This window comes from Pipistrellus kuhlii, unplaced genomic scaffold (genome assembly GCF_014108245.1).
Source record: "Pipistrellus kuhlii isolate mPipKuh1 unplaced genomic scaffold, mPipKuh1.p scaffold_m20_p_15, whole genome shotgun sequence".
Lineage (NCBI taxonomy): Eukaryota > Metazoa > Chordata > Mammalia > Chiroptera > Vespertilionidae > Pipistrellus > Pipistrellus kuhlii.
Window position 1 is genome coordinate 11,612,126 of NW_023425460.1, and position 110,786 is coordinate 11,722,911.

General features: G+C 45.0%; 3 protein-coding genes and 1 non-coding gene across 11 annotated transcripts; 1 reads left to right on the plus strand and 3 right to left on the minus strand.

Moving 5' to 3' along the window:
- Window positions 1-16,429: 16,429 nt before the first annotated feature.
- Window positions 16,430-54,766, minus strand: HKDC1 (hexokinase domain containing 1). 2 transcript variants are annotated; one of them, XM_036438271.2, is made up of 19 exons: window positions 54,538-54,766; window positions 53,682-53,845; window positions 48,588-48,750; window positions 44,740-44,888; window positions 44,536-44,655; window positions 41,482-41,577; window positions 40,342-40,441; window positions 37,973-38,156; window positions 36,039-36,194; window positions 34,277-34,510; window positions 32,463-32,767; window positions 29,958-30,103; window positions 29,750-29,869; window positions 28,474-28,569; window positions 28,184-28,283; window positions 26,072-26,255; window positions 24,091-24,246; window positions 20,778-21,011; window positions 16,430-17,295 (listed from the first exon to the last, which is right to left on the minus strand). In XM_036438271.2, the coding sequence occupies exons 2-19, from the start codon at window positions 53,766-53,768 to the stop codon at window positions 17,148-17,150; spliced, it is 2,778 nt and encodes a 925-aa protein (XP_036294164.1). In that variant the 5' UTR covers window positions 53,769-53,845; window positions 54,538-54,766; the 3' UTR covers window positions 16,430-17,147. The 2 variants fall into 2 exon arrangements, with proteins under 2 accessions (XP_036294164.1, XP_036294165.1); XM_036438272.2 differs by lacking the exon at window positions 53,682-53,845 and having other exon boundaries at window positions 54,538-54,765.
- Window positions 54,767-57,906: 3,140 nt separating this feature from the next.
- Window positions 57,907-81,365, minus strand: SUPV3L1 (Suv3 like RNA helicase). Of its 4 annotated transcripts, XM_045581797.1 has the most exons (15): window positions 81,029-81,365; window positions 79,229-79,306; window positions 78,381-78,488; window positions 77,176-77,290; window positions 75,644-75,812; window positions 73,908-74,019; window positions 71,361-71,438; window positions 69,724-69,815; window positions 68,188-68,368; window positions 67,566-67,659; window positions 66,440-66,659; window positions 64,925-65,005; window positions 62,974-63,150; window positions 61,340-61,488; window positions 57,907-60,554 (listed from the first exon to the last, which is right to left on the minus strand). In XM_045581797.1, the coding sequence occupies exons 1-15, from the start codon at window positions 81,300-81,302 to the stop codon at window positions 60,122-60,124; spliced, it is 2,361 nt and encodes a 786-aa protein (XP_045437753.1). In that variant the 5' UTR covers window positions 81,303-81,365; the 3' UTR covers window positions 57,907-60,121. The 4 variants fall into 4 exon arrangements, with proteins under 4 accessions (XP_045437753.1, XP_045437754.1, XP_045437755.1 ...); XM_045581798.1 differs by lacking the exon at window positions 79,229-79,306 and having other exon boundaries at window positions 81,029-81,363; XM_045581799.1 differs by lacking the exons at window positions 73,908-74,019; window positions 77,176-77,290; window positions 78,381-78,488; window positions 79,229-79,306; window positions 81,029-81,365 and having other exon boundaries at window positions 75,644-75,783.
- Window positions 81,366-86,227: 4,862 nt separating this feature from the next.
- VPS26A (VPS26, retromer complex component A) lies at window positions 86,228-110,076 on the minus strand. Of its 4 annotated transcripts, XM_045581801.1 has the most exons (10): window positions 110,064-110,070; window positions 109,939-109,991; window positions 103,900-104,049; window positions 99,654-99,729; window positions 98,557-98,713; window positions 97,794-97,958; window positions 94,354-94,460; window positions 90,614-90,682; window positions 88,156-88,298; window positions 86,228-86,655 (listed from the first exon to the last, which is right to left on the minus strand). In XM_045581801.1, the coding sequence occupies exons 2-10, from the start codon at window positions 109,939-109,941 to the stop codon at window positions 86,542-86,544; spliced, it is 984 nt and encodes a 327-aa protein (XP_045437757.1). In that variant the 5' UTR covers window positions 109,942-109,991; window positions 110,064-110,070; the 3' UTR covers window positions 86,228-86,541. The 4 variants fall into 4 exon arrangements, with proteins under 4 accessions (XP_045437757.1, XP_036294174.1, XP_036294175.1 ...); XM_036438281.2 differs by having other exon boundaries at window positions 109,939-110,076; XM_036438282.2 differs by lacking the exons at window positions 88,156-88,298; window positions 110,064-110,070 and having other exon boundaries at window positions 109,939-110,053.
- On the plus strand, window positions 107,494-107,600 carry LOC118719638. The gene has a single exon (XR_004988203.1). It is a non-coding gene; the product is annotated as a U6 spliceosomal RNA (small nuclear RNA).
- Window positions 110,077-110,786: the final 710 nt, after the last annotated feature.

Consider the following 110,786-nt stretch of genomic DNA (forward strand, 5'->3'; position numbering starts at 1 on the left):
CCTCGGGGAGCCAGAAGCGGCATCCCGGACAGCCCGAGCAGCCAGGACCGGCCAGGCAGGTTTCCCTCGTGCCCCAGACTCACACAGTCCCGGCCGTGCACGGCGGTCCCCGTGAGAGCAGACTTCCTGCCTCAGAGGCTCTCATGAAGCTTTGCAGACACTCACAGGCCTGCATGAGAGACGGGAGCCGGGCAGCGGTGAAAAACACTGTCTGCAGCTAGGACAGCCAGGGAGCTAAGGGGAAAGAAGCTAAACGGACCATACAATGTGGGGCCCTTCCTGAGATGAAGAGGAAGGACTCACTATCCAGAGCACATTTCTAAGCTTGGAACAAGTCCAAAGAAAGCCATTCTTAGAAAGTTAAAACCGGAGCAGCACCCCTCACCTTGGGTGTAGCCTTGGGTTTGCTGTGGGAGTAAAAAGAGCTCAGGTCCAGAGTCAAAGAGACCTGAGTTTATGCCCTGATCAGCTGTGCAACCCGGGACAAGTAATTAACTTCCCTAAGCCTCAGCTTTGCCATCGATGAAATGGGGATGGCGTTGGGCCTTTGTGACGATTAAAGGAGAGTGTGTAAAGGGGAGGGGCAGGCACGGAGTACTGGCTCATCTCATGGCAGTAGCTGCAGTAAAGACGGTGAATTTATAGAGGCACAAGGCAATACCTGCAGCTTCCCAGGGCCACGTAAAGGGCCAAGCCAATTTCTACCCGCTGGGTTTCCTCTTGTGTCTGAGACCCGGGCCCCCGCGTACCAGCTCTAGACCCACAGGTTGACACTCGGCTCCGGGTGCCAGAGTCCAAGCCTGTTGACTGCCTCGTGGCGCCTGTGACACTGGCCGCTTTGTGCCACCTCTCCAAGGCCGGCCTGGCCTGCTTGAAACGCTCGGTGGCGTTGTGCCCGGGGCTGGCAAAGCTCGGCAAGGGCAGCCAGGAGCAGAAGAACGGGCACTGGGAGCCCAGAGGCGGCAATGACATCTCAAACAGACCTCCTGCTGGGGAGGTGCTTTTCTTTTCTTTTCTTTTTAATATATTTTATTGATTTTATACAGAGAGGAAGGGAGAGAGATAGAGAGTTAGAAACATCGATGAGAGAGTCATCGATCAGCTGCCTCTTGCACACCCCCTATGGGGATGTGCCCGCAACCAAGGTACATGCCCTTGACCGGAATCGAACCCGGGACCCTTCAGTCCCCAAGCCGATGCTCTATCCACTGAGCCAAACCGGTTTCGGTGGGGAGGCACTTTTCATTTCCCAGCGTGGGCAGAGCCTTCCCCCCGGGGAGAAAGGAGAAGACAAGAAAGAGGCCCAGGAGGTCCTGGGGCCAAGCAGAGCCTTCAGGGCTATGCCTCTCCCGGCCTCCGCTGTAACCAAACAGCAGCCTCGGGTTCTGCGGAGGAGACTGGGATGGGGCTCCCGTTAGAAATGGGATGGAATGCGGTTCTGTCAGAGCTCTGTGCACTGGGAAGGATGCTGCTGGATTTGCAAAGCCTTTGTGAGCTTTTAATCCACCCAGGAGGACGGAGGGAAAGCTGCCTCCTGCTTTGAGCTTGGCCAGGCTCCTCACAGGGACACAGCAGCTCCTTGAGCTCGCACCCGCTCCCCACTTTCAGATGCTAATTGGGAACGAAGAGTCACCCCGAGGCTGGCCAGGAGGACGTGTTCACCAGGCTCACAGGCCAGGCCACAGCAGGGATGGAGATGTTGCTCTGGGTTCAGTCCGTGGAGCACTCTGTAAAACCCAGCCCTGTGTTTGGCACGGGGCTTAAACCACACAGTGCCTCAGTTTCCCAAGCGGTAACACGGGAGCAGCTGTAGTCCTTGCTCCGGATGGGCCCTCTGCAGCACAGGTCCCTTTAAAGGGAGCCAGCTGCTCAGGAGAACGTAGCGTGTCTTATAAACACCCTCCAGAGCAGGTGTCTTCAAACTACGGCCCGCGGGCCACATGCGGCCCACAGAGGAGTCTGATCCGGCCCGCCAGGTTTTTTGGGCAGTGAGCGCAGCCGAGGTGTTACAGTAGGAATTAGTAGTTCATATAGTCTGGCCCTCCAGCTCTCTGAGGGACCGTGATCTGGCCCCCACTTTAAAAAGTTTGAGGACCCCTGCTCCAGAGCATGTTCACCGTCCAGGGAGAAGCAGAGCTCGCGCTAAAGGCAAGAACGAGCTCTGCTTTTACATGCAGCACAAAACCCGGCCAAACTCGCTCAGAGAAAGCCACTCTCCTGGGCCCAGCACACGTTCGTGACTTCATAGCATAACGGCTAGGAAGCAAGTGCGCAAAGGGGTAACGCCAGTGGTCCCTTGGCCAGGACCTGCCTGGCCCAGGTGAGAGTTAACCTGTGCAGAGAGTTAGACGCCTGACCGGAGGGGTTCCTGCCTCGTCTCATCACATGACCCTGCTGTGCTCCTGGTCCAGGGTTTCCCTCCTATAAAACAGACACCTTGCGGGGAGGTGGGCTGAGGGGGCCATGGTGCCTGTGACCCTATGAAGTCGGAGGAGAGCTAGGGGAGATCTTACCCAGATCCGCTGGCAGGTCTGCCCCATGGTGGGAGGACACCTGCGGTGCCCGGGGCCCTTCTTCTCTTCGCCCTCAGCAGCAGGGGCTGGGACACCTGGACGAAAGCAAAGCCCAGAGGAGGCGGTCAGGGTTCATCCGGCTCGTTCGTATCCTCGCCTCTGAGTGTGTGAGGCTGTAACTGGAGAGTGGACGGAAAGGGGGCCGCATCCTAACCCTGACACGCCCAGAGGAGGCCTCATGGTGGCCTCACAACTCAGAGACCAACAGTAACCACGTAGGATGGTCTGAGATTAAAACTTCTAACTAGAAGCAGGTCACGGCAGGTCGTCAGGTCCTAGGCCAGCATCTTCCCCACCAAAGGCCAATCTTGACCTTGACTGAGCCTGTCTGTTGTCTTTTTGCATCTAGAATGACAGACATTCCTTTGGAATGTCAGGGAAATTTCCTTTTTGCCCCAGACCTGTCAGGGCACAACCTCAGTAGAGACCACAAACCCCCTTATTGTTATTGTTATTGTTATTGTTATCGTTATTGTTATTGTTGTCATGTTCATTGTTGACTATTAACAATCCTGTACCGCCAGTCTAAAAGAAGTATGTGTCTATTCCTTTTACTTTTTATCCAATCCCAGAGATCCCCTGTTTTAGTTTCTCCCGCCTCCCTAAAGTATCACCAATGAACTTTATGTAACTCCCTTCCACCTTCCCAGTTGATTCTGATGTATAAAATAAGTGATAATACTGCCATTTTCTCAATCTGTTGAGATTTTGCTTCCTGGCAGTTATCATCAGATTGGCTCAAATAAACTCATAATAAGTCTTACAGGTTTGGATGTTTCTTGCGTTGACAGGAGATACAGCCTATTCAGAGGTGTTTTAAAACAGTGGGTTCACGGGAGAGTTCCAGTCAAGATGGCCGGGTAGGTAACCATGGGACTGGCCGCCTCCCACAACCACATCAAAATGACAACTAAACAAACGATAGAACCACCATCATTCACAAACACCTGAAATCTAGCTGAACAGAAGTCCTGTGACTAAGGATATATTGAAGAACCCACAGTGAGAAAGGTAGGAGGGACGGAGAGCAGAGCAGGCTGGTCCCGCACCATGTGGGGTGGATAACAATTGGGAGGGCTATCTCGGCTGCAGAGGTTCCCCTGAGGAGTCAGGGGTCCCAGCTCCCACCAGGCTTCCCAGTCCAGGGTTCCAGTGCCAGCAGGAGAAGTCCCCATACCTCTGGCTGTAAAAACCAGCAGGGATTGTGGTTGAGCGAGGTGGGAGCTGCTGGAGTCCCAGGAAGTGTCTCTTAAAGGGCCCACACATGAACGTACTAGGACTCTGAGCTCTAGAGATGGGGCCACAGCTCTAAAAGCACCAGGGACATTTGGGGAGTAAAAGAATTGTCTGGCATCAGGGTGAAGGCTGGAGAGGCAGCCTTCTTCCAAACAGAAGTGCTAAGGGAGGCCATTGTTCATTTTCAGCCTCTAACACACACACACACACACACACACACACACACACACACACACACGTGCCTGAACTGGCAGGTAGGCACCATATCCGAATCTCCATCAACCTGACTCACCTCACACTGTGCACACTGCCCTTGTGATTCCCTGAGAACTGGCCCCGTGCAACTTGTGGGTCCACTCAAGCTATTTCCAGTGGCTTATCCATAAAAATGGACTGTCTTGTCTCATGTGGCAGATTTCCCTAAAATCTCTCAAACAAGCAACATCTGGCCCCAGTGTGCCCTGTACCTCTTGCTAAGTGGCTAGCCCCAGTGCTAGTGGTAGCCAGCTTTGGTGCACAGCTTGGCCTCTCCTGGACCAAGTACAAGTACAAACAGCCACCATCTGCAGATTGCTTGGTAGCTCATGCTGGATGGCCCCAGGTATGGCAGATGACTTTGGCCTGCTCCACTCAGGCCACCCCACAGCACCCCCCAACCACCTCCATGAGTGACATACTCAAAGGGTGAACTCAGCAGGCGCCAGAGCCTCACGAAAGTGAGTCCTGCTCCGTGGGGTCAGCCCTGCACAGTAGATCCTCCATGGTGGTCAGGGCCAGTCCTCACTGATTGGCCTGGGGGTAAATTCCTCCTATTGAAGCGCCAACAGCAATCCAGGCTCAACTGCCAGGTGAGGGTGCACACAGCCCATACTATCAGGTGCACCAGGAGTGCCCCGATCAGGTGACAGGGAGGCTGAACTGCTGGACTTACAGGACACCCACTACTACATAAGGCCACTCTACCAAGCCCAGGAGACGTAGCGGCTCTATCTAGTGCATAGAAACAAACACAGGGAGGCCATAGCTCTAGGTTTCCCTGAGTGAGGGGGCTCTCCTCTTATCTCCTGCAGAGACCCTTAAAGATGTCCCTAAGGAATTGTTACAAGAGCATTTGGCTCTCGAGGGGCAGGAGGCTTTTCAGCCAAGAGGAATCCTGCACCTGCCCAGTGAGATCTTGTCTCCTGCCATCTGAGCTGCTCCGTGTGTGGACTGCTGCGCAGATAAGGAGCTCTGGACATGGCCCAGTGCCAAACTGTAGCTCCTGCCTTAGAGCCTGCAGACTGGGGCCAAGCGTGTCCCGTGGCCGTCTTTGAACCTGAAGGTTTGGTAGCGTCTGTGAACACTTCTGATTAGGGGCCTGGCATACAGTAAATTCTTAAAAGGTGACAACTGTGAATAAATCAATGGCTACCACAATGATTATTAAGACAGCTGCTTGGTTTTCTTTCATCTATACTTACCAATTGATTGGGCAAGAAATGATTTTAACCCTGAGAAGCTCAAGTGAGATGATATCAGGCCCCTTTAAAAAACATGAAAAAAACACCTCTGTAATTCTCAAAGGAGAAATTATGTAAACGTCCATTCAACAAGTATTTATTTGCCACCAACCACATGCCAATCTCAGTACTGGATGTTGAGACCACCAGGGTGGAGAAGATAGGCATGATGTCTGCCCTTGCAGAGCGTGTAATAATTAAAAAGCAAGCATAGTGCATTGTGGATGGAGACGAGTGAAGAACTATATATTTTGAACTGTATCTCCTGGACCACAGCTCCTCAGATCCTTGTGATTTCCTAAGTGATCAGAGCAATGGGAGAATCTTTTGTTATAATAAATATTATTATATCACATTATATATTTATATGCTTATTATATTATTGTTGTTGTTGTTGTTGTTGTTGTTGTTATTATTATTTGGTCTTCAAATAGCTCCAGTTCCTAAAATAGCTCCGGAGTGATAAAGGTGAAAGGAGTGTCTTGCTATTCTTCCTTTCTTCCTTTTCGGTAAGTTTGATAGAAAACATTATGTCAGTTTTAGGTGTACAACATTATAGGTCAACATTGTATACACTACAAAGTGATAACCACCGAAAGTCTAGTTACTATCCATTACCATCCCCTTCACCCATTTGGTCCCCCATCCCCCTCTCCCTCTGGTACCCTCTGATATGTGCTCTGTATCTATGAGTTTGTCTCTGTTTTATTTGCCTTTTCTTTTAGATTCCATATGTGAGTGAAATCATATGGCATTTGTCTTTCCCTGTCTGACTTACTGCACTTAGCATAATACACTCAAGGTTCACCCATGTTGTCACAAATGGCAAGATTTCCTTCTTTTTTAAGGCTGAGTAGTACTTATGGCTAAATATATGGTTGAATTAATCGCCTATGGCAAATGATTTAATGCGCCGTGCCTATGGAATGTAGCCTTCACAAAAACTCAAAAGGATGAGGTTCAGACAGACTCCGTGAAGGTGGTGGTGGGGGCACCCGGCTAGGGCATGGGAGGGCCACACCCTTTCTTCGAGGCCTTGCCCTACATGTCTCTTCCATAGGCCTGTCCTGAGTTATATGTTTTTATAATTAACTGGTAATTCATTAAGTAAACTATTTTCCTGAGTTCTGTGAACCACGCTAGCAAATTAATCAAGTGGAAGGAGGCAGTTGTAGGAACCTCCAGTCTATAGCTAGGTGGCCAACCTGAACTTGTGATTGGCACCTGAGGCGGGAGGGGCGCAGCCTTTGCCAGTCTGAGCCCTTCACCTGTGGGGTCAGATGTTATCTCCAGGGAGACAGTGTCCAAAGTGACTTAAGTTATAGGACACCCAGAACCGCTTGGTGTGGAAGAGAAACCCCACACGCTTGGTGAGCAGAAGGGTTCAGAGTCATGAGAAGGAGACACCTGGTGGAGTATTTCTTGTTTACAATCACCTGGCTGAGCCCAATATAGTACGTACTTGGAATATGTAACTGGGCCCCAGGGGGCGGTGCCCGCTCTCCAGGAGCAGCTATAGGGAAAAAGAGAGCCGGAAATAGGGGTCAGAGAGCCGGCTCTAGTTCCTGGGTCCACCACCTGTTACCGACTCGGCCGTGGGGAAGATGCCAACCCCTCCACGCCTCAGTGTCACCTGATAGCAATCGCTTCCCTGTCTTCCTCACAGGGTCATTTGAAGGTCACACGCGCCGTTAAAGGAAGGGAGCTGTTAGCCTGGTCCGAATGGAAGGAGCAGTAAAGACACCTTGCTGCCCAATAATCATTAATTGATTATTAGGCGAGAGAGTTCGTTCCCAGAGCACTAACTGTGTATCACACTTCTTACACATTTTCTCAGTTGATCCTGGCCAACCATTCCAAAGGGAGTAATATCCTAGTTTATAGACGGTGCTGCTGACGTGCAGAGAGAGGGGCACCAGGGGGCCACGCAGCAGGACAGGGGAGCCAGCCTGGGCTCAGACGTATGGACTCCTGGGTCCGCTCTCTCTACTGCACAGGCTGCCTCTCCTCCAGTCCATGTCATGTCGTGCACTCCTCCAGCCTCAGCGGGGGTGCTGGGGTGGGGTGAACCGTGTGCCCCCCAGCTCTAGGCCCCCTGCAAGGAGAGCCCGCAGAAGCCCAGCTGCCATAGCATGGCCACGGCTCATCAGCGAAGTCCACGTGCATTCCTGCCTTCCCTCCCCATACCCGAGCAGCTTCTCACGTCTACTTCAAACCGCTCTGGGTCACCACAGCCACCGTACGGAGAGAAAGTGTTACATCTCTCCCGCTGGCATTTATTCCTTTAAGTACCGAGGACCTTAAGTGTGTGACAGAGAAGGTTACGCTGTCATCCTCTTCTTCCCTGACTATCTACTGTTTCCCAAGATACAGCAGTAAAGGGGATAGGAGCCCTTGGGTCTGACCCAGAGCACTGTTTGAAGGTCACTAGAAGCAACTTTGCTTTCTGTCAAAAAACTGCTTAGTTGCCCTGGCCAGTGTGGCTCAGTTGGTTGGGCATTGTCCCGTGCACCGAAAGGTTGCCAGTTGGTCAGGGGACATGCCTGGGTTGTAGGCGTGATCTCCAATAGGGACATGCATGAGGCAGCCGATCGATGTTTTTCTCTCTCTCCTTCTCCCTTCCCCTCTCTCTAAAAATCAATTTTTAAAAATTTTTTAAAAGACTGTTTGGTCTAGAGTTCATATAGGAATTGGTGGCTGCCAAAATCGGTTTGGCTCAGTGGATAGAGTGTCGGTCTGTGGATTGAAAGGTCCCAGGTTTGATTCCGGTCAGGGGCATGTACCTTGGTTGCGGGCACATCCCCAGTGGTGGGGGGAGGTATGCAGGAGGCAGCTGGTCAATGTTTCTCTCTCATCGATGTTTCTAGCTCTCTATCCTTCTCTCCCTTCCTCTCTGTAAAAAAAACAATAAAATATAAAAAGAAGAAAAATTGGTGGCATTTCCATCGGTTCCCCTCTGCATGCACACCAGCCGGCAGCCCCCCACCGCTCTGTTACCCCAGGTCCTCTCTCTGGGACTCACACAGATCTCTCGAGAGCTCCCTCCTCAGACTCTAAAGCACCTACATAACCCAAGAGTTCTCCTTCCCACAGAAGCTGGTGCAGGCACGGCCATACACAATTTCAAAACAGGTGCTTCATTTCCTGTGTAATTTACCTACATTTAAGGATCCTGCTATCCCAACATTTCAATAGAAATGCCCACGACTCATTTGCATCTCTGCTGCAAATGTGACTGGACTCCTTGTTCATTTCCAGCTCTGCTTTCTTTGTATCAGTTCAGCATCATTTTTCAGAGAGCATGCGCTCCCTAATCAATCGACTTCCCATCTTTCTCTTAAGCAACTCGCCCGGAGGTCATTATAACTAGCCTTTATTGAGTGCTTATTATTTGTCAGGCACTGCTACAGATAACTCAGGGCATCAATTCACAAGAACCCCTCCTAAGTAATGCATCCCATTGTACAGATCAGAAAACTGATGCTCAAAGAGGGTAAGTAACTTTCCCAGGTCATAGCCACAGAGCCGGCCCGGAGCAGCGCTGAAATGGGAAATTTCAGCTCCAGCTCCTGCACTCTCAACCAGGGTACTACTCTCTCCCTCACAGCACAGCATCGATGCAGACACCCAGGTTAATAGAGATGGCAACTGAGTTCTCCAGGGAAAGAGCCTTTTACCACTTACCTGGCTGTGATAGATACCAACACAGCATTTGCCTTAAAAAACAATCAAACAACAAGCCACTATACATTACCCCAGTTCCTTCAAACAAAGAACCGAACCGGAGTGCGTTTGGGACCAGTTACAAGTCACTGTGTAACCCTGAGGAAGTGTCTGTTCCTCTCTGGGCCGCATCAGTGAAGTCCGTGCGTTTGAACTCCAGGGTCTACCCTTGAGATCATGAGACGTGGGTATGCCTTCATTCACCCGGCTGTACAGGGAGGGACAAGACGCTGCCGATGCCGAAGGCCAGGAGGGCCCGGCCCGGGGAGGAGCGAGGCCCCAGGGTTCGCCACCTGCTCACTTGCCTTGGGATGGCTGGGGACACTGCTGCTGTCTCTTCACTCGTTCTCAGTCTCATGTTTCCAAACGGCCAACATACGTTGTCCTCACAGCCCGACTGCAGATTCTTGGCACAAAGCAGGTGTGGGTGGGCGTGCCGGGTCTTTTCGTCCCTGGGAACAATGCTCTTCGTAATGGTTCTTGATTATTGGTTGGTTAGTTGGAGCCCTGAGTGAGGGGAAAGAAAGATGCATTTGTCGTAACCTCCAGAGCCACCAAAGGACTGGAGCGGGGAACACCGGCACCGGCATCCTGTAAAAGGGGGAGGGGTGCACAGGCCTCAGGTTTCCAGGGAAGAGTATTTACACAGCCTTGTTGGCGGCGGTGGAGCCCTTGGATGCCCTTGACATTCAGATGCTGCTTTATGGCTATGAAGTTCTGTGTCCACTGGACCTCACAGAAACCCTGAGTGGGAGGGTGCCCAGGACGGACGACCACGGTGAAGAGTACAATAAAGGGGATGGTGACAATGGTCGCCCAGGTTCCCTGAGCCCTCATGTCTGCAGTCACCCAGCTAGAGGCCTTCCGGAATGGACTCCAGAGCTCCCCAACTTCAGGAAGTGGAACCCACTCCCTTACGCCCAGGGGCTGACGCTGAGAGAGGCTGAGCCATGTGCGCACAGAAATGCAGCAGGAACAGAGCTGGGTTTTGAATTCAGTTCTGCCCCATCGTGTGGCTTTAGCTCTTTATTTTATGGATGTGGTAGCTAAGGCTTAGAGTTAGCAAGTAGCTCAGACATAGTAATACCAACTCGGGTTTTTAAATCTGTGGAGGAATGAAATGCCCAAGTTGGTAAAGAAAAATCCTATATAATAAAAGGCTAATATGCAAATCAGCCGAACAGCAGAACGGCCGGTGTCTATGATGCACACTGACCACCAGGGGGCAGATGCTCAATGAAGAAGCTGCCCCCAGCCTGCAGGCCCCAATTGCCTGGTGGGAAAAGGGGAACTGGGGGTGGGTGATGGCAGACATGGGCAGTGCCAGGCCAAGGCCCCTACCCCACCGGTCACCCTACACATAGGTGACAGGTGGCAGGGGGTGGAGCCAGCAAGCAGGCGAGAATGGCCAACTTCTGGATCCCTCCCCCCAGCCAGCAGGCTCCGATCACCTGATGTTAAATGGGGAACCAGAGGGTGGGAGGTGGTGGGGGGTGGAACCAGCGGCTGTCAACCGGGGAAGATGGCCCTGATCACAGGCCAGGTCTAGGGAGCATACCTGTGCACTGATTTTGTGCACCAGGCCTCTAGTAGTAGTAGTAGTAATAATAATAATAATAATAATAATAATAATAAATAAATAAATAAAAAAAGAGGAGGCACACTTCTGATTGGCATTATAAAGAGCTGGGGTAGACCTGAACCAAAAGTCTGGTGAACATCCCAGGCCACCTCCTTCCTTCCTTCTTTCCTTCCTTCCTTCCTTCCTTCCTTCCCTCCCCTGCATGAGGTGCTTCTCTTTGGCAGAAACCCTGGTTCTCCCACCATCCTAGGGGTGACCCAACACTGTTCCCCACCCAACCTCCTCACCTCTTTCCTACTTTTCTTAAATCCTGCCCTTGGGGAGTTTACCATCTCTGGGAGAGAAAAACGTGAATTAAGAAATCATATGAATTAATGATTAACTGAACTGTGCGTGGTAACAATTGTGAATGACATCTAATCCTGGGGGTTCCCGGAGGCTTCCTGGAGGAAGTGACTTGGATCTGAGACACAGTGGTCTGGGTCAGAGTTTTCTTTGCAGGCCCCTCAGTAGGGACAATGAACCTTCGTTAAAGAGAAAGAGAAAGGAGTGGAGAAGGAGGACGATGTACCTAATGCTTATTAATCTGCCCCTTGCAGATCTGGGCCTTACTGAGTGGGCTGGCTGGGGCAGTGGTTCTCCAAGTGTGGCCCCTGGACCAGTGGCAGCAGCATTCCTTGGAAATTTGTTATAAATGCTCATCCTCAGGCCCCACCTCAGACCTACCAACCTGAAAATTTGAGGACAGAACCAACAATTTGTGTTTAACCAGCCCTTCTGGCATGCTGCGACCTGCTAAATGTTCTAGATGCCTACAGTCTGTAGATTCACTCACTGAAAGTATAATAGTCCTGCCCTAGCTGGTTTGGCTCAGTAGATAGAGCATCAGCCTGTGGACTGAAGGGTCCCAGGTTTGATTCCGGTCAAGGGCATGTACATTGGTAGCGGACACAACCCCAGTAGGGGGTGTGCAGGAGGCAGCTGGTCGATGTTTCTCTCTCAATGATGTTTCTAGCTCTCTCTCTCTCTCTCTCTCCCTTTCTCTCTGTAAAAAATCAATAAAATATATTTTAAAAATAATAATAAAATAAAGCAAGGTGAGCATGAGAGAAACCTCAAGTACGGGTGTCCTTCGCTGGGCCGGCTGACATGAGGCTGGCTTTGCAGATTGGTCCATGTTCTGGAGAAAGTTGAATCAAGGTCACAAGGAGCTGAGCCAAACTCTGGCCCAGGCCTCCCTAGCTCACTGGCACCTCTCCCCTGAGGTGGGTATTAAATCCTGCCTTCAGGACTTGGCCGAGGAGGAAGGAAATGGTTTGGGTTGTATATTTAAACTGTCAATGCTGTTCATGGACCTCAACCCCTTCACAGCCCAGGATCTACTTAGTTTCGGAAGAAACAGTCCCCAGAACACACCTGTGCCATTCTGAGTTTCTCGTCACGTCCAACCGACTGTATGGCTGTGCACACATTCATTTCGCCGCTCTGCATAGCTAATCCCAGCCCACCTGCATGTGGACACTACCCAGTTTCTTCTTCAACCGAGAAACCAAGGTCAGCCCTAAATAAGTTCTATTCCAAAGAGCATGCTAACAAAAGACCCAACTCAGAGGAAACAAAATGTGGCGGAGTATGAAAGAGCAGTGTAAATTCCCAGCATCCTTTGCACAGGAGGATGAGGGCAGGGGGACGATTAGCCCATTTCGGAGACAGCCAGACTAAAGCCCAGGAAGAAATACAACACAGGCACCTGCCTTTGAATAAGGAAGGGGATTACCAACCACAACACAAGTCAAAGGAAACTTACTATGAAATGGGGCTGTGACACTTCTTGCCATAAGGATGGTCTTTGGAGCGTCATTTCGAGAGGAAAGCTCCCTCCTCTGAGGATGGTAACGCAGCTTTTCTGTGCTCTTGGTGATGTCGGACAAAAATGGGACCACAGGCTCTTAAACAGGCTTTCCTCCAACAGAGAACGAACTCAGCTGCCCACCACCTTGTAGCACTGGAGCCAAATGTCTGTTTCACTTTTACCAAAAAAGAGGGAGAGAGGCTGATTCCCTCTGACCCCAACCGTCCATTGAATTCAAGCCTTTTCACAGAGGAAGCAAAAGACTTCCTCATCTCAAGCCAAAAATGCCAGCTATGTACTCCCACGGGGCTCCGGGCCCTGGAGGCGCAGGGCACCAGGCCTATCACAATAACCTCCCAGCTGATCTGCAAGTCAATGCCCTTCTGTGCAGCACCCCAGACACCGTCCCTCCATTCAGACCCAAGCTGCAGTCCCTGTTTCTGCCCCAGAAGCATCCTGTGACCTCACAGGCAGACTCGGAAATCTAGACCCATGAGACCTGCGCCCAGAGACCAGCTGCATCCACTCCGGTTCTGTTTGAGAGGAGAGAACGGTTTCCCATGTACTCCAGCGAGTGCCGCCTTTTGTGTTCCAGGCCCAGGAGGGAAAGGCTGTGGGTGAGTGGTAGGAGGAGGGAGGGGGGCAGAGATGATGGACAGAAACACTGATTAGACACAAGCACCCAAGATAAGAGAGCCAGGCAGCCAGAGGGAGGGCAATAGGTGCTTTGTGTCAGGTGCCGTAGGCGTCAGAGCAAATGTGGAGACATTCTAAGATGATGGTTGTGGCCCGGGACACTGGCTAACCTGTCCGTTTTCCTGGGGAATGTCAATCTCCCTTTCCTCCGTCCCCTCAGCCCCCATCCCACCGTCGTGTTTATTTTTGTGCCCAGTCCTGTCCCTTGTCCCTCACAATTCACTACAAAACAAACCTTTTATCAGCAGTGGGATACCTTGTGAGTAGTATTTTATTTAGTTTATAAGGAGCTACACAAAAAGAAACAAAAGATGACATGAATCATAATGTTAATCCACGATGTCCTGTTAAGCTAAAAAAGCTAGACACGAAGAAATGTGTAGAGGATGCCATTTTTATTACCAATCCCACAAATAAAAACAACTCAATCCGTGTGTGTCAGTTGTAACTTGTGAGAGGACTGTTTTTGTCGGTGAAGAGGGGTGCTGCTTAGGGAAGAGCGATTGAAAACCTGCTCCTGCCTCTCCCTGCACACAACCGGAGACGATCCTTCCTGAAGCTCCTTCACTGGGGGCAGGAATGTCTCAGGCCCCGGTGCCAGGGCCATGGACTAGCATCAGGGCAGAAGCCCTGCTTGGGTCAAGAGCTGGGAAAGCAGGTAAGGTCCGACTCACCCAGCCCTAGGGCTGGGAGAGACCAAAGTACAGGGAAGAGTGCTACCTTTGTTGGACTATTAGGCCTTTCTGCAGAAGGTGGGATTGAGAAATGAGCCATTTTATTTGAGAATTAAAGGGGAGGGTTACTCCAGAGACCAGCCGACTTGGGAACATCCAGTTAATCCTAGAGCACACTTTGGGAAGGGCTGCCCTAGACCATGCCAGCTACCAACTGACTCCCTGGGGCCACACAGAGACTATGATGGGAATGACACCCCCTGGGAGTGTCCCTTGTAGTGTTAGTGCATCCCTGCTCCTTAGGCCAATCCCCCAGCCATTGCCAATGACTTTCCTTTCTCATCTCTCTTTCCTCTCATATTAAATAAATAAAAATTGCCCTGGCTAGTGTGGCTCGGTTGGTTGAAAATAGTCCCATGCACCAAAAGGTCACCTCTTCGATTCCCAGTCAGGGCACATGCCTGGGTTGTGGGCACATGCCCCAATAGAGGGCACGCAGGAGGCAGCCAATTGATGTTTCCCATATCAATGTTTCTCTGTCCCTCTCTTTCCCTTCCTCTCTCTCTCTCAAAGCAAGAAAAACGTGTGTGTTTTTTTAAATTAAGATTTTATAAGTATCTTCGCTTTCTCCCAAGCTTCATTCTTTCCATGGCTGGACGAGAAATGAATTCATCTCTTCTCCCTGATTGCCCTTCCTAGTTCACCTCTAATATGAGCTTCCAGATTCCTCTATTATTATCCAACTTCTTCCAAGGCCCCTCCTGCCTCTAATAAAGTATGGTTTACCAGAAGTTTCAACTGTGAAATGGCAAGAGAGGAATTATCAAGACGGTGGGGTGGAGGGAAGTGGGTGTGAGAAATTCATTTCTCCTCAATTGCCATTATTAGCCATCCACATGCTGACGTCCAAGTGGCTCACACCAGTGATAAGATGGGCTCCCTGAGACAGCAGCCTTACACATGTACAAGTGGCTTATAGCTCATCCCCATGTACAGATATGCAGATTATGTCGTGCACAGGAAGCATGCTCAGTTCTTCTGAGTACAAACCGAAGATGCTATCCCTGAATAAATGCAGGCTACTGGGACATGTCCATCAGGGATCATTCGCCTGGGCCCCAAGTGTGTATGTGAGGGGAGAAATCTCCCCAAAGGGGTGTCTTTAAACTCTTTTTGGGGGGCAAGTTACTTTATTTTCAATCCTCTAATTAAAATTTAGCATTTCCTTTTATTATCAATGTGGTCAACAATCGTGTCAGCAGCCGCTCTGACTTTGCTCCAGAAGAAATCACAGACATGGCATCTCTGTGAGAATGTCTCCAGAAATGGTTTGATCTCATCAGGACTTCAAACTTATTACAGAATGCATTGATAAACCAGCACATATACATCTATATCACTACTTTAATATCCTAATGGCTGTCATGCCTGACCATCGGCTTCCTTGGGAATCCCATGAAGGTCATTTACCTCGTGTGGTGGTGGTCTTGCCTAGTAAACTTGGAGAAGTTAGTCCTTCATCGCCGCACGTGGTTCAGGGCTGCCTGTCCCCAGACAGCAAGCCGATGTCTGCTCTCGCTGCAATTCCGTTACAGTCCAAGGATTCTGTGATGCCATCAATCAGTTGGAATGTGCAAGGTTGCCTGGATACCTTGGGCTTCTTTTTCTTTAATGAGACCAAGGCTGGGTGACCCTCATTTTGCCAAACATGTGCTGAGAGACCAGGCTGGGAGAGTCGTGGTGGTGCAGCTACCTGAGTCTGGGCCAGCTCATCTGTCTAACCGGATGGCCAAGGAGGGGCCCCCGGCAGAACCAGGGGAAGGAAGGACGGGGGGCTGGACATGTCTTACCAAGGAATGGGAGAGCTGAAGGAAGATAACAAAAACAAGGACAATAGGGCATGGGGTTCACTGAGACAAAATCTGATCAGGTAAAACATTTCCTCAAAGAGATCTAACCTTAAAATTCAGAAAGATGCTGAAACCGGTTTGGCTCAGTGGTAGAGTGTCGGTCTGCGGACTGAAAGGTCCCAGGTTCGATTCCGGTCAAGGACATGTACATTGGTTGCGGGCACATCGCGGTGAGGGGTGTGCAGGAGGCAGCTGGTTGATGTTTCTCTCTCATTGACATTTCTAGCTCTCTATCCCTCTCTCCTCCTCTCTGTAAAAAATCAATAAAATATATTTTAAAAAATACAGAAAGATAAATTTAATAAATTCATACAGCATCTCTCCAGAGAGATATAATCTTAAAATACAACGAAGTTCATTTTGATTGTGGGTACCCACAGCAGTATCTCCATAAATGTTGACTGAATGTATGAAAAAATTTTCCCAGAGAACCTCATCTCCCTCATCTGTCCCAGCCCCAGCGGGCCTCTCTCTCATTCTAGACTGTGGGATCCTATGATATAGTTGCTGGAAGTATCCCTTCAAATGAAACTCGGATCATCTGTTAGAGATATTGCAGCTGATCTTCTTTAAGACTCAAGAGATGCTTTCAGCAACTTGTGACTCTGTGCCTCTTTTTCACCAGCAGAGCAGGAAGTTACCAAGTAAGCCTCCCAGATAAAATATTAACACCGCGTGCAAAGATTCTTGGGAAATAAAATAGTTTTTATTAATTTACTGGACATACCCAATATTTCCTAAAACAAGTAGTAACAATAGCAACACAAACCACGTGTAAAATGAAAAACAGGTATCACAAATGACACCCTTCCCAATGACACATGGGTAATGAGAAAAACCCTACAAGGTGCTGACATTACTCCCAGTGAGCATAAACAAGCTTCCTGCAGGCTCCCTGGCAACCAACCCTTCTTTATCCTGGGCCTGAACCCCAATGTCTTTGGAGTCAACATGACAAATTAAAGACACATTATATGAGGTCAGGAAGAGGGTTCAGTCTACTAACAGCGATGGCCGAAGCATGCCAACGGGAGCTCAGCGAGGCCACATGGCAGATCTTGCATATGTTGCCACATGCAGCAGCCACAAGACCCAGAGCCACAGAGAACTGACAGGTCAGGCCTCAACGGAAATGTTGCTAAAAGGGGATCTGTCCAGCCACATGCTTTGATTTTACAAGTTGGCCCATCTTGGACCCAAATATGCCAAATAGAGCTATCATGCACTGCCCTTGAAAACCAGGAACAAAATGCTAAGAATGCCGGAGAACCTGGGGGTCTCGTTCAGCCACCCCGAAGACGAAGACAGCCAAAGTCTTGCCTGTCGGTCCCTGATCCACTCCTCTGCCAGAGGGAAGGCCTGTCAGTATCCAAGGCGCATGAGGCCCGACCACGAGGGCTTCCTAGTTCTCCTTCTGCGCCTGCTGCAACCGCTTGGCCACAGCAGTGATCAGAGCGGCTCCCTTTCCACTCCCATCTTCCGACAGCATGAACGTCACGTCACATTTAGGGGCTAGTTCTTTCACAGTTTCCTGCAATATCCAAGAAAAGCTATGAAAAAGAGAAGAAGAAAAAACACATCATCAGCACTTACATATGGAATCGTCATGCTTATAAATTATTTCGATCTGGTTGGTAGCTTCCAGCTTGCTTCTCAAGGATCCAGACAGCTTACACAGTTTTTTAGATAGCTGTTTTAACTTTACCTTTTACTGAACAACTGCTAATGCCAGAGAATAGTTTGTTTCACACAAGGAACATCAAAGTGTAACAAATAGTAGTTTGAAAATAATTATTACTATCTTCACTGCATAAACGATCAAATTTGTACAAACTATTCCATTTATTAGGACAGTGGTCGGCAAACTGCGGCTCTCGAGCCACATGTGGCTCTTTGGCCCCTTGAGTGTGGCTCTTCCACAAAATACCGCGGCCTGGGTGAGTCTATTTTGAGGAAGTGGCGTTAGAAGAAGTTGTTTTAAAAATTTGGCTCTCAAAAGAAATGCCAATTGTTGTACTATTGATATTTGGCTCTGTTGACTAATGAGTTTGCCGACCACTGTATTAGGATTTGGACCAGGCCAGTCTTTTTACAAACCACACCTTTTTTGTTCAAAATTTCCCCCCAATTTTTATTTTCAAAATTTTCAAATGTAGAAAGAATAGCTCAGTGAGTACCTCTATACCTTCTGTCTAGTCTCAAAGTTAAAATCTTGCCCTGTGTGATCCATCCATTCACCCATCTCTCCCTCCACTAATTTTCCCCTAAAGCACACAGTCTTAATCACAACACTTGGCCTCTCTGTCATTTGAGATATTAAGTCCATTTGAATTTACATCCTGGGAGTCAGTTACCAGGCCAGTCTGTGGGAGCAAAGTGTGTCTACCAAAGGCCTGGGATGGTCCAGTGGCAGTCACCTCTGAGGGCCAGCATGCCAGAGGAGGATCTGAGCCCGACTCTACCACACAGCCAGTGGAGGACTGGCCAACCACTGACACTCCTTGGGGCTCTGCTGGTTCAGTGGGAGGAGAAGGGAGTATTATCAGAGGCATAGTCAGGGTAATCAGTCACAAACTTCCCATGGAGACAGGAGAAAATGGCTTGGCAATCACTGCTCAATCAAGTCTGTCTTTTTTAAAAATATATACAATTATTCAGTGGTTTTTAGTGTATTCACAAAATTGTGCAACTATCACCACTGTCTAATCCCAGAACATTTCTGTCATCCTAAAAAGGAAACCCATACCCAATAATAATTGCTTTCAATTCACACTAAACCCAGCAGTCACTAATCTCTCTCTATCTTTATATATTTGCCTATTCTGAACATTTATACAATGAAATCCTGTTATATGTGGTCTTTTGTGTCTGGCTTCTTTCATTTAACACGGTATTTTTCAAGTTGTAACATGTTTCAGTACTTCATCCCTTTTTATAAGAATATTTCATTGTATGGCTATCCTATATCTTGTTTACCCGCCAACGTTGATGGACATTAAGGTTATTTCCCCTTTTGGCTAGTGTGAATAATGCTGCTATGAACATCACTAACAAGTTTGTGTGTGAACATGTTTTCAATTCTCTGGAGTACACCTCGGAATGAAATTGCTGGGTCACGTGATAACTCCATGTTTATCTTTTTTAAGAATTGCCAAAGTGTTTCCCACCAGCCAGGCGTTAGGGCTCCAATTTTGTTACATCCTGATCAGCACTTGTTACTGTCACTCTTCTTTATTATGGCCATCCTAATGGTATTTCATGGTTTTGACTTGCATTTTCCTAGTGACTAATGATATTTGGCATCTTTCTGAGTGCTCATTGGCCATTGTAGATCTTCTTGGAGAAAGTCTATTTAAATCCTTTGTTCATTTGTTATTTGTCTTTATGGTTGAGTTGTATTAAGTGTCCTTTATATATCCCAGAGATGAGTCCCTCATCAGGTACATGATTTGCAAATATTTTCTTCCATTCTTTGTTTTCACTTCCTATGGCATATAAAATATTTTAATTTCATGGAGTCCAATTTACCTACATTTTCTTTTGTTGCTTATTCTTCTGATGTTATATTTTAAAACATTGCCTAATCTGAGGTTACAAAGATTTACACCAATGTTTTCTTTTAGGAGTTTTATAGCTTTAGATCTTAAGTCAGGTCTTGGATCCATTTTGAGTTATATTTTGTACATGGTGTGAGGTCGGATGCCTTTTACTGCTTTTTCTTGCCTCACTGCCCTGGCTAGACTTACCCTGATTTTCCCCTTGAGATCACATGTTTTGGAACTGATTCTCCCAAACCTCTCCTTGAATCAAGATTTGACTGAGAGACAAAAGTCAGGCAACCACCTGAAGGCAGCGTTAGAGGCAGCACAATGTTGAAGAGCAGTGGCAAGAGAGCATCCTGATCTTTAGGGAAAAGCATCCAGTCTCTCTCACCAGTAAATACGAAGCCAGCTGTGGGCTTTTCCCAGATGCTTCTATATCAGGTTGAGGAAGCTCCCTTACTCCTAGTTTATTGAGTAATTTCATCTTGAAAAGTGTTAAATTTTACCAAATGCTTTGTCTGTAGCTACTGATTGTTTGTTTGTTTGTTTGTTTGTTTGTTTTTACAGAGAGGAAGGGAGAGAGATAGAGAGCTAGAAACGTCGATGAGAGAGAAACATCGACCAGCTGCCTCTTGCACACCCCCTACCGGGGATATGCCCACAACCAATGTACATGCCCTTGACCGTAATCGAACCCGGGACCTTTCAGTCCGCAGACCGACGCTCTACCACTGAGCCAAACCGGTTTCGGCTGTCTGTAGCTACTGAAATGTTCATGTGGTTTTGTTCCCTGGTGACCCAAAGGGAAAACCAAGAGACGATACCTGTCAGTCATTTTGAACAGTTAGCATCATAGGAAGGACTAATGGTCAAGGATTACAATAAAAGTTCATGTAAGTATTTCAGCATGATTGAAAATCTGTGTGAGCTTGTTAATACCTTTTCTCTTCACCAGAACAAAATGTAAAACACTTACATGAAAATGGAAATCATAGCTTTCATCCCTGGAAACTTTGTGATGAGCCATTCCTGCTACAGCCGCTGCTTAACTTGATCCTCACAGCAATCCACGAGGCAAGTGTGGTTTGTGTCCTCATTTTACAGAGAATAAGAAACTGGATTCAAACTCACACTGCCTGACAGGGCTCTTAAGCCTTCTGTCCACTTATTCTGAGCTAAGAAACTTATAGCCAGCTCATATTCAACACTGCTCTATGCTATATAAATGCTCAGTTCCATGAGTCCCCTGTGAGGCCAGCATTCCTGAGCACTGAGTGGAGCCCTTTACCTGTATTAACCCATGTCATCCTCATGTAGCTCCAGGAGGTAGAGATCGTTACGGCCCGCCTTTTACAGATGAGGAAGCCAGGGTTCAGAGGGGATGGCAAATCCCCCCACCCCGTACCTCAGGGTTCACCCTTGCCTGTCAGATTCAACCGGGTCCACTCTTGACCTCAGCGTCCTCCCACCCCGTCCTCTCAGGCACTCACTGAGGGTGCAGCTTGTACAGGGTGCCATCCACGCCCACCGTGATCTTCAGGTGCTCAAGCCCTTGGTCTTGCCTCCTTTTCTCCACGATGGCAGCCATGCCGGCGCCACAGAGCTGGGCGGCCCGGCGGGACACAGCTCCACACACCTCCTTCACCACAATGCTGTCCTCACACGTGCTGTCCAAGCCGAGCTGCTGCAGGATCCGCCTCACCTGGAGGAGGGCCAGCCGGTCGCTGGAGGGAAGAGGAGTGTTATCAAGAGGGAACAACTGAGAACCAACCTCTGACCATATAGCAGGTTAAGTGACGGGGCGGGTAGCCAGACAGTAGAATCCTTTGCAGACCTTAAAATTGAGTTTGCATGAGAATATCTAATGCTATGAAAAATGTGTATGATGTAATAAGTGAGAAATATAAATTATAAAATACTACCTGCCATATGATCTTGGTTTGTTTTTGTATGATGTTTTTCCTTACACACACACACACACAACACACAGACACGTGCGTGCGTGCGCATGCACACACAGAGCAGAAGGAAATCTATTCAGATGCTGGTAGGATTGCCAGTCATTTTTATTTTCTTCTTTTTGCTTATGAATAAGCAATATTTATATAGGAAGGAAAAAAAGTGAGGTTTTATTAGTAGTATTTTCCGGCGTATAAGACGACTTTTGAAACGAAAAAAAGTCAACCGAAAATCGGGGGCAAAAGACCAAAATTGCACAAAAATTACCTGCAGATCTTGACGGCAAAGTAAGTCTTTTCTTTGAAGTGGGGGGTAGTCTTATACAGCGAATATAGGCCTAAATCTATGTTTTAACTGTAAAATTAAGGGGTCGTAAATCTATGTTTTAACTGTAAAATTAAGGGGTCGTCTTATACGCCTGAAAATACAGTATGTATAAAATTCCTTCCATGTTCTAGCCCTTCACAGTTTACATAGTTCTTTCATGTACGTTCCCATACTCTACCCTCAGAGCCATCCTTGGGGCTAAGCAGCAGAGCAATTATCTTACCTAATAAAAGAGAAACATGTAAATTAACCATCACGCTGCTACGCCCACAGCCAATCAGAGTGGGTATGCAAATTAACCCAATAAAGATGGTGGTTAATTTGTATATGCAGGCTTGCAGAGCCGTGGGGAAGGGATGATGTCTGTTATAAGGGGAAGGTGGGCCGGGACCGGTTTGGCTCAATGGATAGAGCGTCGGCTTGGGGACTGAAGGGTCCCGGGTTCGATTCCGGTCAAGGGCATGTACCTTGGTTGCGGGCATATCCCCAGTAGGGGGTGTACAAGAGGCAGCTGATCGATGACTCTCTCTCATCGATGTTTCTGGCTCTCTATTTCTCTCCCTTCCTCTCTGTACAAAAGCAATAAAATATATTTTTAAAAAAATAAGGGGAAGGTGGGCAGTGGAGCGAGCTACTGGAGCAGTGCTCTGGACAGAAGCGAGGACTTGCGGGCTCCCAGAGAGCTGGGGAGCGAGGACATGCTGGCTCCTGGGCAGCTGGGAATGAAGCCAGGGGAAGAAAGGCCTATTCTTGCATGAATATCATGCAACGAGCCTCTGGTTTCTTTTATAAAGAAGGAAATCGGTCCAGGGAGGAGCTACCTGCCTCAGGCCACACAGCTCAAAGGGGTTAAGTGGTAGAGATGAAGCACAAGCTCAGGCTCTGAGACTGTAAATCCAGGATTCTTCCCCTGAGATCACTGCCCCACCCATTCAGCTGTGTTGGACTGGTCCACAGTCAGCACAGCATCCACTGTCTCCCCATTGGCACTTGATGGCATGATTCTATTTTATTCCATAAAGGTGCTTTTTAAAAAATGCCTGTAGAAGTCAAAGCATCCAAAGCAGACACCTTTTGTGTGGCAGAAGCAAATGTTTCTGGAGGCATATAGGCCCTGACAACTTGCTTTGTCCAGGAACAACTTTCCTTGTATTCAAAAAAGCAAGGCAAAGATACACCCATCTGTTTATCTCTTGCACACAAGGGAGCAACCATTTCCCCCACACAAAGGAGAACCCCTCTGGTGGTGGCTCCTAACTTGCACTCTCGGATAGGATGAGTTGAAGACCAGACCCCTCCTCCCCCCAAACAAAGAGAATGCGGAATGTTTGCTAACCATCACTTCAAAAGCACAAAGTGGCTGCTGGTGCTGCGGACCCACCACTCCCTCCTGAACGGACCTCCTCCACACCAGCCCATCGCATTTCCCTCGTTAGATGCACTGCTTTCATTCATAAAGAGTTTTTCTTTTCCCGCAGAATGATTTCTGGCCTGCTGGCAGCTGGCCACGAAGACCAGGAGAATTAAAATGAAGGAAGTCAACTTGAGAGAAATTCCAAACACAAAGCCTCTGATCACATTCAGGGCTGGTAGGAAAAGCAGGGAAACCGAGATGTGTGCAAAGCTGGAGGCAGTGGGAACTGGAACTACCTTTTTAAAAGTGTGTCCTGCCGAAACTGGTTTGGCTATAGGTGGATAGAGCGTTGGCCTGTGGACTAAAAGGTCCCAGGTTCGATTCCGGTCAAGGGCATGTACCTTGGTTGTAGGTACATCCCCAGTGGGGAACGTGCAGGAGGCAGCTGATCGATGTTTCTAGCTCTCTATCCCTCTCCCTTCTTCTCTGTAAAAAAATCGATAAAATATATTTTAAAAAATAATAAATAAATAAAAGTGTATCCTTCCCAGCTGGCATGGCTCAGAGGTTGCCCGTTGACCCAAGAACCAAGAGGTCACTGGTTCGATTCTTGGTCAGGCATATGCCTGGGTTGTGGGCTCGATCCCCAGTGGGGGTTGGGGAGTAATCAGGAGGCAACGGACTGATGATGTTTCTCATTGATGTTTCTATCTCTCTATCATCCTCCCTCTCTCTCTAAAAATCCATTAAAAAAGAAAATATGCTTGCAAACATTCAAGAACTTGAAAGGGAATATATTGGTTAATATGCAAAAATAAAACCCGCTGTATTTAGTGGTGAGCATGTGGGTGATTTTTTAAAACAACTTTGCTTTCATATTATGGGTATATTTCCTTCTTAGGAACAAAAGAGGATCGTTTTCCAGCCCAAGCTAACTCCTATGTAGCAGTTTAGGGACCTAGAGCCCAGGCAGGCCGCTGGCCCCTCACTGTGAGCACGCCCTCGGGCTGTGGTCCCGAGGCAGCTGGAGAGGGGGCTGTGGCGCTCCTCATCCGGCCTTGCTGTTTCTATTGTTAAGTCTCAAACCCGCCTCCCCCCAGCAGGACGGCAGCATGTCCAGGATAGGGCTCTGACACGGAGCCAGGAACTTGACCACACGTCACCTTTCGATCTGGGACAGGAACTTGGTCTCAAAGATGCCCCTGGTGCGGAGACGCTCTGAAATCTGGCCCCGGAAGAGGAGGCCCTGCCTGGTCAGGTCGATCAGGATCTGCCGCACAATCTCGCCCAGGTACATCCCGCTGGTCATCTTCTCGTATCTGTTCGGGGACGAGGGATAGGTTGGTGAGAGCAGGAGAATCCGCGCAGATGGACGGTTCCCAAAAGGACATGGGTCAGGCGTGGAAGGCAGACATCGGCCTCCGCCAGCTGCCTGGCTTGGCGGGTTTCAGAGGCAGCAGTGGCCAAGGGAAATGCAATGATGGGCAAGCCAGGTTTGGAGCCACAGGGAGCAGGAGCCAGGTCCCAGCTCTGCCACACACGAGGGGCACCTGAGAAAGCACTAAGCCATCGTCCATAAAACAGGGACCAAAACACTGACCGCATAAGGCCGTGGGGAAGGCCAGCCTCGGGTGTACACACAGCAGGTGCCGAGCCAGAGCTAGTCCCGCTCCTGCTCCCAAAGCCAGTGCCCACGTCTGTCCTACCGGAGATTCTCGAGGCTTTATATCTGAAGAAATCTGTCCCACTAGAGATTCTGTCCCACCAGATAATACATTTACCCTGTCTGCACACACCAGGGGTCTTCAAAATATGGGACCACCCTGTCCCCTTTGTGCCAGGCTGTGAGCAGCGCGAGGGAAGGAGCAAGAGGGACGTGCCTTGTGACCAGCAGCAATGGCCAGGCAGTCGGCACAGGTGTGTGGCCGGCACTGACCACAGGGACGCAGGCTGGGGCTGCCCCTCCGCAGGGAATCAGAGAGTGGCCCAGACTTGTGTGTTCTCCTCACTGATCGGCCCTAACATGAACCCAAGGAGCCAAGATGAAACTGACAAATTACGGCAGCAAATTCCAAAGTGCTGCCCCCTGAAGTCCTCACCCCAAACATGTAGGCCTCCGGTGGATTCGGACACAGAACTAAGTCAGAAGGACCTCACCCCTAAGAAGAGCCATGATATCTGGATGCCCCAATGTGGGGTCCAGAGATAAATACATTGATCAGATTTTTTTTCTTTTTTGGAGCAAGGGCCAAGGAAGATGAGGAACCATGGGGCCTCTGCTGTGCGGTGCTCTCAGTTTGACAGTTACTAAGGCATGTGTGGCCCAGTCATCCCATTACATGTCCTGTCTACTCAGCTTCCTCACATGGCTGTCACCCATCACAACAAACCTGCATTTCCATCTTATTTCATATGCTAAGACACTGGGTTGAGTTGTGACCTGATAGTAAAACATTTACTCTCTGGTAGATTATAGAGAAAGTTTGTCAGCTCCTGTTCTAATGGACAAGCCCAGGTTAATGACCAATTCCTAGCATGAAAGCTCCATCCCTAGCTACCCCTTTCTCTCCTTCTCAAGAAGGTATATGAGGATGCAAGTGAAAAATGGGCTCTCCTTTTTTAAAGAACAATCCCTTGTTTTTCAGTGTTTTCAGTAGGGTAAGTAGTTGGAATGCACATCACAGGTATCTGTGACCCATGCTGGGACATGACATCATGTTGACAAGGATGGAAGGATCTCATCCTTCACCTGTAGCCACTTCCTCGCCCAGAGCAATGAGGTCAGCAACCCGGCAGCCAGCTCTTAAAATGTTGAGGATGCATTGGACCTCCCGGAAGCCCATCCTGAGAGGACCTGCTGAGTCCCAGGCCCTGCTCCGTGACACCTCACCCACAGACAGCTCTGCCTTCACTAGCCACAGCCTTTATGAGGTCCCGTGATAGCTAGAAAAAGGCCACCCTTTGTTCTACTTATTGGACATTTGTCATAATATTTTGCTTCTGTTCAAATAAGACAGCACACTGACCTCCATAGCAGTCGTAATATAATAAGAAAATGACACACACGCCCTCCTCCCCCGCCCCCCGGATCTCGTGAAGTTGTATCTGCACAACCCGCACACACGTCCACATCTGCCTTCTCACCTTTGTTTGCTGGGATTCAAGGACCCCTCGTCCACCTCCTTGTCATACTGGGTCCGGATGGCATCTATGCAGCCGTTGTCTCCAAACCCTCCCCATTCCGTGTTAATGCACATCTTCCCCTCGTCCCCTTCCACCACCTCTATGTTCCTCATCTCCTCCATGTAGCACATATTGCTGCCCGTTCCTACAAGGAATCACAAAGAGACTTAGTCTTCAGAAGACACCACCAGATCGTAAAGAGGCAGAGGAGCGCAGTGGACAGGACTTGAGGCTTGGTGTCAGACAACTGGATTAGAGTCAGAAGCTGAATGGCAGCTTTATACCATTGCTGAGTGACCTTAGACAAGCATCTCATCTTTCAGAGACCCAATTCCTTCGTCTGTGAAAAGAAAACAATGCCTGTTTCATAGATTTGTTTTTTTGGTTTTTTTTAATGAGATGAGCCAGAACCAGTTTGGCTCAGTGGATAAGAGGCTGCAGACTGAAAGGTCCCAGGTTCGATTCCGGTCAAGGGCATGTACCTTGGTTGTGGGCACATCCCCAGTAGGGGTTGTGCATGAGGCATCTGATCGATGATTCCCTCTCATCGATGTTTCTAACTCTCTATCCCTCTCTCTTCCTCTCTGTAAAAAAATCAATTAAATATATTTATAAATAAATAAATAAATAAATAAATAAATAATGAGATGAGCTCTGGCTGGTGTGGGTCAATGGTTGAGCATCTACTTATGAGATAGGAGGTCACAGTTTGATTCCTGGTCAGGGCACATGTGGGTGTAATCCCCAGTAGGGGGTATTCAGGAGGCAGCCAATCAATGATTCTCTCTTATTATTGATGTTTCTCTCTCTCTCTCCTCCCTTCCTCTCTGAAATCAATGAAAAATATATTTGAAAAAATGACACGATGTTTATAAGTTTCCTCCACATAGTAAGTATTCAATAAATGGTGACAGCAGCAGCATCACCTCCATCATCATCCTTGTTAATCTATAGGCACACAAAGTGAGCCTCCAAGTAGTCACAGAGTTAGTCAGAGCTAGAAGGGACCATGAGGAATCATCTAGTCTTGGACAAGCAGATGTTTAGCATCTATAAGCCACCCTCTTCTACTTGTCCCATGACCCGGTCTATGAACTATTCTTAACACAACAGTCCAGGCAATTATTACATGTAATTAAGAAAGTCTCATCTCTTTGCTCACCTAGATATAGCTCAGCCCCTCCCATAGATGAGGAAATTAAAGTCAAGAAGAACAGAAACCTGCCCAACGTCACAAAGTGGGTAAGAGTTGGAGTGAGATGAAGCCCCTTACCTGGCATTGAAGACATCTCAATCTATCCCCATCTGCTTGTTCCACCTACTCCTCGCCTCCAGGAACCCCAGACAACCAACTGGAACAACGTTCTCAGATTGTCATCACTTCACCGGTGCCTCTCAGTTGGAATGCCCTTCATCCCCATCTCCCCCTGTTCAACTCCCAACCTTTCCCCCAGCTCTTAATGAGAGCCATCCCGCTGGAATCCACCCTAGTCCTTCATCGCTATCAGACTTCTCCTCCCCAAGTTTCCTTCCAAATCTTCCCATCCTGTGAACCCAGACAGCCAGAAAAGGTCAGAGAGCACTGAAGCCAGCCTTGGACCAACAAGATTCAACTGAGGTCTCCTTCCTCCCAGGATAATCTGCTCCAAGGCCCTAATCTGAAAGTCCCATTTTTATATCATTCTTCTTCAACAGAAAGGACAACCTTGACTAACTACCCTTAATGAAGAGAGATATTAAGACTTAGGAATTAGGCCCTAATTGGTTTGGCTCAGTGGATAGAGCAGTCAAGGGCATGTACCTTGGTTGTGGGCACATCCCAGTAGGGGTTGTGTAGGAAGCAGCTAACTCTCTATCCCTCTCCCTTCCTTTCTGTAAAAAAATCTATAAAATATAATTTTTTAAAAAAAGACTTAGAAATTAGGAAACCTAGAATCCCTAATTAACTTCATCTCTGCCTTGGACAAAACCAGCTCTAGAGCCTCTGAACAATCTCCCCGCTTCACTATGTTAAAAAGGATCCTCCAAAGAATCAGATGGGAGTCGGCCAATGGGACATGCCTGACCACTTACCTGCAATCAGGCCAATCTCACAATTAGGGTCTTCATAGGCACAGGTCATCATGGTCCCCACTGTGTCATTCACAACTGAAACTATGTCCAGGTCAAACTCCTGCAAAGAAAGCAACTCTACTGTAGGTAGAATGTGCAAGCCAAATGGACTTAGGAGGGGCATATTGACCCAGAGTAGGGGTGTGTGTCTATGAGAGAGATCAGAGTCACAGGGCTGGACTAGGACAGTAGACCAAAGGGGTTTTGGGGGAGGGGCTAGGTCAGGCGTGAGCCTCAACACCGTATCGTACGTTTCTCCTCTTGATGGCTTCCCTGAGCATATCCACCATGTCTTCTCCTTCACAGTCAGTAGCCTTAAAGCCTTTGGTCCACTCAATTAGTGTCGCCTGAAAGAGAGGAGGAGAACTTCACTTGAGCAGTAGTTTTCTGGGACCACTGCATGACCTCAACAACTAATAGGTGGTCAGGTGTGTGTGCTGGTGATTGCTTCCACCTATTGAGCCCTAACACTAGGCCTAGAGGCATTACACAGCATGATGCTCAGCTATCTACTTCTGAGTGGAATAATTGCAGTAATTCATATTCACCAGTGATCAACTCGTGTTCCCTGGCCATGACTGCACAGAACAAAGGCCTGGATCACTTCTAATTTAGCCAAAGACAGATTAAGATGTGATTAATGATAAAGCTACAGGCTGTTTATTAAAGCACTGTTCCACAGTAAAACACTAGAGGCATCATATCATTCCAAAAAATGGATCTACCATCTTGTACATCAGTATAGGAAATGTTATCTATCCTATCTAATAAAAGCCTAATATGCAAATTGACTGTCACTCCAACACACAATATGGCTGCCCCCATGTGGTCAAAGATGGCCACCCCCATGTGGACACAAGATGGCTGACAGGGAAGGGCAGCTGGGGGTGATCAGGCCAGCAGGGGAGGGCAGTTGGGAGGGACCAGTCCTGCAAGGGAGGGCAGTTGTGGGTGATCAGGCCTGCAGGAGAGGGCAGTTGGGAGGGAAAAGGCCTTCAGGGGAGGGCAGTTGAGGGGGGACCAGTCAGCAGGGGATGGAAGTTAGAGGTGACCAGGCCTGCAAGGGAGGGTAGCTGGCGGTGACCAGGCCTGCAGGGGAGAGCAGTTGCGGGGACCAGGCTGGCAGGGGAGTGGTTATGGGGTGATCAGGCTGGCAGGCAGAGCGGTTAGAGGTAATCAGGCAGGCAGGCGAATGGTTGGAAGCCAGCAGTCCTGGATTGTGAGAGGGATGTTCCAGATTGGAGAGGGGGCAGGCTGGGTGGAGGGACCCCCCCATGAACGAATTTCATGCACCAGGCCTCTAGTGTGTGTGTGTGTGTGTGTGTGTGTGTGTGTGTGTGTATGCGCCAAGTGACCTCAATGCCAGAATGACCAGTTGCTTTGACAAACACTTCGGCCCCAACTGCCCATGGCTCCCTGTCCTAAGGCCTCTAAATAAAATGAATAGTGACTCAGACTCCCCTCGTGGAAGAGGGCAGCCCACCCCATGGGGCTGGCTGGGAGTCGGGGGGGTGGTGGGGTGCTTACCTTATCGATGCCTGTCTGCCTGCAGGGAAACGAGAAGGTGAAGCCCAGAGGCAGCGGGGCTCCCTTGAGGCCCATGTAGTCCAAGAAGTCGGAGATGCACTGCACGATGTGGTCGAACAGCTGTCGGGAGAGAGTGGCAGTCACGCCGGGCCGGCCGCGACCGGGGCAGGCCGGCACCTCCGCGCACAGACCCCAGCCCGGCGTTTACCTCCTCGCCGGTGCCCTGCATGATCTCCAGCGGGATGGCGAAGATCTTGTTGTACATCCGCACTGACCGCCGGCCACTTCTGATCTTCACCAGGAGCACGCGGAAGTTGGTTCCCCCCAGATCCAGGGCGAGGAAATTTCCCCTCTCTGTGGTGGAGAGAGCGGGGCTCAGGGGGGGCGTGGGGGACGGGAGAGGAGGAAAGGAGCCGCCTCAGAGCCTGCCCCGGGCTGCAGGTCCGCACCACCTGCAGGCACCTGGAGCTGCCTGAGGCAGCCTGCTTTTCCTGGCACCGGAAGCCCCACACGCTGCTTATGCTCGAGGAGCCTCTGAGGGTGAGGCAGGCCAGGCCTCCCTGAGTGCCATGGCCTCCGGAAGGTGGCTCCATCCGTCTGTGTGGCCTAGAGCAACTGCTCATCTCGAGATAGAGTGATTCTTCCCATCCCTGCTCTCCCCTTCCCTGGGTTCCCTCACCCTCACCTAGCCGGTTTGGCCCAGTGGATAGAGCATAGGCCTGTGGACTGAAGGGTCCCGGGTTTGATTCCAGTCAAGGGCATGTACCTCGGTTGTAGGCTGGATTCCTGGCCGGGTCAGGGCACATGCAGGAAGCAACCAATAGATGAGTCTCTCTCACATCAGTGTTTCTCTCACTCTCTCTGTCTCTCCCCCCGCCCCCTCTCTCTAAAAATGAATGGAAAAATACCAGCGGCTGGGAATTAACAACAAAAAGAAATCAAATCAAGTTCAACCTTCAATATCACCCTCTGCCTCTCACTTTCTCCAGCATCGCAGAGCACCACAGACTGCCTGGAAAGCCTTTTTCCTTGCTCTCTGTCTCACCCTACTGCAGTCACACTGGCCATTTCGCTATTCCTTGAATTTGCCAAAGACATCACTCCCAGACTGCTCTCGCACCCCTCACCCTGCTCTGTTTGTCCTCAGAGCACCTGTCATCACATGGCATCATATGGCGTTTGTTCTTTGTCTGCCAGCCCAACAGAACGTAAGCTCCACCAGGGAGGGGACTGACTGTGTTTTCCTCACTGCTCTATCACCGAGACTATAACAGAGCCTGGCACATAGTAGGTGCTTAATAAAACTTGGAGGGATAAAGGCAGGAGGATGAACAGGATGAAGGAATGCATCATTGAACAGTATCTCTACTGCTCTCAGTTTTTCCCCCGTAGACTCCAAGAACATTGGCTCTGGCAAAGACCTTTGCTGTTGGGAGTTCCCAAGTACAGCAGTGTGGCCGTGAGCATGCCCCCTCACCTCTCCGAGTCTGTTTTTGGCGTCCACAAAATGGGAATCACTATTTATGGAACATCCAAAGTGGTTGTGAGGAGGAAAGCAAAGGACAGGCTAGAAAGCAGCGGACCAAGGCCGTTATTTCTGGGTGCCGTTCATGACGTTCCGAGAGGTGAAGTGACTTCTCTATAAAGAACTGCCTCCGCGGAGGAGTGGCTCCTCTCGCTGAGCACAGGGGACCAGGAGGAGGAGCCGGGCTTGGAAAAGTCAGAGGCAGAGAGCTCTGAGGGGAGAGCCAGAGAGCCAGGCCTCCGGAGGGAAGAGAGGCAGAGAAGCTGCGGGAAGGCAAGCCAGACAACTCCAAGTGTCCAGATGGCAGCTCCCGGGGACAGCAGCTGGTCTTCTGTTTGCCAACAACACGGGGGACACTCCATGTTCTCAGCTACACAGACACACATGTGCCCTGCAGGAGGCATTCTCTCCACCAGCATGCACAGCACAAGGCCATGGGTCAAGCACGGCAAATGGATGCAGAAGGAGTACTGACTGAAATATGGTAGCAATCATACTTGGGTAAAAACTGCTGTTTGAATTTTAACCCTACTATTCTGACTTCGACCTTCACTTACTTGCTTTGTTCATTGCACGATGGGCTTAGGGAGGATGAATTCAGATTCTAAGCAAGGTTACAGGCAGAACTTCTTTTTTTTATTTATTTTTTTTATTTTTATTAAAGAGCCAGCCCTATGTGCACTTAGTGGTTGTCTCAATGCTGGCCTTGAAAACAATACAGTTTTATCCAATTGAAAAAGTGCACCTGGCATGGTATTGAGATTGTGGGCATATCTGGTCTCTGGTCAAGGTCAGACAGCAACATTTTGTCTAGGAAGAACAGCAGAAAATTCCAAACAACAGTTTGTTGCAAAATAGGGGTTTTTCTTCTCAGAACCTTTAAAAAGAACTACCTGCCCCTGGAGCAGTGCAGTCATGTGGAGTCTGCCTGTGTGTGGTGCTCTTGCAGCTGTCCTGGCCAGATATTTCAATAAATCTTTGCTTTTTTAAAATAAATCATCAGCCTCCAGTGGTCTTATTTTGAACCCAGGGTTTGACCCCCACAACACTGACCTTCTACCCCTCTCCCCGCCCGCCGTCACAGACAGGGGTCCAAAGCTCTTCAAATAAAAACCTAACCGGGTTCAGGGAGTTTCGCGGGAGCCCCGGCGGGCGGCCCTGCGGGAGAGCGAGCTGTGCGCGGCCCACCTGTGCCGTCCGGCATCCCGCAGACGTAGCTGGGCAGCATCTTGACGGTGGCCCGCAGGTGGGTGTCCCTCCTCAGCCCATACTCCAGCTCGGCCCGCATCTGGTCCCGCACGCCCACCAGCTGCTCCCGGCTCAGCCGGAACAGGGCCAGCACCCGGTCCACCTGCTTGCGCTGGGCCTGCACGCGCGAGGCCACCGCCGTCACCATGGCCGCCCCCTTGGTGCTGCCGCTCTCCGACAGGAGGAAGCGGACGTCACAGTTCGGGACCAGTCTCCTCACCACCTTGTGCAGGCGTTTGGGGTATCTGCAGGCAAAATACAGAGCGCTTAGCCCTCACCGGTTGGGCTCAGTGGATAGAGCTTCGGCCTGTGAACTGAAGGGTCCCAGGTTCGATTCTGGTCAAGGGCATGTACCTTGGTTGCGGGCACATTCCTAGTGGGAGATGTGCAGGAGGCAGCTGATTGATATTTCTCTCACCCATGGATGATTCTAACTCTCTATCCCTCTCCCTTTCTCTCTGTAAAAAAATCAGTAAAAGTATATATATTTTAAAAATACAGGCCCAGCCGAAACGGGTTTGGCTCGGTGGATAGAGCGTCGGCCTGTGGACTAAAGGATACCAGGTTTGATCCCGGTCAAGGGCATGTGCCTTGGTTACGGGCACATCCCCTGTAGGGGGAGTGCAAGAGGCAGCTGATTGAAGGAGACGATGGTGCAGACGTGATGTTTCTAACTCTTTATCCCTCTCTCTTCCTCTCTGTGAAAAATCAATATAAGTATATTTTAAAAAATAAAATACAGAACAGTCATACAGGCCCAGCCCTGCCAATGGGAACAGGCACAGGGCAGCATGGGCCAGGTCCTGGGACCCCTTTAGTCGCCCGTGGGGAGAGGGGTGCCAGGGAGGGACAGGCGGAGGGACCGGGCAGCTGGGCAGTGGACAGGACACTGAGAGGCTCGAGGAAGTGCCTATTTTACCACCAATATTTTAACTGGTAGGGCATGTCCATGCAGAACATGTTGGCCAATCACCATCGCCGCCCACAGGGAAGTTCTTTCCCCCGCTCCTTGCAGGGGCGCCCGCCCGATCCCAGCACCTCCTCTGTCAGCCAGAGGCGCGTGCACTCCCTCCTCCAGGGAAATTCTCATTCCCACGTGTTTTCCCACCAGAATCCTCTGTCATCCGCTTTCCCCATATATAACTGGGTGTATTTTTTTCAATCTTCCCACACAGTATGTGTAAACAGTAACAGACAGATAGGTGAATAGATGATAGAAGGGTGGCCAGATGGCTAACCACAGAAATGGCTGGCCTTGCTAGTCAGGCAGCTGGCTTTAGTAGAGTATTTCTTTACGAGTGACCTTGCCCTAGCCAGTTTGGCTCAGTAGATAGAGCATCGGCCTGGGAACTCAAGGGTTTCAGGTTTGATTCCGGTCAAGGGCATGTACCTTGGTTGCAGGCATATCCCCAGCTGATGGATGTTACTCTCTCATCGATGTTTCTAACACTCCCTCTCCCTTTCCTTTCCTCTTTGTAAAAAAAAAAAAAAAAAAAAAAAAATCAATTATATATAATATATATTTTTCTTTCTTTTTTTTTTTTTTTTTCTTTTTTTAAAGAGTGACCTTCCCCCCTGGTCCCGACCAAGCAACCCAGCCAGCCAGCCGGAGGCAGCCCTTGAATCCAGCCTTTCCCCCGGATCCTCAGAACCAGTGGGAGACGTGGGCTCCAGGGAAGCGGCACAGTCGGAGCGCCCTGGGACCGGGTCCCAGGGGAGACTCGTTCGCGGGGTGCGGCCGCAGCAGCACTCACTGGGGGTGTATCTTGTAGACAGTGCCGTCCACGCCCACCGTGGTCCGGAGCCGCGCCAGCTTCTTGTTCTCCCGGAGGCGAGTGAGGACGGCCGCCAGGGCAGCCGCACAGAGGTTGGCCGAGCGGAAGGAGACGATGGTGCAGACGTGCTGGACCGCAATGCAGTCGGCCTCCGAAGGCTCCAGGCCCAGGTCCGTGAGGATCTCCCGCGTGTTGGCAAGGCCTTCTTTGTACCTGGCGGGGGACAGGAGTGAGAGGACCGCCTTTCCCCTCCAGGGGAGGCCCCCTCGGAAAACCAGCTTTCTCACCTCTCTGGGCCTGACAAGAAACAGGCGGCACCTAGTAACCTAACGACAGCAACGTCAGGAGGGATCAGAGGAGCCGCCGCTTGCTGAGCACTCTGCGCCAGCACTTGGCTAAGGATTTGACAGGTATTAACGCTCACAGCACTGCTGGGCGAGTTGTGTCATTCACCCGATTGCTCAGAAGAAGAGACGGAGGCACAGAGAGGGCTGGGAACGTGTCCACGGTCACACAGCTGGTAAGTGCAAGGCTCAGGATTTAAACTCACACAGCTAGATGACAGAGCCTACCCTTTACTCGCCTTGTACTACACCTTGTACCATACTGCCTTTCACCAAAACTCAGTCCTTCCAAGCTCTGCACTCATACAGGCGCTGGGAGTCACATGCCACTTCGCTGAGCTCCGAATGTACACCGATAACAAAGCTCAGGGCAACCCCAGGGCTTCCGAGCCGGAGGAACCGGGCCATCCGTTGGCTGGGACCATGCCCCATCGCAGGGGCCTGTATGTGAGGCCGCAGATCCCCAAGGCCAAAGCCAGCCCCAGCAGGACCAGGCAGAGACGGCTCCCGCTGTGGCCGGAGTTCTTAACTGGGATTCCCCTCGGGGGCTTCCATGGATCTAAGGATGCCCTGATAGTATAAGTACCATGGTGTGCAAATGTGCCTTTTGGGAAGGAAGGGCCCAGCACTTGAATCTGATCCCCAAAGGCAGGCGTCTTCAAACTACGGCCCACAGGCCACATGCGGCCCGCAGAGGAGTCTGATCCGGCCTGCCAGGTTTTTTGGGCAGTGAGCGCAGCCGAGGTGTTACAGTAGGAATTAGTAGTTCATATAGTCCGGCCCTCCAGCTCTCTGAGGGACCGTGATCTGGCCCCCACTTTAAAAAGTTTGAGGACCCCAAAAAGTTTGGGCCAAAGGGGTGTGTGACCCTAAACATTTTCTACATCACAGCTTCAGGGGAGGCAGAAGGCGACAGCACGTGAGGAGGGCAGACCCCCGTCGGCAGAACCCCAGGCTGATGAAACCCACAAGCAGCCACGGCCGAGTCAGGACAGGCGCTGCTAACCCTCCTCACGTTGTAATCAGGTCTAAAACCACCCTGGTGAGGCCCTGGCTGGTGTGGCTCAGTGGATAGTGTGTCAGCCTGCGGACTGAAGGATCCCGGGTTCGATTTCAGCCGAGGACACATGCCCGATTCCCCCGTAGGGGGCGTGCAGGAGGCAGCAAGTCAATGATTCTCTCTCATCATTGATGTGTCTAACCCTCCCTCTCCCTTCCTCTCTGAGATCAATATAAAAATATATTTTAAAAATAAAAATGAATCATCCTGATGAGGAAGAAGACCTGGTCCCTTCCGCCCCGCTGTCCCCCTCTCATGAGAAGACCGCGGGGCCCTGGCCACCCACCCTGCGCTGAGCCTCCGCGCCCGCCCGGCGGGAGGGCCCCCGGCGGCTTACCTCTCCATGGCAGCCACGTGCCGCGTCTCGATCCTGCCCTTGGTGTGGAGACTGGAGGACTTCTTGCCGCCAAACAGGAGCCCCGCCTTGGTCATCTTCACCAGGACGAGCCTGACGAGCTCGCCGAGGTACAGGCCGCTGATCATCTTCTCAAACCTGCAATGGGGTGAGCAGATCAGCAGCGGGAGCGCCTCTGGTTAGGCGGCTGCCTTTCCCCGAGCCCCAAGGTGAGGAGGCCTCCGTCCTGTCCCAGTGTGGGGCGCCCTCCCCTCGAGGAGACCTAAGATGCTTTCCTGTTCTCAGAGCGCTCGATCCCAATCGCTTTGGCCATGGCGGTGTCCTTCTCCTAGACTCCCGCACTTTCCCAGTCACAGCGTCACAGTCAAACTCAGATGCTTCCCGCTCCCGCACCACGCTGCTGCCCCCGAGGGAAAGACGCTGCGTCTGGGAGCCGGCCTGGGACGGCTCCAGGGAGGTCCCACAGTGACGTGGGTGAACTATCCCACCAGGCTGCCTGCACCTGAGTCTGCACCCATCACGCAATTACTCATTATTCCTCAGGTGAACGATTAAATAGAATGTTCATTCTCCAAATGTAATAAGATAGAAAATCAAGGACACCCTGTTTCCTAATCTATTTCATTCTTTAAAAAGAAAAACAATTGCCGAAACCGGTTTGGCTCAGTGGTAGAGCGTCGGTCTGCGGACTGAAGAGTCCCAGGTTCGATTCCGGTCAAGGGCATGTACCCGAGTTGCGGGCACATCCCCAGTGGGGGGTGTGCAGGAGGCAGCTGGTCGGTGTTTCTCTCTCATCGACGTTTCTAGCTCTCTGTATCTCTCCCTTCCTCTCTGTAAAAAATCAATAAAATATATTTTAAAAAAAAGAAAGAAAGAAAAACAATTAAGAACATTGCAGAAGCAGAAGGCAAAAGAAATCCAGGTGGCTTTGAGGGAATGGGAAGTATTTTAAGTGACATGGAGAGGGCAAGACTGGCCAGATCCGTGCTCTGCCTCGCCAGGGAAACAGGTGTGTGCTGGGGAGCAGGCGCACCCAAAGCGAGAATTCACTTTCCAGGCACGCAGGTCTGCGTTTACTTTTCACCGGGGCTTCTTGGGAAAATTATTTGATCTCGGGGCCGGGGCTGGGAAAATACATGCCCTTCTCTGGGCCAGGAGGAAAAGGCTGATGGGAGCAGGTCAAAGGACGTGGGGACCAGCTCACAGGGGATTCCACTGGCCACGTGTGAAAAATCTGAATGTCAGAATAAATGACAGGAGGAAACGATACCCTGTGAAATAAAACAATCCTGTGTATCCACAGCAGTAGGACTCGATCCACGGAGGGGATGAGAAAGCTCCTTCTTACAAGCGAATAACAACTAATGAGCAGAGGACATGATGGCGTTGGAAACGCATCCATTGGTGCTGAAACTAGAAGATGAAGGTTTCATGAGAAACAGGATGTTTCCATAATCGCAAAGCATCTCCTCGCCAGATGCTTACTCATTACAGGGGGAAATTGGAAACATATGGTGGATTTCCCCTGGACCAGGTGCTGTGGGATGAGGCCTCTGAGGAGGCAGCTGCCAGGGAGCTCCAAAAACTGTGAGGCACCTGGCTGCTTCCTGCTTCCTCGGGCTGATCTGGCCCGCGGTGTGGCCACTCACCAAACGCACCCTGAGGTCAAGGACGCGGGCCCTGGGTCGCCCCTGCCTCACACACACAGGCCCCATACACATGGACCAAACAAGGCTGAGGGCTGTGACCGAGGCAAACCATTCCACATCCTCGGCTTCGCTTTCCTCCTCTGCCCCGTGACACTGAGACACAAGCCTGGCCTCCCACACTCACCGGGACAGGTGACTGGTCACAACTGAAAAGCCTCCGGGGCACCCAGTGTCCCCGAGGGCCAGACGCCAGCGCGGGGCACTCACAGCTGCTTCCCCGGGTTGAGGGAGCCGAGGTCCAGGTCCCGGTCGAACTCCGTGCGGACGTCCTCCAGGGCCCCGTCGTCCCCGAAGGCCCCCCACTCGGTGCTGATGCACATGCGCCCCTCGTCGCCCTCCACCAGGTCGATGTTGCTCATGTCCTCCATGTAGCAGGCGTTGGTGCCGGTGCCTGAACGAGGAAGGGATCGGAGAGAAGATGCTCGGGCGGACGGACGGACGGACGGACGGCTCCCCGCTGGGCAGGCAGAGAGCTCTCCGTCCACCGCTCAGCGCCTTTGATCCAGGCTGGTTCCCGCTAAGGCTGAGGGCGGCAGCTCGGGTGAGCCCGGGGTTGGTGAGGAATAAAGCTGACATGCCAAGTCTATGCCTGTCAGTGTGCTCAGGGTTTGCTGTTATGAATGAAGTCAGTCGTGGAGAAGGCCCTAATGAATACGTGTGAGAGCTGACAGAGCACCTGTGCAAAGAGGAGGAGGTCACCTAACCAACCTTAGCTTTTTTAAATGACCAACCCGCAGTCATTTGTAAGCCCCTTCCCTAAGCCACCTAACCTCTTCTCTATCTGACCGTAAAAATGTTCTTTCTTCATGGCCTGCCACACGTTGTTGCCAGCCTAAGCTACATCCTCATCGTTGACAGGGATCAGTGTCGGCTCGCAAGCCACATGCAGCTCTTTGGCCCCTTGAGTGTGGCTCTCCCACAAAATACCTCGGCCTGGGCGAGTCTGTTTTGAAGAAGTGGCATTAGAAGTAGTTTACGTTTTAAAAATTTGGCTTTCAAAAGAAATGTCAACGGTTGTCCTGCTGATATTTGGCCCTGTTGGCTAATGAGTTTGCCGACCACTGAGCTATCACATAAGAAAGCAAAATTTCATTATTCCAACAAGCCCTCGAGGACTAGGGGAGTGACCGTCTGTGTGGGACTTATTCGGGGGGGGGGGGGGGGGGGATGGAAATGTTCTAAAATGAAATAGGAATGATGGTTACAAAATTGTAAACTGACTAAAATTTGTTGAATTGTGCTAAAATGAGAAAAGTTTTATGCCTCAATAAAGCTACTTAAGAAAAAGAAGGAAAAAAAAAAACAAAGTCAGTGTCTTCCCTGGCCGATCCTCTGGTGTGAGGAGTTAAGAGCCAGCGTGAGCAATGAGGAGGCAGATGAGCAGGATGAATACAGGATCCGGACACTCCTTCTCAGGAAAGCACGGACACCGTTAGCATGGCCCGCACCCCGCACACGGCACTGACACAGCCACTAAGGCAGCAGTGCCAGCGGCTGGGGGGCATGCCTGGCCTGTGCCGAGGTGTGGGCTCCAGAAACGGGGGCAGATCAAGCCCCTCGGGGTAAAGCGCCTGCCCTTCAAGAAAGTCAGGCTCAGGACAATGTGGTTAGGAAGTAAGAAAAAGCAACGCAGAAAACTTTTCCCAACAGCAGAACAGGGATGGGGAGGTGGAAGGCATAGCCAAGAACAGCCTATAAATCCCACCCACTTGGCTTCAATTATCCCCAGACTGCCTTCCCCCGGACCTTCCAGGAGGGTCCCTCCCAGCGTGGAGCCCACCCACTGGACACCTCCACCGCTCGCCGACGCCCTGGCCCAGGCCACCACCACGTCACGTCTGCCTACACAGTGCAGTGGTCTCACGGCTGGTCACCTTGCCTCCACGGGTGCCCCCAATTGTCAACTTTTCACACAGCAGCCGAAAGAGCTATTTAAAAATGCGCACCCCATTTATCCATCCCCCCCCAAATCCTCCAGTGCCTTCCTGTCTCCTTTGGGGCAAAAGCCAAAGACCTCCATGGCGATGTCTGTGACCTATGTCCCGTCCACTCTCTCTAACCTGAATACCTACTCCTCCCAGCCTCCCTTCACCCAGAGGCAGCCGCCATCAGCCTTTCAGGGGGCTTCCCCGGGCACCCAGACTCTGTGCCATCTCAGGGGCCATCGGTGTCCTCTCTCCTTTGCCAAGCACTCACCTCTCCTTTGCCAAGCACTCACCAAGCGTCCTTCCCTGAGCACCTCACACTCACCCTCAGTCACACACATACCCCCCGCCCCTGCCTCTCCTCAGGCCTCTTTGGCCCTTCACCCACCTCCCCACTGAGAGCTCCATGGGCACAGGGACCCTGAGTATTAATTCACCCTGAGGACCCAGTGCAGAGACGGGCCTGGCACCCAGTAGGCACCCAGTAAGTACTTGTTGGGTGAATGAATGAATTTTTCATCTTCCTCTGTTGTTTCTCCTGAGCAGAAAGCACCAGTACCCTTCCCACAGAATTTGCTCGGAGTTTGCTCAAACTAAGCTCTAGCCCAGCCCTGCGCCCACACCCCCAAAAAGCAAGTCAAACTGAGTTACCGATGATGACACCAACTTCACAGTAGGGGTCATCGTAGGCACAGGTCATCATGGTGCCCACGGTGTCGTTGACCAAGGCCAGGATATCCACATCGATGTCCTGTTGGAACACAAGCATCAGGGGCGGGAAGGGGGTGTCATCCCTCTATTCGTCCCCACAGAGGAAGCGAAAGCCGTGAGGGTGACTGGCTGAGAAAGCCCCTAGATGCTGCCTATTGGGCCCGCCTGGAAGGAGCAAGGCCTTTGTCAAGGTCAGGGGCCTCAGGGAGAGAAAGAGCAGTTGGGAGCTCGTCGGGGAACCCACGCTCCCGCTTTATGGCTGACGGCCCCTGTGCAGAGGACACGGGAGGGACAGACCGCCTGGACTCCAGCCCTCGTCTGAGGGACCTGAGCAAAACATGTCTGTCCTGGAAGCGATGGTGTCCTCAGGAGAAGACACTCAACTCCTCAGCGGCGGGGACGTCCCCTCCGTGGGCAGCCCCGAGGTGCCTTCCGGGTTTCCCATTCCTCCAATCAACCTGGGTGACGGCACCCCATTCCCCACGGTTCGAGGGCGTGTTTTAATGATAGAAAACAGACTTCAAGAGAATAGGATAGCAGCTTTAAAGAGAAGAAAAGACTGGAGGGTTCATGTCACCACAGTCCTCCTGCTCTCAGGGTCACAAATAATCTGGGTTCACTCGTGCACTTTTCAACCAGCAAGGAGCAGGTCTTGCTTTTGCGGTTATAAAATGTATTCAACAAACAGTCCAACTAGTAGAGCGTGGGAAGTGGACTAGAGAGCCGGACTGGAAAGGGTGTATATTTTAAGCCTCAGCGAGAGGTAGAAGTTGGTGCACCACAGACAGCAGAGGGTCTAAGCAGGACCCCAGAGGGGGCCGTGGCAAATGGGGAGGTCCCTGGGCAGGGGGGCCCACCTTTCAGTGGTAACTGGACAAGGTCCACAGACCCAGGCGCCCCCGTGGGTTTACCCAGAGTGTGTTATCCACGCTACAGGGAGACCTTCCCTGAGGCCAGTCCTCTCCCCAAACTCCTCAGGGGCAGGCACAGGGTGGCCAGCCCTCGGGAGCCGGGCTAGGACCGGGAATGCCCCACCCCCACTCCCTAACCCACCCCCCACCAGGCTGAGCCAGTTCCTACCTTGTGGTTTTTCACGGCTTTGGTGAGACAGCTCACCACATCTGTGTCCTGAACTCCCCGGGCCTTAAACTTCTTGGTCCATGAAATCAGGACACCCTGGGGGAGGAATTCAGATCCAGTCAGAACAAAGAAGGTGTTCAGTACTGAACATGAGCTGCAGGCAATTTGCACTTAAAGCGCAGCCCCCTGTCTTCTCTTTTCTAAGCTGCATCGCCCCCATTCTTCCGGCATGTCTTCAGAGGCCTTTGCTAACACTGAAACACTAGAGGCCCGATGCACAAAGTTCACGCAGGAGCGGGCCTTCCTTCCCCGGGCTGCCCGCAGCAGCTCCCCTCTGGGACCCGGGGCCCGGGCTTCCCTGGCAGCCCCGGCTTCGTCCGGAAGGACATCTGGTCTAATTAGCATATTTGGCTTTTATTAGTATAGATCTTTATCATTCCCATCTGAGTAGTCTGGAACATCACACGCAGTGGCAGAAAGAAGGACGCTAAAGAGTCAGAACACTTGGGCTCAGGGACACCGGACTGCAAGGCACTTCACTCCCCGGCGGATACATGTGTGTGCAGAACGTAAGGTCTGCCAGCTCCACACAACAGCACTAACATGGCGCTGCCTTGCAGAATTCCATCAGGAACTTAGTTGCAACTTAGAGAAATGGTTCTCATTTTGCATTATCAATTGTTTGCTTAAAATTGGGTTTCCCACGGGCTTCGTGTCTCAGCTAGCAAAAAAAAAAAAATCATAGAAATTTTCAGGCTGGACGAGATGTTGGAGATGAAGGCTACACAGTTGAGAGTAGTGGAGCCCAAATTCACAAGCACCCTGGCCACATTTTCCCAACCCCCTCAGTTTGTGGACAAAGAAGCTGAGGCTTAGAGGAAGGAGATCACTCTAGGAAGCGAAGGATAGAGCTCAGACCTGACTCCCATATTTTGCTTTTATTATTATAGATCTGTAGCCTGGAGACCAGGCTTTCCCTCTGCACCACAGCGCTGCCTAGTGGCCACTCTCCCTAACTTCTGCCTTCAATGCTAGGGCGACATCCCTGCCTCACCCAAGACACTGAGGGGCGGCATCTCTCCCCCCCCCCCCCGCCCCGCCCCCCAAAAAAGGTGCTGGGACAATGTGGGACCTGCTGGGAGGAGGGTACACGGAGGAGGGGCGAATAAATGCTTGTAATGTACTGTGTGGGGGAGGGGGCAGTACATAGAATTATATTTTTAAAAACTACATACAGCCAAAACTAGTTTGGCTCAGTGGATAGAGCTTTGGCCTGTGAACTCAAAGGTCCCAGGTTCGATTCCAGTCGAGGGCATGTACCGTGGTTGCAGGCACATCCCCATTGGGGGGTGTGCAGGAGGCAGCTGATCGATGTTTCTCTCTCATTGATGTTTCTATCTCTCTATCCCTCTCCCTTCCTCTCTGTAAAAAACCAATAAATATATTTTTTTAAAACTACATATTCAGCATACCATCAATATTTAATAGAGACACGGCTGGAGGAAAAACCAACAATCTAGGAGTGGGTATCCCTGAAGACTGGGACGACAGGTGATTTCTATTTTCTCCTCTAAACTTTTCAATCTCTACTCCTCTCTCTCCTCCCTCTCTTTCTGTCCTCCCTACCGTGAAGAAGTATCGCCATGTTATCATTAGAAACACAGAGAAACTTCCCCTCAGCTTCGACTTTTCCGTTTCCTCATTAAAAAAAAAAAAAAAAAAAAAAAAAGAACATGGGAGAGTGGCCTCCTCTTTCAATCCCCAGGCCCTTATCGCCTTTAATCATGTCTCCGTTTCACTGAGAAGCCCCCCCTAGCCTGACCTCTTCTAGAAGGTTCCCCGCCTCTGCACTTACAGGCCGCCCAGCCCTCCTGCCCCAGAGCCTGTGTCTGACGTCACAGAGCCGACACCTGGCAGGGCCGCGGTTCCAGCTGTGCCCGCTCCATCGTCACTACCCCTTCCTCTCCTGTGTGAGCTTTCCTCCCGAACCTGCCGCGTCCCTGAGAGGCCGCTGGAGGACATTTTACAAGGGACAAGCAACTCAGCCTAACTCTGATGGGAAAAAGCAGTCCCCACTTCCTCGACATAACCAAGCACCTTCCCTGCTTTAAATGTCACCTGAAAAACCCTTATTGGAATCTGACACCAGTGGGTCAGATGCTTTCCTGGCATTCTAAGCCGAGGGCTAGCGCTGCGTCTTTCTGGAAAGGCAGTTTGCTCAGGAAGGTTTTGAGCTCGGGCTGAGTCCCTTTTGGCTGTGCAGAGAGAGGGGAGATTCCCTGAGCCTTCCCACTCTCTCTCCTCGGCTGTCAGGCCTGCAGCATCTGATCACAGGGGAGCCTATGGGAAACGCAGGTCGAAGGCCCCGCTGATTGAGAAGCCCAGTGGGGCCCGGGACCGGCGTCTAACAAGTCCTCAGCGGATTCTGACGCAGCCGTGGTCTGAGAGCCACGGAGCGATGGTGAGAACGTCTCCATCACCGCGCTGTGCCCACGTGGGTGTAAAATCAAGGCAGCACGTGAACCCGTGCCTCACATTTTCACTTCATCGTTTACAAGAGCATCAAGAAAATAACAAGCAAGAGAATTCCTGCTGATCTCCCCTTCCCAACCTGACCCCTACACCAGTGTTTTTCAACCTTTTTTGGGCAAAGGCACACTTGTTTCATGAAAAAAATCACGAGGCACACCACCATTAGAAAATGTTAAACAATTTAACTCTGTGTCTATATTGACTATATATAAAGTAATTCTCTTGAATAGGAATCAAATAAACACAAAGAAAGTATTTTATAATTACTTTATTATGAAATATTAAGTAAACAAAATAGTGAAAAATTATAAAATTCTTGTCTTGTCTGCACCTACGGCACACCAGGCAACATCTCGCGGCACACTAGTGTTCCGCGGTTGAAAAACGCTGCCCTACACGTTCTCCAGCCCCAAACTCTGAACCCTGCACAGCTCCTCCCCCCTCTCCCCCCACTCCTCTCCTCCCTCCCATCCTCCCCTCCCTCCCCTCCCCTCCCACCCCCTTTTCCCGGCCATGCCTTACCTCGTCCAGCTTGGTCTGTCTGCAGGGGAAAGAAAAGGTCAGGCCCAGGGGGAACTTCCTATGCGTCAGCCCTCTGGTCTTCATGAAATCGGCCAGGCAGTCGGCCACGTATTCGAACAGCTGCGGCGGAGAGAGAGCAGGGGGCGCTGGGCAGAGTGCGGCCACTCAGAGCGGCGCCCCGTCCACCCCGAGCCCGCCCGGTACCTCCGCGCCGTTCCCGCGGATGATCTCGTTGGGGGTGGGGTAGAACTGGCTCTCCATCTGGACCTTCTGTTTCCCCTCTTCAGAGACTTGGACCTTCAAGACTCGAAACTTCGATCCGCCAAGATCCAGGGAAAGAAACTCCCCATTTTCTATTAAAAACAAAACAAAACAAAAAAAAAATAAATAACAAAAACGTTTCAGCTGTGGAGGGCCTGCTACATGGCAGGATGTGCATGAGAAGCTGAACAGGTAACAAATGTGGCTGCGTGTCTCAACCGCCCAGGGGCGAGCTCCCGGGGGCTGCAGGAGTGCAGCCACCGCCTGAGCCCTCCCAGGAAGGGACAGAATGGGAGGGGAGTGAGGGGAGGAGGAGGAGGAGGAGGAGAGGGGTGACCCAAGTCCCTCAGGCCTACCCACTCCCAGAAGGTAAATGCAAACTGCAGGCAGGTGGTAGGAGAGATGGGCCTTGAGGGCGGGGCCTATTCTAGGCCGCACAGCTGGGGAGAGTGAGCGGCTACTCCGAGCACAGGGAGCACGGATAAGCCATGGAGGGAAGGGAGGGGGCGTGCAGGGGAGAGAAACAGCCCCATACAAGCCTCTGTCTCAAGGGCAGAAGCAAAATGCTCCAGGAGGGAAGGGAGACGGGGAAATGATGGCCCGTAAAGGGGCCAAGGATGCTCAATATTTGGGGCCAGAGTTGCTTCAAAATGAGAAAATGTAACACCACCCAGCCCAGCGCAAGACAGATGTGATTAATAAAAGGGGGAATGACACTCACTGGGGAAGGCAGCCCCTCCTAATGACCTCAACTCAGGATCCAGACAGAATTCCTGCCCAGGATCCCTGCCAGTGTCCTCCGCACCCGCTGCAGATGCAGGATGAGAACTCTGGTGTGCAAACCTCTGAACCAACAAGCCCCGCTATAAAACCGCCTGGAAAGTGGCTGCAGGCGCCAGGCCTGTGCCATGACCAAAGGCACAGGTCAGGGAAAAGCCGTGCCCAGACATTTAGGGACCCGAGTGGCCTTGTGTTGTGCCATGTGACCCCAGGCGGGGGAAACCTGACTCCTGATTGCAGCCCTGGCCCCAGCCGGCCATTCAGACCCACTCCTGGTGAAGTAAACACAGCGGGAAATGGCTGGTCCGCTGAGTTGTTGCGATAACAACACTCTTAAGGCGCGTTTGTAAGAACAGCCCATGCAGCTCCCAGGTGGACACACGGGGGCCAAAGCTCACACCGGCCACCCCTCTCGGTGGATTTCGGTGGGTTCGGATGACAGGCGAGGGAACTGCAGGGGAGGACTCAGAGGGATGGCTCTGAAACTGTGTACATTTCTGAAATGCAGGCCCAAGGGGCCAGCAGAGTCCTGCTTGTTGGTGAGTGATCATGAAATGTCGCCACCAGCTCACAGTTCCCGGCCGGGGACGAGGCCTGGAGCTGAGACATCCGCCTCCTCTGCTCCTAATGACCAGAGATGGTGGGACACACGGCCCTCCACTGGGAGGACAGGAGCCCGGTGGCCTTGCCCAGCCTCTGGGCACAGGGACCCCCTGGAGCAGGGTCACGAGTCAGGGCTGTTGCGTGAGGAGAGGCTCCGAGGAGACGGGGAAGGACAGAGGTGTGTCTCCCAGCCTGAGGAGGAGGGAGTTTCTGAAACTTGGTCAGTGTCACTTGCAAACCTTCCGGAAGGCACATCCGACTGCAGGCTCCGGACCATCAAAGGCCACTTTCTGATGTCTCCGGGACACACCTCTGAGGAGCCCGGACAGGAAGTCAGGAGGACTTTGCCCCGGTGCCTCCCCCGCTCCCCCATGGTGCACACACACCCCATGACTCAGGCGCTTCTCCCAGCAGCCGGGTGACCCATCAAGGACCACAGTCCCCTCCACACTCTCAGCAAAAGTACCAGGAACCGGGCAAGATCTCAAAGCAGAAGTCTCCCTGCAAAGCGTATGCTCCTCCGGGTGGCACGCTGCCCCCCCCCCCCCACACACACACACACCCCTGCCAGGGAACGGGTCTCTCTCATCTCAGCGCTCAGGGCCCCTCAAACAGCAGAGCCTACAACTCTGACCCAGGCTTTGTCCCAAAGGGGCCCAGAACCTGGCTAACCCAATCACAGGCCCCTGAAGACCCCAAACGTTAATCGCTGCTTCTTCAGGAGCCCCAAAGCCCCCGCTGGAGCTTGGTTGGAGCACTGGGACCCCGATATTGGGGAACCTCTTTGGCCTTCGGTATTCTCCGGGGACTGTGAGACAGTGAGGACCACAGGAGGTGCCGGTAGACACAGCTCCTTCCTCCTCTGGCTTTTCCCAGAGGCTGAGAATGGAGGAGTTGGATGGAACCTCCCAGAGGGCTCCAGTCTGCGGTAAGCAGAGAGATGCCCACATCCTAGTCCCCGGATCCTGTGGGTAAGAATGGCAAGAGGGAACTAAGGTTGCAGACAGAACCAAAATTGCTCTTCGTTCACCCTAACTGGTTTGGCTCAGTGGATAGAGCATCGGCCTGTGGACTCAAGGGTCCCAGGTTCAATTCCGGTCAAGGGCATATACCTTGGTTGCGGGCACATCCCCAGTAGGGTGTGCAGGAGGTAGCTGATAGATGTTTCTCTCTCATCAATGTTTCTAACTCTCTCTCCCTTTCCCTTCATCTCTGTAAAAAAAATTATAATAATAACAACAATAATAATAATAATAATAAAATATATATTTTTTTTAAATTGCTCATGGGTTAAGCTCGAGGTCGGGAGATTATCATGGATGATCTGAGGAGCACACGGTGAATCACGGGGTCTTTAATGAGGAACAGACGCAAGGGCGAGTCAGAGACCCATTGGAAGGTGCACACTGCTGGCCCGGAGACGGAGAGAGGCTGGAGCCCCAGAATGCAGGAGCCGCCTGCAGCTGAGAAGGCAAGGCCAGCTCCCCGCTGAGCCCCAGAAGGCATGTGCCCTCCCCCACACCTGATTATGGTCCTAGCCACCAGCTCCCTCTTCTGACCTCCACAGCTGTACAGGAATGAATGTGTGTTGTTTTAAGCTGTTAAACTTGAGGTAACTTATTACAGCAGCAACAGAAAACGAATCCATAGGCCACCTCTCCATTGCACAGAGAGAGACACTGAGACCATACGTTTTGTCTAAGGTCACTGAGGAATGGCAGAGCCGGGCCTAGAACCCAGGGTTCTTAAATATTTTCATTTAATATTCTCTTTACTATGGCATGGCATCTTCCAATACTTACTGTCGGCCTAGACTCTAGATTAGGGGTGTCGAACTCAATCAGAGAAGGGGCCAAAATCTAAAATCCAGCCTAAATCGCGGGCCGAATGGTTTACTGAACAGTCATAAACTGTCATTGTGATGGAAACGCAGCGGAGTGCAGTGATGACAGCGCGGTGCGGGCCACATTGCAAGGCCTGGCGGGACGGATTTGGCCCGCGGGCCTTGTGTTTGACACATGTGCTCTAGATGCTAGAGCCGTCAACAAACACGCCAGGGCCCCGTAGCACCAGGCGCTGTGCGAGGTGCTCAGCAGGTCGCAGGCGTCGAGCCCGGCATGAGATGCCTCCCAGACGCAGGCAGTGCAGAAAGGCTGAGCTGTGTGCACCAGGGGGAGAATGTTGAGATGTCCCAGCAGGAGAGGGAGCAGAGTGTGCGGGCCACGGGGGCAGAGAGAACGTGAGGCACGTGTGACGCTCAGTTCAAAGCTTTTGGTATTGAGTGTGACAGAGCACAGAGCGTTGGAGGCGGGGTGATGAGGTAAGTCAAGGCACAGGAGCCAATGTCAGGTCCCATCAGCCAGGGAGGACCCGGGGGATCAGACCCCTGGAAGCCCTGGCCCCCTCACCTGAGCCGTCCGGGATGGCCCTGACAAAGGTGGGCAGCATCTTCACGGAGGCTGTGGGGTTGGTGTCCCTCCCCAGGCCCTTCTGCATCTCAGCCTGGAACCGCGCCATGATGTCCCGGAGGGTCTCATCCGAGAGCCGCATGTGATACAGGAACCTGTCCACCTGGAGAGAGAGAGGTGGGCAGGGTTGGCTGCTGCACATTCCCACGCCCACGCCCATGGGGCAGGGGACCACTTAGTGATGTGGACCCTCCAGCTGGGGACAAGGAGGGGCGTTGGAAGAACAGAGGGAATGGAGGCTGGGGGAGGTGGGATTTATTCCTCCAAAGGGCAAGCTTCGAGGAAGAAACGATTCTCCCGTTTTTCTGACCGGACAGCGGAGGCGCAAAAGCTAAGGAAGATTCAGAGTTTCTAATTCCCAGTTTGGAGCCCTCACACTGTCCCAGTGTCTCTCTCTGGGAAAGAGCAGCTGTAGCTGGAACCTGGAATTCCTACACGTGAGAGCTTTCTTTTAGCCAGCGATGATCTACCCAAACATGTTTCCCTTCGTTTATGGGCTGCCAGGAAGCTCAGAGCTAAATTCAGTTTCCAACCGCACTCCCTAAAATCTAGTCCTGCACATCTCCACTGTTTTGTTTTTTTGTTTTTGCTTTTGTTTTTGTTTTGGGGGGGATTGAGTGGGGAAGATTGGTATAGGAAAGGTGGAAATTTATTGAAGAACAAGTACAGTCTCCCATGCAGGGAGGGGAAGAGTCCCCTGAACAGATTCCCACATGGGGCGGGGAAACGGTCCCCCTCCGTTGTCTTTAACTGAGGGTCTTCTAATTAGATGAAGTCTAATTTCTAAAGCCAGCTCAGATTGCTGAGTCTGTTGATGATACCACTCAGGTAACCAGGATCCCCCGATGGAGGGAAGTTATAAACATCACTGGTTCTGCTCCGTCCACTTGGAGGTAACCATGTCACAACAAGCATGGCAGAGCAGCTCAACTGGTGTGGCTCAGTGGTTTGAGCATCAACCCATGACCCAAGAGGTCACTGGTTTGATTCCCAGTTAGGACATATGCCCGGGTTGCAGGCTTGATCCCCAGTAGGGGATGTGCAGGAGGCAGCCCATCAGTGATGTTTTTATCAGTCCTTCTCTCTTCCTCTCTCTCTAAAATCAATAAAAACCTATTTATAAAGAACAAAGAATGGCAGAACAGCCTCCTCCACACGGGTTCCCAGGGCGCACTGGGGGGGGGGGGGGGGGTGAGGGGAAGGGACTATGGACTGGGGCAGGAAGAGGACAGTGGCATAGGCGTCTGCACTTGCCACCCCTACTCTGTATACTGAGCAGCCTCTCTGCCGGTCCCGGTCACAAGACTTGATCCCAGCAGGTGTCTGGACAAACTGCCCTCCTACACTGTCATCTAAGGCTAAGTACGTGCTTGCAGCCTACAGAGTGCTTTCACGTATGTCCCTCCCCTGCTCTCCACGGCAGCCCTCTGAGGAAGAGCTCTCACGTATGTCCCTCCCCTGCTCTCCATGGCAGAAGTGCTTTCACGTATGTCCCTCCCCTGCTCTCCACGGCAGCCCCTGAGGTGCCAGGGGAGGCAGGAATCCTTGCCCCTATGGCGACAAGGCCTGCAGGCTCGGAGCCCCGAGCAGCCTGCGGAGGGAGAGTTGCGGGTCCGGGGCAGTCCTGGGACTGCCATGTAGTCTCCACGTCCTCACCACAGGGCCTGGTTTGGCTTCACAGTTCCATGCAGGACCCACAAGCCCAACAGACAAGTTATATCAAGAGCACAGGGGCCCCAGGAAGCTTCCTCAGAGGACAGGGGCCTGACCATCGGACCGGCCTGCAGGCCGGGCCTCCCAGCTCCGTCAGAGCCGATACGGACCCCAGGCCAGGGGAACAAACCACGGCTCCAGGGACGTGGGGCCAAAGAGCAGCCAGAACACGCTCAGAGGGCCGTCGCCAGAACAGGACAATCGGGCTTTCAGCGTGCGGAGAAGGCAGGACGGAACCAGGTCACGCTTCATTAGGGACTTCCGTTCGCCCCGAGTCTGTCCGTGACTAATTGGTCGGCACAGCCACACACATGGGGAAGCCAACAAAAGGGACGTGACCCAAGTAATTGGGGCTTGGGAAGGGTGAGACGCGCACAAGAACCAGCACTGCCCCCGTTATGGCCCCGGGCCCCTCAGACAGCGCCCCCAAACCTATCGCTTATTGTTGCTCAACCTCAGAGCTACCGTTTAACCGTCACTGAGGGCTTCGGGCTACTTACTGCTCCTGCTGCTCCTGTAAGTTAAAGTTAGGACAGAAAGCGTGTCCACTTAGGAACAGTTTCTAATTTATTCTTTGTCTCTTCCACAGCACCTGGTACAGTAGCCAGAAGGAAAGAATGAAACATGCATGGGGGGAGGGGGAGAAACCTTATATTTTATTTATCTTTATTTTTTTATTTTTTTATTAAGGTATTATATGTTTACATATCTTACCAACTCCCCCCCCCACTCCCATACATGCCCTCCCTCCTCAGAGTTTTGCATCCATTGGCTATGCTTATATGCATACAAGTCCTTCGGTTGATCTCTTATCTCCCCCATATCTCCCTACCCTCCCACTGTAATTTGATAGTCCGCTTGTTGCTTTACTGTCTCTGAATCTATCAAACCTTATATTTTAGACTTGGACAGGGACGTTGGGCCTGTGTAACCAGGCATACATGTTTCAGGCACTAAACATACATGTTTCAGGAGGTGCGTGGGTGGCAACAAACAGACCCGCTTTAGAGTGACTTACGTGGGATACCTTCTAAACAAAAGAGCCAGCAAGCAGCATGGAGGAAGTACAAACTTGTAAGCTCAGAGCTGAGGGAATGGCAGATGGGGGAGCTGCAGGGAACTTTAGTGACCACATAGTCTAAAGATCCCTTATTAAGAATCAAGAGTCATAAAAAGCCCGAGCTGGTGTGGCCCAGGGGATAGAGCGTCAGCCTGTGGACTAAAGGGTCCCAGGTTCGATTCCGGTCAAGGGCACACCCAGGGTTGCGGGCTCGATCCCTAGTAGGGAGCGTGCAGGAGGCAGACAATCAAGGATTCTCTCTCATCATTGATGTTTCTATCTCTGTCCCCCTCTCCCTTCCTCTCTGAAATCAATAAAATATATTAAAAATATATTAACAATAGTTTTTAAAAAGTCATTAAAAGGTTCAACTCTTTGACCCAATGATTTCGCTTCTGGGAATCCATCCTTAGAAAATAATCCCAAAGGTGGAGAACATTAAATACATACTGATCTTTATTATAGCAATTTTAAAAAATATTTTTTATTAATTTCAGAGAGGAAGAGAGAGGGAGAGAGAAACCTCAATGATGAGAGAATCATTAATGGGCTGCCTCCTGCATTCCCCCTGCTGGGGATCAAGCTGCAACCTGGGATGTGCCCTGACTGGGAATTGAACCATGACCTCCTGGTTCATAGGTTGACATCAGTCACTGAGCCAGTCATTTTTTTTTATTAAGGTATTATATGTGTACATATCTTTCCATTGCCTGAGCCAGTCATTTTTTAACTATTAAAAAATGTTTTCGAAAATAGCCTGTACAACAAAAGGGAAAAGTTGTAGCATAGCCAACTTGATAAAATATTAGAAAGATATTAAAATAATATCAAAAAGAAATGGAGAAATGTACCTAAGTGGTTACAATCTAACAGTAAGTGAGGGACACACTCCAGAATTGTATGTGAATGTGACTGTAAGAACGCCTGCGGTGAGCAAAGACTACGCGGTTTCCTCACACAAATACAGCTGAGGGGGTGGGGTTAAAGGTGACATTGCCACTTTTCGTAATGTTGACTTTCTAAACTGTAAAAGAACACTTTGAAAATCTAACCAGTTTTCTTATGAGTGAGCAAGCTCCGGGTCAGTGACCAGACCCAGCCCAATGTTATCTATAGGTCAAATAATGTCAACATATTGAATTGGAAGGGAAGCTATCGGAGTAGCCTGCCTTCCTTCCTTCCTTCTTTCCTTCCTTCCTTTAATCCTTTTTTTCTTCCTTCCTTCCCTCCTTCCTTCCTTCCTTCCTTCCTTCCTTCCTTCCTTCCTTCCTTCCTTCCTTCCTTCTTTCCTTCTCTTCTCTCCATTAGCTTGTATTTTGTTTCTGTTTTAATGTTGGTATAGGGAGTTTTAAGAAAAAATAGTTCCAGGGTCTGAATAGAAACCCTAGCAGCAAGTGCGGCCCAGGATCTTGGCAGCTCCAGAGGCAGGGAGCACCGAGCTAAGGAGGGGCTGGCTATGTGACGGCAGTGAGAGGAGCCTGTGCCTTTTGACCAGGTGTGTTTCCACCACGTGGAGCAGTGTTCTCAGCAGTGTTCTCAGTTTATGGGGCAGCCCATAAACCAGCTCCCACAGACTCCTGGTACCTGGTGAGTCACCGGCTTAAGGTGACTACCGTGTTCCCGGATATTCCTTCTCGGCTCACTCTGCAAGCTTTCTTGCCCCACAGGGAGGGGAAGGTCACCTCCGGGCCTTGACAGAGGCTGAGCCCCCAGCCAGAAAAACCTGGAACCAACCATTGGAGCTGCGTTCCCACTCAAAGGGGCCTCCTGGGCCTGCACGGGGCTGGCGGACAATCACACCCGCCTGATTCCAGGCTGCAACAAAAGATGAACCGCCACAGAGGCCCAAGGAAAGGAAACTCGTTTGCAGAGCCGCAGGTGTCAAGGTCCAGAGACTCCCCTTGGGGCCGGTTTCATCATTGCTAAGCAGGTAGGAACAGAAAGTGAAGCCCTAAGCAGGGCTGCACAGCTCGTCCCACCTCCTTAGGAAGCCATGAAGGGCTTCATGAATCTAATCACTGAGTGAAAACTAGGACAGGTTACACCTGATGGGTCTCTACTGTTCTAAGATTGGCTATAACCCCCAACCCAACTCTCTAAGGAACGGGATTTAGTGAGAGTTTATCCCACCAAACGTGAGAGCTGCGAAAGCCCGTGCTTCTCTCTGCTGGAAAAGCCAGAGGCATCCTTCCTGGCACAAGGGAAAGAACGCAGGAGAAATCAGCAACTTCCGGTTAGTCCCCCAGCACCACCTTAAACACCTGGGTGACCTTGGCTAAGTCTGCCTGCTGGGAGGACTTCCTTGAGCTGGTGTGGCTGGAGTGGCCAGAGTGACAGGCTGAGGTCATTCCAGCTGGGAAAATGCTGATGTGAGCCTTGGCAGCTTTTAACCAGTCACCTTGGAATGAATTTTTTAGGCAGGTTTCTTGGACAAAGTCGCAAAACAATGCACACCCTTAGTACTCTACCACCCAAACAGCACATGCAAATAAGTGTTTCTATGATTGTACATGAAACCTCACATCCCTCTTAGTGCCTTCCTTAGATTCTTTCAAGCACATGAAAAAATCACGTACATACAAGTTCTCAACGTTTAAGAACGGCTCTCCTTTCCTTTTACCCTCACCTCTCATACCTCCTTTACATCAAATCACCTCAACGCCAGTGGTCGGCAAACTCATTAGTCCACAGAGCCAAACATCGACAGGGCGACGATTGGAATTTCTTTAGAAAGCCACATTTTTTAAACTTAAACTTCTTCTAATGCCACTTCTTCAAAATGGACTCGCCCGGGCCGTGGTGGTATTTTGTGGAAGAGCCACACTCAGGGGGCCACAGAGCCGCCTGTGGCTCGAGAGCCGCAGTTTGCCGACCACTGACCTAAATGGTTTCTAGAGACTTTCTCCACATCCCCTTCCCATCTGGTACCTGCCCGGGAGCTCTGCGTGAGATCCAGGCTCCGGACACTGTGCCATGCCCAGCCTGTGGTACAGTCCCATTCTCTGTCCCTCGGTGAGTGTCTCACTGGCCCCGGGCTCCCTGTGCTTTCTAACAAGCTCTCCTCCATCCCCGGACATGTCCGTGCAGGAGACGGCTCTCAGCCTCCTGGGTCCTTACCTTCTTGATCTGGTCCTCCTTCAGCTTGGCGAAATAAAAGGCCAACAAGTGCACCGCAAACATCTTCCCCAGGTGCGGCTTCTCCGCGGTGGTCAGAGGTTTCCGTGCAGTTGACTCGCTCGTCTCAGAGGGCTGTCCACTTCCAGTTCAGGCTGGAGGCGCTGGGCAACTGGGTCTACAGATTAAACGCTTCCAGGCTGCTTCGTTCAATGGCTAAACTTTGCCCCCTCTCTCTGGTCCCTCCCTCCCAGCACACTTGATTGTCTAATAGGAGCCTCGGGGTGGCAGCTGAGGGCTGGTGGAGGGCAGGCAGGGGATGGGTTGCTTGACTCTCTGAGACTGGTAACAGGACATCTAGTTGCTAAGCAACACTCTCCAGCCCGTGCTCCACCAAGCCCCCTCGGCCGGCCGAGGAAAAGCTTCTGAGAAGCTGGGTGTTAATACCAACGTTCAGCAGCTGAGCTGCTTTGCCAATGTCCACGCTCCGGCTTTCTGCGTCAGCCCTTTGCAAAGAGAAATGCAACAGTGGTTAAGAGATCTGAACGTAATTTGGGAAGACAGAACGCTAACAGGAAAGTAGTGGCTCAGCAGGGGAAGCACAGAAGCCTGAGTGCCTGCAGTGACCTGCTGAGAAGTGAGCGGTGATATCTGTAACTCTAGGAAGGCTCAGCATTGGAGGCCCAGCTACCTCTGAAAAGCGAGAGGCAACACAGAGCCGAAAACAGGAGATTGGTCAAAAGCCTCTATAAAAAAAGCAGGTAGGCTCTAAGTGTGCCCCTCAACCTAGACCAATGGGTGACCACCAGCCCCTACCCCTACAGGAGACTGTTTATTCTCTCGGGAAATCGAACCCAACAGCCTCTGGACTTGAGACCATTGGGACCGTGGGAAGTGGAGTGAGGCCCCAGACTGCAAATAGGGCCACAAAGTGAGAACTTCAGGCTGACAATGAGACCCCAAACCACTGGTTTCCGTCTGGTTTACACCAGCAGACATCTGTGTACATCACTCACTGGGAGGAGGCTCAGGGGACCCATTTTCCTCTGGTAAAACTAAATTGCCTCAGATACAGAAAAGCCAAAACTACGGAGATGGTACACAGATGAGTGGCTGCCAGGGGCTGGGAGGAGGGGGCTGAGTAAGTGATGCACAGGCTTTTAGGGCAGTGAGACTATTCTGTGTTGTGCTGTAACTGTGAATAGATGACACAATACTTTGTCAAAACAATAAATCAATAAAATTATGTCTAAAAACCCGTATAACGCTACAGCACAAAAAATGAACTTTTATGTATGTGAACTTTTAAAGAAATTTTTTAGAGCAGAGATGTAATACAAGACTGACAAAAGAACCTAACTGTATTATAAATGTATGAAAAAGCCTCGTTGAAGAGGATGGGAAGATGCTGACCTAACAATTTCCCCACCTCCATTCCCCTTCTCACTCACTCCCTTCTGCTCTCTCTGAAAAGCAAGAGGGGGGAAATATCCTCAGGTGAGGATTAACAACAACAATAAAAATAAAAATATAAATTTCTGAATCTCTTCTCAGATGTTTATTGTTACCCTCTTATTTTCAAAATGAAAAAAGAAACTATCAAATAATAATAAAGTCTATGAAACAAAAAACTATGATAAACAAAAATTTCAATAGGTTAAGTGACGAAGAAAAATTGCCATGAAAGTAATATGAAAGTCATGAGGGTAATTTCTAAATACTGATTTAACAACAAGAAAAAGGAATGATAGCTGTTCCAAAAGGGAAATGGAGAAAAGGACTTAAGAAAGCTAAATCCTGCCCGGCCAGCAGGGCTCACTGGCTGAGTGCCAACTATGAACCAGGAAGTCACGGCTCAATTACATCAGGGTACATGCCCGGGTTCCAGGAGCATGCAGGAGACAGCCAATCAACGATTCTCTCTCATCACTGATGTTTCTCTCTCCCTCTCTGAAATCAATAAAAATATACATATAAAAAGCTAAATCCTCACCTGATATATAGTAGGAAATCAGTAGCTAATGTCTTAAAATGATTACTCAGGACAGAGGAGATGCATAATATGTAGTCAATGAGGTAAATACTAGAATAACAGGAAAAATAACAGAGTTGAAAGTGTGTCTCTGGTTTTTAAAGGGATACATATATTCATGACAGAAGTCAGTTTTTAAAAATGACTTCAACTTGCCCTAGCCAGTGTAGCTTGGTTGGTTGGAGCGTCATCCTGTACACTAAACGTTTGTGGACTAGATTCCCTATCAGGGACATAACTAGGTTGCGGGTTCAATCTCTCGTTGGGGAGCGTACAAGAGGCAACCAGTCAAGTGTTTCTCCCTCACATCGATGTTTCTGCCTTGTCTACCTAAACATCAGTGACTATGTCCTTGGGTGAGGATAAAAGATATATGTATTTTTTAGTGACAAGTTTATTTGGCTTATGTATATAGAGATAAATGAATGTGCAGAAGTATGGGTTATGGTAGAGTTCTTACTTCCAAGTGAGCTTTGTTTTGAATTTATATTATGCATTACTTTAAATAATCGTATGCAGATAGACTTTTATAGAATGTGACCAACATCCATTGATTTATCAATTTTTAAACGATGACAATGAGTAATAAACATGTTAATAAAATGCAAGTGTAGCTATTAAAAGAATAAGGCACTTTGTGAATTTTTAATTATTTAAGGAATTAAAAAAAAATTATTTCAACCTAATTACAAGCACCCAAGAAAGAACATTCTCCCTCGAGTTCATTTCACAGGTGTTGAAGGCAGGGCAAGGTAGTCACTGGGTCACAAGCCTTTCCCACGCCTAACAAGCATCAGGGGCTTTCTGAGAGCACATAATAAAAACTCTTGGATAGATAGAATTTGTTAAAGGAACGAGTTCAAAATCATCTTCTCTACCAAAATTTGCCACAAGTAACTTTGTGAAGTCAAGTCTTCAAAGGTCAATCTACGTCAAGAACATTATATTCTTCTTTAGCATTTTTTTGCACATAAAGACAACTTCTGTTTATCATCTGAGAGGGACTGTCAGGCTTTTAGAGAACAGCGACAACTCAGAAGCATGTTGATGATTGCTCTCTCTGTTCAAGTTTATGTATTTTATGGCTTTGAAACAAAGAAATAAAATAACCTAATTCATTTATCATTTGCTCACCTTGTAGTAAACCACTTTTCATCATATCCTGAAAGGTTGATTTGAGGTGGACATACATAGAATGACTGCATCTTACTTTCAGAGACTCCTACTTCTGAGCTGTAACAGGCTTTGGTGATTTGTGATGATTCACAATAGGCATCTTTCAAAAGACCCAATTTCATTTTGTACAATGATACTCATGCACAAATAAAATGTACAACGCATTACAAGTCATTGATTTTGTTCCTAACCAGATCTGAACTAACCACATCTTATTAAATTAGCCAGATCCGTACCGACGAACTGAGTTAACACCTAAGTCTCAGTCCATACTCCATGTTGATGTTCAACTGAATTCACAATAATCCAAAGAAGCCTTCAAATCCTGCGAGAAAACTGCAAGAAAAAGAGTTGTGTTTTAGAAAGGATGAGATCCAGCCAGTACGGGTCGATGGTTGAGCGTGACCAGAAGCTCACGGTCTGGGCACATGCCCAGGTCGTAGGCTCGATCCCCAGTAGGAGGCGTGCAGGAGGCAGCCGATCAAAGGTTCTCTCATCATTGATGTTTCTATCTCTTCCTCTCCCTTCCTCTCTGAAATCAATAAATATATATATTTTTTAAAGGAAGGCCTTTAGAAAAAAAACAAAGAAGAAAAAAAAAAGAGGTCAAGAACATGACCTGAGTGAAACATGCCTGGGACTTAGCTGGCCCAGAAGCATCAAAGAAAAATAAATTACATGTCAAGCTTGGTGCAGAGACCAGGTTGTTTTTAAAGTGACAATTGTAAGCACTTTGCAGTTAACTACTCAGAGTCACTTCAATTATATTATTCCTATTTGTTTTACCTGATTTTATCTTTCTGCCTAACCACAGACTCTCCCTCCTGTCTCTTCTGCCTAAACACACTCTCCCTCCCCCACACAGGGAAAGGTGAAAGGTGAACTATTTAGTACCATCTACTCTTTAGCTCAGTGTTCAAGCAGCCCCTTCCTTACAGTATCCCCACCTTCACTCCTCTTACCTGAGACTTCACTAACATTTAACTTGGCTAAGTTTGCAAGGGTCTTGCTTAAGTGTCTTCTGTGAATTACCAACTCTGGCCCCAAAAATGAAGTGGGAGAACTAACTCTCCAAGTGATGTGCCTCATTTCTTAAGTACCATGAGACCAAATGGGCAAGAAGAGACAATGTGTGCTATGATGTAAGTCACAGGGAAGGCAAATTCTAGAAGCTAATGAAGAATATCTGCCCTTCTGGACATTTCACGACTGTTTTCCACAAATAAGGGAGATATATACTCAGTGCCTCTACTCAGCCTTTATTCCCAGAAAGGCAAAGGTTAAAGATTGCCATCTCAATTAAATGAGACATCGTTTGAACTCCAGAACTATCAAAGAGAAAGCTAGAAGATAACTAGTTTACCAAACTATTCTTGACCCATTTTCAGTGTAATCACTAGTCTGAAGTCAGCTTGTTTAGCAGCCGCTTGAGAAATTAGTTCAGTTCTTGGAATGACTTTAGTGGTCAAGTCACAGCCCAGAGTGAACCCATTTATGAAACACTTCATATATACCAAGCACCGTGCTAATGGCACCTCATCACTTTAACCTCCTGAACAACTTAAAATAGGCGTTACTGTCCATCTTCAGAGAGGGCAAGGTCACTGGGCGGGTAATGATGAGAAGCTGAACTCAGGCCTGTCCAATGCCAAAGCCCACACCCTTAAGCTCCTTTCAACTGTATCACTAATCAGGGCTGAAAACTGTGCTGGACAAGAGAGGCCACTATGCATCAGACTGACCTCTGACCTGGGAAGACCACCCACTCTATCTAGAATAGTCCAACCGCTACCACTTGTTACTCTTTCTTATTCCACTTTATACTAGCAGTTATCTCCAAAACTACATCCATTCATTGAACAAAGACTGATTGTGCTTCTACTATATTCTAGGCACTGAAAACATAGCAGTGAACTAGACACACAACAATCTCTACCCTCACAGAGCTGACATGTATTTAAGTTATTCCTATTTGTCTCCATATAATACATCTTGCTTACTGTATGTTTCCAGCACCTAGAACAGCTCCAATACATGGGTACAACAGACAGCAATTCCACCCATGACATCCTCAGCAATGGTGTAGAAAACTGCTCAAACAACTCACCAAACGGGTTTTATTGCCATGCAGAGTTCTTTATAGTGCATTGTCTTAGTTCTATACTGCAAAGTTCTATAAAACTTTAAATAAAATCTTTAAGATATTCCATATTTTTATAGTGTAAAAACAAACCCAGTTTACTCATGTTTAAGAGTTAATTTTTCTGGGCAAAGAAAAAAACAAAAACCAGAGATAACCAGAACACTATAAGACAGTAAATGCAGATGAGAAAAAAAAATTTTTTTAAATAGATATTTATTTGCAAAATAGAAATAAAACTAATCTGAATCAGGTTCCTTCTTCTTCCTTCTTGACCCTTTGGAGGTAGTCCCAGGCTCAGCTTTGTCTCTGCCGTGCTCAGTCCGCTGTGTGAGCCACTCCTTCTCCAGCTGCTTGAGCATGTCCGCGGTGAGGAGTCCCTGCTGCACCAACCTGGAAGCCAGGGACTTTTCCGCACCGGGGCCAGGCGGCTCAGCAGCTTTAAACCCTAACGTTTTGGTTCCGCGCATCCTTCTTGCTTGGCTCTTCGATGTTCCCGGCGAACGAGACCGGCTGTCTGCTGGCATGTTCTCCAAATGCAACAGCCTTTGTGCCTCTGAAATCTTAATCAGTTTGGTGATGTTGTGTACACCCTCTTGGATTATGCCATCTAGGTCTTTCTGCAGGTCTCGAACAAGGTTGGCATCGGGAAACATATCTATAAACCGGTAGCTGGGAAAAAGACATTACATTATAGCAACAGCTCTTATCAGTCGCTGAACTACTATAATAATCCCAATGACAAAACTACATCTTGACACTGATTAATTCCAAATGTCGTTTATGCAAAATTTATTGTGTCTTTGCTCAACTTTTACTTCTGCCCCAGCACACCTGAGGAGTACATTATTATGAGGATGGGTCACCACTCCCCCCTGAAAGGATTCCAAGATGCCCCCTCGTGGGACTTGCCCCCGCTCTGAGTTACTGAGCTAGAGCGGTACAGCAGGCCTCTGATAACATCGCTCTGTACAGCACTGTCTCATCAGACACTGATGAGATGCCATGGGAATTTAACTCTGATTTATATTGATTAGCCTCTGATAAAACTGGTTTTGTTATACATCCTTTTTCTTTAAGTTGCAGGACCATTAATTAAGGACTTTAATTGTACCTCTCAAATGTTAACATATAAATGAATCACCTGGGGAATCTAGTTAAAATGCAGAATTTGATTAAATATTATATTCTCTATTTCTAATAAGCTTCCACCCATTGAGTAGCAAGGATCTAGGGGACCTTTTCACTGACTTACCTTAACTAGAATACTAAGAATGCGTTAAGTCATTTTTGGAATGGGGATTAACCAGGCTCAACTGCCTTTATGGACAATAAACATAATATAGAGCACCCTGCAAATATGTGCCTAATTTGAAAGAGCAAAAGACCATTCATAAAACCTTTGATTTGCCCTATTACTTAAAAAAATGAGAGCACATAAAGGAAATATTTGATACCTTAGCCACAGGTAAAGATCCAAGACATCATGGACAGCTTCAAGATCCATGAGGTCTTTAATATTATTAGGTGGATTTAATGGCCATTTAATATATCGGCGCAACCAAGCAAAGGTCAAGGGCTCGTTCCTGCTGTACTGCCTGGCAAACTGAGAGAAGCAGAAGAAAGGAATCAGAATTCACTTAAGCCTGTGATTAGAAAAAAAAAGAAAGCACAACAAAATGTTAACTGTGATTGTGTTTCCATAGGCAGGATGCTTTCTTCTTTATACTTTTCTGTATTTTAAAGAACATTTAGTATTTTATAAAGGTAACTTTTTAAAAGGTGAGGGAATGACATCCTTCTTTTTACAAAATCAGTCCTCAGAGACCATCAATGGCTCTTTTGAAGTTCAGTAAATATGGAGATCAAGAAAAATCTCTAGATTGCACATTCTCATCATTAAGCAGAACACATAAGCAACGGTTAGACTGTCCTTACTCCTTAGTAAAATGCCGCTGCTTCACTAGAATAATTTGAAGAATGGTGTAAATGGGGTGAAGGCATGGGCTCAAACTCCTTCCATGTCAGTCTGCAGCATGTAAGCCTTTGTTCCATAAACATCAACCTTACACTAGCTAACTCTAACAAATGCCAGTTCTAAGAGACTATTTCCTAGGTAAATGCATGGACAGGGAAGACTTCTAAGACATAATAAGGGAAAAAGAAAACAGCAAGTTGCAAAATCATTCATTATAGCATTTATGGGAAAACACACCCCCACAACAAAACTATTGTAGAATTCCTACATGTATACCTATGTAGGCAAATGCAATCGGAAAGGTTTGCAAGATTACATACAAACTGATAATAGTTATGCCATAGGACTAAGATTGGAGGAGGTAGCCCAATTTATCCTATTTGTAATGTTTTAATTTTGTGCAAAGAGAAAGTATTTATTTATTATTTATGCAATTTAAAAATAATTTAGAATTTAGAAATAGAGTTGATAAAAAGAGCTAATATACAGAATGCTAACGTCTATAAAGAAATGGCAGCAGAACTACCATAAGTCAGAAAAGATTCAAAGAGATCTCTGATGTAGTGTGCTGCAAGGGAGAGCACCAGGCAGAGCAGGGCCCAGAGAGGTGAGAGGACACCGCGGCCACTGCCCTTCCCCGGCGCTCTGTTTTGGTGAATTCTGTGCTCCTCAGAACTGTATCCCTACCCAAATGACTGAGAAGAAAAGGAACCAGAACCCTGGCACCAAACTCATACAAGTGAACAGTCCCTGGCTCAGTGTCTTATGTTAAGAAAACTGAATACTATTGCCACTACTAAACCCCTGGCGCCCCCTTCCAAAAATATTACCCAACACCAACAAGGAAAAAGTGTATCAGCAGGCAAAGACCCCCTTCCCTTGAAAAAACTGTATTTAATTATTTTTGTTTTAGCTTCTTCGCAAAGGCTACCATATAAGCCCATTTTCCCCAAAAAATTATTTGTTAAGAAAAAGAGAGTCACTTTATATTTAAGTTCTTACATATTATCTCATATTAAAGAACAGTCTTCAATTGTTTTGAGTAACAAAGTACTGTTTGGGGGAAATACCTCAATCAAAAACAACTCAAAATATCCCAAGATGCAGGCTTACCTGTAACAGTGAGGAGCAGACGAAAGGCTGCTTCTTGTTGATAGGGGCTGTGCAGAACACATACCTCACTCGCAGGCTCAATGGAATATGCTGGATCAGCTCTGCAGAAAATTTAAAGTCATCCAGATTGCAGACAAAATACTGCCCATCAACTTGTGAAAAGTCTACAAAAATATCCTGGGGGGAAAAAGACATATTAAATTACTGGACTGCCTAACAGGGCATGAATAAAGTACTCAAACTGACAAACAACAACCTCTTTAACCTGTAACAGACTTCTAGAAAGGCCTGCTTTATTCATTGCCTCCTCAAGCTAATAATTCCTCCATAATCTTTCCAACCTAAAATACTCAGACAAAAGTCCCAAACGATTTCGAAAGTTTTCACTTTTAACATAAACTTCATTAATAGCAACTTCATAAAAACAGCCTATCCATTTATGCCCATGAGGTTAACTAGTAATTATCTGAGATGTCAACATTTTTATTTTTTACTAGAGGCCTGGTGCATGAAATCTGTGCACTCGAAGGGTCCCTCAGCCCGGCCTGCACCCTCTCGCAGTCCAGGAGCCCTCAGGATGCCTGACTGATGGCGTAGGCCCGCTTAGGGGAAGTGGGCCTAAGCTGTCAGTCACCCCTCCTTAGCGCTGCCACAGAGTTGGGAGTCTCCTGCCACCATCTCAGTGCTCCCCCTGTGGGAGCGCTCCTGCATCGGGCTTCTGCCCCTGGTGGTCATGCGTGTCATAGCTACTGGTCATTCTGCCATTCAATCTATTTGCACTTTAGCCTTTTATTATATAGGATTTTAAATTTTCTTTTTGAGAATTTTTATGAGTTTGAGCCAAAACTCATGATAGTTGCAGGGAAGCAAGGTTTCAAATGCTCCAATTTTTTATTTTTCAATTATAGTTGTACAATATTTTATTAGCTTCAGGTGTACAACCGTGATTGGACATTTAATAACTTATGAAGTGATCACCCTGATAAATCTAGTACCCATCTGACACCATACATAGCTATTAAAATATTGATTAAATTCCCCATGCTGTACTTTATATCCCTATGACCATAATTACCAATTTATACTTCTTAATCCCTTCATCTTTTTCACCAGTTCCCCCAACCCCACTCCCATCTGGCAACCATTAAAATATTCTCTGTATTTATAGTTCTGTTTCTGTTCTACTTGTTCATTTATTTATTTTTAGATTTCCATATATAAGTGATGTCATATGGTATTTGTCTTTCTCTTTCTGATTTATTTCACTAAGCAAAACACCCTCTAGGTCCACCCATGTTGTTGCAGATGGCAAGATTTTTTTTTTTAAGGCTGAGTCATATTTCATTGTGTACATGCACCACTTCTTTATCCACTCATCTATCCATGGACACTTAGAATCTAAGGACAGATAAAAAGCTTCCCAGACAAGAAAAAGCTAAAGGAGTTCATCATCACCAGATCAATATTACAAGAAATGTTAAAGAAGAAGAAGAAAGAAAAAGACAGAAGAGGGAGAAGACAAAGAAAGAAAAAAAGAAAATATCAAAAATATAAATACAAATGGATTAAATGCTCCAATCAAAAGATGCATGGTAGCTGAATGGATAACAAAAGACCCTCACATATGCTGCCTACAAGAGACTCACTTTTCAGATAGAAAGACACAAATACTCAAATCAAAGTGATAGGAAAAAGACATTTCACAAAAATGGAAACAAACAAAAATCTGGGGAAGCAATACTTATGCCAGACAAAATAAACTTTAAAACAAGAGACACAAAAAGACGCAGCAATTCCACTTTAGGGTACTGTATTTATCTGAAGAAACCCAAAACACTAAATCAAAAAAGACATGTGTATCCATGTGCAAACATATTCATTGAAGCATGGTTTACAATAGCCAACATATCAACACTTTTAGAAAAGAGATTCAAAGTGATTTCCTACTTACAATGAGATTAGAAAGTGTTGTATCAGGGAGATGGTAGGCAAACATTTCAATCTGTTCAGCAGTTGGATGAAGACCAGCTGCCTTTAGTAAAAGAAAAAAAACAATCATAAGTTTGTTTGTTTTTAAAGGAGAAATTTTCCTAAGTTAATTCAAAATAAAATATTGAATAAAATAGAGAAAAGCATCATTTTCCCATTTATTACCAATTAGGAAAGCTAATAAGATGATTTAATAAAACTAATCAATTATACCCACTGAATAGTCAATCTTTTATTCACATTTTAGTTATCCAGTGTCTGACATACATAAATACATGAAAAATGTCTAAACTGAAGGTCAGGTATCTCTTTAACTATATATTGCATTGTTACGAGATGCCTACGGGTAAGTATAAGCTAGGGGGGAAAGGAATGGGAAAGGATAGATAGGAGAGTGATGTGAATCCCGTCGGAGGAAGAGAACGAGCACAAGAAATGAGGTACTGTGCACAGGAGGGAAATGGTGTGTCATTATCAACTGCACTCGCAACAAAAGCTATAGAAATTATTTCAACCTCAGCTTTCCTCTAGGAACTTTTCCTTGCATCATCTCACTTACATTCCCCTTTACCCAGGGCCACTTAGAAAGATTTCCAGGCAACTTAAAACTGTAACAGGCCCAGCTGGTGTGGCTCAGTTGGTTGAGCATCAACCAGGGCACATGCCAGGGTTTCAGGCTCCATCCCCAGTAAGAGGTGCGAGAGGCATCCAATCAATGTTTATCTCTCATTATTGATGTTTCTATCTCTCTCCCTCTCCCTATCTCTCTGAAATCAATAAAAACATATTTTTTTTTAAATTGTAAGTTAGGTTTAAAATATATACACTTCTGTCTTATTAGCTACATTTGTCCTTATTGGTTCAAATTATGTTGCTAAGTGCTATTTTTGCTCCACACTCAAGGGTTTCAAGCTCCTGACAAGTTTTCAGTCTGCTTACATAGTTGAGTGCCCACGTGAAGCAACTGTGCCCCTACTCCCACCTGCTGCTAGGTTATAGGAAGGACGAAAGGAAAATTAGGTTCACCAAACTTTTCAATCTGGATCTTTCACCCACAAACCAGGAGTCTCCATTCTCAACCAGGAGTCTCTAGTCCTCTCCAAAGCAATAAGGTAGGGCTTTCTTTCTTAAATATATTTCCATTTATTTCAGAGAGGAAGGGAGAGGGAGAGAAGGATAGGAACATCAATGATGAGAGAGAATCATTGACCGGCTGCCTTTTGCATGCCCCCTACTAAGGATCGAGCCTGCAACCCAGACCTGTGCCCTTGACCGCAATCAAATGCAGGACCCTTCAGTCCACAGGCCGATGCTCCATCCACTGAGCCAAACCAGCTAGGGCAAGTAGGACTTCCTTGATGTAATTTTAACGGTATAAAATTTCTCTTTTGTTTATTTGTTACCGCGTGTCCTAGGCAAGGGTCTGGAGGGAGGGTGAAGGAAGGCATGACTGTCTTCCAAAGGGAATTAACCTTACCTGTATAGGTTCGACAGGCTTATTCAAAATTTCCTTTAATAAACGGAGGTCTTCTCGATTCATTGTTGTAACCTCTCCTTCTTTGTATTTCGAACTGAACCTGCCAGCTCTGCCAGCAATCTGCAAGGCTTGCGAAGTGGTGATTGGTTCTATTTCCTTCTCTCCCTTTTCATTGATACTGGGCTTTATAAGGGAATAAAAAATAATTCTTCTTATATTCCTGAAATAGAAATAAAAGTGATCTCACAGACAAAAAACTCTCCATCACTTGGGTCACTGCAGAAATGCTCACTCACTTCTAGTTTAGGCCTACTTGCAATCTTGCCTGTTGCTTTCAAAAGAAAAAGGTTTGTTGGTAAATCTTTCTTCCTGTTAAATAGTATTTTTAAACAACTGTGTAAATTTACTAAAATTTATCAACTTGTACTTTTCAGTGGGTGACCTGTATAGTTTATAAATTATACCTTAATAAGGCTATAGAAGATAAGATTTTTTTTTTTTTTTTTTTACAAATAAACCACATGTTCTCAAGAGGCTCTTTTTTTTTTTTTTTTCTTAAATATATTTTTATACTTCAGAGAGGAAGGCAGAGGGAGAGAGAGATAGAAACATCAATGATGAGAGAGCCTCCTGGGGATGTGCCCACAACCCGGCCTGTGCCCTAGACTGGAATCGAACCCAGGAACCTTCAGTCTGCAGGCTGACACTTTATCCACTGAGCCAAACCAGCTAGGGCTCAAGCTGCCTTTAAAAGTTGGCTATTACAGTTTGAATAGTTTTTTTTTTAATTCATTCCCCAGAGAGGAATATTTAGGCTTAATACTGTTACCCCTACAGATAACAACTAGGCCTACAAGCATAGTAGGCACTCACACAACTTGTTGACTGAGAAACTAAAAGTAAAATATGGTTATATAACAGGATAGCAGTGATAGAGAGCAGCACTCAAAGTCTGGGCGATGTGATACTTTCTTTTTACTCCCTTACAAGGTGTGTAAGCAAGATAAATCTCAGATCTTTATGATAATACTCATTCCTTAAGTGGTCATTCTAATGCCAATTAGAAAATTTTTCATTGCCATCTAACCCACTTAATATCCATGACTGTTAAAAACAAATCACTTACAAATTAAGTCCCATGCCAATTGCATCGGTAGCAACCAGGATTTTGCATGGATCATCAGGATCATTAAACTTTTTTGCTTGAGCAAGTTTGGTCCCTAAAATAAGAAGTTTATGTTAAACCAGTGTTCTTGATATTTTACTGTATCACACTAAGTGTATCTTGGAAACCCCCACCCCCTACTTCCTATTTTTTATGGATAAAATTATTTCTTTATATCTTCTAAGAGTTACTTATCCTTTATTTCCACTCTTTTAAATATCCCCACATACAGCAACACAACCCCACACCACACTAGCCTCTCACTTCTGAAGACGTGTAGTAACAGATTTTATAACTACAATTTGAGAAATATTACTCAAGTTCATGGGTAATGACATTTCTGTAAGAAACTATTCAATTCAAAATTTTAAATAACAGCAAATAATAAGAGCTAGAAGTAATTAAAATATTTTTATCCCCACCAAGATAAACTAGAGAAACATTTATTTTATATTACCTATAACAAATTACTAATATGTCAAGCATCTTAATTCAATATATTTTACTACGTTTTCTATACATATTCAACATAAAAGGGAAAAATAAAGTTTAATATTCTGTCACAATGAAAGCCAATAATTACCAGGTGGGAGACTGCCATATATAACAGCTGATTCCAGTCCCCGAATTTCAATCTGTCGACTCACAGAATAAATATCATTCTTGCTAAAACAGACAATGCAGTCCCCAGGCCGAAGGTTGTCTAAAGATTCTAATGCATGATCCAGCACAGAAATGGGGGTAAGCCTCGTATAGTTTCGAACCTTTAATAAAGACATGATATTGTAAAATAGCACACCAAACTCAATTTCATGTGACTAACAAGTGAAAACTTGCTAAAAGCTAAAAACAAGGTCCTTTGTTTTTCAAAGGGAAATACAAAGAAGCATTTATTTTAATATTCATTGCTATTTCTAAATTAACTAAATGCTAAACAGTGTTTCATAAATTTTCAAAGCACTTTCATATACATTTGATTTTCTCCCCATTGATTGTAGAGAGAAACACTGATATGAGAAAGATACATCAATTGGTTGCCTCCCACACATGCTTTGCCTGCAATCAAGGTGTGTGCCCTTGACAGGAACTGAACCCACTACTCTTCAGTCTAAGGGAGAACACTCTAACCACTCAGCAAAACTGGCTAGGGCTACATTTGATTTTCATGGCAACTTGGTAAGTTCAGAAGGGTTATTAACTGTTATTTTCTTTTATGAAAAAGTAAAAGAGAGCCTTATAGAACATCAGGTCTGAAGAGGATTTTTCCAGTTCTAGCCTTCTACAATTTGCCTAAGAATACAAAACTAATAGCAAAGTCAAGACTAGAACCCAGAATTTCTTCTACTATATTTCTCTCCCTGAAAGCTGAACACAAAACTAAAGTAATGGACCAGTTTTTAAATATTTCTTCATCTTATTATAGAACTCTGGTAAAGAAAACAAAAAGTAGGATTAAAAGAAAACCAATTACTTCTTACTCTAGGAATTTGAAAAGGGATACAAACTATTTCTAGCAATTAGACGTATATCAAAGGCCCCAATTACCTGACATCTGAGACTTTAAAAACCACAAGCTTTTGCCCTGGCCAGTGTGGCTCAGTTGTTGGAGCAATGTCCCCGTATACCGAAAGGTGGCAGGTTTGATTCCCAGTCAGGGCATATACCCAGGTTGCAGGTTCAACCCCTGGTCAGGCGGAGGCAACCAATAGATGTTTCACTCTCACATGGATGTTTCTTTCTCTCTCTCCCTGCTCCCAGTCCTCTCTCTAAAATCAATAAAAATAAAGAAAAATAAAAAGCACAAACTTTTGCTGAACCTCAAACTTCCAATATTACTGACTTATTTAATTATAAGGGAACTGCTGAAACTCCAAAAGGTTTTGTCAAAAATATATAAAGAATCTCCTGTAGTTTTAGAAGACTTAGGGTAAGATGCCACTCTGTCAGACTCCAAATATGAGGTTAAATCAATTGTGTGTTATCTAGTCAACTAGGAGGAAATAAAGCTTTCTTTTTAGTTAAGTTCTAATTTACCACTACCCGCAGCCTATGAAGCCACTGTCTGGTACTCCGGGCTATTTGCTACACCATCTTGAGAACAAAGCATATATTCTAGTACCTCCACTTCCTCCCCTGTCGTGTACAAAAGCTCAGTAACCAGGTCAATAGCAGCAGCTTCTCCACATAAATGAACCTCTTCAGCGCAGAGTCCTGTTAAATGCAAAATCACCATTAAAAAAATTTTAAAGACATAAAAGTAAATGTGCAACACTCTATGCAGCAAAATATATATTTTATCTTTATCCGAGAACATTTTTTAAATATTGATGTAGAAAAAAAATCTATCTGTTGCTTCCCCTACACCCACTGACTGGGGATAGAACCCCCAACCTAGATATGTCCCTGACCAGGAATCAAACTCATAACCTTTGGTGTATGGGACGACACTCCAGCCAACTGAGCCGCCAGGCCAGGGCTAGCAAAAATATTTTAAGTTCGTTACTATTGCTTTACCATGTTACCAAATGTTTTCATAAATATTATCTCTCTGATTCAAACCTCAAAACAATATACGGGGCAAAGATTAACTACATTTTTATAAACATCAGGGCTTTTAAACTGCTTTGGCCAAGGTGTTGAGTCTAGAGGGTGATGCCAGCCAGGACTAGTACCTGACATTTATGATCAGTACTGAACATTAGTCTCATACTTGTTTTTCAAATTAGCCTCATGGAATCCCTGAGGTGCCTGAGGGGCTGGGGCTGGAGGGTAGAAGGAACTCCAATGTCGTTACCCCTTAGCAGATCCGCTATCATCCATTTTACATTAAGGTTTCAATGAATACTCTTTATCTGGAAGAGTTCAGCTGTTTGTTTTTAAGTCTGAGAACTCTTGCCCTACAATATGCTGATCAAAAATTCACTCTTGCTCTGGCCAGATAGCTCAGTTTAGTAAGAGCATCGTTCCAATACACCAATGTTGTAGGTTCAATCTCTGGTGAGGACACCTACAAAGAATCAACCAATGAGTACATAAATAAGTGGAACAACAAATTAAAGTTTCTCTTTCTCTCTCCCTGCCCATCAATAAATTAAATTTTAATTCACTCTAATATAAACATTAGAAATACTCATTCATGTTCTCAGTTGGTGGACCTCAAAAACTCCACTTCTAGGAGCCTATCCTAAAGAAATAATCAAATAAATGAATAAAAAGCTATGGCCACCAGGATTTTATCATAGGCCAACAGGAGAAATATCCAGAAAAAGAACTAAATGAAATGGAGGCAAGTCAAGGGGTAGACTCAGCAAGCACTATTAATGTTAACAAGGGAAGATGTTAAACTCTGTGGGGAAAAATTATAGTACAGCTCCTTAAGGGAGAATATGCAATATTAGTATGTACTGTAGTACCAAAAAAATGTCGGAAACAACAGAACTGAAAAAAGCAAGATACAAAATTATATAGTCACAAAACTGGCATAAAACACACCAAAATCTTAATAATGGTTGTACATATTGGTGAGATTTGAATATTTTAACTTTAATTAAGTGGTTATGCTAATCTCACCATAGGAAAAATAGACTTCCTATTTAAATAATATTTAGAAAAGAAAACTCAACACTTAGCTGACTTTTTGTTTCATTTGTGTCAAAAAGAAATAATCTAGCTGGCTCTCCTTGGTGACGTCCAGCGGATAATGCACCTCAGAGCAGGTGTCACAAAGCACAGGTGTTAGGGCGCGAAGACACCAACCTAGAAGTGCTCTGGTCCAGGCCCATCCTCTGGCTGGGTCTTTAATCATCTGAATTTCGTCAATCACAGCCACTTCATCTTAAAATAAAAAGTTATCACGAGCAACGTAAGTATTTAAATAGTTTTACAAACAAATGACAACACCGAAATCCAAGCATTCATCACCACCACAATCATCACCACCACTGACCACTCAGGCTTCTTTTTGGCAGTCTTGTTCGCAGGGCTTTACAATTACAACTCACTTAACCCTCACCACAAATATAAAAGGAAAGTCATCACCTTCTTCATTTTACAGAAGAATAAACTGAGGCCCAGAGAAGTTCAGTTATGGCCCAAGGATACAGTATGTACAGGTAAGGGTAAGATTTAAAAAACATGAAATTCAAACCCAGGCCTTCTAGCTCCAAAGTCCAGACTGTTAACTATCTACTCACTGCCTCACACATTAAGCAGGTTCATTTGTCCTATTTCTGCAATCTCAGGGCAGCCTGGAGAATCTGCCTAATGAGAGCTGACACACCTCACAGCAGGAAGAGAAAAAAGTCTCTGTGCTTCCAGGAGCCAGGGATAGACAGCCCCATGGTAACTGAAGCATCTCAGCCACCGGAACCCAGACAGGTGTGAGGGCAGAAAGCAGAGCGGAAAGTGTAATCCCCCGAGTTCCAGCAATGCTCGTTCTTAGGGAATTTCAGCTCATCACTACAGCAAAAATTAGTGCCAAATTTTATTTTTTAATGCTTCCAACCATAGTACTCTATTCTTTTTAAGTTATATTAATTATATTTTAATTTTCTTCTCAAAATACCAAGGAGTTAAGATCACATTAAAATTTTTAATGCAAGACATTTAAGAAACAAAAGAAAGTTAATTTTATACTAAAAAACCATCAGATTAAAATTTACTTATTGCATCTGGGCATTTACAAACAAGATTTAAAAAAAGGGAATTTTCATTTATAAATATCTGTGCTATCTGAATTTTTATAACATACAACTGTTATAATGAACCAATTTTTAAGAAACTACCCATTTACACAGAAAGTTAAGATTAAAATTAAAAAAGCAAACTACTAAATAGTACATAATTTGCTCTAACATGTAATATATAATCCCTATTTTATTTAATATACATAACCACAATGCACACATAAATATGTGGATACACAATAAAAATTTAGAAAAAGAATCTGAAAAATATATACCACAGGGTTAACACTTGCTTATTCTGAATGTGTGGAATTGGGAAAATATGTACTTTTTTATTCTCTGCATTTATTTTTGAGTTTTCAATGTGAAGATATAATTGCTTATATAATAAAAAAAAGTTGATTTTCATAAAAAAATATTTTCAAAATGACTTAACTAGTTTACTGCAGTGCTATTAATAGTGAAAGACTTTAAACCATTTAAGTATTCTTTAATGAAGAAATATGTAATTTTAGTCATAAAATGAAATGCAATGTAACAGTTTAAATGAATAAATTTGATATATGTTTATGACATATATGATTTTATATATATATACACACACACACACACACACACACACACACACACAAAACAAGCCTAGATCTAAAAACTTGTATAGAATAAAAAGCAAGTGTGGAAAATTAATACAATATGATAATCATGTAAATGTTTTAAAATACACAATTTATAGTATTGACAGCAAAAAAGATATACACCAAATACTTGATAGCAGTTAGATCAAGAGAGGAAAGGTAGGAGGGAGTGGGGGTTAATGGAGGGATGAGGACACGTATGTAATACCTAAATCAATAAAGAAATTAAAAATAAATAAATAAATAAGGGGAAAGGAGATTTTGGTCAAGATGGTGGCATAGTAAATGCAGTAAATGGGCAGAGTGCATGTTCAAGTTGTGGGCTTGATCCCCAGTAGGGGGCATGCAGGAGGCAGCCAATCAATGACGTTTCTCATTGATGTTTCTCTCTCTTCCTCTCTCTTTCTAACAATCAATAAAAACACATTTTAAAGAAAGTATATGATTGCCTAACTACTATGCTAAACACCTAAAACTAATACAAATAATACTGAAAACAAAACGAGGGGGAAGAATTGAACTGAGGATTACTACAAATTCATAGCTATTAACATTTTTGTTCTTTTAAGAGGAAAAAGGAAAGAATATTTAAAACAGCAAGCATGACAGCCCTATTCAGTTTGGCTCAGTGGACAGAGCATCAACCTGCGGAATGAAGGGTCCCAGTCAGAGCACATGCCCAGGGTGAGGGTTCCATCCCCAACAGGGGCCCACAACTGATTCTCTCTCTCATCATGGAAGTTTCTATCTCTCTCCCTCTTCCTTCCTCTCTGAAATAATAATAATAATAATAATAATAATAATAATAATAATGGAAACATGACAGAAAGTTTCAGGCATTCATTAGTGATAGTAGATACTTTTTGTTGTATTATTCTCTTCTTTGTCTCAACTTAAACTTTTTCACAATAAAAACATTTCATATGTTCATTGCTGTTTAAAGCTTTTTTAAATACTGTTTTTTTTAAATAGTGTGTACATACAAGGAGTTGTAACACTGCTCATCTCAACAGTACAAGCAACATGGGTAGCCTGTTTCCCGTTGGTCTCTACTGACACACGCTCTTCACCTGTCACCAAGTCACATGGCACACCCTAGGATGACAGAGAGACCTGGAATTACTTTCACTTTGAACAGAACAGCAAAGAGAAACGTTGGATGTTTGATAAAGAATTCTCTCCATTATGATCAAATTTATTTATCTAATAGCTGAAACAAAATAGTCTCAATCCTTTAAAAAGCATTTTTAACAAAAAATGAAAGCAGAAATCTTACTGTTTGTGACAGCATTACAAAGCCTATGTAAAACTTGGAAATACCACAAGGCAACTAAATTCTCAGGTAACAAAAGCATGAGAAATTATAGTAGTTTCGCTTTTTAACTTATGTTTCTTTTTTATTTCAGTTTATTAAAATAAAATGAACATGAATTATTTCTATATTCAAAAAGGATATTATAAATGAAATTTAAGAGTGTACAGTCTCCCCAATATAATTTAATTCCTTGAGAAGAACCAGTATCAATGCTATGGTGTATCAGAGTGACCCACGCCCCTGGTTCGTCCAGGCCTTCCCCAAAGGGCTGTGGTGCTGAATCTGGGGAAACTCCAGGCAAATGGGCAGCCGGTCTCCCCAGGGGCCTGAACGTAATCCTGAGTCAGAAACAGACATATCCGAACTGAGTCGTCTTCCAAAATGTAAAGGTTATGGAAGACAAAGGAAGACCAGAAACTGCCTCAGATTAATAGAAACTAGAGATATGAGGATGAAAAAAGTGTGAGTGCTGAACAGAACCTGGAGGTCAGGGCAGTGAGGGCAGGGGCAAGGGGGAGTATTGTTATTGGACAATTGGAAAAACTTGAATATAGAGTATAGACTTAGTAATATTAGTCTGTCAGTACTAAATGATCTGCTTTAGATAAATATCCTGTGGTTATATAAGAAAGTCTTTGTTCTGAGGAAATACTTTTTAAGTATTTATGGATCAAGAGACAATTATGTATGAAAATTACATAAATTACTCAGAACAAAAAAAAATCTCTACAAATTACCTACCAAAACTGGTTTATCTGACATTATAATCATAATAAAACTAATAATAAAACAATGAATCAAATTTTATCCCATGCCTTAGACCACAGGGCATTGAGTCCTTCTCAGGTTTGAAAAAGTAGCTTCAGTCTTTATCATTAGTTCTAGTTGATAGTATCATGGCTAATCTAACAAAGAGTAAATTAAACAACGTAACAGAGTAGTGGTTAACTCTGAGGGGGCAAAAGAGGTCTTCACAGAGTTTCAACTCTATCGATAATATTTTATTTCTTAAAAAAGTAAATAAAACAAGTATGGCAAAATGTTAGAATCTGACAGGAATTGGGTAGTGGGTTCAGATTATTTGCATTATTCTCAGCATATCTCTGAATATGTGAAATATTCTATAACAATATATTTCATTCATTCTAAAATGCACATTATTACAGGATACATCTTAACAATTGATGCCATGTTAGGGTTCAGTTGGCAGTACTTCGTATTTCTTAACTGTACATAAAATAACGGCACATCTTACGACTGATGGCTTCTTAGGTGCAATGAAATAGGCAATTTTGTTAAGGAAGGGCATACTACACATGCACTCCACCCTCCCACCTTCCTTCTTACCCAACCCCTTTCCCCCCACAAAATTAACAAGGAGCAAATATTTGGTAATATACTGACCTCAGCATTACTCTTTTCAAAGATCTCATGTGCCAATAATTTTAAAGGACCACAATACACTCCAGATTTCGCTGACAAGTATTTCTGGATTGCATGGTAAGTCTTTCCACTGTTTGTGGGGCCTGAATGGAATATTATCTTCCGTTGTATGGCTCTGGCCTCTGGGTACCTAAAAAATAAGTAGGCAAACAGCTTAACCTTATTAATTTCAAAATCCATCTTGGCAAAGTTCCCAATTGAAAAAAATTCCAATGAAACATTCTCTTAACATTCACAATGTAACATCTTTTAAAAAATTAGTTAAATGACATATGTCATATCTACACTGAAATAATGACTGCTTTCCAAGAATGACATTTACTAACAGAGGACAGAAAAATCCAAATGCATATTAATTTATTGGATATTTTTGCCACTATACAAATCCTTCTTCCTCTGTAGTTACTTAAAAAAATTTAAACTAATATTAGCTCCATAGGTATGTTCACATCCCTTCCACAGCTCTATCTAAGCACATGACCTTATGAGCAAATACTCTCAGGCTTCTGAACTCCAACATATACAATATGATGACCACATCTTCTGTTTCTGGCCATGAGGAGTGGTACTGGGCTTGCCTCCCACCATGAACAAGTACAAAACATATGCTGCAGCTGCTTGGGGACATGACAACAGGCAGGGCAGGCCTGCAGGCCCCAGAAGGCGGCGACACTTGGATGAGGCCTACTGCACCCAGCAGGACAGGGAGGTGGAACCCACGCAAAGGACGATGGTCCCCCTGAGCTGGCAGCTGAGATCCAATTCTCAGTTGCTGAAGCAGCTGGAAGTTAAAGAACAGAGTGTGTGCGGGGGGAACGGGGGCAGTAAAGAGGGCGCCTTGAAGCCTGTGTGGGAGTTCCTGTGGGTCCTTTGCCCAGGGTGGGCTGAACATGCGCAGCACCTGGCAGAGAACAGCTTGCTAAGCATGTGAGCAGACAGTCTCAATGAGGTAGCCACGTACTAGGAGATACGGGGTTCTTCAGCAGTGGTTGTGAGAGAGCTCATTACCACCCCAGACACCCCAGAAAGGCCACACCTGAATTATAAGGACAAAACCCTAAAGCACATGTGTCAAACACAAGGCCCTCGGGCCAAATCCATCCCGCCAGGCCTTGCAATGTGGCCCGCACCGCGCTGTCATCACTGCACTCCGCTGCGTTTCCATCACAATGACAGTTTATGACTGTTCAGTAAACCATTCGGCCTGCGATTTAGGCTGGATTTTAGATTTTGGCCCCTTCTCTGATTGAGTTCGACACCCCTACCCTAAAGGAAGGGCTACTGTCGATTTGCAGAAATAAATCTTAAAACCGATCTGGGTCAGGATAAGGGAGGCACCAGTTTATTGCCTGCCAGAATTAACTGCCTTTTCCTAGGGAAAACAACACAATCTAGACTCCTCATATTTTACCATCCAGAATATAATTTTAAAAAATAATGATCTCCCAAAATTAGAAACCGAAAATTTCAAATCCACAAATGAAGAAACTAACCAATTAGGTGGTATTCTTAAGTCACTGATTTTACGTAGATCTTCCTTACATTCCAACACAGGAAATATCTGTTTTGCGTGTCTCAAGAAAAACGGAAATAAATCATCCACATGAGCTGGAAAATAAAACACTGCATTAACAGGAGCAATCTACATGTTACCCATAACTACACTTCCTTCTTAGCGAGCTAAGTTTCAGGGACATTACCAGGATAAAAAGAAAAACCCTGGAGCAAGGAACTCTACACTTTTCTGAGATCTGCTTTGTCTTACATGTTCCTCCCAACTTCACTTCTATTTTCCTAGAGCAGTGCTTCGCAAACTTCTCTCATGGTGAGAATCACCTGGTGGAGTTGTTAAAATACAGATTCCTGAATCCCAACTAAGAAGCGCTAAACTAGAATTTTTGGGAGCATATAGGTAAAATTCTATACTTAACTAGTGCTCTAAGAAACACTGTTCTAGGGGGGGAAAAAAAAAATTGGCTGCCAACCATCATGTCCTACTCATCCAATGCGAGCAGGTAAAGGTCAGCATCGGTAAAAGTTAAATGAAAAATAAAGAACTGGAAATATACATTAGAAAGAAGGCCTGTGGTTAAAGAAATGCAGGTGCAAACACTGTTAAACTACAGAGACCACTGTAAAACAAGAACGTGAACTGATTGCTCAGGAAAAAGTCTCCACACCTTAGTGGCTCTGAGGGTGAGGCTGTGTCTCATTCTGCTTTGTATCCAGGTTCTACCTCAGTTCCTGGCACAGAGTAAAGGTCTAAGAATCAAACACATTTAAAATATATAATCAAAACCAAGCTGCCTATGGGAACAAAAGAATGACGTTCTTACTTTTTTTCTTTTATGGCAGGAACTGTGTCCTGATGCGGGGTAAAGGAACAGTGGCAGAGACAGATGGAATGTGCTATGCATGAGAGTTGATCCCACTGGGGCCTGTATTAGCACATAGTGAAGAGCAGATGGTAACAGATCAAACCTGCCCCCAGTCTAATACATATGGGGGATTTAATAACTAGCTCACGGGCCTAACAGGACCTAGACAGCCTCCTATGCAAGCACCAAATTATTTATAGAAAATGTTAATAGGGCCTGTTCTATACAAATAATCCCTGACTTCAGAAATATACATGAAGTACAGAAGGAAATAGAAAGTATGTTCTTCAGGATTTTAAAAAATCTCTATAAACACTTGCCTGCACTGAAGCAAATATCATTCAAAATAATGTGAATGTCCACATCCAAGGAATGAGACTGCAGGATATAATTTCTAAAGCTTATGAAAGCTTGGTGGAAGAGACGAGCTACAGGAAATAAAAAACCAAAATAGGCAGGGCTTAAATTCATTTGTCATTTTAAAAAGTATATATACACATCACACCTAATTAATCAAAGTGCCCCCCCACTTTTTTTTCTGATCAGATCTGGGCCAGAATTGAAATCCTAGCACAACATGAAGGAAAGGTGAACACACAGCTCTCTGCTACATGTCCGGCTTACCAGGTGCATCTTGCCAATCTCCTGCTCAGAGGGCAGAGACCAGGGACATCCTCCAATTACAAGTTCTTATTAGAGGCCTGGGGCACGAAATTGGTGCACTGAGGTGGGTGTGGGGGGGTAATCCCTCAGGCCGGCCTGCACTCTCTTGCAGCCCAGAAGCCCTCAGGGGATGTCCAACTGACGGCTTAACCCACTCCCAGCAGGCAGATGGACATCCTTAGCTCTGCCCCAGAGGCAGGAGACGTTCCTGCCACTGCTGCTGCTTCACTCGCCAGCTCTAAGCCTGGCTCAGGCTTCTGGCCGAGCAGCACTCCCCCTATGGGAGCACAGTGACCACCAGGGGGCAGCTCTTACATTGAGCATCTGGCCCCTGGTGGTCAGCATGCGTCATAGCAACCGTAGCAACCGGTCATTCTGCCATTTGGTTGATTTGCCTATTAGCCTTTTATTATATAGGATGTCAAGGACACACAGGTGCTACACTATATTCACAAAGCTATAATCTAAAAATAAACTACCTCTAATGGAATGTCATTAGCATTACCATCAAGTCCATAATCAGCACCCAGTTTCTGAATTTCTTTCCTCTTGTAAAACTGGTCTAAGATCTTCTTTACTTCATCTGGAAGAAAGATATCAAAATTTAAAATGTGTGTAATATTTGTTTCCCAAATAGAGAATGCCTAAACAAAACAAAACCTGAAGTCCTAACACTCAACACAGCAGTCTACTGAGTGTTGCAAGAACTTAAAAGGTTTTATTTGGTCACAAGCTCTTTTTAATTTAATAGTGAGATGAAGCACCTAAAAAATTATAAAGTCAAACATTCCTGTTCCACCGCAGAGGAGTAAGCAAGGTGCTACAGGGTTAGACACTGCCTCCAGCAGGTCACTTTTAAATAACCACGTTCTATTTCATTTACTTACAATCACTACGAACATCTAATAGTGAGCAGCTTACAAGGTATCTAGAAAAGACAACCAGTACTACAAGACCAGACCATTATGCCTTTATGCAAATAACTAAAGGAGCCAGGGATGGCCAGCCTATGTGGCTCAGTGGTTGACCCATGAACCAGGAGACCACAGATCCATTCCTAGTCAGGGCACATGCCTGGGTTCCAGCTGGATCCCCAATGAGGGGCATGAAGGAGGCAGCCAATCAATGAAGCTGCTCTCTCATCCATGTTTCTATCTCTCTATCCCTATCCCTTCCACTCTCTCAAATCAATAACAACATATATGTAAGTAAATAAGATTAAGGAAACATAGCATCCAGGGATGATCTTTAGTTTGAAGAAGATGGCTTTAGGAAGAACAGAGTATACTTATTTTGTTCTAGATGGCATAACTGAAGTCAATGGGAGATGAGGGAAGCAGATGTCAGTGGAATTTATACAAGAGTTTCCTAGCAACTACAATAGTAAAAAGAGACTGGCTCATAAAAGGGCCAGCTCCTTGTCAATGAAAAGTACTCAAGGTTTAAATGACTGTATTTCCAAGGTGATGGCAGAGAAATCACTATACTTAGGAGAGGTCGAATTCAATGCCTGCTTAAGTAACATGCCACTATGAATCAATAACATTTTAAACCTATATATATAAAAGCCAAGCGAATGGAACTATGGAATGACCAGTCACTATGACACATACTGTGGTGGCCAACTGGCCTAATTGGGGCCCCAATAGTCCCCTCAATACTCTGCACCCTCCCCCCCCCCATCCCCTGATCCCCCACCACCCAAAGGGGTGGGAGGGAGGGCTGGGCCAGCCCGCCAACCTCCACATCCTCTCCCCCCTGCCGGCCCATAGGGGTGGGCTGGCCAGACCCCAACCTTGCATTGAATTCATGCGCCGGCCTCCAGTATTTTATAAAAGTATTTTATATTAGTCAAGCTGAGACTGTGATTTCATCAAACATGTTACAATATTACTGCATTCTGTAGCGAGAAACATTGTACTGACCCAGCCACACACTCTGCATTCCTGGGAATGTGGGAGGCAAATGGACAGCCATGAACAGAATAAGGGAAATGGGCAAAAGAAGGACCTCACCCACAGTGACCTTTCCTTTCCTGGCCTATGGCTAGTCATGTGGTTAAACCCCCTGGACCTTTCCTATCGCTGGTCATAAAGATCAGACCTCCCTTTCCTATCGCTGGTGATGAAGATCAGACCCCCTGACTTTTCCTATCGCTGGTGATGAAGATCAGACCCCCTGACCTTCCATGCCGCTGGCCATCCGGTAGACCCCCGGCCTAGGAGAAGGGACAGAGAACTGAACGGTGGCCTTTGCGGCTCTGGGGACCTTGCAGGACGACCCACCCCCGCCGCCCAGGACTCACTCTTGTCCAAGGGGCGGGTCAGCTCCGCGCCCACGTCGCCGTCCGCGCTGGGGCCCTGAGGCTTCACAGACAGCGGCACAAACAGGGACGTGTTCGGGGCTTTGGAACCCCCGGACGCAGAAGAGGAGGCGGAGGCAACGGCTGGCGGGCGCCCCAGAGGCCCGGGGACGGGCCCAGGGTGCGCGCGGAGGGCGGAGCAGACGGCCGCCCGGTGGCCGGCGCGGCGCCCCGCCGGGAGCCGGGCCCATAGCAGCGCACACCGGGGAAAGGACATGGAGAGCGCGGGCCCTCGCGAGAGCGGCGGCGGCGGCCGGGGACACTGCGGTGGCCGGTGACAGTGACGCACTCCGCCAGCGCCCGTTCTCCGGAAAGGCCCGGACCCGGCACGGGAGCTGCCCGGAGACGCGCCCGATCAAAAAGAAAAAGTGCCCGCAGTCACTGCCCAAAGGGGGGAGGAAAAGAATAGGCATGAAACCTAGAAAAGATAAGTTCTTAATATCTTTCTCTCTCTAATTAGATGTTGGGCGCAGCTTCCCCTGAAAAGAAAAAGAAAGAAAGAAAGTAAAGGATCAGGCACCTTTGGGGAGTCACAGAGGAGAGGAGGGGGCCTGCGAGGTGTCACGCGACGCCAGCTGGCCGGTCCGTCTTGAGAAGCACGTGGGCAGCGCCGTGGCCGCGGTGGACGGAGGAGCAGCTCCCTGTGCTGTGAGCGTAGCTTACGAACTGCAACACTTTTTTTTTTGACATTCATATAACTTTTATTACAGTATATCCTTAATAGTGTTTTATTTTATTATTATTGTCAATATATTTCTGTGCCTAATTTATAAATTTTATAAGGTATGTATGTATGGAACAAAACATGGTGTGCATAGGATTTGGTACTGTCCGTGGTCTGTCCCAGGCACCCACTGGAGGTCTTGGGCTGTATGCTCTGTGGATAAAGTGGAGACTGACTGTATTGACTGCGGATAGGAGTGCAAAATGATACAACCCTATGGGGAACAATTTGAAAAATATCTATACAAATTACAAAGTGCTTCTGCTTTTTCATCCAGAAATTCCACCTATGGAAATTTATCCTGTAAGTATTCTTAAATACAAAAATCGGTGTGACCGATTGAACCTGCAACACCCTTAAAGAGCATTTCCCCAAAAGTTTCTTGTGTTTACTGGTTTTCTGATAGCGTAGCATTCGAGAACGTAATGGTCTGTCCTACAGAAATGTTGCCAAAGTATTTCGTTGGCCTGTAGTTTCCTAGTACTCCCCCGTACGGCTCGCGTGTAAGCACTTACCACGTTAACGCGGGCAGTTTGTGTGCATCATCCAAGCAGCCGATATGTCACTACTGCGTAGCAAAAATAGGTCCTCTGCACCCCAGCCAAAGTTTAGTTTCATTTGCATTGTCTGGATACTATCCTATGAGGTGGCAACATTTATTAAATGTAAAATGTGCTGTTAGATTTTCTAACTTTTTATACTTAAAAAAAAATTAGGATCTTGCAACTTGAATGTGTCGTGTAATATGTGAATATTGTCAAGTAAAATTCCAATACAACTGGTTATGTGCCTTTGATTCACAGGATACTTTTTAAACAGTGTTACAAGAGTATTACATTTGGACCCGTACATTTTTCTTAAAGGACATCTTTAACTTCATAATCATAGGAAAAGTCAGGTTTAGCAATTTATTCAGATATTGAGTGTGTATATAATAAGCACAAAAGTATACCAAACAAAGCGGACTGAGCCTTAAGAGGCTTAACTCCACTGAATTCCAGTCTTTTGAGTGCGGTAAAGCAGAGTCCTGGCCGCACACTGAACCCACAGCTCTTTGCCTTAGAGATGGAGATGGTGTCAAGCCAGCTAGGCCAGGAGAGCCTTACTAGCAGTTAGCTGGAGTGTACAGAGGGTGGATAATTCTCTGGAGTCTGGCAAAACAGAGCTGAAGGTGTTTGTAATAGGGAATGTAAACTTCACCCTGGAATCAAATCACTGATTTTAGGTAGGGGAGTGATGTAAGAATTATGCTCACTGGAGAGCCTTAAAAAGGATACATTATATTTGATGCACATTTTCTTCACTATGCCTTTGTCTAATTAGAAACTTAAAAAGTGTTACATTCCAATCCAGGCTTGTAAAAGCCCCCGAAAATTTCCTTTATATACTATTTGCAAGATTCAGCTGAATATAAAAGGAACATGAAGACTACTGGCTCACATAGTAATTAAAATTGAGTATACCAACTATTTCATCCACACTAAAGGGTTCCAGAATATGCCACTGTGGCATAAAAGTGTTAAATATTTGAGTTCCTGAAGTCCCTATCCGCCTGAAAGCAGAGCCTCCCAAAAGAACTCAATTATCATACATCTCTTTATACTTAAAAAAAAAAAAAAATAGACTCTGGCACAAAGCTATCCTGTCTGCCAACTATTTTCCTAAGGACCCAGGTATGTATTTTTCCTGAGAGTCATTTGCTTTTCCATGTCCTTTCTCCCCCCAAATACTCCTAAGAAATCATTTGCAAGTGTCCTTTACCCCATTTCCCCCTATCAATTTAAACACCAAATTTAACCAACATTTTGTCAGTTTCATAAATTCCCTTAAATTCAAATGTTTTTCTCCTGCTAATCTGTCTTTTGTCAGTTTCATTAGCAGGCTCAAACATAAATGAGTTAGAGAAAAAAGTTATCCTGCTCAACAATTCAAAACAATGAGAATTCTTCACGAGTGAGAAAAATAACTATTTAAATGGTTCAGACAGTGATCTGGGTAGCTCTTTTTAATGCTGATGTCCAGGACCCTGAAATTCTGATTTTAGTGGCCTGAGTAGGATCCGGAATAGTTATTTTCAAAAACTATTGAAGTGATTTAAACATGCAACCAGGCTCTAGCCGGTTTGGATCAATGGAGATAGTGCATCGGCCTGCCTGGGTTCGATTCCAGTCAAGGGCACATGACTTGATCCCCAGTAGGGGGTGTGCAGGAAGCAGCTGATCAATGATTCTCTTTCATCATTGAAGTTTATATTTCTTCCTCTCTAAAATCAATAAAAATATATTTAAAAACAAACATGCAGCCAGGATTGGGAACCTCTGGATTAGAGATTGTACACGATGAAAACACAAGTTATTTTTCCAGTTTACTCAGATTAGCTGGCCAGCTTTTTACTCAATTCACCAAATACTGAATTCAAATTTTTATTTTTCAAATTGGTTCTGCAACTAAGACAAGCAAAGTAAGCATCCTATTGTTAGAGGCAGAAATAGAATAGTAGGGACTAGCTATAAGAAGTGTTAATCAATCCGGGATTGTCCTGTTTTGATTAGAGAAAGCACATTCTAATCTGGCTGAGAGTTGTACACCCCCGGGATATGGGAGTTAGCATCACAATGCAGTCCATTCTCCTTTTCCAAGAAATGATCATCACGAATATTAACTTTATTGCTGAAATAATTTGGTCCCGGGGCTTTGTGAACCCCCCAGCCCACATTGCCTGTTATCTGTAACCATTATACCTTGCCTACTTCCCATCCTGTAATTTCTACTTTCCCAAGTAATCTTCGTCCTTCTGCCCAATATAAGCAGCTAGCCTCTGGGGAGAGGGAGAGCAGATTTCTGTGGCTGACCTGTGCTCTCCCGTACTGCCGGCAGGATTGGAATAAACACTCATGATTCAATTCTGTCTCTGCTTCATTGGCTCAAGTAGTGACAGGCAGCCCACACCCATTGGTTATCCAGTTTCTCCATTTGATGTTTTAAGCCACCTAATTAATAGCTTTATATAGCTATTTAAAATTGAAACTGGCAATATTTATAAAAATTTAAATTTTCTTAATTATAGCTTCCTGAACTGTTGAGCAATCTGACAATGAGAAGAAATCTGAGAAAAGAATTATTTTAACCACTTAACGCAAGTTCAGTATCTGTTTCAAATTCTTTATTATACACCATGGTCACATGATTTGAGGCTGGATAAATACAATTAGTTCTCAAATTTCCTGTGAATATTTTCTAGATTACATGCAAGTGACCATGAGAATATTTGGCATTTTTAAATTTTGAAACTCTGAACAGGCACTTGCATGAAAGGGAAATATGACCATTTACATATATCCACATTTAAAATAGATGCTCCAGCACATGGCACATGGCACCTGTTGCCAGAAGTTGGTTACCGACCATTTTATCTAAGTGCCATGGTAATAAAACAAGTTTAAAGAAATGTAATCTGGATTACTTAGCTTACTCATAAAGTAAGGTTAACTCACAAGACTTGCACTGAAGTGTATAAAATATATTGGTACAAAAACCAATGAATCATGTGGAGTAGTTTCACACAACAGGCTTCGTTGTTTTAGTTCCTACAACCCACATTGAGTGTGTCTGAGATCAGACCTTAGGCACATGACTGCAGCTTTTTTACAGACATTGAACAAATGACTTGAATTCAGTATTAAAATTTAAACAGAGTGGGTGAAATTTAAAATTGAGTTTGAACGAGCCCAAGTTCCAATTTAACAAACATACTGTCCCAGATCTGGATAACTATATGCTTATTAACAGGTCCACCTAAATCACCCCATCCTCAAATTCTCACTTCAAAGGGAAGAGAATACTTGTAAAGTCAAGAAAACTGTATTTGCATGTATATAGTAAAAAAGATTCCTTAAATTAAAAAAAGATTTTTCAAAGAATTAACAGAAAAATTAGTTTTATCAAATTCTAAATGCCAACATAGTATCAACTACACATTGCAGAAAAATACAGTGTACCTGCTGGATAGTAGTAGCATAATGGTTACTTAGCATGACAGGAAAAAAAGAAAAGGCTGTAAAGGACATGCCACATAATTTCTGCAAGGAAAACGTTAATATTTTTAACCAAAGACGACTTCAAAGAATAAAACTGAGGAAGCTTTGGAATGGTAGACTCAGAAGCACTTACAGGGCAACATTCCATTTGCATTTTTCAAATACACATAATGTAAGAACATAAATGTAGTACTCAAAAATATTAAGATGCCATGTTTTAAATCTCCGTAGGATGTAAGGGAAACTCAGGTTTTCCAATTTTATTTGAACACAAAATATTTAATTTTGTATGTAGAGGATAAGAGGTAATTATTGGCATAAAATAGAAGAAATTGGTTTATAGTCTGCATTATGCATAAAAAAAGCAAAATTACAATTACCAGCCTACTCATGAAAATCTTTAATGTTTATACTGATGCATATATGAGTGCTTATCATCAAAGTGTGCAGTAAAAAAAAAACAACGGCAGCTTAAGAAAGTTCCAGTGTTTCAAAGAAAGCACTTTTTAAAATGTAGTACATGTAAGAATATTTAGTTATATCATAAAATAAATGCAGCACTGTAAGATAAAGGAAGACTATTATACATGGACTTTTGGCCTTCCCCCCACTTTATGCTGCAACCATCTTTAATCAGCCAAACTTAATCTCAACAGTTTAAGAGTTTTTATTTTTATTTTTTTCTCCTATTCAGTTCACATTTCAGGCTGTTCAGGAGAGGCCTGTGGTTCTGGTGATTCAAATCGCTGGTGAAAGTTTGTTCTCTGTTTCCTCAGTTTTTCAGGAGCTTTTCTCCATAAAATGATCTCCTAGTAAAAGTAATACAAGATAACAACAAATCAATATTCTCATATTATGCCTTAAATTTTCATCATGAAAATGCTGCCATTTCTATTTTAACCAAAACAAAATGAAATTCGTTCCTACTAAAAGCCCTGATTGACCTACTTTCCTATAATTCTAATCTTGGAATGTCCTTTCTGCCAACTCTGCCCCCACCAGCTCACATGCACACCACCATCACCAATCCAATCTGACACAAAATTTTAGCTACTACTGATTTAAAAAATAAATCTGGGGGGAAACCAAGATGGCAGCATAGGTAAACACCTGAACTTGCTGCCTCACACAACCACTTTAAAACTACAACTAAAATGCCCTAACCAGTTTGGCTCAGTGGAGAGCGCATTGGCCTGCGGACTCAAGGGTCCCAGGTTCGATTCTGGTCAAGGGCATGTGCCCAGGTTGCGGGCTGGATCTGCAGAAGATGTGAAGGAGGCAGCCAATCAATGATTCATCAATGATGTTTCTATCTCTCCCTTTCCCTCCCTCTCTGAAATCAATAAAAATATATTTTTTAAAAATTCTAATCACGCCGAAGCCGGTTTGGCTCAGTGGTAGAGCATTGGTCTGTGGACTGGGGGGTCCCAGGTTCGATTCCGGTCAAGGGCATATACCTGAGTTGCGGGCACATCCCCAGTGGGGGGTGTGCGGGAGGCAGCTGGTTGATGTTTCTCTCTCATTGACATTTCTAGCTCTCTTTCTCCCTTCCTCTCTGTAAAAAATCAATAAAATATATATTTTTTTAAAAATTCTAATCACAACAAGACACTGCTGAGTGAAAAAGAAAAGAACATGCTTTATGTGTTCTAAACACATGCATAATTTTGTCTGGAATATTAATCACAATGAAAGTGGAATTTTTGATGACCTTTACTTCAATTTGTTCTTTATTGCCTGTTTTTGTTTTGTGGGTTTGTTTTGTTTGTTTTTACAAATAGTGGGTATTGCTTTTATAAAAAACTCTTGAGAAAAATAAAAGCCCAGCTGAGACTGGTTTGGCTCAATGGATAGAGCGTTGGCTTGGGGACTGAGGGGACCCGGGTTCGATTCCGGTCAAGGGCATGTACCTTGGCTGCGGGCATATCCCCAGTAGGGGGTGTGCAAGAGGCAGCTGATCGATGACTCTCTCTCATCGATGTTTCTAACTCTCTATCTCTCTCCCTTCCTCTCTGTACAAAATCAATAAAATATATTTAAAAAAACAAAACAAAACAAAAAAATATAAATAAATAAATAAATAAAATAAAAGCCCTGCTAAATTGTAGCCCATTCCAGAGTCTTGCCGAATGATTGGGATGAGATCTATCACAATACAATTCCATTCACACCTACTTTCTTACCATACTCTCAGGTTTTCACTTATTATTAACCCGCTTGCTCAATATAATAAAACTTAGAAAAATGAGTTTGTCCCGGTGTTTTTATAACTGTCATTGAACAAAATACAAGCCTGGGTAGCACCATACCTGCTGCTTGAAGTACCTTCTGTCTTCCTCATCAACAAGGACCAGATTCAAAAAGTACCTTACTGAAAATTTTTTGTTCACATCTCTCATTGTTGGAGTTGGGTCATATCCCGCTAAAAATAGCCTTATTGGAATTGATTCACCTGAAAGAAAAGCAATTTCCACTGAATTTTAAAAGATTATTAAATATAGTTACATAACCAGAACTAATCTTTATAGAGAAGATACCAATGCTTCCATTCCTCATGAGTGGGCAGCGTGAGTAAAACTTTAAACCAGGGTTTCTCAGCTTTGGCACTATTAACATTTTGAGCTTGTTAATTCTTTGGTGTGGGTAAGGTCCTATGCACTGTAAGAGGTTTAGTAGCATCCCTGGCCTCTACCCACAAGATTCCAGCAGCATTTCCCAAATGTGACAACCAAAAATGTCTCCAACTATTGCCAAATCTACTAGGGTGGGAGTAGTGAGTAGGGAGGGGTGATGGTGGCAAAACTGCCCTAGATGAGAACCACTGTTCTGGCACCAGAATGCCTAAATTCTAATCCCAACTCTAATAGTTTCCTGGATGCATGGCCTTCACCAAATTACTTAACAATTCTGTTTCGAGTTCCTCATATGTGAAATGGGGAACCAGTAACACCCATCTTACAAAGAATTTGTTAAGACTCCTAGTATATGGGTTAACACCAAATATAAAAGTCTTAGAACAGTGCCAGCAGGTTAAGTGCTGCTTTAGTGGTTTTATCTTCTGTTTTCACTGTTTACCGTAATTTCTAATCATGTGTTTAAATTCTTGTATACTTATTACTAATTTATCCAAAGTAACAAACATGTTCAGAATGATGACATTCCTTTATTCAAAAAACAAAACAAAACAAAAAGTTGCTATTCAGCCGAAACCGGTTTGGCTCAATGGATAGAGCGTCGGCGTGGGGACTGAAAGGTCCCGGGTTCGATTCCGGTCAAGGGCATGTACCTTGGTTGCGGGCATATCCCCAGTAGGGGGTGTGCAAGAGGCAGCTGATCGATGACTCTCTCATCGATGTTTCTAACTATCTCTCTCCCTTCCTCTCTGTACAAAATCAATAAAATATATATTTTTTTAAAAAGTTGCTATTCAGATTCTCATGGCTTCTCTTTTCCTAGGGTTAACTGTTTGCATATTGTTTGGAATCTTTTTATATAATACATTTCTTGTACACATCTATTTCCTGAGATATAAAACGCATCATTTTATATAAAAAGTTGTGGCTGCTGGAAAACAGCACACACGGGCTTGGAGTCAGAAAGGACTGGGCTCAAACTCCAACTCTGCAATGATTAGGAAACCAGAATGTCTCCACAAAATATGCCTCTGACATTATTTTGAGTCTAAGGCAATTAAGAAACTACAAAAGCAGAAATGCCTCCCCTTTTTCAGCCTAAAGGCAGGATACAAATTTCCCCTTAATGGAGACAGATTCATCAGCCCAGGGATGGCACCAAAGGAATCATCAGTTTCCTCCCATGTATTTACACTCCCCCAGTTTGCCGCCCTTAGAAGCCTAAAATTTACTTTCTTTGTCTAGCCATTGCTGTCCAAATGTTCTGTCCTTCTGAAGATGCTATATTATAACTGAAATTCTAAGCCACCACTTTGAGTTATGTTTTGTTGAAGTTTCTCCTGCACAATGTGCACTGCATACGGTAAGCAAACTCTCTTCTTCTCTTAGTAATCTTTTTGTTCAACAGTCCCAGCTAAAAATCTAAGATAGGGAGAAGTCAAGTTCTGCCTCTCCTATACTGTATCACCTTTAACAAGTTTTTTTTAACCTCTCTGCATCTTGGTTTCATCTGTGACATAGGAATACCACCACCCAATTCAAAAGGTGGCGGGGAACTTTAGAACACCTGGCAGTAGTTGGCACTTAATAAACAATAGCTACTTTTTGAAGTAATTACTAACAGAGTTAGAAAAGCCAAAGGCATACATTTAAAATGATAAATATTGGCTTTATTATTTTACACACTGAAGATTATCTAGTAATGAAACTGCTTATATTTGGGGGGCTGTAAGGACTCTAGAATCCCACAGGAATTAATGCTCACCTATATTTCACCTTATGTTCAGCAAGAATCAATAAGATTTACAGAGATGAATTATAATGACAAACTACAATAATAATATTACAAATTCAGAACTAGAAAAGATATACATATCTTCTAAATTGTAACTGTAAACAGCAAAAAAATTAAACCTTATTTCAGGCTACAAAGTGCTATTATAATCTTCTCAGTATATATATACAAAGATGATCTTGAAAACCATCATTAAAGAAAATCATCTTAAAAATACACCAAGATTCTTTTTTTCCCAACAAAAATTCTTATACTACATAAATACTTTCAAACAAAACTGTCATGAACACTGCTGTTTGCACTACCTATAACACAAAAGAAACAAATGAAAAATGTTACCTTTGACTGGTGCACCATCCATTATTTCATATTTAGCAATTGTTTCTGTTTCTGTTGTGGTACTGGGTCCTAGTACAATAATGTAAATGATATTAAATATTTCCATAATATAATTTCCAGTTCTTCTCATTTTCCTACTACATTTTAGTACTAATTTATCTTTCTATTTTGTGAAAATGTTGACCTTTTTTTTAAAATTGATTTCAGAGAAGAAAGGAGAGGGAGAGAGAGAGAGAAACATCAATGATAAGAGAGAGTCATTGATCGGCAGCCTCCTGCACACACTACAATGGGGATCGAGCCCACAACCCGGACATGTGCCCTGACCAGGAATCAAATGGTGGCTTCCTGGTTCATAGGTTGACGCTCAATCACTGAGCCACACATGCAAAGACTAAAGTCTGTTCTGGATTATGACTATATATTATTTTTTAAAATTTTTCTAGAATCAAACAATTTTTATACTCAGAAAAAATGTTTCAATAAACAATTTTTAAAACAACAAATGGGAACTTGAAGTTTGGTTTTAATGTCTTTAAATAACTAACTTTCTTTAAAAAAAAAGATGTCTTATTAATTTTTTACAGAGAGGAAGGGAGAGAGATCTTAGAAACATCGATGAGAGAGAAACATCGATCAGCTGCCTCCTGCACACCTTCCCCTGAGTATGTGCCCACAACCAAGGTACATGCCCTTGACCAGAATTGAACCTGGGACCCTTCAGTCCAAAGGCTGACGCTCTATCCACTTAGGGCAATAACTGTAATGTTTATTAGCAAGTGAAACATAGAGATTAAGAAATCATAAATGTTTATCATTATGATTACCAATTATACATTCTTAAAAAGTGTTACCTAAAATTATTTTCAGCCAAAAAACTAAAGGGGACAAACTAAATCTATATACTAAACAAAATAAAAAAAAGTTTATGAATCAATAAGTGACTTGGGTCAACTGGTTAGCCATCTGGAAAAAGTAAAGTTGGATCCATACTTCATAGCTTACATCAAGACAAATTCCAAATGATTTATCAACTTAAATAAAATCCCTAAATTATATTATTTTAGTAAAATCAAGCTAAGAAAATTCTTTGAACCTCAGTGTGAAAAAGGACTGTCATAAGACCCAGAGTCCATAAAAAGAAAACATAATAAACTAAATAAATATTAAGAACTTCTACATGGCATAAAGCACCATAGCAAGATAATCTGGGGAGATTTTTTTTTTCTGCTCTTAACAGAAAAATATATTGATTTCCCTAATATATAGTTTCTATAAATATGAAAAGACTAATAATCCAATGGAGATGGAACAAAGGATATGGATAGGCAGTTTATAGAAGATATACAAATGGCTTTTATACATATGAAAGATGCTCACCCTCACCCTGAATAAGAAAGTTAAATTCAAATAACAATGAAAAACTTCTTCCCCCTTCCCATGAGATCAGCTAAAAATGTTATAACCTTGTGCTGGTGAGAATAGGGGGTGGGGGGAAGGCACTCCCTACATTCATTGCTGGCAGATACAAATTGTTACAACCCTAAAGAGGGCAAATTGGTATTGTGTATCAAAATTAAAAATGAAAATCCTCTTTGAAATAGCAATTCCACTTCTAAGATTTTATCTTATGCACACATATACACACACAGGCAAAATGACATTAACTGAAGCACTTTTTGTAATAACAGAAGACTGGAAACAACCTGTATGCATACCAATAGCAGAGTGGTTAAATACTAGTACATACACCGAATGGAATACTATAAAAAAAGATGAAGTGTTCTTTCTTATGTATTGATATGGAAGATCTCTAAGGTACATTATTAAGTGAAAAAGCAAGAGTGTACTGTATGTAACCATTTAACTGAAATGGGGGGCTATAATACAGAGGAACTTCCATATAAATGCATAAATAGAAGGGATTCTTTAATTAAGTTTTATTTTTCAAAATGTATAGCTGGTGAGACGAATCTGTTGTTCATGCATCTTTACCAGCAGCTGGGACATCCCCCTTTTGGTGTTTCTGGTGTAAACTACTTGAGCTGTGATTTGAAACTAGATCATTGTTTGTGCTATTGATTTTTATAAAGAGAAGGGAGGTGGGTGGGGAGAAGGGGAAAGGGGGGGGGGGGGTTGAGACATTGATTTGCTGTTCCACTTATTTATGCATTCATTGATTGCTTCTTGTATGTGCCCTGACGGGACATCGAACCTGCAACCTTTGCTTAACTGAGTAAAGGTTAAGGGCGAGAAACTAATAAATCCTTTACTAAGGAGCTCCTTAAGGGCTGCCCTGGCCCAAGAAATCCTGGATCTTCAGTCTTTCAAGAGCTAACAGTGGGCTTATAAGCTTATAGTTGGGAACTTCCTTACAGAGTTTGTCATATGTCACTTTGTCAAACAAGACGAGGTTATTGAGCTTGGGTGGAACTTTGCCTTTGGACCATTTCTTTGGGCCTTGCCCCAGATTTGCTTTCTTCGCCAACTCTCTAGCATCTTTCTTCTTGTTTTCCTTGGGCTGCATAGCAAAACCAGAAAAGCAGCTGCTACGATAAAATGTTGGGCAAAAAGGAAGTCTAGAAGGATTTAAAAACTTATAAATGTATTACCTGAGTAGCTGGAGTACAAAAATAGGACAGTTTTTACTGAACAGTGTCTTATACTTTATTTTTAAACTATGTGAATTTGTTTTTAGTTACGTGCAGTCAACCATGGTCCAAAAATATTGGAAAATTCCAGAAATAAACAATTCATAAGTTTTAAATTGCTCGCTGTTCTGAGTAGCATGATGAAATCTCATGCAGTCCCATTCCATTTTGCCTGGGACATGAATCATTTTTGTCCACTGTATCCACGCTATATAAGCTGCCTGTTCATCACTTAGTACACAGGTACACACACAGGCAGTGCTTGGTGTTGCAGTGCTTGTGTTCAAGTAAACCGTATAGTACTTAACACTATGTCACCATGCCTACATCATTCAGCTCACTTCATCCCATCACATAGGCATTGTAGCATCTCATGTGACCACAAGAAAGGTAAATACTGTACAGTAAGACATTCTAAGAGACATATTCACATAATTTTATTATAGTATAATGTTATAATTGTTCTTCTTTATCATTCATCTCTTACTATGCCTAACTTATAAATTAAACTTTCCATAAATCTGTATGCATAGAAAAAAAAACAAAGTATATATAGGGTTCAGTACTATCTGTAGTTTCAGGCATCCACTTCAGTCTTCAAAGGTATCCCCTAGCCCCTGGCCAGTGTCGGACACTGGTTAGAGCGTCAACTCCTGCACCAAAGGGGTGTGGGTTCAATTCTGCGTCAAGGATACATGCCTGGGTTGCAGGTTTAATCTCCAGCCCCAGTGGGGATATGTTCAGAAGGCAACCAATCAATTTGTCTCTCTCACATTGATGTCTCTTTCTCTATCCCTCTCTTTCTCTCCTCCCCCCACCTTCCTTTCCACTCTCTAAAAATCAATGGAAAACATCCTCAGGGAAGGATTAATAATAATTAATGAATTAATTAGTTAAAATGTATTCCCCATGGATAAGGGAGAACTACTGTATTCAAAAATCAAATTAAAAAAAACATAAATGAGTGACTTACTGCCAGCAATATTATCAAAGATAATATCTAATATGAATTTTATGTTCAAATAATATTTTAAGATTTTAAAACTTCAACTAAACAGGAATTTTCATTCAAATACTCCTTCAACTTACCAATTCCTGTGATCTCTTTTTTGATCAGTTGTAACTCCATGTGTTGGATTTTTATTCTTACTAATAAGAAGTAAATTTTTCCAACAATCACATCCTTTAAATGATACCTTTGGAGAAAGAATATATCTCACTTATACAAATATTTAAAAAAACAAAGAGAACTAGTAAAATAAGTCCTGAAAGCCTTTATTAGACATCTCTAGATTAATAGCTATGTAAGAATACCATTTTGACTATTCATATTGTTTAATGTTCCTCTTTTTCAAAAAAGTGTTAATCATTTTACAGTGTGCACTGCTTAATGATGGGGAAATGTTCTAAGAAACACATCATTAGGGGACTCTGCTGTGCAAACATCATAGGGTGCACTACACAAACCTAGATGGCATAGCCTACACACTGAGGTTTATGGTATACCACTGTTGTACATGAGGTGTGTTGCTGACCAAAATGTTATGCAGCACATAACTGTACTATAAAAATAAGGAATCAAACTTTTACTTGACTTCAATACATCTCAAAAGGAAGAATTAGCCTGATTACTGTTCCTTACCCAGAAATTAACTTAGTTTCCAAAGAACTTAAGCATGGAAAACTAAGATTCTGATACTTGAAGTATTAATTTGGTGTATGAAGATGTTTTTGAACAAAAACTGTACACAAGAGTTTAGTGTCATTGTTACTCTGAGTGCTAGAATAGTGTAGCTAACAAATCACCTGGCCTCGTTTAATAATCAAAGATCTTTTGCCCTAACCGATTTGACTCAGTGGATAGAGAGTCAGCCAGCAGAAATAAGGGTCCAGGTTCGATTCCAGTCAAGGGCATGTACCTTGATTGCGGGCACATACCCAGTGGAGAATGTGCAGGAGGCAGCTGATTGATGTTTCTATCTCATCAATGTTTCTAACTCTTTATCCCTCTCCCTTCCTCTCTCTAAAAAATCAATAAAACATGTTTTTAAAAAAGATCTTTCCCAAGTACCTTGAAATGAAGTGGTAATAAAATGGGAATTCCTACAATATCCAGAGGTCTTTATAAGCCTTCTCCCAAATATCATCCCAGGAGTTAACTAATGCAATTATGTCAGCCTGAACGAAGGCCCCTAGTGACAAGTTTTTAGGTCCTAAACTATCTAATAATTTTATCAACAACATAATTTAAGATTCTGAAAGAGCGGGGACTGGTTTGGCTCAATGGATAGAGCGTCGGCTTGGGGACTGAAGGGCCCCGGGTTCGATTCCGGTCAAGGAGTTGTACCTTGGTTGCGGGCATATCCCCAGTAGGGGGTGTGCAAGAGGCAACTGATCGATGACTCTCTCTCATTGATGTTTCTAACTATCTCTCTCCCTTCCTCTCTGTACAAAAATCAATAAAATATATATTTTTTTAAAAAGATTCTGATATATATCACATTTTCAGTGATAAAAACTGGGGAGTGGCCCTAGCTGGTTTGGCTCAGTAGATAGAACATCAGCCTGTGAACTGAAGGGTCCCAAGTTCCATTCCAGGTCGGGGCACATGCCCTGGTTGCAGGCTCAATCCTTAGTAAGGGGTGTGCAGGAGGCAACCAATCAATGAAGCTCTCTCCTCATTGATGTTTCTCTCTCTCACCCTCTCTCTCCCTTTCTGAACACTCTAATATTACACAAACATGTACTGGAACACTAGTAATAAACATGGTCAATTGATTGTCAAAGTTGCAAAGACAATTCTTTAAAAAACAAACAAACTGGGGAGTGACAATTAATAAAAACCATGTGAGAGAAGAGTATGCAGGAAGGAGATAAAAGAGTGTATACATCCATTTCTTCAACAAATAAACTTCAATGAAAAAAATAGGGGGAAACCTATAAATTAGATTTCAGAGCAAACCAACCAAATTCAATGTGTTTGGATAGAACAAATCTTGTTTGAACACTGATTTGAACAAACCCTGCATGAGACAATTTACAGAAATGTGAACACTGACTGGGAATGTGAAAATATTAATGAATTATTTTTTTTTTTTTTAGAAATAAAAATATAGTTACATTAAAAATGATAATTTTTAAATCTAGCTTTTTTTCCCTTTTTTTTATTTCAGAGAGGGAGGTAGAAATATCAATGATGAAAGAGAATCATTGATTAGCTGCTTCCTACACGCCCCCTACTGGGAATCAAGCCTGCAACCCGGGCATGTGCCCTTGAACATAACTGAACCTAGGTCCCTTCAATCCGCAGGCCAACGATCTAGTCACTGAGCCAAACCAGCCAGGGCGATACATAATTTTTTTAAAAATATATTTTATTGATTTTTTACAGAGAGGAAGAGAGAGAGAGTTAGAAACATCGATGAGAGAGACATCAATCAGCTGCCTCTTGCACACCCCCTACTGGGGATGTACCCGCAGCCAAGGTACATGCCCTTGACTGGAATCGAACCCAGGACCTTTTGGTCCGCAGGCTGGCGCTCTATCCACTGAGCCAAACCGGTTTCGGCCGATACATAATTTTTATGGGAGAAATTTTATGTCTGGAATATGCTGCTATATAATATAATGGGTGTGTGGGGCTGAATACAGACAAAACAAATCTGAATAGTTGGAGCTGGACAATGGATACATGAGGATTCATTATACTGTTCAGATACTTTGGTATGTGTTTGAAAATTTCCATCATAAAGCTTAAAAAGGCATTAAACTATAAGAGCCCAGCCCTAGCCAGTTTGGCTCAGTAGACAGAGTGTCAGCCTATGGATTCAGAGTCCTGGGTTCAATTCCAATCAAGGGCACATGCCTGGCTTGTGGGCTCAATCCCCAGTAGGGGCAGGCAGGAGGCAGCCAATCAATGATTTTCATCATTGATGTTTCTATTTCTCCCTCTCCCTTCCTCTCTGAAATCAATTATATATATATATTTTAAAACATTTCTATAAAAATACAACATATATAAACATATATACCTCTCCCTTTTACATGGAAAAAATATATGAGAATATATTAATTGTGGTTAAATGGTAAAAGTGAAAATTTGTGATATTTTTATTTCCTTTGACTTTCCCCACATTATCAAAATTTTCAATAATGACAATATATTTATTATGTTGTCAGAAAAAATGTATTTTTATTTAGTTTTAAAGATGATCAGGCTAAAGTGATGTCAGGCCAGTAAAATAAAATTTTAGACATAAGGTTTAGCTACCTTCTGAGATCGTAAGATGCTCTATAAAAAATGACCAGGTGGAAATTTATTAGGAATAGAATATGAAAGACACTTGCACTGAGTCAGAAGCCAGAACAAACTCCTACTGAAGTTTATTTCGGCTCAGAGTTTCTGTTGGTCTGTTAACAGCAGATTAATGTCAATTCTACCCTCATTTTGACCAATTTACAAAAACCTGAAAAGCTACTTTTTAATTTCCCCTGAACATTTAAGCTATCTGTTTGTGAAAAGTACTTACTTTGATTTATTATATTCAAATTCTATGTGTAAACAATCTTCAATGCCCACTTCCATCTTAATAGAGTTGTTAACATCAGGGTAGGTAGCAAGCTGGTGAACAATAAGATCATATTCTTTTACCAAGTCTGTCAGTCTTCTTACTATTGTCACTTTAAGAAAATACCTATGAAGTTAATAGAAAAGTCAAGTTAAATCTCCTATGATAAGTTTCAGTATTTAAAAACAAAACAAAAATTAATTGTTTACTCAGCTTTCTCCTTGTTAGAACTCTTTTGGGATCAACTTCATTTATTTCATGAAGGAATTCTAATTTTTAAATAAATGCCCCCACCATGAAAACAAAACGAAAGACAACAGTTCAATTTTAAAACTAGTGTACATACTTTTTAGATGAATTTGGAGTGCTAGCATCAAGCCTATTGGACCACTCCTTAATCATACAGTAAATGATCTATTGGGAAACTAATGGATTTAGAGGGTAATCCATTTACACAACAAATAAAGTACCTAAGGAACAATTCATATAAAGGAAATATATGAATAAGACTTCTCATAATGGGGTCCTCTAAATCTATAATGATAGAGGGCTCTTATTATCTCAGAAGATTAGCATTAGTCAGACAAAACAAAATATTTGACAAAATTTCTAAAAACCTTAAAAGTCCAGAATTATAACAGACGTTCTATTAAGACATTCAGCAGCAACCATTATTTTGTAGTTTTTGACTCTGTCTATAGTTCCTAATACACCTAATTCATACCTCAAGCGGACATTGGCACCGATGTAAGATTCATATGGCTTTTCAACTTGCATAAATTCAAAATCATAACTTCTGCTCTGGGTCAGTTCTCCAGGTAAGGCTAGTTCTTTCACTAGGTTTACAAATTCGTGAGTATTACTCTTGTCATTGAAAAGTTCTAAGGAATTTTAAAAAGCAAAAGACCAATTATATTTAGTATAATTTCATTAAAACCCAAATTTCTACCTCCAAAGCAAATAAATTCATTCCTTTAATGTAGTGAGAGTTTGCCCAATATGAAGCTAACTTAAGATAAATTTCCAGCAATTATTTGAACTTCCTCCCTTCGGGGCAAAAAGTGTTTTATTCTTTTGCTTTGTTAGGCAAATTGATAAAAACTATAATATACAAAAAACTAAAATCAACTATCAGTTAATTATTATAATTTGCTCAAGTATAATCTCATCAAGAATAGATGTGAATAAGCACTCATCCATTCCAAATATGACATTTTAAAAATATACAATAAAACTTAAGATTTAAAACCTAGCTATATATACAGTATTATAAAGACCTATTTTCTCTTTCCTGAACCTGCAGCACCAAAAATTTAGTTATATTGCTAAATCAAGAATGTCTCTAAAATATATGTATGGAAATGTACACAAGTTAATCTAGGTCAATAAGAAACTACATCTTTCCTTTCTCACAGAATTTTCTGTTGACAAATGAGTGGCTACAGGCAAACACTAGATTAGGAAGACAAATGGCATGGGTAATTGGAAAGTGATGGATGAAGGTGACACATAATTGTGAGTAAAGCTGGTGAAAAAAATTGAGGCAGATACAAATTTCAATGAGTCAAATAATTTAGCTAAATTATTTTTCAAGGCTGGTAGATTACATAACTCCTTTCATGTTTAGTAATTAATTTTAACAATAAAAGCAGATAAGTCAAACAATTGAAAGAAACATGATTTGATGTTTATAAAATAATTCCTTTTATAATATAAAATCAATTCCTTCTACAAAGCTAAAATCTAATTCAATTATTTAAGTGCTATCTCCAATCCTCTTCAAACTCAAAGAAAAAAAAGTAATACTATTTTACAACTCACCAATTTGACCTACAAATTCAATTCTAATTCCTTGGTGTTCTAGCCTCTTTCCAGGTTGCTTAAAGGCTAGGTTCACCTGCCAAAACATGAAATTGTACGAGATGTTAATCCTTTGAATGGGCCTACTAATTGATTCCTTCCAGATGAAAGCAATGCTTAAGAATTTCAGGTATTTATTTCTGAAGTTTGAGACACCAACCTAAATCATGAGCACAGAACATATAACTTACTCAGATACAATCACTAATGAACCTATTACATATACCCTTAGAATATCTGCATTTTTGGGAAGGAATCCTTATATCTGGAGAACTATAAATATTTAATCAAAAAAGGGGGGAACTTTCAACTATTCCAATGTGTTTTCTAGTCAAATAGTTATACAATCCTACAACAAAAGCATTTTAATGTAAGGTAATCATTAACTCCAAGAATTGATCTAAAAGATCACTTTCAGCTTTTTGTAACCAAGATTATTTTGCTACCAGAGGCCCGGTGCACGGGATTCATGCACGGGTGGGGGTATGGCCTGCAGGAATTGCCCGCTGTGGGACGGCCACTCATCCCGGTCATCCAAGCAGCTGTGGACCCGCCCCCTGGGCAGCTGCTCCCTGATCTAGCATCTTTGTGGAGCCAGAGCACTCGCCTTTCCAGGGAACCCAGTCAGGGCCGGGCCCAGGGACAATAGCATTGAGAGGCAGCGGAGTAGGCTTCAGTCCCATGGCAGCCAGCAACCCAACTCCAAGCCTCCAGGGTCAGCTCCATGAGCCCAGAGGCAGCTCTGCACGGCCTTCAGGCATCCAGAGGAGGCAGCAGGGAGAGGGGAGGAGGAACCTTGGACAAGGAGGTGACAATGGCAGCCCCGGTTCCTGCCCATCTGCCCAGGGTTTGCAGTGGGAGCAGCCACTTATCCCAGTCAGCCAAGTGGCACTCCCAATGTGGCAGTGCAATGACCACCAGGCAGCAGCTCCTGCACTGTCTACCCCCTAGTGGTCAGTGTGTGTCATAACGACTGGTTGAGCAGTCATTCTGGTCGATCCACCATTTGGTCACTGGGCTTTTATTATATAGGTTAATTCCTAACTTTAAAAGCAATGCTTCTGTTCTGTCTGCTACTCATCTTAAAAACATACTAGTAATGTCTAAAGATTTAAATTTTGAATATGATTTGTTTTACATGCTTATGAGGTAAAATATATAATCTCAAAATCCCTGAATTCATATTTGCCAAATGAAAATCTTAATTTTTTTCACAAATGGAACACATTTTAAGTTTTATTATTTGCTATATATCACTAGCCTACGTTTATAACAACACATGCCCAATTCTGGAACAGGTTATACCTTTCATTTTATTAAAAATATTAATTTTATAAAATCTTAATTTGACCAAATATCTGTAAAGTGCAAGCATGCATATTAAAAGTCCAAATGTTTAAGGATTAACTAATAAAAACATTTTCTTTACTATAGAAAATATTGGTAATGTGACTCTTTAATGCTTTTTTTCCCCAACAATCCTTCTCAAAAGATAATGGAAATCGAGGACCAATAAAAAAAAAAAGAGGTCCAATTACTTATTATAAACTATGTAAATTAAAATAATCCCTCTTCCATATCTTTCATATTTGTAACTAGGATGAGTTAGTTACCTGCCTTCCAAATTAATGTCTCAGGAAAAAAATAATTAAATTGTGGTACATCATATAATGAAATATTATTAAAGTTTAAAAATAATATGGTCAAAGAATTTTTAATGATGTGGGAAGATGTGCATGATATGTTACATGAAGGAAGCATGGTCAAACTGTATACAACTATAATGCCAATTATATTTTTTAAAACCACAGAAAACAAATTCTCTTAACAGCAGCTACTTTTGGATTATAATTTTGTTTCCTTCTTGGTAGTTCTCCAGGGTTTTTCCCCGTGTGTGTGTTTGTGTGTGTGTGTGTGTGTGTGTGTGTGTGTGTGTGTGTCTGGGACCCCTCATCCCTTACCACCCGCCTACAGTAGAGGCAGGAGAGACTCCTACGACCACCACTACGCTCGCCAGCTGTGACCCGGCTTCTGGCCAAGCAGCGCTCCCCCTGTGGGAGCGCACTGACCACCAGGGGACAGCTGCTGCACTGAGCGCCATGGGATGATCAGTGCCTGACAGCAGGGGAAGGGACTGAAAGGTTAGCTGTTCCTGCTCGCTCTCCAGCCCGCCCCTTCTGCGGATGGCCATCAGGCAATCGGAACCTGCCAGCGGGGGAAAGAGACCAAGAGGTGGTCAGTGTGCCTCATAGTGACTGGTCCAGCAGTCATTCTGCCATTAGGGTGAATGTGCATATTACTCTTCTATTACATAGGAAAGAGGTCTGGTGCACATGTGGGAGCTCTGAATCGATGTAAGGGGTCCCTGCTGGGGGGGCAGGGCCAGCTTGGACGAGGGGCAACCGGGGGTTTGCAGGCTGGCCCTGCCCCCAGCGGAGACCCCCTCCCCTTATTGGTTGCGTGGCTGGCCTGCAAACTGCCCACAGCCCCTTGCCCAAGCAGACCATGCCCCAATCAGGGTGGGAGTCCCCACTGGGGGTGGGGCCAGCTTGGTTGAAGGGCTACAGGTGCTTTGCAGGCTGGCCACGACCCTAATCAGGGTGGTCGGGGGTCCCCGCTGGGCAGCAGGGCTGGCCTAGGCTTGGGGCTGCCAAGGGTTTGCAGGCCAGCCCCAACCCCCAATCGGGCTGGGTTCACTGGTGCAGTGGGCATCATAGCAGTCGTTCCGGCATTACAGTCAATGGCTTTATATATATTTTAAGCCTAATTCAAGCTATAGAGGAATCTGAAGAATCCCAAAATAGAAAGGCAAAATTAAGTAAACTGGCTTAAAAGCTATTCTGCAATGGAGCATAGAAAAATAAGTGAAATTATGAGGGTGAACTGGGCTAAAGAGTTTTAACACCAACTCAGTGATACTTTTTTAAAAATATATATTTTATTGATTTTTACAGAGAGGAAGGGAGAGGGATAGAGAGCTAGAAACATTAATTAATGCAGAGACTAGGAAGAAGCACAAATTTTAACAGTGGATTTTTTCCCAGATGATGGCATTATAGTTATTTTATTTTCCAAATTGTTTAATATGTGTCTATATTACTTTAATAAGCAGGGAAGAAAAACCTCTCATTATTTTATACTAAAAAAAAAAACAAAACTATTTCAAGTGTTTTATGACTTGACTTTGTCTATATTACCATTCATAAGTATCATAGACTAATGACTATTGATTCCCTAAGGTAGGGGTGTCGAACTCAATCAGAGAAGGGGCCAAAATCTAAAATCCAGCCTAAATCACGGGCCGAATGGTTTACTGAACAGTCATAAACTGTCATTGTGATGGAAACGCAGCGGAGTGCAGTGATGACAGCGCGGTGCGGGCCACATTGCAAGGCCTGGCGGGACGGATTTGGCCCGCGGGCCTTGTGTTTGACACATGTGCACTAAGGTATAAGAATTCTATACATTAAAAAAAAAAAAAAAAAAAAAAAAAAAAAAAGAATCTTGCCGAAACCAGCTTGGCTCAGTGGATAGAGCATCGACCTGCAGACTGAAAGGTCCCGGGTTCGATTCCAGTCAAGGGCATGTACCTTGGTTGCAGACACATCCCGGGATGTGCAGGAGGCAGCTGATCGATGTTTCTCTCTCATCGATGTTTCTAACTCTCTATCCCTCTCTCTTCCTCTCTTCCTCAAAAATCAATAAAATATATATATTTTTAAAATAATCTTATACATTATTTGATAAGGAAAAGGAAAGTGAAATCTTATAGGAGGTATTATAAATATATCTGACCATGCAGAGACACATTCCAAAATACTCCTCCCCAGGGTATCAAGAAATGAGAGATACAATGGTGGAGTACAGAGAGATAAGCTACAAAGAATTAGAAACATTTAGAAAGGTATACTAGGGAATTATTCTTAATCTCTATAACTCAACAAATTTTGCATGGATTGCACTCCCATTGGAGAAACTGTCAGAAGCAGATAGTCACCAACACAAATTCTGCACACAATTTAATTTAAACTCTGTTGCTGTAACTTTTCTAGTTTAAATATCTTTCTTATAAATATTCTTTAATAAAGCAAGGTTTTTGGCTGGATCTCCGAAAAAAGAACTCCATCTCTAAAAGGTCATTCACATTTAGAAACAGCAGATACCACTTTGGTGACTAATTCTAGAAGCCTACAAACAAACAATTTACCTTTCCTGAAACAGATTCCCCATCATAGAAAAGATAGTGTTTTTCTACTTTGCCATCTTCAGTTTTCATTTCCGCCATTTTCCTGGTTTCCCCATCATTAAGGACAACATCAATCTCACAAATGGGACCAAAAAAGCCGCCAAGGAAACTCTGAAATAAAAGAAAAATCCTCATAATGATCATGTTTTGTCCGTTGCTATGTTTTATAATTCAAATTTAATTACCTATGACCTACAGTTAAAGGGACTGTAAATCTGTGAATTCATAAGAAATAAGAATTTAAGTTTAACACAATAATGTAAATACTGTTAGTACTGTATACTAAATAATTTAAGATAAATTCATGTTAAATTTCTTACAATAAAAAGACAAAAACTATATAAATTTAAGCATGCCATAATTTCAATCATTTACACACACAATCACTATAAATAACCAAATACACATACTAGAAATCTAAAAATCTGGATGGAGAAGTCATCTTTAGTTATACTTCTATAAGGTTCTTTCATTATAGCAGAACCCATAAATCCAAATTACTTGTACAAATCCAGATAAGTTATTATGGTGTACTTCTTTCTGTAAAATCTACTTCTATATAAGACTGAGCAAGAAGTGTTACATTGTGTAAGCCCTTGGAATAAAACTGGGTCTAATGGAAGAGAAAAATTAAATTTCTGTGAATTTTTCCAAAGAAAATATATATGCCTTGTTCTGTAAATCCTGAATATGACAGACTATAAGAGACAAAGATCAATTGCTTTTGATTGTCAAAGCATACTAGTAATACAAAATCCATTAGTAACTCCAATAATCAGATTTAGTTGTGGATTATTTTTGTCATTTACAAAAGCTAGTTTTCTGTTCTTTTAAAAAAATTTACAGAGAACAATCTCCTCTCCTATTTCCTATATCCCCTTTTACTCTGCCCTAACATCCAGAGTGATCTCTTAAAAACATAAATCTGATCATCATTCTGTTTAAAATCCTTTAGTGTGCTGGTGATAGTATAAATGGGAACATCGATTTAAAAATAGGTGGCATTCTCTGGTAAAGCTAAACATATCCCATGACCCACCAATTACACCTCTAGATATCTATTATACCCAACAGAAATTCATATACATGAACCAGGAGACAGTATAAGAATGTTCACAACCATCACTGTTCACAATAGCCCCAAATAGTTAACATCCAAATATACATCAACAAGAGAATGGATATAAATTTGGTCTATATTCATACAGTGAGCAATGGAATGTAACCGCCACAAGCACGAATCTCACACATATGTCAGGGGAAAGAGGCTGGACACAAAAATACACACTCTGTGATTCCATTTATTGAATAAAAAAAAAAAATGTAACACCCATTATAGTTCTAGAAGTCAGGAACTGGTTGGAGAAAGCACAAAGAGAACTTCTGGGTGCTGCTAGTCGTGTTCTGTTTGTTTTTAGCCGAGTGATTATACCCAGGTATGTTCACTTTGTGAAAATTCATCCAGCTATACACATACTTGTGCACTTTTATATAGCTAACGTTTACTTCAGTGAAATAGTTTATATATATATATATATATATATATATATATATATATATATATATATATATATGTTTATTGATTTCAGATAGGAAGGGAGAGGTAGAAACACCCTACGGGGGATCAAGCCTGGAATCTGGACATGTGCTCTGACCAGGGAATTGAACCATGACCTCCTGGTTCATAGGCCCATACTCAAGACACACTGGCTGGGCTGAAATGTTATTTTACACACACACACACACACACACACACAATTTCCTCACATGGCCTACAAATTATTTGCCTCTATCCATCTCTCCAGCCACACATGCCTCAACTGATCCAAATTCATCAAATTTGCCACTCTCCTTCTTGACCTAGATCAAGTATCCTTAACCTAACTAATTCATCATTTCAGCCTCAGTTTGACTCATGTCCATAACGAGGCTTTCCCTAACTTCCTAATCAAAATTGTATTCTCCAAATTTAGATCTCACAACTACTTTTGATTATTCTGTACTCTTTCTTACTGTGTTGTTAGCTCATGTGAGAGGGAGTTTTTATCTATTTTCTTCACGCTGTATCCCCAATGCCATATTGTTAGCTAACATGAGTTGGGATTTTTATCTGCTTTCTTAAAAGAAAAAGAAAAAAAGTTTTATTGATTTTTAGAGAGAAGGGAGAGGAAGAGAGGCAGAGAAACATGGGTGTGAGAGAGAAACATGGATCCGCTGCTTCCTGCAGGCCCCCTACTGGGGATCCAGCCTGAAACCCAGGCATGTGCCCTGACAGGGAACTGAGCCGATGACACCCAGTCAAACTGAGCCATACCAGCCAGGGCTCCTAGTTATGTATGTATGTATATATGTATGTATGTATGTATGTATGTATGTATATGTGTGTGTGTGTGTGTGTGTGTGTGTGTGTGTGTTTCTTTTATTGATTTCAGAAAGGGAGATGAGAGAGAACCATTGATTGGCTGCCTCCTGCACATCCCCTGCTGGAGATCAAGTCTGCAACCTAGGCATATGCCATTGGCAGCAATCAAACCTGGGATCCTTCAGTCTACAGGCCAACACTCTATCCACTGAGCCAAACTGGCTAGGGCTCCTAGCTAGCTTTTAATACCCGAAGTTTTAAATTCAAAACTTGCTCAAAATAGGGTATTTTCTCAGAAGCGCTACAGATATGAGAATGTACAGCAGCTCAATATCAGTCATCTGATATTTACTAATTATGAACAATATGTAAAAGCATTGAGCTGGTGTGTGTGTGTGTGTGTGTGTGTGTGTGTGTGTGTGTAGCAATTATGAAAGAGTAGAAGACAATGGCCTCATTTGAGTTATAACATAAAAGCAGGACAATAACATTTAATTTTCTCATTCCACCTTAATATTTCCCCAGAGCTGCTTCCAGAAAAAATGAATTTGAAAACTATAAAAATTATCTTATAAATAGGAAATACAATGGTAACATTTTTTCCACATACATATATTTAATACATGGAGCTGAACTTTGAATTTGAAGGCTGATATTAAAAGATCAAGTAATCTAAAATAAAATATCAAAATTGTCACTAATTAAAATGCAAAATAGACTTGAGTTTTATAAAACTTCCCAATTAACTAATAACATTATAAGTAAACAATAAGTATTATTTTGACACAATACATAAAAATTAAAAATATGTAAGAACTATGCCATCCTTTATTTCCTATATGCAGTAAGTATTTCGTAACTAAAAATTTAAAAATAGACTTAATTTTCAACACAATCAAAAAACTAAGATTGGGAGAGATCAGAAGATATTTTAAAAACCCAGTATTGCATTTGCAGAATAACAACAAGTTGAAAAATAAAACTACAACCTTTTAACAAGGTTTAATTAATGATGCCATGAGAATTTAGCACTGGGTTAACATCTAGTTTTTTTTTACACTAGGATATGTTAAAAAATTAATTAGCCTTACTAAAAGCCTCCAGAAAATTGTGGATGTCTTACATTTAACAAGTAGACGACAGAGAGAAAAAATATCTGAGAAAAAAAAAATTTTCTAAAAGGAGTTGAAAGAGTGCTCGCTTCGGCAGCACATATACTAAAATTGGAACGATACAGAGAAGATTAGCATGGCCCCTGCGCAAGGATGACACGCAAATTCGTGAAGCGTTCCATATTTAAAAAAAATAAAAAATAAAAAATAAAATAAAAAAATAAAATAAAAGGAGTTGAAAGAAAGGATTCTCTACCCAAAGTTTTGCTTTTGAAGTTTTTATTTCAAGGTGTGCATCTTCTGTTATTTAAAACAAAAAGTTTCAAAATTAAAATCTTTCAGCCTTGGATGATTGGAGGGTCACCATCCCGTACACCAAAAGGTTTTGTGTTCTATCCCCAGTCAGGGTGAGTACAGGACACCCTATTGATGTTTCTCTCTTTCTCTCTCCCATGGTTTCTCTAAAATCAATAAAAGCATATCCTCAGGTGAAGATTTAAAATATCTAAAAAATAAATAAAATTTTTAAATTTATTTTTAAAAATACTCCCAATATATAAAGAGGAAACTACAGAATTGTCAGAATGGTGAAGACTTGAAGAAGGGAATAAAAATTGTAACAGGGATTAGGATACATTAATATAGACCTCTGAAATTACAGAAGGCAGTTTTGAAATCTTTAAAGTGAAAGACTACTCAGTTCTTTTGGAAAAGTTATCTTCATGTAAACATTTAGAAAATGAGAATTTTAGGAGCAATACTTTATAGAAATTGTTTTTTGTTGTTGTTCATTTTTAGGCCTAAATCTTGTATCACTGGTTTTAGTTTAAAATTGTTCATTTAATTTGTAAATCCAATATTATCATCATCTAGCAAAATTACATGTAGTTATATTAAAAACCAAACTTTTTGGATCTCACTGAAGAAACTTCACTAGGTCCAGTGGATGTAAAGAAATGCAACTCCAGGTGAGTGGAAAGGAGGCTCTCAAACTTTATTTACTTATCCCATACACAGCAATGAGACAGCAAATTTTCATACATATGTGCCCATTTCAAGGTTATAAAGCCTAAGAATTTAGTTTGATGACTAACTTGAAAAGAAAAACAACTTGCTCATGAACATAATTCAAAAGCTTATTAGAAGTAACCACTTTAAATGTAAGCAAAAAGGAGGAGGAGGGCTTTTTAAGTTTTATTTGCAAATTATGTCCAATTAAAGACTTCCCTAGCACCTGACCAGGCAAGGTCCCCAACACTTCCTTCTTAGCATTTATCACAGCTGTAATTCCCAAGTTACACAGATAATTAAACAAACGTGTATTTCCCTCCAGACTGGAAGCTACAAGAGGGCAAGGGCTGTCTCAGCCTCGCTCACGGCTCCTGGGCACCTAATTATTTGCTGAATGAAAGGGGAAAAGATTCCAAGTTTTAAAATGAGCATGTCCATCCTTACTTGTATTTATTCAAGTCACTTTAAAAAATAAAATAAAGGTTGGACCTTTGCCAAAGTGCCATGCAGCTTCCTGAACCTCTGAGCTTTGGGAAAGAAAGCGGGTAGTGTTAGGAGAACACACAGTAGGGCTCAACAGCATGCTTGCTAAATGAAATGAATGAAAACGAATACTGCCATTAAATAAATGAGCCCGATGAGGTCAAATCCAGAGACTGCCTGCCAACACACACACACACACACACACACACACACACACACACACAGTTAAACGCCCCCGTGCCCACGCTGATGCCTCCCCTGTGTTTGGAGTCCTCGGTCCTCCCTCCGCTCCCAGGCCGTTCCAACACCCCGCAGCGGGCACTTCCAGAATCGCGTGGGGAAGGAAACGAAAGCCGGGGCTTAAGCCGGCAGCGGGCTTTAACGTCCTCGGCGTTACAAACGCCCCATTTCCAACGCCCGGATCCTTTCCCCTCTCATTCTACAAGTGTCAGCATCAACCAGAACTCGGGTCAAGAAATCTCAGAATGTCACCAGACCCAGGTTTAAAAAAGCCACACACACACAAAAAAAAACAAAAAAAAAAAAAACACGGAGTTAGAGTCCTCCAGCTGGTGACACTCTGGGAAGGACTGACCACCCGAGTCCAGAACGAGGGGACTCAAGCGCCACCCCCCGTGAAAGAAGCCGAAGCTGCCGGGGAAGAGCGGGGGGCTGGCTACCTTGGGAGGGGAGGCGGCGGCGGGTCCCCGCCGAGGCGGGGTCCGAGGACCCAGCCAGGGCCCCCACAGCCGCCCGAGGAGCGAGGGCTGAGGCTCAGACATGGCCGGGAGAGCGAGCCGCCACCGCCGCCGCCCGCAGATGCGAGGGCCCCGCCGAGGGTGGGGAGCGTCCGCGTCGCCCGCCCTCGCCAGACCCCGCCGTGGCCCGACGGGCCTAACGCGGCTTCCCGCCCCCGCTAGCCTGCCGTTCCGCCCGCGGCTCCTCCCGCGACACCGGGCCGCGGTTGGGCCGTCCCACCGCGCAGTCCCGAGCCGCGGCTGGCGGCCAGCGCGCGGGGCGCCGCGCACTCACCATTGTCAGCGCCGCGCCGCCGCCGCCGCCGCCGCCGCGTCCCCCGCGCTCCGCTGGGCTCCCCTCAGGAGAACTCCCAGACCCGCACTCCGTCACGTGACCCCAGGCCGCCCACAGCACGTGACCCCTTCCTCCCTCCGCACCGACTTCCTACTGGTCTCAAGCCCCGCCCTATTGGCCAGCGAGAAAGGCCGCTTGGGGGCGGGGCTTCGCGCTCCACCCTACGGCGGAGGGGGCGGGGCCCGGGGCGGGGCCCTGAGTTGTCGTAAAGTGGGCGGGGCCTGCGCGGCCGGAGGCTTCCCGGGTCCCCCTTGCGCTCCTTTCCGTCGCGTGACTGTCGGTTGCTGACCGGCTCCTTTGCCCCCACGGGTTCCTCCTCCGTTTGAGCAGCTGGGAAAGGAGCGGGGGTGGAAGGGTTTGTTCGGAAGGCGCTGTCCGCCGGTGGGTGACCGGCCCCTGAGGGGAAGGGCAGCTGTTACTCGAGGTCCTGCTTCCTCAGGCCTCGCAAGAGACAGTGCTCTCTAATCCGGAAATGAGGCATTCTTCCAACTTTCTCCAACTCTACCCAGCTCTCTCTCCCTCCGAAAACTTCTTGGTTTTGCGAACTTAACTTTGTTGCCTCTGAAGACACGACCAATGGGGGGAAATGTAACCGTACCATGTACGTTGCTTCCTAACTGTAAAGGGCTCTCGTAAGTGGTGCCATTCCGTGAGTGGGAAAGGCTTCCTAAGAAGCCCGATGATGCCGCCCCGGCTGGTTGGCAGAGCGCAAGCCAGCGGACTGTAGGGTCTCAGGTTCGATCCTGGTCCCCCAATTGGGGGACTTGCAGGAGTCAGCCAATCAGTGA

Coding starts and splice junctions, on each gene's coding strand:
- HKDC1 (XM_036438271.2), bottom strand. CDS start 53,768: ATGACCTCAGCCTGTCACTCTGGCCACTCCAGCCACACCAGCTCAAGG. Junction 32,768..34,276: donor GTCTACAAGATACACCCCCA/GTGAGTGCTGCT, acceptor TTTTGCCTGCAG/ATACCCCAAACGCCTGCACA. Junction 21,012..24,090: donor TTCCTGTCCCAGATCGAAAG/GTGACGTGTGGT, acceptor TCTTCCCTCCAG/CGACCGGCTGGCCCTCCTCC.
- VPS26A (XM_036438281.2), bottom strand. Junction 94,461..97,793: donor TTTGAATATAATAAATCAAA/GTAAGTACTTTT, acceptor CTTTCTCCAAAG/GTATCATTTAAAGGATGTGA. Junction 90,683..94,353: donor AAAAGAGATCACAGGAATTG/GTAAGTTGAAGG, acceptor TTATTGTACTAG/GACCCAGTACCACAACAGAA.
- SUPV3L1 (XM_045581797.1), bottom strand. CDS start 81,302: ATGTCCTTTCCCCGGTGTGCGCTGCTATGGGCCCGGCTCCCGGCGGGG. Junction 78,489..79,228: donor TGCTGATTATGGACTTGATG/GTAATGCTAATG, acceptor TATTTCCTGTAG/CTCGTCTCTTCCACCAAGCT. Junction 60,555..61,339: donor GATCTTTACCTGTGGCTAAG/GTATCAAATATT, acceptor TCTTTTTCCCAG/CTACCGGTTTATAGATATGT.